The sequence below is a fragment of the Struthio camelus genome, chromosome 25 (genome assembly GCF_040807025.1).
Source record: "Struthio camelus isolate bStrCam1 chromosome 25, bStrCam1.hap1, whole genome shotgun sequence".
NCBI classification, from domain to species: Eukaryota; Metazoa; Chordata; class Aves; order Struthioniformes; family Struthionidae; genus Struthio; species Struthio camelus.
This window is the reverse complement of record NC_090966.1, coordinates 8147420-8276370: the sequence shown is the minus strand read 5'-3', so window position 1 is coordinate 8276370 and position 128951 is coordinate 8147420. Positions and strand designations below refer to the sequence as shown.

Sequence of the window (128951 nt, the reverse complement as noted above, 5' to 3'; positions counted from 1 at the left end):
CGGCGCGGGGCTCGGCCGCCCGGCCCGCCGCGGGCCCTGGCGCGTCGGCGCGGGCCTCGCCGACTCGCCGTGGCCCGCGCCGGGCTCGGCGGGCTCGCCCCCGCCCGCCGCGGGCCCTGGCGCGTCGGGGCGGGCCTCGCCGAGCTCGCCGTGGCCCGCGGCGGGCTCGGCGGGCTCGCCCCCGCCCGCCCCGGGCCCTGGCGCGTCGGCGCGGGCCTCGCCGAGCTCGCCGTGGCCCGCGGCGGGCTCGGCGGGCTCGCCCCCGGCCCGCCCCGGGCCCTGGTGCGTCGGCGCGGGCCTCGCCGAGCTCGCCGTGGCCCGCGGCGGGCTCGGCGGGCTCGCCCCCGCCCGCCCCGGGCCCTGGCGCGTCGGCGCGGGCCTCGCCGAGCTCGCCGTGGCCCGCGGCGGGCTCCCCGGGCTCGCCCCCGCCCGCCCCGGGCCCTGGCGCGTCGGCGCGGGCCTCGCCGAGCTCGCCGTGGCCCCCGCCGGGCTCGGCGGGCTCGCCCCCGCCCGCCGCGGGCCCTGGCGCGTCGGGGCGGGCCTCGCCGAGCTCGCCGTGGCCCGCGGCGGGCTCGGCGGGCTCGCCCCCGCCCGCCGCGGGCCCTGGCGCGTCGGGGCGGGCCTCGCCGAGCTCGCCGTGGCCCGCGGCGGGCTCGGCGGGCTCGCCCCCGCCCGCCCCGGGCCCTGGCGCGTCGGCGCGGGCCTCGCCGAGCTCGCCGTGGCCCGCGGCGGGCTCGGCGGGCTCGCCCCCGCCCGCCCCGGGCCCTGGCGCGTCGGCGCGGGCCTCGCCGAGCTCGCCGTGGCCCGCGGCGGGCTCCCCGGGCTCGCCCCCGCCCGCCCCGGGCCCTGGCGCGTCGGCGCGGGCCTCGCCGAGCTCGCCGTGGCCCGCGGCAGGCTCGGCGGGCTCTCCCCTGCCCGCCCCGGGCCCTGGCGCGTCGGCGCGGGCCTCGCCGAGCTCACCGTGGCCCGCGGCGGGCTCGGCGGGCTCGCCCCCGCCCGCCGCGGGCCCTGGCGCGTTGGCGCGGGCCTCGCCGAGCTCGCCGTGGCCCGCGGCGGGCTCGCCCCCGCCCGCCCCGGGCCCTGGCGCGTCGGCACGGGCCTCGCCGAGCTCGCCGTGGCCCGCGCCGGGATCGGCGGGCTCGCCCCCGCCCGCCCCGGGCCCTGGCGCGTCGGCGCGGGCCTCGCCGAGCTCGCCGTGGCCCGCGGCGGGCTCGGCGGGCTCGCCCCCGCCCGCCGCGGGCCCTGGCGCGTCGGCGCGGGCCTCGCCGAGCTCGCCGTGGCCCGCGGCGGGCTCGGCGGGCTCGCCCCCGCCCGCCCCGGGCCCTGGCGCGTCGGCGCGGGCCTCGCCGAGCTCGCCGTGGCCCGCGGCGGGCTCGGCGGGCTCGCCCCCGCCCGCCCCGGGCCCTGGCGCGTCGGCGCGGGCCTCGCCGAGCTCGCCGTGTCCCGCGGCGGGCTCGGCGGGCTCGCCCCCGCCCGCCGCGGGCCCTGGCGCGTCGGCGCGGGCCTCGCCGAGCTCGCCGTGGCCCGCGGCGGGCTCGGCGGGCTCGCCCCCGCCCGCCGCGGGCCCTGGCGCGTCGGCGCGGGCCTCGCCGAGCTCGCCGTGGCCCGCGGCGGGCTCGGCGGGCTCGCCCCCGCCCGCCCCGGGCCCTGGCGCGTCGGCGCGGGCCTCGCCGAGCTCGCCGTGGCCCGCGGCGGGCTCCCCGAGCTCGCCCCCGCCCGCCCCGGGCCCTGGCGCGTCGGCGCGGGCCTCGCCGAGCTCGCCGTGGCCCGCGCCGGGCTCGGCGGGCTCGCCCCCGCCCGCCCCGGGCCCTGGCGCGTCGGCGCGGGCCTCGCCGAGCTCGCCGTGGCCCGCGGCGGGCTCGGCGGGCTCGCCCCCGCCCGCCGCGGGCCCTGGCGCGTCGGCGCGGGCCTCGCCGAGCTCGCCGTGGCCCGCGGCGGGCTCGGCGGGCTAGCCCCCGCCCGCCCCGGGCCCTGGCGCGTCGGCGCGGGCCTCGCCGAGCTCGCCGTGGCCCGCGGCGGGCTCGGCGGGCTCGCCCCCGCCCTCCGCGGGCCCTGGCGCGTCGGGGCGGGCCTCGCCGAGCTCGCCGTGGCCCGCGGCGGGCTCGGCGGGCTCGCCCCCGCCCGCCGCGGGCCCTGGCGCGTCGGGGCGGGCCTCGCCGAGCTCGCCGTGGCCCGCGGCGGGCTCGGCGGGCTCGCCCCCGCCCGCCGCGGGCCCTGGCGCGTCGGCGCGGGCCTCGCCGAGCTCGCCGTGGCCCGCGGCGGGCTCGGCGGGCTCGCCCCCGCCCGCCGCGGGCCCTGGCGCGTCGGCGCGGGCCTCGCCGAGCTCGCCGTGGCCCGCGGCGGGCTCGGCGGGCTCGCCCCCGCCCGCCGCGGGCCCTGGCGCGTCGGCGCGGGCCTCGCCGAGCTCGCCGTGGCCCGCGGCGGGCTCGGCGGGCTCGCCCCCGCCCGCCCCGGGCCCTGGCGCGTCGGCGCGGGCCTCGCCGAGCTCGCCGTGGCCCGCGGCGGGCTCGGCGGGCTCGCCCCCGCCCGCCCCGGGCCCTGGCGCGTCGGCGCGGGCCTCGCCGAGCTCGCCGTGGCCCGCGGCGGGCTCGGCGGGCTCGCCCCCGCCCGCCGCGGGCCCTGGCGCGTCGGCGCGGGCCTCGCCGAGCTCGCCGTGGCCCGCGGCGGGCTCGGCGGGCTCGCCCCCGCCCGCCGCGGGCCCTGGCGCGTCGGCGCGGGCCTCGCCGAGCTCGCCGTGGCCCGCGGCGGGCTCGGCGGGCTCGCCCCCGCCCGCCCCGGGCCCTGGCGCGTCGGCGCGGGCCTCGCCGAGCTCGCCGTGGCCCGCGGCGGGCTCGGCGGGCTCGCCCCCGCCCGCCCCGGGCCCTGGCGCGTCGGCGCGGGCCTCGCCGAGCTCGCCGTGGCCCGCGGCGGGCTCGGCGGGCTCGCCCCCGCCCGCCCCGGGCCCTGGCGCGTCGGGGCGGGCCTCGCCGAGCTCGCCGTGGCCCGCGGCGGGCTCGGCGGGCTCGCCCCCGCCCGCCGCGGGCCCTGGCGCGTCGGCGCGGGCCTCGCCGAGCTCGCCGTGGCCCGCGCCGGGATCGGCGGGCTCGCCCCCGCCCGCCCCGGGCCCTGGCGCATCGGCGCGGGCCTCGCCGAGCTCGCCGTGGCCCGCGGCGGGCTCCCCGGGCTCGCCCCCGCCCGCCCCGGGCCCTGGCGCGTCGGCGCGGGCCTCGCCGAGCTCGCCGTGGCCCGCGGCAGGCTCGGCGGGCTCGCCCCCGCCCGCCGCGGGCCCTGGCGCGTTGGCGCGGGCCTCGCCGAGCTCGCCGTGGCCCGCGGCGGGCTCGGCCCCGCCCGCCCCGGGCCCTGGCGCGTCGGCACGGGCCTCGCCGAGCTCGCCGTGGCCCGCGCCGGGATCGGCGGGCTCGCCCCCGCCCGCCCCGGGCCCTGGCGCGTCGGCGCGGGCCTCGCCGAGCTCGCCGTGGCCCGCGGCGGGCTCGGCGGGCTCGCCCCCGCCCGCCGCGGGCCCTGGCGCGTCGGCGCGGGCCTCGCCGAGCTCGCCGTGGCCCGCGGCGGGCTCGGCGGGCTCGCCCCCGCCCGCCGCGGGCTCTGGCGCGTCGGCGCGGGCCTCGCCGAGCTCGCCGTGGCCCGCGCCGGGCTCGGCGGGCTCGCCCCCGCCCGCCCCGGGCCCTGGCGCGTCGGCGCGGGCCTCGCCGAGCTCGCCGTGGCCCGCGGCGGGCTCGGCGGGCTCGCCCCCGCCCGCCGCGGGCCCTGGCGCGTCGGCGCGGGCCTCGCCGAGCTCGCCGTGGCCCGCGGCGGGCTCGGCGGGCTCGCCCCCGCCCGCCGCGGGCCCTGGCGCGTCGGCGCGGGCCTCGCCGAGCTCGCCGTGGCCCGCGGCGGGCTCGGCGGGCTCGCCCCCGCCCGCCCCGGGCCCTGGCGCGTCGGCGCGGGCCTCGCCGAGCTCGCCGTGGCCCGCGGCGGGCTCCCCGGGCTCGCCCCCGCCCGCCCCGGGCCCTGGCGCGTCGGCGCGGGCCTCGCCGAGCTCGCCGTGGCCCCCGCCGGGCTCGGCGGGCTCGCCCCCGCCCGCCGCGGGCCCTGGCGCGTCGGCGCGGGCCTCGCCGAGCTCGCCGTGGCCCGCGGCGGGCTCGGCGGGCTCGCCCCCGCCCGCCCCGGGCCCTGGCGCGTCGGCGCGGGCCTCGCCGAGCTCGCCGTGGCCCGCGGCGGGCTCGGCGGGCTAGCCCCCGCCCGCCCCGGGCCCTGGCGCGTCGGCGCGGGCCTCGCCGAGCTCGCCGTGGCCCGCGGCGGGCTCGGCGGGCTCGCCCCCGCCCTCCGCGGGCCCTGGCGCGTCGGGGCGGGCCTCGCCGAGCTCGCCGTGGCCCGCGGCGGGCTCGGCGGGCTCGCCCCCGCCCGCCGCGGGCCCTGGCGCGTCGGCGCGGGCCTCGCCGAGCTCGCCGTGGCCCGCGGCGGGCTCGGCGGGCTCGCCCCCGCCCGCCCCGGGCCCTGGCGCGTCGGCGCGGGCCTCGCCGAGCTCGCCGTGGCCCGCGGCGGGCTCGGTGGGCTCGCCCCCGCCCGCCCCGGGCCCTGGCGCGTCGGCGCGGGCCTCGCCGAGCTCGCCGTGGCCCGCGGCGGGCTCGGCGGGCTCGCCCCCGCCCGCCCCGGGCCCTGGCGCGTCGGCGCGGGCCTCGCCGAGCTCGCCGTGGCCCGCGGCGGGCTCGGCGGGCTCGCCCCCGCCCGCCGCGGGCCCTGGCGCGTCGGCGCGGGCCTCGCCGAGCTCGCCGTGGCCCGCGCCGGGCTCGGCGGGCTCGCCCCCGCCCGCCGCGGGCCCTGGCGCGTCGGCGCGGGCCTCGCCGAGCTCGCCGTGGCCCGCGGCGGGCTCGGCGGGCTCGCCCCCGCCCGCCCCGGGCCCTGGCGCGTCGGCGCGGGCCTCGCCGAGCTCGCCGTGGCCCGCGGCGGGCTCGGCGGGCTCGCCCCCGCCCGCCCCGGGCCCTGGCGCGTCGGCGCGGGCCTCGCCGAGCTCGCCGTGGCCCGCGGCGGGCTCGGCGGGCTCGCCCCCGCCCGCCCCGGGCCCTGGCGCGTCAGGGCGGGCCTCGCCGAGCTCGCCGTGGCCCGCGGCGGGCTCGGCGGGCTCGCCCCCGCCCGCCGCGGGCCCTGGCGCGTCGGGGCGGGCCTCGCCGAGCTGGCCGTGGCCCGCGGCGGGCTCGGCGGGCTCGCCCCCGCCCGCCCCGGGCCCTGGCGCGTCGGCGCGGGCCTCGCCGAGCTCGCCGTGGCCCGCGGCGGGCTCGGCGGGCTCGCCCCCGCCCGCCCCGGGCCCTGGCGCGTCGGCGCGGGCCTCGCCGAGCTCGCCGTGGCCCGCGGCGGGCTCGGCGGGCTCGCCCCCGCCCGCCCCGGGCCCTGGCGCGTCGGCGCGGGCCTCGCCGAGCTCGCCGTGGCCCGCGGCGGGCTCGGCGGGCTCTCCCCTGCCCGCCGCGGGCCCTGGCGCGTCGGCGCGGGCCTCGCCGAGCTCGCCGTGGCCCGCGGCGGGCTCGGCCCCGCCCGCCCCGGGCCCTGGCGCGTCGGCACGGGCCTCGCCGAGCTCGCCGTGGCCCGCGGCGGGCTCGGCGGGCTCGCCCCCGCCCGCCGCGGGCCCTGGCGCGTCGGCGCGGGCCTCGCCGAGCTGGCCGTGGCCCGCGGCGGGCTCGGCGGGCTCGCCCCCGCCCGCCGCGGGCCCTGGCGCGTCGGCGCGGGCCTCGCCGAGCTTGCCGTGGCCCGCGGCGGGCTCGGCGGGCTCGCCCCCGCCCGCCGCGGGCCCTGGCGCGTTGGCGCGGGCCTCGCCGAGCTCGCCGTGGCCCGCGGCGGGCTCGGCCCCGCCCGCCCCGGGCCCTGGCGCGTCGGCACGGGCCTCGCCGAGCTCGCCGTGGCCCGCGCCGGGATCGGCGGGCTCGCCCCCGCCCGCCGCGGGCCCTGGCGCGTCGGCGCGGGCCTCGCCGAGCTCGCCGTGGCCCGCGGCGGGCTCGGCGGGCTCGCCCCCGCCCGCCCCGGGCCCTGGCGCGTCGGCGCGGGCCTCGCCGAGCTCGCCGTGGCCCGCGGCGGGCTCAGCGGGCTCGCCCCCGCCCGCCGCGGGCCCTGGCGCGTCGGCGCGGGCCTCGCCGAGCTCGCCGTGGCCCGCGGCGGGCTCGGCGGGCTCGCCCCCGCCCGCCGCGGGCCCTGGCGCGTCGGCGCGGGCCTCGCCGAGCTCGCCGTGGCCCGCGGCGGGCTCGGCGGGCTCGCCCCCGCCCGCCGCGGGCCCTGGCGCGTCGGCGCGGGCCTCGCCGAGCTCGCCGTGGCCCGCGGCGGGCTCGGCGGGCTCGCCCCCGCCCGCCCCGGGCCCTGGCGCGTCGGCGCGGGCCTCGCCGAGCTGGCCGTGGCCCGCGGCGGGCTCGGCGGGCTCACACCCGCCCGCCCCGGGCCCTGGCGCGTCGGCGCGGGCCTCGCCGAGCTCGCCGTGGCCCGCGGCGGGCTCAGCGGGCTCGCACCCGCCCCGGCCCGGGCCCTGGCGCGTCGGCGCGGGCCTCGCCGAGCTCGCCGTGGCCCGCGGCGGGCTCGGCGGGCTCGCACCCGCCACGGCCCGGGCCCTGGCGCGTCGGCGGGGGCCTCGCCGAGCTCGCCATGGCCCGGTGCGTCGGCGCGGGCCTCGCCGAGCTCGCCGTGGCCCGCGGCGGGCTCGGCGGGCTCGCCCCCGCCCGCCGCGGGCCCTGGCGCGTCGGCGCGGGCCTCGCCGAGCTCGCCGTGGCCCGCGGCGGGCTCGGCGGGCTCGCTCTCGCCCGCCGCGAGCCCTGGCGCGTCGGCGCGGGCCTCGCCGAGCTCGCCGTGGCCCGCGCCGGGCTCGGCGGGCTCGCCCCCGCCCGCCCCGGGCCCTGGCGCGTCGGCGCGGGCCTCGCCGAGCTCGCCGTGGCCCGCGGCGGGCTCGGCGGGCTCGCCCCCGCCCGCCGCGGGCCCTGGCGCGTCGGCGCGGGCCTCGCCGAGCTCGCCGTGGCCCGCGCCGGGCTCGGCGGGCTCGCCCCCGCCCGCCGCGGGCCCTGGCGCGTCGGCGCGGGCCTCGCCGAGCTCGCCGTGGCCCGCGGCGGGCTCGGCGGGCTCGCCCCCGCCCGCCCCGGGCCCTGGCGCGTCGGCGCGGGCCTCGCCGAGCTCGCCGTGGCCCGCGGCGGGCTCGGCGGGCTCGCCCCCGCCCGCCGCGGGCCCTGGCGCATCGGCGCGGGCCTCTCGGGGCTCGCCGTGGCCCGCGGCGGGCTCGGCGGGCTCGTCCCCGCCCGCCGCGGGCCCTGGCGCGTCGGCGCGGGCCTCGCCGAGCTCGCCGTGGCCCGCGGCGGGCTCGGCGGGCTCGCCCCCGCCCGCCCCGGGCCCTGGCGCGTCGGCGCGGGCCTCGCCGAGCTCGCCGTGGCCCGCGGCGGGCTCGGCGGGCTCGCCCCCGCCCGCCCCGGGCCCTGGCGCGTCGGCGCGGGCCTCGCCGAGCTGGCCGTGGCCCGCGGCGGGCTCGGCGGGCTCGCCCCCGCCCGCCGCGGGCCCTGGCGCGTCGGCGCGGGCCTCGCCGAGCTCGCCGTGGCCCGCGGCGGGCTCGGCGGGCTCGCCCCCGCCCGCCGCGGGCCCTGGCGCGTCGGCGCGGGCCTCGCCGAGCTCGCCGTGGCCCGCGGCGGGCTCGGCGGGCTCGCCCCCGCCCGCCGCGGGCCCTGGCGCGTCGGCGCGGGCCTCGCCGAGCTCGCCGTGGCCCGCGGCGGGCTCGGCGGGCTCGCCCCCGCCCGCCGCGGGCCCTGGCGCGTCGGCGCGGGCCTCGCCGAGCTCGCCGTGGCCCGCGGCGGGCTCGGCGGGCTCGCCCCCGCCCGCCGCGGGCCCTGGCGCGTCGGCGCGGGCCTCGCCGAGCTGGCCGTGGCCCGCGGCGGGCTCGGCGGGCTCACACCCGCCCGCCGCGGGCCCTGGCGCGTCGGCGCGGGCCTCGCCGAGCTCGCCGTGGCCCGCGGCGGGCTCGGCGGGCTCGCACCCGCCCCGGCCCGGGCCCTGGCGCGTCGGCGGGGGCCTCGCCGAGCTCGCCGTGGCCCGGTGCGTCTGCGCGGGCCTCGCCGAGCTCGCCGTGGCCCGCGGCGGGCTCGGCGGGCTCGCCCCCGCCCGCCGCGGGCCCTGGCGCGTCGGCGCGGGCCTCGCCGAGCTCGCCGTGGCCTGCGGCGGGCTCGGCGGGCTCGCTCTCGCCCGCCGCGAGCCCTGGCGCGTCGGCGCGGGCCTCGCCGAGCTCGCCGTGGCCCGCGCCGGGCTCGGCGGGCTCGCCCCCGCCCGCCCCGGGCCCTGGCGCGTCGGCGCGGGCCTCGCCGAGCTCGCCGTGGCCCGCGGCGGGCTCGGCGGGCTCGCCCCCGCCCGCCGCGGGCCCTGGCGCATCGGCGCGGGCCTCGCCGAGCTCGCCGTGGCCCGCGCCGGGCTCGGCGGGCTCGCCCCCGCCCGCCCCGGGCCCTGGCGCGTCGGCGCGGGCCTCGCCGAGCTCGCCGTGGCCCGCGGCGGGCTCGGCGGGCTCGCCCCCGCCCGCCCCAGGCCCTGGCGCCTCGGCCGCGGCGCAGGGTGAGCCGTCTTGCTGCCATATTGGCATTTCATCGCCCGAGGGCAGCTCTGAGCAGATCAGCCCCGGGACGCAGTCGTTCCTCGGCTGGCTGCAGTACTGTAGTGTCACCACCCGAGGGCAGCATTGAGCACAGAGTAGGCACTGTGCCTGCGTTAATCGCCTGGCTGCAGTACTAGTTTTCAATCACTGAAGGGCAGCAGTGAGTAGACCGGTGGCTCTGTGAAGCCGAGAGCTGGCTGGCTGCAATATTGCCCCCTGGGCATCCGCGTACTGCCCGCTGGTTGCAGTACTGGTCCTAGATCACCCGAGGGCAGCAGTGAGCTGTTACCGCCAGTGCGCATGCGCACGCACAGTCTGCAGTACTGGTTTGTCGGCACCCGAGGGCAGCAGTGAGCAGGCCGGGAAGCGCGCATGCGTTAACTGTCTCGCTGCAGTGCTGGATTGTAATCAGGCGAGGGCAGCAGAGAGCAGTATGCCAAGCTGCGCATGCGCGCCTTCTGTCTGTAGTACTGGTTTACTGACACCCGAGGGCAGCAGTGAGCATTGTGGAATCACAGCGCATGCGCTCTCCCCCTGGCTGGAGTACTCTTTTATCGACACCCGAGGGCAGCAGCGAGCACGATGAAGTTAGTGCGCATGCGCGAGCCTGCTGCCGCCGTAATGCTCTTTCGACACCAGAGGGCAGCAGTGAGCACCGTGGAACCACTGCGCATGCGTCCCCTCCCTGCTGGGTGCAGTACACCCGAGGGCAGCGGTGAGCACGGGAAAAGCCCTGTGCGCCCTCGCTGGGTGCCGTATGGGGGGGGGGCCTTAACCTGAGGGCAGCATTGAGCACAGATGGGGCACTGCGCATGCGTTAATCGCCGGGCTGCAGTACTGGTTTGTAGTTCCCAGGACAGCGGGGAGCAGAGCAGTGCTGCTAGTGCCTGAGCTGACCGGCTGCAGCGCTGCTGTGTCACCACCCGAGGGCAGCAGCGAGCCGGTCGGCCGCTGTGCACATGCGCGACCCGCTGGCTGCGGTGTGGGGCCGCCCCCACTCGAGGTCAGCAGCGAGGACGGCGCCCCCGTGCGCATGTGCTAGCCGGCTGGTGGCCATGTGGAGCGATGGCAGCTCCCCGAACCCCCCCACCCATCCTTTTGGGCCTCCCCGATGCTTTCGTACCCTCCCCTCTGGGCACCTGCGTCCTGCAGGAGGAAACAATGGTGGGGACCTCACGAGCACCCCGTGTCCCAGCGGCGATGCAGCACTGGGGCACAGCAGCACCGAGGGGTGGCAGCGGCCCCCAGGGCCTAGCAGGCGAGCAGGTGGAGCAGGCCTCAGGCAGCAGGGCGGACCGGGTGCCCGCAGTCAGGGCCCAGGGCAAGGTCCCCAGCCAGGGTGTGCCTTGTCCTCATTGTTTTATGGCAAGCATGCTTACAGCTGCTTCCATCTGGTTAGAGAAAAAAGCCTCATTCTCTTGTTCCAGCTCTGCTCCTGACTCCTTTCCAGAACCTCCCATTGCGGTCTGCTGCTACCAGAAAAGTTATGGATACACCACTATAAGAAATGCAACCCTCTTACTCAGGATTGATGGGAAGGACCCTTTATTTCACACAAAGCTTTACTCTTTCTTCTATTAGCTTGCTGTTTCCTCAATTACAGTGCCCATGTAATGATCTTGAGGTTGTGCTAATTCTCCTATCAGGATTCTCTTCCTCTTTCTCCGTTCTCTAGGGAATCTCAGTAGCTAGTCCTCCTCTTCCTGTCTTGGCATGACTGGAACACTGGGCTATTGATTGCTCAATAAAGGTGTTTCCTTTACTTTGTTTAAGAAAAAAAAAGCAAGAGCATATGGGAGAGCCTCTGTATACAAACAAGCACCACATGAGGGAGGTCATGCACTGTGACAACACAGTTATCACAGTAAAACAGTTAAGACAAATGTCCACATAAAAAGATGAAAAGTTTTTTTCAAAGAGCACAAATGACAACTGGAAATAGGCACAGACACCTGGAACTACAGCTCCTGGTATGCCACAGAACACAACGTGGCCAGCGGGTGGGAAACCCGCTGACAGCTGCACCTCCCGCCACCTCGAGAGGCACAGGATGGTCTCCCAAAAGCCCCGCAGGGGAAGGTAACACCTGCCAGCATGCCCTGCAGATTAAAATGGCCGCCGGGAAAGCTACTGCTGGAAGACTACTCCTCCCGGCATGCAGAGCGAAACAACATGGCCGCCCGGAAGTTCCGTGCCGGAAGACTACTGCTCCCGGCATGCACGGCGAAACAACATGGCCGCCCGGAAGTTCCGTGCCGGAAGACTACTGCTCCCGGCATGGCCCGCAAAACAACATGGCCTCCCGGAAGTTCTGTGCCGGAAGACTACTGCTCCCGGCATTCCGCGGTCCTCAGCGCTCGGTGAGGTTTGACCCTGCGGCGATTCCGTTCCGTTCCGTCCCACCACCCCCCTCCCCGGCGCCCTGACACCCGGACGCCGCCGAGCCCGGAGCGCGGCCCCGCGATCCCCAACCCCGGCCCGAGATTCCCCCGACGCCGCCGGACCGGCCCCGGGTCAGCTCCGACACTGCCCCTGCCCCCACTGCGACTCTCCCAGGCCTTCTTCTGGGATCTCTCCTTCCCCCGCCCCCCCCCGACACGGTCCCGGTCTGACCCAGGACCCCCCGCGCCCCTCCGACCGCGCAATAAACCAACCCCGCCAGCCCCGACGCCCCCCCGTCCTCCCTCCCCCCGCACCACTGCAGCCCCGACGCCCCTTTTCTTTCCTCCTCCAGCCCCGGTGCAACCCCTTCCTCGTTCCACCCTCGCCCTGGCGCCCCCCTTTTCTCTCCGCTCCTCGCCCCATCACAGCCCTGGCCCCCCTCCTACCTCCCCCCCAGCCCCAGCGCACCCCCTTCCTGACCACTCCCCGTGGCCCCGGTGCTCTGCTCTTCCCCACCGCCCCGGTGCACCGCCATCCCCGGCGCAGTTTCCGCTGGCCCGAGATGCTCCCGTCTGCCGGGACGCGCGCACCCCCCGGCCCCGCTCACCTCCTCCGCGGTGCGGCCGCAGCGCCGGTCCCGGCGGGCGGTGCTCAGAGGCAGCTCCGTTGTCCCAGACCGGCCCCTGCACGAGCTTCCTCCCGACTGCGGCCCCAGCCCCGGCGCATGCCTGCCGTGGCCCCCAGCCCCACCTGGGGCTTGTTCCAGCCCCAGGGCCCACAGCTGCAGCCCTCAGGAACCAGGGGAAGGGAATTACCCTCAGCCCCATCAGGGACAGCTGGGGCTGCCAGGGCAGCAGAGGCACCCCAGCGCCTGAGAGGTGCTCGCTAAAAGCTGAAGGGAGAGCCCTGGGCTGTACAGAGAGGAAAAGGGAGTATTCAGGGCACAAGAGAACAAATCAAGAGCTCTGGGTGCAACAAAAGTTAAAAAAAAAAAGTTACCAGGTGATGATAAAGCAAACAGAGTGACTCTGGGGGCACCAAAAGGCAAAGGCAGGACCCTGGGGCACACCAAAAATCACCCAGAAAACTCTGGGACAGGGGAGAAAGATAAGCAGAGAACTTTGCAGTGTGCTGCAAAACAAACATCGGGCCCCAGGGCACGCGGAAAAGCACACAGAGGGCTTGGCAGCAACCCAAAACGTGAATTGAGCGGTCCTGAGGACCACCAAAGGGCAAATGCAGGGCTCTTGGGCAAACCAAAATTCAAGTGAAGGGCCTTTGTGCACACTAAAGGGGCCACAAGGCATGTCACAGGGCTCAATGCAGCTGACGGCAAGGTGCCTGCAGGCTCCCCCTTTCCCCAGGAAAACTCTGTCTCCCAGCACCAGGCACACAGACCCCCGCCACCGACACATGAGGGACGTTGCGGAGTGCTGAAAGCAAATCTGAGGGCAGTCTGGGGACTTCACATGGCCCTGGGGGGGGCCCTGGCTGCCCCCAGGATAATGGAAAACTCCACCAAGAGCCCCAAGGGTCAAGGCAATGCAAGGGAAGTTACCCCGAGCCCTGTGAACAGCACTGGGGTCCCTGGGAACCGCAGGGACCCCCCAAGTACAAAGGATGTGGGGACCTGCTCCCAATCCCAGACACAATGTGTAACCTCCTCCCCTGGGCATCATCTTCAGGCAAAGCGACAGCAGAAACCACAGACACGAGTGCAAAGAGTAAAGCAACTGTTTATTGTTTTACTGCGCAGAAGCAACACCTGGGAGGGAGTTTGCCATGGAGCTCAGTGCCAGCATGCTTCCCCTTACCCTGTGACACCTGAAGAGTCATCTCTGCACCAGCGTTCGTCGGTCCTTTGGGGAAGGGTCAGCTCCTGCTGCTGCCCTTGACGCGGCAGGCGTCTGAGTAGCTGACAGCCTATCCCCTCTACTTTTTCCTTCAGGGATAGGATTCAGCTCTGACAGGTGAGAAGATCTTTGATCTCTGATCCTGCCTGTCTGCACTACTGCCCTACCCCAGACTAGAGCCCTGCAAGACACTTTCACAGCTCTCACCTCACCTGTCACATCACCACTCTCAGTGCGATGGGCCTGCGCCTTATCAAATCCAGACCTCAGGTCAGTGCACAAAGCTGAACGCTGGGAGGAACCCCAGAGAAGGGTTTGCACCCTGCTGCTTAGGCTTCGGGGCTTACAGTTTATTATCTAAGGATTCAGCCCTTGTCATTTATCAGTAAGGCGTAAGCCCTGAACCCTATGTGACAAATTGCAAATCTTGGAACCCAAGTGGTTGCTTTAAAATTTACGGATGAGGTTGGATTTTAAATCCTGCGCCCTGATCGCTAAGTCAGCAAACTGTAAACCCTGACTGATAAAGACAGCCCCACAAAATAAAGTAATAAACCATAGCCCCTGAGTGACAGACCCTCAACAACAAACTAAACAATAAACCTCAAGTGAAAAACTCCAAACCCTCAGCTTTAAGCAAGAAACACCAAAGTACACATGAGCTTGCAAGTTTTGCCCACAGCTTAAGAAGTTTCCCCTTCATTTAGAAGTACAGCAGAACAGGAAGATATGCATCAGAATCACGTTACAGTTGCTGTTTATAAGCTTGGTCTTAGCCACCATTCAAATGTGAGCACATGCAAGAATCGCTCCACAGGACTGCAGTAAGCTGCACTTCCACTGAACCTACCTGAAACATTGCAAGCGCTTATTCAACTCCATTACAGACAATTAATATTTTTGGTCCCCTCAGCTCCATGGGCAAACATCCACAGCCAGTGACTCCAGCAACCACCTAGGGGACAACCACCTTCCACCTCCCAGCCCTGCACACACACAGTGCAGCCCCAAGACTTAGCTGCGTCCACGCTGCAAGTCAGAGCTCGACCTTCATGGCCAACCACAGATCTCCGCAGAGCTCCCAGCTGTGACACCGCTCCTTCGACTGCCAGACTATGCTTCAGCACCTGCAAAGAAGCCAGAACAGTTACTGAGATGCCAGGCAACTGCGCAGCCCTCCTAGAACTACTCCCTTGTCCAAGGCCCGTAACTGTTCCCACAATTATGACTGACCCTCTACACTGCTCCAGTCACTCTCTCAGGCTCCGTTTTATCGCAAGGATGTCACGGCAGCCCTCACATACAGTCAGGCTCGCTCAGGCACTCGGCCACCTCCAGCCTTCGGTAGATGGTCCTCCTCAGGGAAACTGTGCCGCTGACGGACACTCTCAGAAAGCACTGTCCAGCCAAGGCAGGATAAAAACTAAGGCCTCCAAAAACTCCAAACTCTGGAGACTGAGCTGATGGGAAACTGACTCTGGCCTGGACAATGACAGAAGAAGGATTTTGCTTCACTCGTTCAGGCTGCCTAGCATGTGGCCCAAGTTAGACAGACCGTGCTGGAAATCCCTGTGACGTGACAGCGTGTTGGAAAGCAGAGCTGAGCACAGGCTCCTGGAAGAGGAGCAGAGTAAGGCTGATGTAGGGAAGACAACAGTTTGCATAAAGTCAGAAAACAGGGCTCAATGCCAGCGACACAATCACGACTCCAACTGCACCGCGCGGCAGCCCTGTCTGCGCACAGGCAGACAAGACACAGTAACTGCAGACTGCGCTGACGTGTAAGACGGACAACAGCAGCTCCAGACTGCCCTAGCACACCCTGCCCTACCTGCACCTGTCCTAACACCCGAATACTCAGAGCCTCTGCTAATCTCTACCACATGCTAATGTCTACCACATCCCCCCACAGCATCTTTGGCCCATTAGTGCTCCCCCACTGCACATCCGCAGCCCCATGCCTCTGCACATAGAGTCGCTGCAGGGGTATCTGACATGACCTGAACCAGGCAGATTGATGGGACCCTCTGGTCGCTACTGATCGTCTCTGCTGAGCACCAATTGCCTCTTGACACCTTCCGCACCAGACAAAACACAAAGGAATGATGAACCTTCAGCTGGACAGAGGGACAGGGAGCAGAACAGAAGAAAAGAGGGATAGAGAGCTTGGCTGACGGATGGAAAAAGAAAGAGAAGGATAGAGACCTAGCCCCAGGGTCAGGGCCCTGGACAAAGGAAGAGAAAAAGAGGACAGAGGGCCAGACAGGTGGAGGGCTGGACAGAGGACCAGGGAGCAGAAGAGAGAAAAAGAGGGATGTAGAAGTGGACAGAAGAATAAAGAGAGGAAAGGAGGGAAGGGGAAGCAGACAGAGGGACGGGAAGCAAAAGAGAAGGGTGGAGAACCAGACAGAGGAACGGGGACTGGAAGAGAGGGAAAGGGAGCCAGTCAGAGCAATGGGAAGAGAGCGAGAAGGATGAAGAGCCAACCAGAAAGGTGGAGAGAAAAAAAAAGAGGGAGGGGAAGTCAGACAGAGAGATGAGATAGAACAGGGGAAAAGAGGCATAGGGAGGCAAATAGATGGATGGGGAGCTGAACAGAGGGACAGAAATAGAAAGAGAAGGCTGGAGAGGGGGACAGAAGGCTGGAAAGGTACAAAGAGACAGACAAGAGCAGCAGAGCGTGGCAGCGGGATGGGGAGCTGGAGAGAAGGACAGCGGGCAGGTAGCGGGACAGAGGGGAAAAGGATGATGGAGAGCTGGATAGAGTGATAGGGAGCCAGTTGGAGGGAGAAAGATATTGACAGAGGGATGGAAAGAGTACAAGAGGGATGGGGAACTGGGCAGGGGAACGAGTAGCTAAACAAAGGGACGGGGTATTGGACAGAGCTACGAGGAAAGAAAGAAAAGGATGGAGAGCTGGACAGAGGGACAGCGAGTGGAACCGGATGGATCCAGACAGCCCGGAACAGCCCTCAACACGCTCCAGTTCCACTCACCTGCTGAGCATGCAGAGCTCTCTGCACACCGCTGTGCGGAGGACCTGCGGCCACACCGAAAGGCACGTGGAGGCCACTTGTGGGCCTGCTTGCCCGTATCCCTACACCTCCAAAGTGTCTGTGTCTGCGAGAGTGAGGGCGCACCCATGAGTCCAGACTGGGGAGGAACCTTGTGTTCAGTCATAGTATTTTACTATTCCTCATGCATTAGCCCCTTTCAGACCTTCATATGCACGTGCTTAACCCCAAATTCTCTCAGCCCTTAACAACTTCAGTACTCATAGCACCTAGTTTTTCCACGCTCTCAAATCTTCCTCGCTCGTCCCTGTCTTGTTTGAAAACCCTCCCAGGCCCTTCTGTACTTGCATGCTTCCTTAAAACAGTATCACCAAAATCAACAAAATAGGTTGAGCTGCTCCTCTTCAAGTTGCCAGCCCTCGGAACATTATCCTGCAAATGAATCAAACCACAAAGGTCACTGGGAGATTCTCGTTTTAGTTTTTTTTAATTATGGTTTTAATTATGGCTCCCTAACCTGGGCAAATGCAGATCTTTCCTTAAGCATTGTAACAGTTTTTATTCTGGGGTCCCAAGTTACTGTTATTACATTAAGCAGCAAAGCAAGGCAAAGACAGGTGGGGGTCACAGGTTACTCATCTAGCCATGAAAATTCTTATTTTAGGCCTTACTGGTTACTACAGGTAAACAGACCAAAATAAAGCTCCAAACAGGCAGGTGAGGCTTCACACAGACCTTGTGGCCCTGCTAGCAACAGCGATGCCATAGTGACTGGGCTACCAGGCGCTATTCCCCCTCTCCTTTGCTGGTCCATGAATTGTGGCTTACTACTCACAAGTCCAGTGAGGACGCTGCCAACCTTCCTACAGCCAAAAGTTCTTCATCAGGACCAGGCAGAGAACCTTTCCACTGGCATTTGGATTCTCCTGGCCACTCTTGACACGCTGTAACTTACAAAGGTCTGAGGGCAGTAGCCTGTAGTTCTTCATGGCAGCAAGTAGACGTTCCCCGATGTTCTGAATGCCTAGAATTAACACAATTTATAAACACAAAAATACTCCCACTATAGGGTGTACAGTCAAGCTAAAATTTCTACAACCAAAGAAAACCCCTCCGTGTCTGACAGAATGAGCCATATGCATCAGCGCCTATAGCTCAAGGCTAGCAACCCTCTTCTGGCAGGCTGCATGTCTGAACTCCTCCGTCTGGCCTAAAAGTCGCCATTGGGACATTATCACTTTGTCAGCCAGCTCTTGTTGATGGAGGCATGGTAAAATCCATCACCCTCCAAAAGTATAAAGCAAAGGAAAAAAAAAAAATCAAAGCTCTGCAGAAAATCATAAGAAACCAAACTTGTTTATAAGCACAAAAGCAGGTCTAACACACACACACAGAAGCAAGGTAAATGATAAGATGCAAGCCACAAATACCGCTTCCCCCAGCTCCCCTTTTGGAAGCTATGATGACATTTGGGTAGATTGGATTGCATCTGTGCCATCAAAGGTAAAAGTCTCAAAGACAGTTACAGCCCAGATTGCTGCTAAACAGTCTTTCTCACAGCCAGAGAATTTTTGCTCTGGCCCCAGAGGGGATGTAGGGATGATGCTACTGGCACCCACTTTCCCTCTACGGCTCTTTTGTAGCAGCGCTGCTCCCATGGAATCAGTAGATGTCCTTACTGAATCCTTACTGAAAAAGGCTTGTCTTGCCCTGGGAATTTGAGGGCAGGAGATTTTACAGCTGCTTCTTTCAGTTTAGTGAAAGCAGCGTCATATTCCTTGTTCCAGCTCCATTCCTGTAATTCCCACCACGGTCTGCTGATACCACCAAAGCTACATTAACACTGCTGCAAGAATTGAAATCCTGCAATTGCCCTAAGTTGGAACTGATGAGAAGGAACCTTAATTCCACAAAGCTTTAACCTTTCCTCTACCTACCTGTCTTCCTGTTTTCCCAAACACAATTCCCATGTCATTAACCTGGGGCTGCACCAATTGAGATTTCCTGAAATTCACCTCTTAATTTTATAATTCAGACACTGCTGTTTCTCACTTCCTCTTTGGGAACTCTGGTCACTTGACTATCATTCCCCTAAGATAATAAGTTGCTGTCTTGTAGCTCATAAAATATGAGCTTTCAGAGATATATAAACTCACACACACAAAAAAATATGTATGCAGCATACTTTTCATAACACGTACAGACCTGTTATATGTTGATGACCTGTTATCCTGATGACTATTCCTAGGGATCCTTCCTCAACAGGAGGAATGGGGTTTCTCTTGTTGGGAGATGGAGACAGCTTTCAGTTGGTTCCACTTGATTTTATTACTTCAGCTTGCTTACGTTTTCCTGGTCTGTTCAATTTCAGCCATAGCAATTAATCTAAGAACTATTATATCTTTTCCTTTTTGTATACGGATATAAGATAACAGCACCAAACAGAAACAACCAAAGCAAAACTGAGGCAGATACAGTTAACAATATCCAAAGGGTAAGAATGGGTTACTTGGTCCTCAGTGCCGCCCCCGGGAGACAGAAATAACAGGGATTTGTTATTTGTTATAATAGTTACCTTAGTTACCCATGGTGGAACACCTCCTTCTATAGCAGTTTCTGGTAATATTAAGGGTCCATTAAGCTTCATTTTTGTTTCCTTGTTTCATCCAGTCCATTAGGTATTAATCACAAAAAACCGCTTGTCCATCTTTTCTCTTTGTCAGCATTTGCTATCATTGCTTCCATCTCTGTAACAAACAGATAAACTTGCATTTTACCTTCAATGAAACACAAATTCATGCATGGTGTTTTTCTTTTTACCATGTTCTTTTTCTTCTTTTCCTTAAAAGAAAGGTCTTAATACAGCGCTTTGCATCATACATTACAGGATAAACAGTTTGGAAACATTACATACAGCAATTAGGGATAGGTTATTAGACAGGCAGGCACATCACCTAATACACACCTAGCCATATCCCATGAAACCTTATTCTGGTTCAGTATTATTATACTGTTCAATATGCTTTCTCAAACCCTTGTATACACGTCCTTAACCAACAATTCTCTCAGTCTTTAACTACATGGAAGAATGATAGCACTTAATTTGCCTGCCTCTGTTTCAAACCTATTACCTTTTTGATACATCTCCTAGATTATTCCTCCTGTACTTGGATGCTTGCCTCAGAGGCGATGACCAAAACGAACAACTGCATCATGACGTCTAGCTGCTTCTCTTCAAGATGTCCCCCTTCAGTGGGCCACCCTGCCAAACAAACCAAAAAGACTGATGAGGCCATGAGGGAATCAGATTTTTGGACCACTTCTCCAAGCCTTTCAGTGTGATTGACACAACTGCTTCTCTTCACATTATTCAGAGCTACATTCACCTATTACTTAGGACTAACGTGTTTCTATTTTAAGAGAAGATTGTTGTTTAAACTTTATATTTAGTCCATAATCTGCTATGCATCATCTCTAGTCCCTTCTGTTTTCACAACACTTTTGGTAATTAAAGGTGGTGATTAATAGTACCCATTGGCTATGGGCTGGAGTAACACAGGCACAGCCTGCAATTTTATCTTAAATGTTCTCCTTAAGCATTGCACAGTTATCCCAGACCAGCCACGTTTAGGGAGTCCTCTTGCAGGCATAGAAGGTTCCAAGAGGTGGCTCAGAAGGAGAGAGGAAAAAAATCTGTTTGTCATCTGTGCACCCACCTGCCAACATTCTTCGCCAAAGTGCTGCAAGTTCTCTTTTCTTTAAAGCAGGATGGACTGACTCAAGGAAGAGACATAGATCATACCCCATATTTGTTAGAACACCTTGCTGCTCTGGGGACAGAGCCTGGGAGTGGTTTTAGGATTGTTCGGGGCTTGGGGACAGAGTTTAGGGGAACGTCTAGAGTCAGTGACAATGTTGCGGCAGGACTTGGAGGCATTTTGGGGTCTGTGGAGGTGTTGGAGCAGGATTTGTGGGTGGTTTCATGGCTTTGGGGGAGCTGGTTGCAGGAAGGGCGGGAATCTGCAGGGCCCTCAGGACAGGGGTGCCATCCCAGATGCATACTGAGTGTGTAGTTGTGCTGCATGTGGCTGTCAGCTTTGCAGGAGGAGCCACTGGTCTCGCACCCCACCAGAGGGGAGGAGGAGGAGGGATCTACAAGCTTGTAGGAGAGGTCAGAAGAGGCAGCAGGGAACTCACCAAGGACTCCATACCCCAGAAGAGCTGTGGAGGATCCCATGTCCCAGACAAGAAGAGGCATCAGGCTGCTGTGCCACTGCTGGAGACATCCAGACCCCCGTGCAGCATATGAATACCTGGGGAGATATCAGAGAAAATGGAGAGCCCATCAACACATACTGGATCAGGGAACCCCACAGCTTTGGGGCAGCTGTACAGCAGGGCACAGGGCTTAGCGAGGCTCAGTGAGGGGTTTCAGTCAGTTGGTGCCCAGGTTGGCTGGTGCCCACAGTCTGTGCCTGCAGCTGGGGGAGGCCTCAGGATGCCTGGGAATATTTTTCTTCTATTTCATCTCCTTGTCTCCCTAACTATCCCTAAATCTCAAGTAAATAACTGGGGGTTGCACTAATCATAACTGACTAAATTTGACCTTAGATCTGTTCGGTCCAGTGGTTTTAAACTGCCTTGCGATGTACCAGCACCCTCGGGCATGCCTGTACAGCCGAAGCCGTCCTCCCGCCGACGCCGTGCCCGAACGCTGCTCCGGGGCCCACCAGCCTCGCCGCTCTCCACGGCTGCCTCCGCGGGGGCGAGCGCCCGCCCAGGACGCGCCGGGGAGGAACCGGGGCCCTGAGGGCCACACACGGCAAACGGACGGTCAAAGGCGCTTCCGGCAGACGCCACCCAAGCCCCCTCCCCAAACCTCGCCCCGCACCTCCGCCTCCACGCAGCGACGGCCCCACCGGGCAGGAAATTGCCGGACGCCCGCGGCCGCCCGAAGCGACGCGCTCGCCTCACCGGAGTCCCCGCATCCCCGACTCCGGGCGGCCTCGGCCCTCGTCCAGCGCTGCCCCAGCGAAAACTCCGACCCCGCGCGCCGCCATGCTGTTTCCCGCCGCCGCGCATGCGCCGCTCGCCGCGCATGCGCCGGCCGTGAACGGAGCGCAACAGCACCGGAAACCCGGCTCTCGAGCACCGCGCATGCGCCCGGCTCCAACCCGAGCGGGAGGGGAGGGGAGGGGAGGGGAGCGGGAGGGAGGCGAGGCGGGGAGCGGCGCCCCCGCGTGCTCCCGGCGCGGGGCTGCAGCCGGCCGCTCCCGCACGCGCACTGCCGCCCACGCCGCGGCCCCGCGGGGCTCGCACCCAGCGGCGGGCGCCCCGGGGCTGCTCGGTCCGTGCCCGAGAGCCCGGCGGGGATCAGCGAGCGGGCTCCGGTGCTGCACCGGTGCCAGGACACCGCGCAGCGGAGCAGCGCCGAGGCGGCACTGCCCGTCCCCGCCACTACAGGAAGGAAGCACCAGGACGGAAAAGCACTCTGCGCTGCGGGTCTGTGAGCACGGGGAAGGGGCGACTAGCACGGCCCCTTCGCTTACCCATCACCGAAACACGGCAGGGTAGCGGCGAACACGGCGATCGGCACTGCGCAAAGGCGCGCCGGCTGGCTGCAGTATTCTGTGAACGCAGGCGAGGGCAGTGGAGGCTGCAGTACTGGGTTGTGGACACCCGAGGGCAGCAGTGAGCACGGCGAAGTCCCTGCGCATGCGGCCTCCCCCGCTGGGTGCAGAACTGCTTTTCTGACACCCGAGGGCAGGAGAGAGCAATGGAACACAGTACACAGCCGCATGCCAGCTGGGTGCGCTCCTGCGTCGACAACCAAGGGTAGCAGTGAGCAGTGCGGAAGCACTACGCATGCGCATGCGTGCCCTCGCTGGGTGCAGTACCGCTCTGTCGACACGCGAGGGCAGGAGAAGCGGAAGAACTGAGCGTTCGTGTTTCCGTGGGCTGCAGTACGTCTTTGTGGACACCAGAGGTCAGCAGTTTGCTCTGCGGAAACCCTGCGCATGCGCGGCCCCTCTGCCTGCAGTACTGCTGTTTTGACAGCCGAGGGCAGCAGTGAGCAATGCCTGAAGACTGCGCATGCGCTAATCCCCCGTCTGCACTGCTGCTTTAGGGCAGCAGGGAGCATGGCGGGAACCACAGCCTGTACTTGTGATTTGGAGAGACGAAAAATACTCCCAGGCACCCTGTGGCCTCTCCCCACTCCAGGCACGGACTGTGGGCACCAGCCAACCCGGGCACCAACTGATTGAAACCCGCCACTGAGCCCTGTGCTCTCCTGTACAGCTGCCCCGAAGCCGTGGGGTTCCCTAGTCCAGTATGTCTCGCTGGGTCCTCCAGCGTCTTTGACCTCTCCCGAGGTACGCGTATCCTGCTGCATGGATGTGACAGCTGGCTGCAGCATTCTTTGTAGGCAGGCGAGAGCAGTAGTGGCTGCAGGACTGGCTTGTCGACCCCCGGGGGCAGCAGTGAGCACGGCGAGGCTGTTTGGCACCCCCGCCGGGTGCAGTACTCATGTGCTGACACGCGAGGGCAGCAGAGAGCGAGGGGAACCCAATACGCATGCGCAAGCCCTCCGCGTGTGCTACTGTACGTCGAGAGAGCAGCAGGGAGCTGTGCGGAAACACTGCGCGTGCGCACATCCCCCCCTGCCGTACCCCTATTTCGACACGCGAGGGCAGCAGTCAGCTCGCTGCAATGCGGGGTCGTGATCGGGCGAGGGCAGCAGCGAGCACGGCGGCACCAGCGCGCATGCGCCGCGCAGTTCGTTGTCATGCGAGAGCCACACAGACCACCTCGTCGCCTCTACGCGTGCGTGCGCGGCCGCGGGCAGCGCCGCCCTCCGGCCCGGCGAAGGCAGCAGGGAGGCGGCCGGCGGCCCCGGCGGGCAGGCGCAGGGCGGCGGCCGGCGCTGGCGGCGGCGCCGCCGGTCCAGTGGTGCCAGGGCGGTCGGTGCGGCCTGTTTGGCCTCGTCCCGCCTCCACCGTGCGCGGTCCCCGGGGGCCTGGCCCGCACCGCTCGCGGCCCCCTGGGTGCCACGCAACCCCCCTCCGCGCTTCCTCCCAGCCTGCCTGGATCTCCAGGCTCCCCCTGGTCTTGCTTTACCTTTACGAGTTGACTCTCCCCTCCTTCATCCTCTTCTCCAGGGCAAGCGCGCTCCTCGTAATAGCGGTATGAGAGGTACACTAGGACCATCAGTCCTGGGACCACAACCTGCAAGACACCTTTCCACTTCACACAGTGGGCACAGAGTGGCTTAAAGGGTTTCCAGAAGTACTTGGGCAATGATTTTGGCACAAAAGGGAGCACAGTAAACTACTGTATTACCTCTGGAGAGTGGATTCTCTGCAGCACTGAGACTGGTCTACAGGCAAGCCTCAGGAGGCTCTCTAAACCTACCCTGCCTCCCTAGGAGCAGCCCAGAACTGGGACAAATGAAAATAGCTTAGCACTACCCTCCAGAAGACACCGTACAGAATACTGCCTTACGTTCCTGACAGCTGCATAACATTTACCGAACAACCTTTCACATCGATATTTGGAAAAGCAGCAAGACACAGTGCGCTTGCTCAATGCTTTCGTGTCTGTTTGAAATGCACTCTGAGTTTGCTGACTCACAGGAATGCTTGAGACCCAAGGTGGATGTAATTTTATTTTATATTAATGACTAGAACAGTCATTAATAAGAAGAATGGGGAGAGTCATCATTCATCAAGACTTCACAGTCACCTAAATATCCCATACTAGTACATTTTGTGTATGAAAATACAGACTTCAGTGCATATACAATACTGAAGTTTATATTCAGAAAAAAAGAAAAAAACCCAAGAAAACGAACCTGTGCCAAACACCGGTTTCTTGCTCTAGGCAAGAGCTGTACGTCGACACGAGAGAGCAGCATGTGCATGTGCTATGCCTGGCTTGGATAAATCACTTTACCTCTTTGTTTTAGTTACAAAGGCATGCACTGCTGATTGATATGCCCACAGCAACCTCTTTTCATTTGACTGAATTCTATCATTTAACAAGAGCAGAATTTGATTCTTCTATTGGGGAATGCTCTGCTAATGATGAGCACCCAATATTGTGAGCTACTGAACATCATATTTTACAAAATAGTGAGTTCTGACTACACTTGCTCACTACTGACCCAACAAAGAAACCACTTTCACAGATTAAGATAGACAGCAAAATACTAACATAGAAATGTGATTATTCTGAAGTATGGCACCACAGGAAATCTAAGAAAGCCAAAATCTAGTTCTCACTGTTTCCTGATGCTCAGTATGGCAAAACATAGTTTCAGTTATGCAAAATTAAAAAAGAAAACTGAAAAGAACATTTTGCCCTCTTGTTCAGGCCACTCACTTAGAGAAATCTGTAAGAGACTTTATAGATACTATGCTGTCTTTGCTTCCAGTATATATATATCATACAGAGTTCTAACCTGAAATGCATATTACAAATTTCAAATCTAAAAAATGATTGAGAACCATATGTAAGGAGGGAAGGCGAATGTAACAAAAACAAATGCACAACATCAAAGACCCTAACTATTCATTAGTAAAACTCCTGAGATGTGTGTTTGTGTGTGTATATATATATGTATGTGTGTGTGTGTGTGTGTGTGTGTGTGTGTGTGTATATGATTGTTCATATATGTAATGACTGAAAAATTATCTAGTGCTTTGCTCTTATTTACTTACCAGGAGTCTCCAAATTAGTATTTTATGATCTTGAGGTATGAAATATACCACTAATTTGAGATGTCTACATCTGAGCTACCTACCTCATGTTCCCTTCAAACTGATTCAACTGCATTTAGGGCATCTGATGCAGTGCTGGGGTCTAATTTTGGACAGGATAAATGCTCCTCATGTTTATGAGAGCTTATATGAGTCAGACCATACAAATGGCTACTGCAAACCACTCCCTTAACCTGAATGACAACGAACAAGACTCTGGGAGGGTGGAGTTGGCGTGCCACAGTTGCTGAGAAGGGAGGATTCGTACCATTAGGCTGTGGAGGAAGGCTATCTTCCAGCAGGGTCATGGAGAGACAACTGGACTACGACAGTGCAGCATCGCAGATTCTTTCTGTGTTCTTGTATTCTGTGCATCAGGCATAGCCCAAGATCTGAGCGGCACAAAATTGTGTTTTAGCTGGTTTGACACCTTTTTTTGCCTGATCTCTGAACATTTCACTCAGCAACCAAGAATCTGGTCCTTGCTTCATTAGAAAGCATCTACATACATGGAAGACAATGTTGATTTGTCGTAAGCATGCCAATAAACATCATTAGACCAGCAACCTCTTTGGCACAACAATCTAAACTTACTGTCCCTCAAACTCCTAATACTCTATCTAAATTGCATCTGTACGGAACAATTATACAAAAACTTGTTCTTCTTGAAAAGTAACAAAACCAAATTATTACGTTAGTATAAGACAACTCTTTAGGTCAGCAGTCTTGAATGTAGTTTATCAGCACCAACTCCTGTTGCTTCTGCTCTTAAGAGAGGTGATCAGAGTTCATTTTTATGAAGTTTGGCAGGCAAATTATCTTCCAAATTCATCTCTAGAGCACATATACTTTGAAGCTTCTTTTGGAACTCAAGATCTGCAGTAGCCAAAGACTCATCGTTGATTTTTAGGGCTTTCAATTGTATCCCTTCATCACGATCTTTGCTGTTGGAGATGGGACTTACTTGTTGAATTGTCAAGAGATCGCCGGTACGGCAAGTCTTCTCTACATTGCTGGAACTCATTCTCAAGGCTTTTCTTGGAAGGTCTTCCGTTCTCAAGCTAATCTTCTGAAGTTTACTAGGAAGCTTGTTTTTCTCTCCTGCAATATCAATGCAGTCAAGTGAAAAAAACTGTTCTCTTTTGCTTTTGTTACTACTGATAGGACTATTCAGAGGAGACGGCAGACATAGGTTTTCTTCTTGTTCTTTAACACTGTAAGGAGGAGTGGGAACTTCAAACGTAGCGTGAAACTGAGAGTAATCGACACGGAAAAAACCATCTTCCAGGGACATTACTGGGAGGAACCTGTGACCCCAAAGAACTTCATCTTCTGTATAAGATGTCCTAGCTTGACACGTCATTCCTACGGAGAGAGAGAGAGACAGGAACACTAACACTGTTACATGAGCAACTAGACCAGCATACATCTTGGATGTAATGGCCATTTTGGGCATCAGTAATGCAGAGCCCTATGGGAAAGGGAGGTCTTCTGTTGGCTGAAAGAGGCCATTGAAGCTGTATAGCATACGGAAGGATATTCTGGAGCTTCTAGGAACCTGCAGGGAGTAACAACTGCCTTGCTATAAATATCAGGATTTAAGACAAAGACTAACAATTAGAGTATGCGTATTATTCTGAATCTTACCTGTAGTCTCAACGATTCCTTCAAGGATGACAACTATTTCAAACTGCTCGCTTCTTAGTGATCTTTGTGAGAGACAGAAAAAGGGGCTCTTTGAGTTAATTTCATGACAGATGGTTAATGGGGAAACTAAAAACAGCTGGTCAGCTCCAGTTCCAAATCCAACATCCAGCTCACACTGGTCTAGCGGCAGAAATTCTCCCTCTGGTGTCTGTCGGGACTAAAGATAAAAACGGTTCAGTAACCACCACAGGAAGCAAAACACAAGAACCAATGCAGCCAAAAGCAAAACAGGAGAAGCAACGCAACCAAATCTGAACCTGCCTTTTTCATGGTATTGTTATCCACATATTAGGTCTGGGATCATCATATGGAGATATAACTAATGCTAAATATTACAAAGCTATTATATATGACCAATTTTGACATTTCTTACCATGCCACTAGACCTCCTCATAACCTACAAACTTTATTCTGATATCCACCTGTTTTACAAACCAATGACAAAAATATCAGGTACCATATGCCTTACAATAGATACCCACTATGAACATCTTGCTGCAAAAGTTCCCATTAAGGACTACATCTCGAAATCTACAAAGAAGGCACCACTGTCTGAATTCATGTTACGTTACTGTTATACATTGCTATTTTTTTGTTTGTCATATACTGTCCAGTATTACCTCAAAGGACTTAAAGGTAAGCATCATCGTAATCGGATAGTATGTCTGACAAGTCTTATTTCCACAGAACTATTTGAATTGATATCAAATATGCTATCACCCCTTGCCAATTAGCACGTACCACCCATTTTATGATATTGCTCATGATCGTTGTTAGGCTAGGTGCCCCATTTCTATTCAGGTCATTTTACTGATCAATTAAAAATATTGATATGTTAGCTTTTTTTTCCTGGTCCCCCAAACTCTCCCTAGTATTCAAAGTATAACTAAAAAGGCGTGTCAGCTGGCCAGACAGCTCCTCAGCTAATTGCTTTAAAGGTCTCTGGTGGAAATAACCTGTTAAAATTAAAGATTTGCAGAGCATATTTAAAATCTTTTCTGCTTATCGCTTGATGAGAAAGCACGTAACTCTTTGCGAGGAAGCTGATCTATTGATTACAAATAGTAAGTGATTACATAGTTACTAAACAGTTCTAACTGCATGTATTAGTATTGACAAACGTACTGGCTTCGTTGCATGGAAACTCCATTCATTAACCTTAGGAAACAATCTGAGCTTGTTCTCTGTGCGAGGTCCTAGCCCAGCAAAACTAGCAATTCTGCTGTTGACTTAGATCAGCCTGGTATTCTATCTTTTAAAAATATCCTTAAGCAACTACTGTACTTTCAAACTGTCTCTCCACTTGTATCTTAAAAATTCCGGAATATCTAACTGCCTGATATTTACTGGTGATTGTATAACCAGTTCTGTATCTGATAGGGCACTGCCACTTTACAAAATAAAATGCACTGTTTTAGTTATGTGCTATTTGTCTGTTTTTCTGCTGAGAAAAAAAGCATTTCTTTGTGTCTGAACAGCCAAGTTCTCCCTTAGACAAGACTCAGTTTCCCCACTAGCGATGAGGCCAGAGGGAATGTCAGCTGATCGCTTGTAAAAATGTTCTCACAGAATATTTGTGCTTTGAAAGATTAAAGAATGCTCCAGCACCGGAAAATAAAAGCGATCAAAACCACTGTTGCATAGCAATCATGACAGTCTCTGTTACATGCAAAGGTTTAATCAAACTACTGCAAAACATCCCTTCTCTTTTCCTGAGGGAACCTGCTGAACTAGCCGCAGACTGTGCCACTGCTTTTGTTGCCTGGCTACTGTTCTTTCAGCGGGTGCACAGATCAGTTGGCAACATGTGATCTTTGCTCAAAGGTAACTGCTCAATGTGAGCTGTATGAACCCACATTCAAACCTCAGATTTTCCCAAATTTTTATCAAAAACAATTGCACAGCCAAAGATGTGTATGTTTGCACAAATCACTGCCTGAAGGACTTCAGAACTCTGTCTACAAGCCACTTTTCTCTTTGCAGGGGTCTTCTATGAAGTGTATTCAATAGAAAACAAATCCAAAAAGGATGCTTAGAGATAACAGTCTGGGAGAAAGCAAAAAGTTGTGTTTGAGGGTATTCAGCGTCTACATACACAGGGCACACAGAATTTTTAAAAGAAACATTTCTTAAGTAAAAAATAATCACTGCACCCAAATGAAGGTAGTTTAATAGCCATAACCTGTGAAGACTCCTAGCCAGAGAACTTTGTTGCATATAATTTTACTCAAAGGAGCACAGACAGACAGTGGAAGGCACAGGACTACAAACCGCTAGCAGTTTCTTTGGAAGAACGCTAGTGAGTCTATATTTTGACATCCTGCATAGCACAAGCCAAATAACTTTCACAGATTAATATATGCTTGAACAAAGACATAATTATTTAGAAATGCTCCAGCTTTCATTTTTAACGTGGACAGAGATGGAGAATTCAAAGGTGTAGAAGAGTTGCTCCAAAGGCTAGTTGCCTTGCAGCTAAAACAAACATACAAACAAACAAAAAGAACTCCTTAGGTGTCTCGGTTTTTCCATCTTCAACTTTCTGCCACGGAATCTTAGTTTAATCTCTTATTACTTGATTGAAGAGCTAAATCAATTACTACATTTCCTGGAACAATAGGTAGAACGTCATCGCCTCATGCCATAGCCTGTTTTTGGGTCTGGCCAAACATTTTATGCCCTTTGAGTCTTCACTCCTACCCTTTTTTCATTCTTGGAGCTCTTTTTAAAGTGTTGTTGTTCATGAACATCCTTCTTTAACTGGACACGTAGCTATAACTGCACTGGGACCTGGAACTGCACGTTTCCAGCAAGGACTTCCAACCAGCTGCTTTCTGTTCTTTGCTCCAACAGTTTGCTTTTTCTTGCTTCTAGAGCACTCAACATAAATTAGAATGACTCGGGTTTCTGAAAAAGTTTCGGCTGAAAGAAACGCACTTAGTCTTGTAACTCCATTCTCTAAACTCTCCACAATTCACTCCAAAAAGGGGCCTAGACTTCTCTATGACATCACTACACTATGTTGGTAGTCAGCTCCCAGACCAAAAAGAGCCAACGCTGTGTGATGGCACCAATTTAACTTACCAAGTATCCTGGGGCATACATCACACTTTCAGTAAATGCCATTCGGGCAGACTTAGCTTGGTGTACTTTCTTTACAAAGGTAAATTCTCTGGGCTCCATTGGTCCCACTGAAACACTATGTTCACTGCTAAATATGGCTCCTATCTCAAGTACAAAAATGCGATAAGACACACTTCTTCACATTGCTTCACTGTGACAGAAGTAAAAAAATCTAGCTATCTAATCAGGTGCAGAAGAAGTGTAGCGAGATCAGCTGTCAGCACCACTGGACAAAGCACAACTCAAGAGTACAAACAACAAAAAGGCAGGACTCGCTAAAGGTAAATGGTAAGTGAGTTACCTCACGTTCACCATAGGATCGCAGGACACACAAAGGAAATTACTGCAAAGCAGCTGATGTAAACTCACATGCGGCTGGAACCACTACTATGGGCTGCTGGAATCGTGTGTCCCATTGAGGGGGAACTTCAATGAACTGGAGAGGATTTAGAAGAAGACATGGGAATTAATAAGGCGCTGGAAAACATGCCTTGTAATGAGGATTTAGGAAGCAGCTAGCATTCAAACCTTTACTTTTAAATTTCTCCCTGTGTCCGTAGCTCATATTTGCCAAAGGTCAGAAAGCAGCTTGAAGACGAGTTACAGGCATGAAGATTGCTGATAAGAAATCAAGGACTACTTAGTGATCCAATGCCTAGTCTATGAAACAGCTATCACAGGAGGGATCAGTCAAGCAGATCTGTCAATTGGCCTCCTGTTTTCTGTGCCAATCATCTCCATACCAGTGTAGTATAGCAAAAGGATTATTAGGAGACAGCACATCACGTTGTGTGTTCAATTGTCTTATTTCAAAAACAGTTTACAGTGAATTACTAACATTGTAAAAGCACAACTGCTACACTGCTCCTATTCCACTTTGACTTGCATTCCATCTTGGACGATGGCCAGAATTAAATACTTCAGAGAAGGGTTTCTTCTATTTTTTAAGAGTTACAGATCAACACAAATCATGGACCATTTGGCTTTCTGAATCCTACAAAAATTGCTCCATTATAATTTGGGACAGTTTGTCTCCATATACATATCCAACCTCTTTTCGAATCCTAGCTGCGTCTCCATTTTAAATGATATTCTTTGGCAAAGAAAAATCAGTAGTCAAGTCAAGCCTTCTGCGCAACAAATAAAAAATAGCCTTTTGTACTTACTGGGGTCCAGTCACCTACCACATCAGGCTTGTTTTTGCAGACTATTAAAATGGTCCGTTGCTCCAAAAAGAGGATTAGCATCCTCTTTTGGAGAGCAGAGAACATAGAACAGTTATGACATTCATGTATGATATTCTGAAACCAAAATCATTACTGGCATTCAGCTTCTGATGCCCCCCAACAAGCACGCTCCTGTGACATGACGTAGCTGCTATGTTTCTTCCTCTCAGCATGCCACACACAGTATCTGCCTTCTATCCTATTCTCGCCCAGTATATCAGTGCCTGCCAAACTCCACTGTCTCCTGAGGGTTTCTTTATTCCTTGATTATGATTTCCTTTGATTTCCAGTTCTTCCTTGTATTCTGAATTGTACTGACTATTGCCAGTGCTTAATAAATGGATATTGGTGAAAATTAAAGGGTCTTTCCACAAAAGCTTACAGAAGTCCCTCTGAAATGCCGAAAGGCCCCTAGCAGGAACCATGGAGGAAGGAACTGCAAGTTTAGAACTCCACAAGGACCCATACCCAAGGGAAAGAGGGGGTCACAGTTGGCCTCTGTCCTCAGTGAGTGCTGGGACTGACTCAATATCACCACGAAACTGGTTTAATCAACTTCTTATTCCCAACTACCACCTGCTAAGTGGCGTGCAGTAGTACCCCTCCCTGCAGCAGTCCTGTATCCCAGGCCTCACCTTGATCAGCTTGCAGCGGATCTGGGCAGACACCATGTGGCTGTTGCGGAGGTTGCCCACACGGAACATGAGGCAGAGCTTGCCGTCCCGCTGCGAAACCACCGCGGCGTGGCTGAACATGAGGGTCTCGGCTCGCTTCTTGGGCTGGGACATCTTGATGAACATGCAGCCGATGAGGAAAGCGTCGACGATGGAGCCGAGCAGCGACTGGAAGAGGAAGAGCACGATGCCCTCAGGGCAGCGCTCGGTTATGTAGCGGTGTCCGTAGCCGATGGTGGCCTCGGTCTCGATGAAGAAGAGGAAGGCGGAGGGAAAGTTGTACACGTTGACCACGCACGGGCTGTAGGTCTCGTCATGCACCCGGTGCAGGTCACCTCGCAGGTAGGCGATGCCCCACCACATGGAGGCCATGACCAGCCAGGCCACCGTGTATGTCAGCAGAAAGATGAGCAGGTTCCAGCGCCACTTGAGGTCCACCAGTGTGGTGAAGAGGTCAGAGAGATAGCGGCTGCTCTCACCGCCCAGGTTTCCGTGCTGCACGTTGCAGCGCCCGTTCTTGTCCACGAAGCGCTGCCGCTGCCTGTGGGCACTGCCACGGGCTGAGCCCACCGCCTGGTACTCATCCCCAAACTTCCTGCGGACCGCCGACATGCCGCCGGGTGCCAAGCCCCTCCGTGGGCACCGCGGGGCCCCGCTGCCTGCACACAGTCTCACCGTAACACTGCGCTAGCAGTGTTCTGGCTGACAGAGATTAGAATAACAATATGAGCAGCACTGAGTCATCCACTGGGAGCCAGCGTTGCCAGCAGCATCAAGGATTTTAAAAGGAACTCGTGCGATAGCTCAGCTCTTAAACAAAGGGATGCAAGCACACGAATCCTCAGCCCGCTTTGAAAATAAAGTAAGTACTCTAAGTAAACAAGGTCCAGCCCATCAGAATTAGACCATAATCACTTCTGCAACTCATGCATAGAATTAGACCATAATCACTTCCACTTGTGCATTCCTGCTTACGGTTGAACTAGCAGAGAGGCTGTTCAAAAGGCAGCTCCCTAGACCCTGAAGTGATTTCAGTGCAGCTCTCCTGTTTTTGATGGACAGAAAGATTTGAAATGAGAAACAACGATTTCTAAATGCGTTCAATGCTTAAGTGAGGCCCAGGTGGTGACTTTTTTGGTCACGTTATTACTTTTAATGTTACTTCTCAAAAATCAGTGGTATTTGAAGTTAATTCACAGTTGCACAAGAACATTATTTCTATTCAGATGAGTAATTTCAAAACCTAATTTTCAGCACGTTATTACAGAATTGTAGCCTGCATTCATTCAGCTATTGACATATTAAGAATTAGTTTGTAGTAACGGTGACTCTGTTTTGCTTTAGTTCTAGCGCAGGAATTAGAGAAACTATTAGTCTGTCTGAAGTTTAATTTCAATATTTTCACCATATACTAAAGCATAACCAATTATTTCTAAGATGTTCACACTGTCAGTCTTGACATCACTTCATTAACACTTTCCAAGAAGGCTCTATGCCTAGCTGCTAGTAGGTGCTTTGCGGTATATCTGGGGCCATATTTTCCAGATCTTGGTGGATCACGGTTTTTTTCCTTTTAATTTCCTCCCAAATCATGTACTTCACTTTCACGGTAAATATGGAAAGCAAGATTCAGATGAACTAATCAACTTGAGATTAATTACACCCTTTAGCTACAGAAATTTCATCAAAATGTTTCCCTCTCCCCAAGTATCATCAGAAAAATAATATTTTCTGGTATTTTTTGCAAAAGATAGATCACAGTAGTGCAGTTAGCAAGAAAGTATCATCCAAGATGTTGACAAAGCTCTTTTTTTATAGTCCAACAGAAAACATTTTCATCTCTCTTCAGGCATGTGCCATCTAGTTGAACAGTTTCTTAGTTTCTTAATACTCAGAAGTGGGGGATAGTAGCAGAAGAAAGAGTTTATTTTCTGATTCTACATTAATAGCATATATTGTGTCTTTTGGAGGGGGGTTTACTATCCAACACACACCGAAGAGAAATTAGATTAGCTAGCCGCTCAGGACACAAAAATTCAGGATTGGTAATTCCACACGCCTTCATTTTTCTAGGTCAAGCGAATGATGCCAAGACTTGCCACTAACTGATAGCTTTTGTCATGTGACTTAATGCATATCTATACTGTGCAATGCAGCAAGATGGAAAGAACACAGAGCTTGCCTCAGGTTTTCATCCTGGTTGGTCCAGCACCATACAGGTATTGCAGCTTGATGGCTCTCAGCGGGGCTTATTAGTCTGTGTACTACAGTAATGTATTTACTGTGTTTTCCGCTCTGGAGCCAATTTAGACATTGCTAGTTCCGATGATCCTGCATTGCAGGATGATCCATTGCACAGTATATGCCTGATTTTAAGCCCTTGTATCCTGGGGATACAAGAAACTACAGTTAGTTGGTTTGATTTTTTTCTTGGCGCGGTATCAGACTGGTAACGTATTATTATCTGTTCACGTAATGATTAACTTATAGTTGAATAAACCAACTGTTCCTATATGCATTTAGTAACGTTGCTGCCATCATAATGTTTGTAAAACCACATTGAGTAAATCCTTAAGCCATCTGCAGTCGAGAACAAGTATTTGTAAAGAAGTGTAACAGATTTGACAATTACTTGTCTAACAACTACTTGTCTGATGAAATTATTCATGTATGCATTTTTACAAATGAAATGAAAATTCATGTAACAACGATCAAAGCAGTCTGCTGCAAGTTGCTATGTACCTTTCTCTCTGTATTTTGATAAATTTTAAAAGTTTTTCTATCCTTTTACAATCACAACAGTGAACTTATATCCCAAGACAAGGCAAATGGAAGTACTGATGTTTGTACCCTACCTTGAAAGAAAGATTTATTTTCTGTGACATTATTCTTTGTTCAGGTGAACAAAGGATATCCTTAGGAGGATACTGGGAAACATTTCTATTTTGTCTTTAATTAATGCCATTCATTACAGTAGTGACATACAAATAATGAATAACTTTGGAGAAACTAGCATTTAAGTACATATTAAATTTTATAAAGCATAAAATTATCATGCATGTTTAGGAAATACCTTGGTAAATAACTTGCTGCTTCTTTCCAAAATAACATTGTGTGCTGCAGACTGGCCTTCCTATATATGCTTAAATATATTTAAGCAGGATGTTCTTGATCCTAAAAGCTTGACTGACCAAAGCGCCTTTACTCCTGAAGCGTTACTTCTGCAGCTGGTAAGTGGCTAATATATTGTCCTATCCCTACTCCTGAGGCCTGAAAGCCATCTTACACTATGATTTGTGCCAGGTCTTGCAGCCAAGTATGGTATTTTATATAGATGATAAAGCCAACGGGCCTCTCAACTCTGCCTAACCGACTTTCGGCACAAGGCATGTTGGAGCGCTGGCAGACAGCGAGCCTAAACCCTCCTTGTGGGATTTACATCTTGGGACGTCTCTGCCTGTGTGCTAACTGCGCAAGCCACAGCACAAGCCTCTCTTCACTTAACGTTAAACTGAATTCTCCAACGCAAAAGAAAAGTGCTCAGGCCCTGAGCACGTTAATGCTCAGGCTCTCGCATTAATCTTGATCCCTCACACCTTAACTGCAGCAATTTTCTGAATGTACCTGAACTCTTTCCTCTGCTTTAGCCATTTGGTTTGTCCCTGCGCTGTCACGGTAGGAGCGGTGGTGCGGTCATCAGGCCGGGGACACAACCAGGCTAAGCAGAAGTACATTCTCTACCTTGACCAACTGTTCACGTTGGGGAAAACCATCCGAAGACCTAGAGGGAAGACTGCAAACGGAAACGCATCTGTACCTGGCCTCCGCATCGCCCACAAATGCCAGCTGCTCTGATAACAAACACTACCTCTGCGGAGCCTATTCCCTGCAAAGCGACCTTCCGCCTTGCCGTTGCGATTTTCATCGACCCTCCCTGGGTCTCTCTCCACTGCTTGCCCATTTTTTACCACATCAAACACAGCTCTTTGTTTTTACCTTTAACGCCTGACACCAAATACCCACTAGCATGATTCATCCTCAAGTATTTTTGTGCGCGCTCCAGCGCCACGTCCCCTCCTCGTGGGATGAATTACCTACAAAAAAATCCAGAAAGCTGCTGCGCTGTCCTCCATCAAAGCGCTCCGTGAAACGCCGGGGACGAGGGGCCGCGCTCACCACCCCCGACTCGCCCCGCGTGACGCCGGCGACGGCGCTGTGCAGCCCGGGCGGGGCCGGGCGGGGGCCCCGCGCCCTCGGGAGCTGCCCGCGCCCCTCGGTGAAGCCCCGCGTCGGGGCCCGCAGCCGCCAGGCTCGGCAGGGCGTTGCCGCCGCGGCTCTTCGCTGCCGTTTCGCGGCACACCCCCGGCTGCGCACAACGAGGCGGGCGGGCTGCGGCGCCCCCCGGCCGCGGGGGGGAGGGAGGCGGCGCGTAGAGCGGCCCCAGGGGCGCATGAGCGAGGCGCCGCGGCCACCGGGAGCTGCTGGCGGCCCGCGGGGGCAGGCGCGCCGGCGCAGCGCGGGCCGGGCCCCCGCCCGCAGGTAAGGCTCTGCCGGGGCCGCGCTGCCCTGCAGCCCTCAGCGCAGGCGGCCGGGCGGGGCGACGCCATTTCGCGGCCGGGCGCGGCGGCCGGGTCTGAGGCCAGGCGCTCGGGGCGGCCCGGCGGGATCCCTGCGGAGGGCGCCGAGACGGGCCCGGGGAGGTGCCTGCGGAGCCGAGCCCCGCGACTGAGGCAGCAGGTCTGGACGGAGATGGCCTCGTGGCGGGGAGGCTGAGGTGGGCTCGGCCTCGCTGCGTACCCGCCGGCGCCCTCGCCGAGCCGTGAGGGGGCCGGGCCGGGCTCGCCCCGCGGCGGCAGGGCGGCGGCTGAGCTGGCTGGAGTGCGGCCGGGGCCGGGGGAGCGGGCGGCCGCGGTCCGCCGCTCGCGTTCCCGCCAAGACCAGGGCGCTGCGCGGCTGAGGCAGAGCCCGACGCCGGCCGGCAGCGAGCGCCGCGCCGTTTCCTCCCTGCTTCTCCAGCCTGCAGGGCCGCCACCGTGGTTAGCACTAGAGCAAGTATAGTACAAAGTGACGGGTTAGTTGTGCCATGCTTTGGCATTTCTTGCAGACAGAAGGCAGGTGAGAAGTCCTGTGTCATTGCTGCCCGCTGTGACTCTGAGCATGCAGGTGCCTTTTCTGAGGTGATCGCTAGGTGATCTTCTCCCGAAAAGATGGCAAAACATGACTACTTTTGCCCTCTTTAAAAAATACATCTGGATTACTGACATTTCGTGCTATTTCTAGGCTATGAACCACATTAGGTTTGTTTTTTAAGGTAGTGAGGATATGCCAAAGCATATTATGTTTTTATTTAATCTCTCTCTTTGACCTAATATGCAGCATCAGTTCAGTTTATTTGGCCCTTTCCCGCTATCAACTGTCTTTTTCCAAGGCAGTGAAGATGATACGAATATTGAGTCTCAGGAACAGCTGAGCAAGGATATGCTTGAAAAGTGAATTATGGCTTAGGGTAGGTATCGGAGAGGAAAAGGGTGGGTGAGTAGATTTCTACTACTGTGGTGAGAGAACATGATCTTACTGCTGAGGCCCCCTGCAAAACTTCATATGGCTAGGACTGGATTTCATGTCTTGAAGGCAGCCCTGAATATTGACGTGGAGGGTGCTTGCCCGCAGAGCTTCAGCACCTGCGTTCCTGGGCATGAAACGCTTTTCCCTCTTCTGAAAGAGCATTGGAAATGCTTCTGGGGAAAACGTCCATTTTGACTGCTGTTTGAAACCCGTCTAGCTCTAGTGCTCCTTCCCACGTTTGCTGTCAGGTTTCTGAGATGGTAACGCACGCGTGCTCCCGATTCCCGAACAGGATGCTTCTTCACTAAGTGCCTGGTAGCGAACTCTGTTTCCTTGCTGGTTTCTCATGCTAAATAAGTTCAACTGAGGGAAGCATGCAGTCGCACAGAAACAGAGCACGCAAATTAAATTCTCTTTCTTGCTAATTGGAGAAGATTTTAAATACATATGAAATTAAATGCGAACCAGAGGTTGACTAAATTGCTTGTACGTTTCTTCTGGCATACAGTATTGGGGGGGGAGGGGAAGGTGAAATATGTTCGTTTATTCTAAGCAGTATGTAGTGGAAGCACTTCTGAAAGTTAAATAAATGTGTAGCCTGTTACATGCTTGAATATAAACCATGCCATACAGTACTATGATATTTTCAGGCTGCTAATAAAGCTACAGTTGAATCAGCAAACCATCAAATTTATGTCTTGTGGTCAAAATATCAGAGATTTACCTACAAACAGAAACACAGTGAGCATCCTTTGTTGCATTTAGCAAAGAGCAAGGATCCTAATCCCTTTCTAAACCTTTTTGTGTGCTCTTGTGGCTGGGTGGTTTTTTTTTTTTTCTGCAAGTATTAGTTTGATGAATTTTACAAGCACGAACAAGATTTTAAATGCTCTGGAACACAGGGTTTCGTCTTGGACTGGTGATTTTAAACGTAGATTCAGGTTTGCTGTTTGAAGTTACTCCGAAGTCATTTGCTCTAAGTGACAAGGAAAATACAGTCATAAAAGCATCCATTGGGATTTTTAGAGCAATGGAGGCAGCCTTATTTGTTGTATCGTCCTCAATACCTATGACCAAGGTCGATGGAGTGACACTCCCACTAGCTTTAATGAGTTGTATCTAATTGTATTAGGGTCTGCCTCAGAATGCCAAACAGATGTAAATTGCTTTGAGATGTGCTTCTAGGAAGCTCCAGAACATCTTGTCATGATGACATCTTCCTGTATGCTATCTCTGTTCCTGTGCGTGTGGTGTTTAACGCTGTTTGTAGACATCTATGCTGTTACGTGCTTTTTCATTTCTGTCCTTTCAGCCAGTTATTTGGGACTCCTAAAACTGTGGCTAACTTCAGAAAAGAATATGGAGTCACCCGTTTTCTTTAGCATCGGCTTTGTCTAACTTGCTGTATGGTTATTATATAACATAAGATACTATATGTTATTATTTGCATAGCAGAATAACTGCAGTACTCTGCCTGATTCAGGTTAGGCTGAGCACTTCAGAGAAAGATGTGCTAAGAATTTAGTGTTTTTACATAATCTCCATTTGTCTCAGGTGCTTTATCAAAGGTATTGTCTTTCATCATTTCAGGACTGTCTCTGAATCGCAATCCGGAAAGAATAAATAATCATTTTGATTTAAGTTGAACGTTTGTCTCTAAGATTAAGAAAACAGCCATGCCAGTGCTTTCAGAAGATTCAGGTAACTAATCTACATGCTTTAAATGTGTGACTGAAATCTTAGTGCATGTTTTTCACACAGGAAATGAACTCAACTTGGAATTAAAGAAAATAGAATTAAGATTGCTCAACTAGATTTCTTAGCAGTTACTTAAAAGAATACAAGGAAGGTGGATTATAAAAGGTGGAACTGAATACAGTTAGATTTCAGGAAACACCTCGTTTCATAAGACCCTTACAGCCCGGGAATGTAAGCTGGTAGCCGGGCTCCTATGGACGATCTCAGACCTCTCAGTATAATCTGGGCTTCCACTCATGCTTATTAAAGATCACTCCTTACATCTCTGGTGCTTGCTGTGTCACCTGTTAACATTTTCTGAATAGGTGTTGGTAAGCTTCATTACCGTTACTCCTTTTGACTTAACAGTGATTCCACTCCAGGCTTACTAACCAGCTTCGCCGGTGCTCTCCCCAGAGTGAAGCTGTATGCACCGATGGTACTGGGTGTTACAGCAGGAAAAGAGTTTGGATCTCCTGGATCCAAATGCGCTCTGAAGGTCACAGAGAGAATAGCCTGTGGAACAGATGTTTTTTATCTGAGTCTGGGTTTTTTATCAGCTGTTGTCCACCAGGAAAAACCTCATGGCTTTCTGTTTGGCCTTCTTCTTTGGAAAATTAGGACGCTAATGGATGAAGTACTTTTTAGAAAACTAGTCACAATCTTTGCTTCCAGTGCAGTGTTCTCAACAAATCTACATCAGTCTCTACCTCCTCTGACCAGTAAGTTCTGATCAGAACTTACTTCTTAACAGGTGCTTCAGAGGTAGAGGGACAGGATAACACTTGTAAGCAGAGTTGCTCGGGAAGTAGAGCTAGTAACTGTGCAACAAAGGAAATAGTTCAGCTACCCTGCGAGTCTGCTGTGGCTCTCTAATAAGGCAAAGTTTGTTCCTCTAACAGATGACCCTCTTAACAAAGAGAAATTAATATGAAGAGGAAAAATTTAAAAGTAATGGCTTTAAAAACATATTGTTTTGGTAGCTTTTGCCTTACCGTGATCTATGTTCTATCTCAAGCTGTATTGGCTGCTTAGAAAGGGAGCCATTAAAAAAATGAGTGGAAGATAACCACAAATCTCTATGGAAACTTAATAATCACTGAGATGGTACCTGAGGAAGTGTAGCTGACTAAGTCTGTAATAGTAGTCCTGTAAAACGTGTTATCTACAAAGCTTTTGTTCTGTCTTGCATTTAAATATAGGATTACATGAAACTTTGGCTCTGTTGACCTCTCAGCTAAGACCTGACTCAAATCATCAAGAGGAAATGGGATTCCTTAGGGATGTCTTCAGTGAAAAGAGTCTCAGTTACCTAATGAAGGTAAAAGTTCCTTTTATGAATCTACGTTTTCTTCACGAGTTAGTTATTTTCTGTGTTGATCATGTAGTTTGCCAAAGCTAATTTGTTTTTGTGTAGAATTCTGTACTGACACAAGTACATATTTATTTAAGGACAAACATTAAGAACATTCAAAGAAAATTGACACATTTTGTTCCAAAAAATACATTTCGGGTTGTTGTTGAGTGAAGGTCACACTGAATTATATAATATGAATCAGTCTGGAGGGGCCGTTTTGAGGTTTGTTTGATGCTTAGTGGCATTGAGAACATTTTATACTTATTTTACTGTGAAGTAATTGTAAAAATGCAGGTTCAGTACCCAGTAATTAAACAGCAGTGTGAAATGGCTTTATTTTTCTCTTATGCTGCTAAAGTCTTTCAGTGTATTTCTGGCTGGCTGTGTAACTAGCAGTAGCAAAAAGAAAACTAAAAAACTCCTAAACAAAACAAAAATAACCCCAGTAGATATTGTTTTCTGTGAGTTATATCTCAGGAAAGTTATACTCCTTAAATATAAAAATATGCCAGTGTAGATATATTTAGGAAGTTCTGCATCTCTCTGTAGTAACATACCTGAATAATCTTTTTCAGATTCATGAAAAGCTCCGTCATTATGAAAGACAGAGTCCAACTCCTGTTTTACACAGTGCAGCAGGATTAGTTGAAGATGTGAGTAAGAATTCTGTCTCCTTTTTCTCATCTTTAAGCCTGTTTCTAACAGCTTTACGATTGTGCGGTATGTGTATTTATTCCTCGCCCTCCCAATTGTCTTTGGAATCCGCTGGCAAGTTTCACCCGTAACTGATGGAGGAAATGAGACCTCAGAAATATCAGGTCATTATATGTCCAGTGAAGACAGACACAGACAGGAGGAACAGAGAGAGATTATTAACGGCCTTCCTACGAGAGAGGCTGCAAGAAGCCTTCTGTCCTTTCTAGACATCAGAGAATCCACATAAGAGCTCCATGTTAAGGACATAAATCCGTTACAAGCCAAACTTTATTGCTGTTCACAGAACCGTGCGTTATATCTTAGGTTTGTTTGTAACATGCCACATACCTGAAAAGTGAAATTTATACTGCTTTTGACAGCTGTTTACAAGTTGCTTGGGCCTGTTTTCTTCAAAAGTGTAGCACAGGGCAGCTGGAAGATTTGGAAGGTAGAATTATTCCCTTTACAAAGACAGGAGACCTCACTGCCCCGTCTCGCCTTGCGGCATACCACCACTCCCCCTTCCCACAGATAGCTTACTGCCCCTGTAAAAGTTTTGACACTGCCATCTGTCAAACCTATACAAAATTATCCTCTCCTAAATAGCAGAGGAAAAATTTTACATAGGGCTATAGAACTTCTCTGTCCAGCGTCCTTTACAGGGAAAGGAATTCTCTCTCTTCCTTCTTCCCACTGTTCTCTTCCTCCTCCACTTCTCCTCTCCTTCTCCTTCCTCCCTCCCTTCTCTCCCGTCTGTCTCTCTTTCTTCCCTCTACCTCAAAAAGATTGAGAGTTTGGCTACAGAAAGGAATTCTCTCCCTTGCTTCTGGTTCTATACAAGTTTCTCAAAGCAGCCTAGTGCAAGAAGTTAGTTATGCTCTGTGTTGTCGATCATTTAGTTTGCCAAAGCTAATTTGTTTTTGTGTAGAAATAGCATGTTTCTGCTATTATTTGTTTTCTCTTTGTAGTAGCTGCATTAGAAATGGTTGCAGACAAAATATCAGACTGGTTAGGTTATTTTCTGATCTGGTCTGGGAAACCCATGGTCTCTTTTCCTGCTTCAATCATCAGTTGTTGCCATTGAAAGAGGGGAATTAATTTTTGAATCTTCAGTTATAAAAATTGAAGACTTTACATTTGGCAGGTTATATTTTTTTAATGTCTATTTAGTGTGTGTAAAATTTGAGATTTGTATTGATTTTTCAGAAGTATTTCATACCAATTTTTCTCTGCTTTACACAGTCTGGAGTTAAATAATTTTTGCAAATCTGGTAAATTTCTTTTCACCTGCCATAGAAAATGCAGGCAAATTTGCACTATGTGCATGTTTCCTGAAAAGGCTTTGCAAAAAGGGGAACTTAGGCCCTGGTTCAGGTAGGAAAGGTTCTCTGATTTTTTTTTTTTTTTTTTTTTGGGAGGGTCAGTAGTGGTATCCAGGCTTTGCAGGGGAACAAGGGAGCTTCTGTTGCATTTTCTACACAGATAATGTTACTTGGTTAGAAAAAAGATTAGACTGCATTATCACAATGCAAACACAAGAATGTTGTTTAAATTGTGGATTAAAATTTCAGGAACGAGTCCTGAAGTTTATATTGACTGGAACACTTTTTAAAGGTATGTTTAGGGGCAAGATTCTGATTTCTGATTATATCTTCTTGCACTACCTAATAAAAATCTAAATAAAGCCGATCAAGAATCTTTCATTTCTTTTAGGATTCATGCACAGGTTATTGGGGTTGTATTTGATCTATACATGCTTCTTTGCAGTGTGATAGAAGTTAGCAAACACTCATCAGAAAATATACTTGCAAATATATGGCCTTGTTCAGTGGATGCCTTTTATTTTGAAGATGCTGTTTTTTATTTTAAAGGTAATAGAAGAATTGCAGACTGCACCAGTGAATAATGAAGAAAAAGAGCTACTTCAGCTGTTGTCAACACCACATCTCAGGGTAACCAAAAAAAAAAAAAACCAGCAGAGACCTTAATCAAATTCCTTTGCATAACTCCAGCAGAGCATTCTGTTACAGAAAAGTTGCAATGAAGAGTCCCTAACTAAAAGGAAAAGCCTCCTACAAACTGTAGTTCTGTTCCATTTCCTGCTGCAGTCTTTTGGATGTGAAGGAGACTGAGAAGGCACGGTGTAGGCTTTTCATAAATAAGGGGCCATATCTTCTCCCCTCCCTTCCTTAATATTTCCTAAGGGAGCAGAAAAGTACCCCATTTCTGAACTCTTTGCTTTCCACAGTTCACCTCTATTCTGTAAATTTATTTAGGTTGGGCTTTGTTAATTCCTGTGCTTGCTTTATATATCGACACATACCAATATATAGTTTACAGAATGGATAAGATAATCACTGTAATAGAGTCTCTGGCTTATCTTCTTTTTTCTAATCAGATGCACATAAGTATGGACTATATAATAAATGACTGATACAGTTGGAAAGGACAGGTCAGTGTGTGAGCCAGTTTGTGGTGATGTCAGTGATAACAATACTGGTCTCTGCAAAAGTGCAGGAGAAGGAAAAGGGAAAACAAAACATTCCATGTTCTTTCACTACATCTGTTGGTGCCCTTCGAAAGTAAAATAGGTTATTATCTTTTTTTTCGTTAATAGAAGCAGAGTAGAGCATAACATTAGATGTGGACCTTTTCAATATTGTAGCCAGAAGACCAATAAGAAATTGATTTATTCCTACTACAGAACTTCTGTATGGATTTTCACAAAAACAGTTTAAAAAAAAATGTTTGCTGTAGTGTCTGAAACGTGAGCATTGGAAACTATGATATTGATCCATTACATTACCGTTTCATTTTTCCTTTATGCAGGCAATGCTTGTCGTACACGACACTGTAGCACAGAAGAACTTTGATCCAGTCCTTCCACCTCTGCCTGATAATTTTGATGATGATTTTGATGAAGAATCAGTGAAAATTGTTCGGCTAGTGAAAAATAAAGAACCTTTGGTATGTATTAGATACTCCATTTCTAGTCATAAAATTCTCAGGTACAAAAAGCATTGTTATAAGGATGGGGGAGGTACTTAAAGATGTCATCAAATAGTCTGCAGAAAGTAAGAGTGTTTTGAAGCTAGTTAAATACCATCAAAAGAAAACTTTGGTAAATACACATTCACATTGACGTGCCGCTTTCCACTTTGAGGGGAACGCTGTCCTTGAGAGCCTGTGTATATTAAAGTAATTATACTTACTATACACATTAATCGAATGTGTATAGTAATGAATGAATGCATGCCTTCTCTTTCATGAGTGTCAGTGGTGTATGGTAAGAGTATGTTTGATAGCTATATACAAACAATATATTGTCAAGATACTGTTTTTATACAAACGGAAATGGAAGAATTGATTTTCTAGGAAAAAACGATTGCTTTGGGGAAGAAGCCTGCTAAAAGGTGTTTTGGAACTGTCCAGTACAGTAAAGGAGAAGAGTGACTTAATTCTTGGTTAAAGCATTATATTACCAGCAGACCCAAGAGGGAAAAAAAATACCAAATTACTTGGCTTTCCTCGTTTTTATACATAAAAGCGCTGGCTTTATTGTATAAAGTTTCAGAAGATGCATAGAGAAGGCTTTTACAAGAAATTGTTTTGTACGCTTGAGTGACTTTGATTACCAGGGTAGTATAGGTAGTGTAAATATACAGCATAGCTTACCAGCATTAGGTAGGTAGTGTAAACACTCAGGATGTGCATACCTTCCCACCACCACATGACGTGCACAGGCAGAAGTTGAATAATGGTGAAAATAGTCAAGGAGGGAGACAAAATGTATAGAAAAAATGAATTCCAGTTTAGAGGACATACTAGCTTACATGTTATTTCACTGCTAAGTGAGTATATTCTAAGCAACTTTCTTAAAATGATGTCTTTGTGGGGGGGTTATGTTTTGTTTCAGGGAGCTACCATCAGAAGAGATGAGCATACAGGGGCTGTGATTGTAGCAAGGATCATGAGAGGTGGTGCAGCTGATCGCAGTGGTAAATTTCTGAAGAGAAGGAAATTTTTAAATAGCATTTGTAAACTATCCTAAGTTTTGAAAATTTTGCGCGCGCGCACACACACGCACCATATGCATATACCTAGAGCAATAATTTCTATCTAAATCTAATGACTATTCATTAATTAAACCAGCCCTTTGGACGCTGGTGTTTAATGCACGCGTAGTCTATTTTGTACAAAACACGCAGCTCCTCTGACTCTTGATAGCTGTTAGACGTCAAGTATGTAGTATGTAATGTAGGCTCCCTCCGTAGTCAGTGGAGGGAGATGGGCATCTCCGGAGGATGAATCGTCCCTACCAGTTTTAGAATGGGACAGGTCACTTGTTGGAACTGCCTTTTTTTCCCCTTATTGACTATAAGGGGAGCCTACGTGATAAGCTCACTTGACAGCTGAATTTCAGGTGTCTAGTGATAGGAAAGACTTCTGTGCGTATGCTGTCATTCGGCATGCTTTCAGATTCTAGAGAGGTTAGTTCACATGGTATTTGACCTTACGTTTTCTACAGGCTACTCATCCAGATGGTTTTAAATAAGCTGATTTGGCCTTAAGTGTGATTGATAGAATCCAAGCCTTATGCACTTTTTTAGTACACTAGTAATACAGTCACAAAACTAATGAACTGCTATGATGAAAAAATATTAGCTAAATTACAGCTTTCTTTTTGACTGTTGTTAGCATTTTTCATATTAGCATGATCTGATTAATGTGAAGTGGCTAAACAGTGCGCTTAGCATTTCCATATTTCATTGGTAATCTATTCTTTTAATTAGCTACTTTGCTCTAAAATAGCTACTAGGAAAAATGCCAACAAAGTAAGGATAAGCAGTCCTAAACTTTAGAAGAAAGTAAGGAGACAAGCAAAGCAAAATAGGTGTTTACCTTGAATCTAGTGTCTTGTATACTTGGTATATTCACCATATCATGAGTTGTTTCCTGTTTGCTTTACTGACAAATTCTTTTATGCCAGTAAACGCACAAGTGTTTAACACAAGTGCAACGTTTCTTACTGAACTGGATAAACAAACCTAAAACTTGTAAAGGCCCCTGCGTGATTTGTTTAAAAACATTAGTCCAGCAGTCTTTCTGGGACTGTGTGGTATTGATCTGTCTGTTGACAGCAGTGTCATTCCTACACTGATAGTCAGCAGCATGCCTCCTCACTCTACAGGGTTTGACCATCCTTATGAAACTATTCCGGTATTGCATTCTTAATGCTGATCCAAATATAGAGGCAGTGATTTTCCAAAGTACCTTGGCACATGATCTCTGTCTCCACACTGTTCTCTTATGCAACTGTAGTGCACTGAAAAACATGTCATATAGAATAAGAGCAGGAGACTCGGAGCGCACTGCCGACAGAAGCACTTGGCTCTAGTAGGGAATCCACTAGGTTAGGGCATGCATGCTATTGACATAGCTTGGACATCAGAAGAATGGCGCTTTCCAGCGTGTGGACTTACTTTAATTATCATCTTTTCAGGTCTTGTTCATGTTGGAGATGAACTAAGAGAAGTCAATGGTATTGCTGTGCTTCACAAACGACCCGAAGAAATTAGTCAGATTTTGGTCTGCACCTATTTTTACTCTAAGATCTTTTTTGTCAGGTGATCTAGTAATTACAACAGAGATGAAATTTGACCGTGAGTTTAAAATATGTGTAGTGCTAAAAGATGGAATGCCTGCCAGTCTCTGCATTAAGAGCTTTTCTGACTTTAGAAAGTTCTGTGAAACTGAGTCATTTCTAAGAAGATGCGTATGTAAAAGTTACACGTAACTCCATCAAGAACTTTACTTTCATGGTTTGTTTATGACAAATTAATTGTCAATTAAAAGTGTATTCCTAAAAGAGAAATAGTTTATTCATATAATAAGATATGTCAGAAGGCTGAAGGAAGCCTCGTCTGCGTGTCCTGTAGAACAGTCCATCTGTTCTTTACTGCTACATTCCTTGAGCCATTAGCAAATTCTTGCCTACAGTTTCTCTAAACTTAATGCCCACAAATCTTGCTAGCTACATCTAAACCTCCACATCTGTGTTCAGTCTACTCTGTTGCATGGAGGGTCCTAGCTCTTACTTACGCTCACTTGTCTCTGACTCCTCCTCTAATGTGCCTTGTTTCCCTCTTGTCTTGGTGTGGAGCAGAGTTAGTGACGCAGTAAGAAGAAAGGCAACGTTAGGAAACTGAAGTATCTGGCATCAATTCCATCACGTAATTTAACTTTAGATCAAAATTATTCTGAATACATATACTGAATATATACTGAGAATCACCGCTTTTAACTTAGGGAAAAATGTTAAAAGCATCTTTTGAGATAATTGCATAAGGTTTGTTATTTGCGGGGACTTTAGGATGGTATTAATTTTGTCCAGTTTTAAATGCCTGCAATATGATAGTTTCCTTTTCATGGTTTATTTATGAGCAAAAACTACAAATGTTCATGTCCAAGCCGATTGTCCAGGTTTCCCTTCTAATCTGTGGAGAGTAACAGGCTTCTTTGTGCTGCTTTCAAAGTAAGAAACATTTCTTTTTTCTCAGGCTCAGTCTCAGGGGTCAATAATATTAAAAATAATTCCAGCCGTCAAAGAAGAAGATCGTCTAAAGGACAGCAAGGTATGCAACTTGATGAAATACTGAAACATACTCTGTACACTTACACAGTTCTGGCATCTCTGTAAATGCAAGATTCTTGCTGATTCAGAGAGGAGTTTCACAGAATTAGACCCATAATTGAATTAAAGAGAGAGTAGAGCCATTTCTTGGCATAAAAAAGTTGTGCTGTTTTATTCAATATAATTACTTAGAGGTCTTCTGTCTTCTACTAATGGTGGCCCGTGTTCTTCCATAGCATTTCTAGCCTTTTATTTTGTTTCATGTAATTAAGACTCTTGTTCTTGCCACTCACTTCAGTCAAAACAGACCTATTCTCAGACAGACCTGTTTTCATCGTAAGACAACAGTAGCCCACCACAAACATCAGTGCACCTCTTTGAGTGCTTGAATTGTCCTCTCTGATCAGCAATGTCTTGCTGTCCTGCCAGTCCCTTAAAGGATTCCTCTGTCACTCTCAATTGCTGCTTGCCTGCTGTCAGTTCACAAATTCAGATTACTTCTAAAAGCATTTCTACTGTGGTGCGTTAAGTGGTGGCGAGTTGCTTGTTACAAATCCAAAGGTGATTTTGATGCAGTAAAGGAACGTTCTAAAGACAATGTTTAATCGGTCAACTTTGCCATACATCCCTTTTTAATGTTATCTTGTTCCTCTTAATTTTTTTCCTTTCTTTGTTGCATGTGGTACTTGCATAGAGTGTGAACTGTGTTTACATTTGGACTTTGGTCTTTTGCGCTTCATGTTCCACAATACTGATTGAGTAGGTGCTTGAAAGTTGGCTTATTTTTCTTCACAAGTGGGTAAGTCAAAATACAGAATAAGCTTGGAAGATTACACTATTTTTACATAACACAGCATAAAGGAGAGACAAAGAGAATATGTTTTTTATAGTTAACGATGTAAGAATTGGGGAAATGCCTTTTAAAGGTAGTTTGAAATTCTAAGTAGGACAAGAAGAAAGCATGTGTTTCTTTTGAAGGTGTTTATGAGGGCGCTTTTCTGCTATAATCCCAAAGAAGACAGAGCCATTCCCTGCCAAGAGGCTGGGCTGCCGTTTAAGAGACAACACATCCTGGAAGTCGTAAGCCAAGATGATCCCACATGGTGGCAAGCAAAGCGTGTTGGAGATACCAACCTCAGGGCAGGCTTGATCCCCTCAAAGCAGTTCCAAGAAAGGTTTGTCAGTGAAAATTACAGGATGTTTTCACTACCTAGTGTTTACGCTGATTTTATGCTGCTTCTTTTTGTCTCTGTTGTTTATCCATGATTTGATCCTTGTCATTATCCATGATCTGACAGCTTCAGAAAAAATGATTTTTTTATTTTTGTGACAGCGACACAGGAATTGAAAGGCAGGATCATGCCAGGGTGAATACGAGATGCTTAGAGGAAAGTGCTCAAAAGCTCCATCTTCTCCAATTATATAATCAACTTCCTAGCTTTCTTCAAATAGTTTGTCATTGGTTTATGCTTTGTAGCATGAGGACTGAAGCACTTGGTAAATAAGCACATATCAAATTTAAATGCTGAATATCAATCTCTTGAATGTCTGGGCTTTTAGAGACAATGTATTTCACGAACTTGTACTTCCATAGTATAAGAAGGAATACTGATTTGTTCTAACAATTTTAAATTTATGCATGGAATAGTAGTAAAAAAAAAAAAAGCTTATCTGACATTTCTTCTGGCTCTTAAGAGACTGTTTGGCTTGGACATGGATATCTTTTAGAGCTAGAAGTTTTCTCTATTTTCACAGCAAGATATGCATATATTCTAAAGGAAAATTTTCCTTGAAGTCTTGTATTTATAGGTCAGAAGTCTTACATTTTAAGAAGGAACTTGGTTTTGACCACTGGTCTCATTGTATAATTCTTGCACCAAATTGCTGAATGTATCTTTTCTGGATCGTAGACCTTCCAGAGGTAGGGTCTCTCAGAATTATGCGGCTCTGGTCCTATTGATGGTCTCCAGGAGTTACAGAATGTTTATAATAGAGGTAGATTTTTTTACCACTTAATATTCTTGGTTATTTCCAACCTGAAGCTTGAGATAAAACTTGGCAGAACTTGGCAGTTGCTAGCACAGCTCATAACTTATGTGTAAAAGAACCGAGTTGCACAGTTTGGTTGTCAGTCTGCTGCTCATAATGCAAATCTCCCATTTATAATAAGGATTTAGAAGTAGTACTTTCAGCCCACAGAGAAGTGTGAGCAAATGAAAAATAAAACAAGGCAAATCCATTTTTTAATAGTAGCAAATTGATAAGCTAGCAAGTGGCTTAATAAGCCAGAAGGGAAAATGTTGCCTGGAATCATCAAGGACACAAAGAGAAGATCTGAGCAGTTATTTTTATAATGAGATCAATGACCATATGTTAAAAAGAATACAGCATGGAACTTGTTGACATAGAGACAGCGTTAAGGTACAGAACAAAAAATACCTGTTCCCTGTCCAAACTTAATCATGTTTTTCTGCAGGAACTGTCTCAATTAAGGCGTTGCTTCTGCTTAATGCTTGTTAAGAAGTGCTAGAGCAAGCATCCATGTTACTTGTACGCTCAGATTTTAAGAGATGCTCTTTGAATTACTAATGTTTATCTGCAATAAACAGAGCAATGATTTTCCAAGCCACATTCAATTAGAATTGAAATGAGCAAGGCTGACTTTGAATGTCATTCAAATTGCAGGACACAAAAATGTTTAATTTTCATGCTCTCTCAGATCTGGGCCTGAGTTTAATTTGCCTACTAATGGTATATTTCTGTTCACTCTTGAGATGTGTGATGCACACCACGTTGAACTTCCCTCATGCTAGTTTCATCAGAGATTTATTATACTTTTTCAAGGAGAGGCACTGTTTCTTTCTTCCTTTTCAATGCTACATGTATAAATTTTTTATAATTCTGAGCTTATGTTGCTAAAATGTAATTATTTTCTATGTAGACGATTGAGTTACAGAAGAGCTGTAGGCACTCTGCAGAAACCCAAAACTGTGAAGAAGCCACTCTGTAAGTCTGTTCTGTTCATTCAATGATGCCTTAGTTGGTATTAACTTCTCAGTAATTTTTTTGTGATTTTAGTAATGAATGGGTTTAAGTATTTTTTTTTGTCATGGATTGTTTTGCTTGGATACAAGCTGCCACATGGGAGGATTTGGTTTTGAGTTCTATCCAGTGTTGCTAGTGCCCAGTAGTTTAAAAACATGGCTGTCCCTCTCCTCCGGCTTTCAAGAACATGAAGCCTTATACGTTTTTTAGTGACTGTAGAATTTGTTATTTGTGTTCAGAGTAGTATAATCCATATTTTTTAACAGTTTGAAACTTTATAGCTGCAGAAGAAAACCAGTGCACAGTTCCTGGAACTCTTACATAAGTGTATGATAATGGCTCTTAAGTCTATATGAAAATAAGCTGGGGCTTTAAGGAGGATAAAAATCACATGAGCTGGCAATACCATCATCTGCCTTTCAGGCTACAGAAATAATTCGGTTTTACTGTCCTGTTTCTTAGCATCAAAGAGCTGCGCTCAGGTAGACTTTAAAGCAATTCCTGTTTACAGCTCCAAAGCCTCTGTCTGTGAATAATTCACAAAGAAATTGCTGCTTGGGATGTAACTGCTAGTCAGCGATGAAAGGCAGAAGACAGATTCTGTATTGACCCAGAGTATAACGTTATTGTTGCTCCTGGTACTTCAGCACAGCTGTTGCTGTGTGGGAGAGCCCTATGACTATGGGCACACTTTGTGCCAGCAGTGTCACTTTCAAGTTGAATGCAAATATTGCCTTTACACTAGGAAGCTGGAAATTTTCCAACTTCAGTGGTATAAGCGAACCTCAGACCCCAATGTGCTTTGCATATCTCATGAGAAGATACAGGTACTCTGCTACAGAGCGAAAGGATGATGCTCAACTTAATTGTAAAGTAGCATTACTAATTTACACGAACCGTTTCCAAATTAGTTTCATTACCCTCAGTGATAGGAGGCATATAATGAGGATTTCTACTTAAGTTTTTAGTCGGACATTCTCAGAGAAGCCAGTTAAGTAGATAACTGGTTTTAATACTAAATTTAACAAAAGGCCATTGATCAGTTGGTCCCCACTTAATTTTTGTTTTAAGCTATAAAAGCCTGATAAGCAAATCGGACCAGAAGGACCTTCCTTTCCGCTCACTGTAATTTTACTCATTCATTTACCAGTCTTTTAATCATATCAACTCTGTCTTTTATGCTAACTGCAGATGATCAGTCTTCTGATAAAGGTAGGTAGTCTCCCTGTCTGTATGTAAACAAGCCACGCATTTTCATAAATGTTTGGTAAGCCCCCAAGAAAAAGGCATGGTAATTATAGCTTGCTCCTACAGCAGTTTCTTCCTGAGTTACTGTTTAAATAAATGTAGTTTGCGCTGATGACCTATGTAATAATTACTTCCCTGTTTACTCCATATTTAATACAAATGTTTTGTGTCTTCTGATACGCAATTCCTGTATGCATTTACATGTTCTGTAAGTTTCAGAGTGAGATTTATAGAGTTGCAAGTTTAATGCAGTAGTTGTAAAAGAAATATTGGGTTTTCATCTTTTGGAGTACCTGTATCAATGTTAATTGATTTTTCTTCATTGTTTGCTGCATTATTTTCATTATGAGCGACTGTATTAGGCTCGTGTAGTTTATATGATTATGCAATATCACATGACTTTTCAAATACCCGGCACTTGAAAATGAATCTACATGCTATTGTTTTTTCACATTACACACGTACTTCTAGAAAATAATATGCCAAGTATTGGTATTCCATCAGCTTTGGTGAAAGGACAAATTGTATTCTGTTATTAGCTGTCTGTGACTGGTATACCCTGAGGAAGCAGGAATGTGAGACTAGAGCCTATCTTCAACAAGATAAAACAGCTCTGATCTTAGCTGTGAATAGGAGGAGTGGGTTATTACTAATGTTATCTTCTGTTACTGTAAGCATAATGTTTTACTATTATACATTGGCACAACTGGAAGAGAAGACCCAATATGTATTAGTTACCTGCATGCAACTCTTCAGAATAAGACAAGACACTTTCTCTGGATTGGTACATGTTGTTATTTAAAGGGTTAAGCTGCATATATTTTTGCCTATGGTTAATCTTGTCCCAGAACCATACACCTCCTTTTTTAAAATGAGTAGAGTTCTGTGGATATTGCAGGGCACAGGTGCCTAAATTCTAACAAGGCAAGTAATGCTCTTTCAGGAAGCATGAGAACTCGATATTTACTGCAGTATTTCAGTATTGCGTTTTGCATACTTTTAGGGGCTTTGGGGTAGGTGGTACTTGTCTGTCTGTCTGTTTGTTTATTTATTATATAGCCATGCATATGATAGAGATTTGATGCTTTTTCATTTACCTTTTTAATAAAGAATGGAATAGTCAAAATGAAGACACTTACAGCTGATATTTCACTCATCTTTGATTTCCCTTTTTCAAGCCCAGACGACACTGGAATATCAGAACAGGCGATATCCTTACATAATCCTATCTACTTGCAAAGTCATATATTTAAAATAGAGCCATGTGATTGAGGAGTCTTTTTCTTTTTTTTTTCTTCTTCTCTCTTTTTTTTTTTTTTTTTTTTTTTTTTACTTAATCTGAAAACTAATGGCAGCCCTGATCAAATGCAATGGATGCTGAAGAGCATGGATTCTGGAAACCATAAATACTGAGACATAAAATTGTACATGTTCAATATCTATTTTTTTGTTTAATATAAACTACTAGCCTAGGCAATTATTTTTTTGTGTCATTAATATCTGTAGCAGGCACTGTATAAAATACCCATCTCTTCTTCTCTCTCTCTCTCTCTCTCTCTCTCATGTTCTTTATTTACAGAGGACTGTGACTGTGAAGGATATTTCAATGGACAGTATATAGGTGAGAAACCAAAACCACTCCTCTTCCTTGTTAAAAAAAAATTGCCATAAAAAAAAGCTAATTTGTTTTCATTAGAGTTAATTTCACATAAATTCATGAACTAGATTATCTCTGTGCAAGGGTGTAGTGGGACATAGCCAACACTTGGCAATTCAAGATGACTTGAGCTTTTTTTTGTAGTTTGGGTACTTTGTTTTCTATCTGATATGCAAATAAAAATAATGGCCACATCAATTTTTCATTGACTAGATTAGCATATATTAATTGATTTGATTATAAAAAAAGAATTCTGAGAGTAACTCATATTGAAAGACAGAGTAAGTTCTAGCTGAAGAAGCTTTAAAGTTTAGGTAGGAGGACACGTAGTATAATATATCTTATGTTTTCCTCTACAGCTGGCTTACGCAGGAGCTTTAGATTAAGTCGTAAAGAGAAGGAGAACAATCAAAATGAGGCAAAGCAAGCAGAGCAGGCAGACACAGCAGAGTTTCTAACGTATGAAGAAGTCACCAAATATCAACAGCAGCCTGGTGAACAGCAGAGACTGGTTGTTTTGATTGGTAAGATACACAGATCTCCCTCTTCCCTTCCTTACCCCCACCCTAGGAAGCTTACCTTGACTATTTTTTTTAGAAGACATTTCTTTTTTGGTCACCTTTGTTCTCTTCTTTTACTTGACAATCCTAAAAAAATCCTTCCAAAGATGATGATGCAGGACCAATTGTAATTTTTCTGATTTTTTTTTTTCCATTGGCATCCAGTTCCCCCTGAATGATGAGCATACCTATGCTGTAAGAACAATTGATGAAAAGATAGATATTAGAGAGAATTCTCTAATTCTATGTAGTCTTAATTCTGTGAGCTTGCAATCTTGTCTTTAGCCCATTTCCCAAGCTGCCTTAGAAATTAAGGGTATCCCAGAAAACTAACTGCTAAAATTACAGATTTTCTGACATAGTGCCTGATATACGTTTGTCCAACAACTGGATTCAATCTTCCTAATGATGTTCCTCAAATTAGAATGAGGCAGGCCACGAAGTCTCTCATGTTCAGGTTTCTTCAGCTGAACAGCTGAAGGTTTCTACAGCTTACTCCTGTATCGTAAATTGTTTGTGTGAGGTTTATTTTATTCATTCTGTTGCAGTATTTCTTTCTACACAGAAAACTGTCAGTCAGTTCTGTTTTATTAGGTTGTTTGGGGGCCAAATTAAATGAGCTCAAGCAGAAGGTTGTGTCAGAGAACCCACAGGAGTATGGCGTTGCAGTTCCACGTAAGTAAAATTTATCAGTGTTTGTGGGTCACCACTTTATTCCATAATTTTTGTTTCATAGTATAGTGCTAGCTGCATTGCTGAGTGGTCATTTGTGTTTCTACTGTTGACTGTATGCATATTTCAGAAGTAGTTCACATTATTTTCTCATTGTCACATACTGTCCTTGCCTTTTTTTAATAGTTGAGTAGGTGACTACATAACTTGGCACACATGCACCTGGAGTTTTGTTAACACAATTGGTTTTTTTGCGTTACATTTTCCAAAGTGAACAGATTGCATTTTCTCAGTGTCCATAAAAAAAAAAAAGAGAAGCTGAATACTGGAAAAAAATGTAGACTGTAAGTTGCAAAAAAAAAACCCAGTGAGAAAAAAGAAACATCTTAAGATTTAGCCAAAACAATGCCGTCTTCATTATATTTATTTTAAAAGGGATGATTTTTCTTCAGAATATCATACCTGTTGAAGTAAAAAAATATATATATATATATCTAGATAGCAATAAACCAAAACAAATTTTTTACAAGATTTTTAATTGTTGGTTAGCATATCTATTATGTTCTTACCTGCCAGTCACAGTGATGCAAGAATTAATGGTTCTGTTGTGTGGATTTGTAGCTAGTGTTATAATTATTGAACTTTTTGCTGGGTTATTTTCCCAAAAATTATTGGATATGTAAAAATCCGTTGATATTTGTATCCCTCAGCAAGCCACTTCTGCGATTCAGAAAATGAACACTGAGGGCATTGTTGATATGTTATTTAAGACTTTCGACAAAAGGCTGTTAGGTCCTGAATAGACCTAATACGCTGAATAGATGTTCAATCCATTGGCAGCAGAATTCGTACGAATAATTTTTGAGTTGAATTTAAACATGCATACAAAAAAGAGCAGACATCATTTTTATGGGCAGGCATAGATTTGTTTAATGATCACCGAAGTCTCTGTTACAGTGACAACAAATACTAAAAGAAATGACAACATCAAAGATAAAGGGTGCTACAATTTATGTAAGTTTCTCAAGAACGTGGGAATATTAGTGAGGGTAAAAGAAGCGCTCTGAGGCTCTTGCCAAAAAATCAAGCTACTCCCCTGTATTAGCAGGGAATGAATGAAGCTGCAATGAGGAGAATGCAATTTTGTGTGCGTGTCCCTGCGCATCTCCCCCCCACCCCCAACACTGTTTCTTCCCATTCCAAATAGTTAAATAAAAGAAATATTTATAGCTTGTTTTCAGAAGAGAGATTATTTACTGTAGAATTTATTCAACCCCTTCTCCTAGTTAGGGAAGTACATGTCCAGATTTTTGTGTTGTTGCACCCTAGGGAGCAAATACTCCTTTGTTGGTCTTAAATTTTAAAGATTGAGTTTAAAAGAATGATAATGTTTCATATATATGTTTTATGTTAGTTTGAATTTACTGCTGTGTGATTACCTTGTTTGGGGACATGAAAACGTGACTGGAATTAAACAGGGAAAATACAGTTGCTTGCAAAGGCTGATCTGTCCCCCATGTCTTGCTTCCACTCTCTTCTAGATACAACCAGGTCAAAGAAAAGTCATGAGAAAGAGGGAGTAGAATACAATTTTGTGTCTAAGCAATCATTTGAGACAGACGTGCAGCAAAACAAGTGAGTTAATTGTAACATACTCCATAGCTGATTATATTTCAAAAGTATTGCTTGTTAAATTTTATAGCATATGGATACCAAAATCAGATGTGAAGTTGGACAAGCCATATTAGAAGGGTTCAGCTTTCCTAGTTAAACCTCTTTATTCAGCCTGGACTGTTAGTGCAAACCCAGAATTTTAGTAAGAAGCAACTTAGAAACCACATAGGACTGGTAGGAAGAGGAAAAGTTAGAATTCAGCCCTGCGTATCATAACTAGTATGACTGGTCAGAATTGAATCTAGCAAAAGGTAGAGAAACTTATTTGGGTCTGCTTATTCTCAGCCTAATATTATAGGAAACAAGTTTTATTCATGAGTCCAATTTAAAGTGTCTTGTGGACTGAATCCAGGAATATAAAGGACTTTCTGTATCTAGTGTGTTTTCTAAAAGTACAGATTTTTTTTTTTTTTTTAATTGAATCTAGTCTCCCAGAATCTAGAAGAATCAAAGTCCATTTCCTTGCTAGCTTTGTTCTACTCTCTGTGGAAAAACATCCTTTTTCTTCTATTAGGTTTGGACATCAGTCAGCTGAATTAATGCAGCTTCTTCCCCTATTTGTCAATAGCAGTGATGACCTATTAGTGATATGTGAAGACTGTTGCTTTTAAGGAACCAGAAGGAAAAAATTAATAAACAGAAAAAGAAACACTTTCTTTCCTTGATTTCCTTCCCCCCCCCCCCCCCCCCCCCCCCCATATTTGACTACTGTGGCTTGGGGAAGCAGCTATCAAGTGCTGCAAGTTCAATTTTCTTTGTGGACAGTATTTAAAAATGTATTAACTTTTTAGATTTGTGGAACACGGAGAATACAAAGAAAATCTGTATGGCACAAGTCTTGAGGCAATCCGGTCTGTGATGGCCAAAAAGAAGGTTTGTTTGGTGGATGTGGTACCTGAAGTAAGTTCTAATGTTTTGTAGCTTATTTTAAGGAAAGCAAATATTTCTTACAGGGCTCTCAGCCTAGGTAACTAATGTTGTTCACCATTTGTGGGTACTTACTCTGCAGAGAGCAACAATGCTGTTAGGAACACAAGTTCTAACAGGTGGCCTCACTGCTGACGAAGCAGAATAGGACTCTTCAAAAAGCAATGCAGTGTGTACAATTCCTAGATGCCTGAGAAGACACATTATGAGTTCTCACTGAGGGGTTATGCGTTGCTCTAGGAGAAATGTGCATAACCATCCTGGCCTGCTGAAGCCACAGAGGGAATGTTTACAGTATGGATGGGTTTTCCATTCTTTTTCTTTCTTGTTGCTTCAAAAGCGTTATTAGAGTTGTAACTGGTGCCAATGGGCCTGCTCTCAGCTCCTCCATTCTAGGAATTAATCTTGCAGTCTTGACTCAGATATGGTGAATGGGATACATAAAGACTTTTAATACTACTTGAAATGAATTCCAGGTTTCCATTTTGCTGTTTGGCCTCTTATGAGGAGCAAACAGTAACTTGCCTAGCAAGCCCCATTTTTATCCTTTCCTCCGTCTCTTTGCCATGTCCCTGATCCTGGGATTGCCATGCAAAGCAAGGCGTGTGTGCAGTTAGACCATGCTCTAGGAAGCTCACTTACTCTTGTAAGGTAGCCAGGAAACTGACATTAATCTTTCCTTTGAAAAGCAAAAGGTTACTGCGCTCGGATGTATTGTATGGTACGCAGGACTTCACACCAGAGTGTACACAAGTGAAACTGTTGAACCCAGCTTGTGCAGATCACTGACATTCCATGCAGTGATTTATAAAATATGGCATGACAAAAAAACCTCTGTTTGCAGGCAGTGAAGCACCTGAGGACTCCTGAGTTTAAGCCTTATGTTATCTTTGTGAAGCCTCTCATTCCAGAAAAGAAAAAGCATGCCCTAAAATCTCCTGTGTCAGAAGAACTCTCAACCCCCCTTGTAAGTATCATAACCTTAATCTCTACTTTTCAGACATGAAAGAAGTATTTGGGATAGCATTGCTATCACATGGAAGAGCTTAGTCTTCCGTGACAGCAAGGGAGTCAGGGTGGACCGCCAACCTTTCAGCTGGAACTTCATAATGAGATTTTGACCCTCTTTAAACTTTGTCTCATGTTACTTATGTAGCTGAGTGCACATCCTTCCTGTAGAGCTGTGTGCATCACTCAAGGGCACAGTGGAGGAAGCTGCCACTGAACTCAGATAAACTAATAATCATTTTATTCTGTTGATAAGCAGCCCCATCAAACAGCCAAGGCAGCCACCTGTTCCTGATACCTGCACAGTGACACCCGTCCAGGCTGTTAAGGAGTGATACAATAATAGATAACACAAAAAAACAGCATGTGCACATCCTACAAGGACCAGACCTAAGCCAACTGGAAATTGGTGATGTGTAAATGTAAACTGAAATACAGAGAGTGCATAATGTTCTTATTTTGGGTAACCTGAACTTTGAATTTATACACACAGAACTTTCCCAGTGGTAGCAGCTTTTGTTTCGTTTCTTTTCAAAATAATGATTTAGAGTACTAGTATAATACTCAAAAATACTAGTAAGTAATTAAAACGAGGTACTGCAAGTTTAGTATAATCTTCTCATGTGTTGATCAGCAGGATGAAGAACAGCAGGAAATTATTAACTCAGCAGCATTCATTGAAGAGCAGTATGGCCATTTAATTGACACTGTACTGGTGAAAGAAGATCTCCAGAGTGCATGTAATCAGCTGAAAACCGTGCTAGAGAAGCTAAACAAGGATTCATTTTGGGTGCCGGTCAACTGGGTTAGGTCATAGCCAGTAATCATCTGCTTAAAGGAAAGATTGTATAAAAATGTCTTGTGAGTATATGGATTACAAAAGGGAAACATGTCAGTTTCACTTCAAAGCTGCCATTCTAACTAGAAAATAACATAAAAAACGTATTAGAAAAACTAAACAAAGCAAGTCAGAAGCAGACACTGCCTTCCTGAATCAGAGTTTTTAGTGGTAGCTGTCATTCAAAACAGCTGAACTGAATGCTCAGTCTAAACAGATTAGTAAAAGATTGGAGTGACTTTTACACTGTAAATGCTGCATTTTGTAAGGTAAAATTTCACAGATGGTCCCACACTTTCAAAGCATTTAAGCAGTGCCTGGACAGTAAAAAGCAGGAATTCTCAGCCTTTGGGCAGATATTGCGTGGCTAGAGTTAAGGCATCCCAAACTAGGTACTTTTCGGGGACTGATCTGCCTACAGAACAAGCTCCTTTAAGGCAGGCATATCCTCTGGAGAGTGCTTACACCATCTCAGCTGCTTAGAAATTCAGCTGTCTGACAGGCCAGAAAGACATGTTTCCCTTCACTCAGAATCATTAGTTGCGAATCCTTTCCAGTTAGGCACCAAACTAGGTCAGCTATGTAAGTTGTATATATTTTAGCAGCTGAAAGAGGGTGTGTGTTGTGTTGGGTTTTTTTGTTTGTTTTTTTTTTTGTTTTTTTCCCCAATGCCTATCCCACGTTTCCCAGTGCTTCTTTCTGGCCATCTTACATAGGTAGTCTGCTCGTCCATAGCTTATGCCTGCTTTCCCAGTCTCTTCCAGCTGACACAGGCCAAACATTAAACCACCTGTGAACACACCTGTGTGACTATCCATCCCGTAATAAACTGGAGACATTCTTTTATCTACATGAAAATTACTCTATATGATGTGAGATAGGACTTCAAGAAGCTACTTATCCCCAAGGCACCTTTGGAAATGCCACCTGATGGGATACTACATGGACACCAACACAGCTGCTCTGAAGAAGGCACTAAAATGAGGAGTTTGAAGTACTATGCATCTGAGCTACAGCATCGAATCGTCATCCTTCCAGCCGTTACGGGTGCCTTTGCTTCAACTCTAGTGAAGGGTTCCAGAGTGAGTAGTAGGCCACATCAAGTCCTGAAGTGGAAATCTTAACGGTTACAGGATTTTGCAGATATTTCTGGAGACTTGAATATACAGGATTTTTAGGTGGGTATAAATAAGAAAAGGCAGAGATATGGTTCTGAAAGCACCTATGCTTTTAAAATCATTATTTGATAAATTTATGAGTATTGTACAGGCATATGTTAGATAAAACTAGTTGCTGTTTTCCTTTGCTTACTGAGTTGTAATCTTAGAAACGTACGATGCCCTCTTCTGATGCACCGATCCCATTCTTTGCACCTTAACACTATGATATAATTCTTGTTCCAACACATTCACCAAAACAAACAGCACTGCATATTAAAAAGCACATTTCTCATAGGCCAGTGTCACTGCATCTCCACTTAAGTCTTCGCAGCCCAAAAAGTTGTGTAGGACAGCCACCCATATCCATCTTCACCAAACAGCTCTACCCTGGCAACTCTTTCATATGTCTTTCTTACCAGGTGTTGAGGTTCCCCTTCATGCAAGAATAGCACCTTTCACAAGCAGATAGATCTGCTCTGGCTTTTCAGAGCAGATGCACCACAGGACCAGGGGCCTCTGAGCAAGTGTACAAAGACTCCTTCATATGCTGGTTGCCCATCAGCTCTGCTGTCACGTCTCTGTTGTCTTGGCCTAGCACAGCCATCAAAAGTAACGTGACTTGCAAAAGAGACTCGGTGGCAAAAATGAATTTTGTGACAGATGTACCTTTATCCTATGAACAATTGGGAATAATACTTTAAAAAACTATTTTAAATTAACAACATTCCAAATGAAGTAGCCTTATGAAAATATAAAATAGGCAGCGATGCCTTTGTATAAAATTGATTGATGTTGCCATAGCTATCTATTGCAGATTACAAACAGCTTTTTTTACAGTCTGCAAGACATAAGCATTTGTAGAGGATACAAATAAGATGTTATCTAAGGGTCAGAATTCCCTCAATGCAAGGTTACTCTCCAACCATTTAAAAAATTCCAAAGGACTAGCAATAAATAGTTTGCTTGCTTTTGACCTAACAGAGACTAATAGGGAAACGCTTAAAGAAAAGCGAGGCAAATTAAGTTATACAGGTAAAACTGAAGTTACAGTAACTGAAAACTTACTTAAGATGTAAACATCATGTAATATTGCTGTTAAACTGAACTGAAATAATATGGGTTAAGTAATCTTCTTTTAAATTGTGTGCACGTAGCATATTCTGTATGGATGTACATTCACCTTGATATTAACTTGTGGCACTGTCAGAAATGTTTGTTTCGTTTCTACATGCAGGGTTGTTTTTTTTTCTAGGCTCAAAGTAAAGGATGGTGAGAGGCTAGGCACGTATGTGCTAAAGTTTGAGGGCAGCTAAGATGAGCATCACTTGTAGGGGAAAGAAACAAACACATTCAATGCTCCTATTTATTCTAAAATCCTAGCAAAAGGGTATGCAGCAGATGGCTAATGTTATCAGGACAAGATTCTGATTCTGACAAGATTTTGAGTCCCTGCTGTGTTAGCTGTGCCTGGTATATTCTCCTGCAATTAGAGGGGAAAAAAAGTGAGAAGAGATTATAAGGAAAAATCAGAATGCAAATGTACTCTAATTCAAAGCCCTGTTTTGTGAGTAGCCGTAAGAGCACTATGTTAAAGTACTTAAGCAAACTGAACCTCCTCTCCCTTCCCCTTCTCCCTCCCTTGCTCGCACCTACAAATTAATGTAGTCTTTCATATTTCTTTCTGTGATTTGTAGTATCGAAGGATGAGCCTTGGTTAATGTCTGCACAACCTGAAATTTTCAGGCAATTTTCTGTCCATATACTAACCATATCTGAAACTGCTTCCCTTTTGAAACATAAAGCCAAGGAACATTTCGGTCAGTAAGACAAAGCATACATTCAGATGGTTTTGAAGAATCATTTTCTTGAGCCAAATTTGCAATAGAATTAGGATGACAACTTACTATAAAATACATAACCTGTCATATGACTGAGATGCACGTAGGTCCCTGATACCTCAAACACAGCTTCTTATATGACGTGCAGTGCTTTATAAAATTAAACCTTCTGAGGTAAAACAGCATACCTAATCCTCTTGTGAGGAAATAAGGTATCGTGTTGTAGTCCGTATGAAGTGCCTGGTATTCTGCTGTAAAAAGAAAGAAATGCCATAGTTTTTGTCATTTAGGCTAATTAGGCATTATAAGAAAACTGTTACGCCTGTAATTCATAGAAGTACACTATCTAATTTTCATCCTTTTTTGCCTTCTCTTGTATGCTAGTGATTGATTAGCATTAGTCAGGTCTCCTGTAGATTACTTACTCAATTCAGCAGTCAGTAGTTATGCATCGCCAAGTTGGCCATAGGCTTTAGGTATTTCTGATGTCTTGAGTTACAGTGTCTACATCCTAATTGTCAAAGGTCCCAAGTCCCAGAATACTAGCAGAATGAGTTAGCAGTATAGTGCCATCTTTACCTTTTAAATAGAACTCTGCCTGCCTAAAACTTGTCACCAAGCAAATGTGACTAGTCTGTGGCCGTCAGTTGTAATCGCAGAGTTAACTAATGTTTTTTCTAAGCTTACTTAGAGCATGATATGCCTTACAGAACAAGCACAGCCATGGTCATTGCACAGAGCAACCAGAGGAAGTAATACGTTTAAAAGTATCCAACCTACAGCGCAGAGCCAAGGCATTCTGAAACACTCTTATTGTGGTTAGGGGAAAATGAACAAATCCCGGGCTCTGGTTGAACCATTTAAACTTCACAGGGCAGAAGTGTGAGGCACTTGAAGGCATTTTGTCCTCAAGGTTCACATCGGTTTCTTCAACTAAGGTAAAATAAAGCCACTGGCAGTCCCCAAAAATTTCCAGTAATCGAGTTGTACAGAATGGGTGCAGAAATAAAGTTTAAAAAACCTAATAAAAAACCTAAGTTTTACAGTTCCTGTGTAAAAACCAGTAGCATTTTTGTTTCTGAGATGCTGTGCTTGTTCTTGCAAGTATAAAGCTATAATTTCAAACTGAAGAGTGAATGAGAGAAGTTTAATTCTATTTTCAGGAAAGTTAGTTATAATTGTTATCTTTTTCAGAATAGAAAACTATTTTGGAAAAGCATGAAGGAGAAAATCCATACACAAGGCTATTCGTTAACATGGACTGTATGCTCTTCTACCTCCTGCCTGAAAATGTGCCCTGGGTTATCATATCGATAGCTACATATTATTGATACATAATATTTTAATTATCAGGTGTCATGACTTTTTATAACAATTAAAGATTAACTGCCTGTTTTGTTTTGTTTTTTTCCATTGAAGCCAGCTTAGTTTTTGATTAGAATGGGCTATGAAGTATATAAGTTCAAATAATGCCCATCTTCAGCTGCCTTTTAAAACAAGGTATACAAGATAGATCACATTTTAGGTATTAAAAATGCAGTTTGCAATACCAATTGCCTGTAGGCAACATGAAAATTAATGTTTGAATGTAATATAATGGCACATTTTTCTTTATGTTAAAATAGTCAATATTTATTGAGAATATCAAAATAAAGTTCAACCTCGGCAAGGCAGCCATTATCACTAAGACTACCCATCCTTTTTAATGTACAGATTTCTAACATAATTTTGTTCTAGAAAAACGCTCCCTTTTCTGATTACCTACTGTTTTCTGATTACTTCCTGATTTATTAAGGTACAAATTTTTCTAGTTCAATAATCCAGATAGCTAAGTAGCTGCCGTTTTAAAAACATCCCCATAGTATTAAACTCATCCCATATGTTTTCCTTAGTTTGAAGATATAAAAGAATAATATACTAAAGAAAAATTAATGTACATGCCTGCCAACCACTCTCAGACTTCTTATGATCGTAATTAGGCTTACGGTCAACAAGCCTCTTCAGAATACCTTGGTTTTCCACAGTGATCTTCACTATTTCCCTGTTCTGCTTATCTCTATTTGCGCTATGAACAAAAATGAATGAAGATAATTTTTGTTTTGTAAAAAATGCAATTTTTCAGGACTTTCTTATTAATGCAATGGCATTTGTGAGGCATATACACAGGTGCAACAAACTCACTCCCTTCCCCCCCCCCCCCCCCAAAATGGTGCCTTTCAGTGACTCTTGAAGAGGTTGGCTTTGGTCATCATTTCCATAAGAGTAGGTTAATGTCAGGATCTTCACTGTGGCTCTTTCTTTGTCATATCCTGTCCCTGTATTTCTCTCTTAATTTAGACTTACATATACATAGTTTCAGTTATTATATTACAGCATTCAGAATTCTCTGCAGGTGCCTCCAAATAGGTAAAGCAATCTCACATACAAAAGTCTGAAAGAATAACTGTATGTGGCAAGAAAGCAGCAACAGAACTGCTGTTAGGAATAGGCAAGGGAAGGCAATGATAATACTTAGCTACTTGGCAAAAGTTTAGAGTAAATACATGTGCAAGTATACAAACAGAAACCAGAAACAGCCTCACTGACTTGCCCTAGATGGCTGTTGTAAAAATGAATTGGGTGTGCGTGCGGAGAGGAACTGCAATGACGAAGTTTGGAGTTGCAGTCCATGCATTAGAGCAGTTCGGAAAAAAAAGCTAGGAGAACTGAGCCTGGCAGAAAAAGAGGAGGAAAGCTAGTGAAAGCCCTAGCAAGGAGCAATAATTCCAGTGTCTGGATAGTACAGGAAGATGGGAAGCATACATCTGTGAAAAATGACTGTGGCTAGAGGAAGCTTTTGAAGAATAAAAAAGTGCAACGCAAAGGCATCTTAGTAGACAGGTTTTGTAGTTCACGGGGTGTTTGTTGCGGGATGGGTATGTGCGTGAGAGATAGACCAACTGGTTACATTTTGTACCAAAAACAGAGCAGAAACCTGTAGTATCCCGCAGCAGACAGGGCTGCGGAGAGCTTGAGGATGAGAATGCAGTTGGGTTCCAGAATAACAGCAGAGAATAAACGCTCTCTTAAAAGGGATTTAACGCTTGAGGAAATGGGGTAGGAAGCTGCTGCCACCTAGTAAGTGCTAATTTAGCTTCCCTGTTATAAATAGCCCCTTTTCAAGCAGAAATATTTCACCACCTCCAAGAGCTCGTCTGCGAGTATAATTTTGCCTGGGGTAGTGCAGCTCTTAAGAACAACTAAGAGTGAAAAGTAAATGCTGATAGCTATAGTTCTGCTTTTTTTAAACTGTGAGTCGCTCCCCTAAAATTGCATGACACCCTTCCTACATAGATGCACACGTGCAGAAGAACTGCAGCATTGTGTGTTCCTGGAACAAATGGTAGTACCAGCTACCTCCTCCGAAAGTGCTCATTCCAGCAGTCCACTTTCCCCGTCCCTCGGTGTATCTCAGCTAGTCGCTCCAAGAGCTTCTTATTATCTCTTTCAATTTGGCCAATTCGCTTTTGATCCGCCTGTGCCAGAGATACTAAGTTGGTAATGCACTTTATATTTTTCCTTATGAAAATCTTCCCTGGGCTGGCCCTCCTCATAGTTATTTTGGTGCCCATGTTCATTGCCTATATATTTTACACACACGCACACACACACCTTATACGTATAAAAATTAAAAAAAAAAATCCCCCTCACTTCTGCTCTCAACCATATCCAGAATCACTGTTGTCGTTTCATGATCACCTCTTGTTTTCCTTCTCCTAGCGCTCTCCATTTATTGATGTATATAAACAAACTAACAAGATACAAAAGCAGGACTGCATTCAAATAATTTTTCTGTCCTTAGCTTCTCTTGTTCATTTTGTCTCTCTCAAAGGCTGAAGAAAGCCCCCTGCTCTACATTTACCTGAAGACTTTGCTGCCACTTGAGGCATTATCATTAGAGGCAAGGGTGGGGGAGAACCATGCAGTTAAAAGTTATCAAGTACCTGAATCTTGCTTAGGTTAAAACGTTGGTGAGTCTGTGCATGCAGGGGCTTATTATCCACACGAAATCTTGCTTAAAGAGGGAGAGGGGAAAAACAAAAAAAAAAAAAAAGGAAAAAAAAAAAAGAGAGAGGAAGAAAAAAGCCTTATGTGAAAAAAGTCTTATGAAGCTACTGAGCCCCAAATCCCTTCACCCAGCTTTTCCTTTGTCAGCATCCCCCACGTACCATGAAACAGCTTTTGCTGAGGAAAAGCACTACAGGTCTGCATTGCTTCCTGGACGCAGTGGAAACAGAAACAATGTTTCAGGCATTCGGTGACAGTAAGCCGAGTACTCATTTCAGCACTACATAACAGGATCTTACTTTCCAGTAACATTTTTCTATTTACATGCCAATCAAGTCATACTGCGCCTGAACTCACAATAAGTGAACTGCCATATGGTTTAAGGGTTTTCTGTTCACAAAAGCATGGGTCTGGACCAAAAATCTTCATCTCCTGTATCAGTTTTATCTCATACGTCATTAGGAAGTCAGATTCATTTGAAAATATACAGCATTCCACAAGTCTGCTCACTGACATTAATTAGCACATGGTCTTAAAACATCTAGCTCTAAGGAGGACTTGCATTTCCCCGGAAGATCTCTACAAATGTTTCATTATGATCTAATAACTGAAACGTGGGGGTGATATAATTCAAAAAAACACATATTCTTTTTAGTCAAATAGCAGCGTACAGCTTGCCCTTTATAGCAGCTCTTTGCTTGCAACTGATAGCCATGACAGGATAGGCTAGATACTGCACACTGCCCATCTTTGCCTTTCTAACCTCCACGACTGAGGAAAATAAACCCTATTACAAATCTGACTGGCAGGATCACTGAGAGTTACCACAGATGACCCTGCTAGGACATCAAAAGCCAGTACACACAACTGGGAAAGTTCTGTGAGCATGAACAGATTGCTCTGGCAAAATTAGACCACCAGAAGGTACCTTTTTAATTACATATAAGTATCCTGCAACAGGAACAGAAATGCTCAATTTCACATTTTATTTTGTAAATCTGGATCTCTATAGAGATGTTTCTTGCAGTTACTAATAGGAATGATTGTGAATATATTACATTACTACTTTCAGACCTGGCTATGTTCAGAACTGAATGAAATACCCATTGATTTAGCTTGTTTCCCTCAGAAATCATTATGCTTATCACTATAAACAAAACAAATCCATAAATGAATTAAGATGGGTTCCTCCCCCCCACACACACACAGAGGGAGCATCCATTGAGTGGGAGTGCATTCACAGCAAACTGAAACACGATATGAAGGAAAATCATGTTCCTTTTAAAGGGGCAGCCAGCTGTTTCAACACTCAAAAAATAAGCTTAAAAATGAGGCCATACTGCCCTTCTAAGGTAGGCAGATACCTGCTGCAGCAAAAACCAGCTAAGTAGTTTTGACCACATTCAACAGACAGCAACAGAACATGTAGTCTTCTCTTCACTCTCCTTTTTATCCTCAGCAGATGCACAGAAACGGATCACTGTGTTTGTGACAGGGTCAGTGCAGAAGAGTCACACATGTCATGAGAACAAAGCACAAGCTAAGAGCAGAGAATGCACCAGGACCATTATATGGCCTGCTGATCAGCAGTCAGTCATCTCCGCCTTCTCATGACTGTCTTCTTCCTGGCCTGCCTACCTGGCTTTATGGCTTTGTTACAATTGCTATGGCTTACCAGCTTCCGAATTTGACTCCCTAGTTTTATTTACTTGTGTCCAGGCTCTCTGTTTTTCACATTTATACCAGGAGACTCCAGACAATCTTGTATTATGACACGCTCACATTTTGCATAGGAATGCTCAGTAGCTTAAAACTCCATACCCTCTGAGAGCTGCGTGCAGCGTGCCTATCCAGCTGCTGTAGGTCACACCAGCAGAAACTGCTTTCTCTTTTATTCTCTGAAAAGCTGGTGTGAATGAACATTATTCCAAAGGGACACTTTATATGCTGAAACCAAGACTGTAAGAAGCGGTCTTTCAGCTGACTGTAAGTAGGTATGTCTCCATGGCAGCTGCTAAGAGCATCAAAAGCCACTATAAGATCCAACAACTTCCTCAGACTAAGATTTCAGCAGAGGGAAATGCACAGAAATGATATTGCAGCCACATAGCCACTTAGATCCATTGCAAGACAAACAGAAATGGATGTAAAAACCCAATGAATCAGGTATTTCTATTCAGGTACTCTAGCGGCAGTTACACACACACACACTTTTCACAGATGAAAGCAGCTCCAAAAAGAACAAATTTGTGGAAAACAAGCTAGAAAAGCTCTAAAATGAGGTAGAAGTTTATGCTCCTTGTTTTAAGCCTTCTGTGTTTTGGTAGCACCCATGACAAGTCACTGCTTGTTATTCAGGAGAGTACTGCTAATACAAATTTAAATTACTTTGATAGCTATGAATCATCAAATTACATATCCTAAGAAAGACAAGTCAGAATAAGGAAGTTAGTCTATGTCCTGTAATGAAAGAGCATCTTTAGATCTATTGCTTGTTTATGAACGCTTCAGTTCATTTTTAATGTTGTCCCCAAAATTATGATACTTTTACAGTATTACAAGCAGCCAATTGGCAATAATGCTCCTAGAAGACTTCCAAGACCTGACTCTAGGCTAGCATCTTCCATGACTCAAAGTCCGTTTTCAAGAAAATGCAGCGAGTTCAGCGCGAAGAAAGGTAAGAGGCAGCTAGCTAGCAGAACTTCATAATGGAACAAGCAATACAGAATTTTTCTAGTGGAAAATCTTCCATCACCAGCAGGCTTTATTTTAACCCTAATTTTAGTCCTGCAACTGCTGAACAAGGGCAGGAATGTGAGTTTGCAGAGAGCTCTGTTAATGGCAGCAAGGACCCACACTGTAAACTGGCCCAAAACGATGACTCCAAATTCAGTACAAGTTATTTAAGAGGAGCAAGAGATAAACCTACAACGTCCTTCACAGGCAATTCTGTTTTTTCCTCTGCAGAATGTTATAAGAATATGCCTATTCACTAAAACCCTGAAATTAAGTAGTAACTCAACTTGCTCTCTGGGGACATACAGCAATTTTCACTGCTTAAATGCATCTGAAATAGGGAAACAATGTCATTGCTCGCAGCAACTCCTGACAACTCCATTCACATGGATTTAGCCGCCTAGGAGCCTCCCATGCCATTCTGGGGAAGAGAAGCTTCTCAGTAAAGTTCCAGAGTGGAACACTGCCTTGTTTTATGCTAAGGTGGGAATTTCAGAACAAGCATATATTAAATGTCAAACAGCAAAAGCATTAACTCCCACTATAAAGCATAGTGCTTCTCGGAGAAAATTTGATAGTTACCAGAAAATCATTATATTGGTATCTGAAGACATCAGTTGTGTGCAAGGAAAGGCAAAACTGTATTTGAATGAACGAAAAATGTACTTTGTTAATTAATTTGTTTTTGACAGGCCACACAAATTGTGTAGATCCAAATCAGAAACTGTCTAGTGCCTTGAATCTGTTAATATATTTTTAGAAGTCCATTCTGTTCAGATAGAACAGACACCTGTAGATCTAAGCAAGCGGACAGTATGCACCACATAAGTTTTTCTCCTGCTGTGTTGAAGACTCCATCAGCTGTACTCCCCGCTTCTCTGCACGTTTACGCCAAACACCTGGTGTCTGCAGAATCTTTATTACCAGCTCCTCAAAGGCATGTTGGACTCCATCCTGTGTCTTGGCACTAGTCTCTACAGAGAGAAGGAAAAAAAGTGGTTTTTGTTTTATTTGCAGAGAGTATTGCTCTTTGTAGAAAGCCATTTTGGGGAACGGAGAGACATGTAAACAATTGAACCTCATCTCCTTTCTCCTGTAGAGGTATGCCTAAGTTAATTGAAATAAACAGAAACATATCTCATCAGTATGAAACGTCTCCTTTTTCCATCTAGGAAAATTCCACTGTTCCCTTCTCTCTCCACAGTAGTAAATAGAAATTCTTCGTGTGGTAACAAAAATCTACAAGATGATTACTCCAGAAATAAGTCATAAAACAAAGAATGCCGAATGTGTGTTCACTCCAGTTCCTTCTCTAAATCTTATCGAGAAGCTTCACCTATTTGTGCCTCTTATTTTTAACATAGTTTTTTCCATCTTTGTTGGCTTTGTCTTCACATTGTACATTTTATCATTGGTCTAACCATATTGTTTTATGTAGCTGCAACAGAAACTCAGGCATGAAAAAGATTACCCAAGGTCCTTACTGATATCAGTCAGGAGGAAGATTCCACTCTTCAGGGTTCCAAATTAAAAAAAAAAAAAAACATGACTAGTAATTTCAAGAGCATATAAAAATCCATGCCTACACAGTACATGCAATAAATCTCACTTTCAGAAAAAAGTATTCCCAATTGCAGTCAGCACACAGTATCTTTGGAAAAAGTTAAGATCTGTATCCATGCATACAGAATTGATGAAGCAAAATGAATCCGTGTTCATTAGCTATAAAAATCAACTTGAAGCACAGTTATACACTTAATTCATTCATGCTCAGTAATACCAAAATAAAGATATAAATGTATACATTTTTGGCAAAGAGTAACATACCTATAAAAAGCAGTGAGTGTTTCCTAGCAAACTGGAGTCCTTCTCTTCTCTCTACTTCACGATCAGGCTGCAAGGATGAATGAAGAACATGACTGAAGCAAGCTGTGCTTTCCAGCTTTAGGAACTCCCTGGAAAAGCAGCACTGCAAAGCTGAAGTTTTGCTGGTAGTCAGTCACTGACTGGATTTTACCTTTGTGGTCTATAGTCAGTTATTGGTGTTAGAACCAGTGGAGGGGATCAAAGTGAACAGTAGCAACTTGGAATCACCAGGAAAGGAATGTGCTGCTGCCTTCTGAACCACCTGCAAGGGAGCAAGGCGTATGCCAGAAAGAAGGCTGCCATAGTCAAACGGCTCAAGACGCACATCAAAGATGCCTGAGAAGCGACAGATTTGAAAAAGGACAGAGAAGGATATCACCACCAAAATCCCAAGACACAAGCAGTACCAACTTCTTGATGTGTACACGCAGCCAGATACACACCATTTAGCTAGGTCAGGATGGCCACACTGGAAACCTTTTTTGCTCAACCAAAAGTGAAACGCATCTCACCGTGAAACAGGCATCTCGGATGCTTCAAGCCATCCCAGAAACGCGCAGAGAACAATGCATCTAGCGGCCACACAGACACACTCTAGAGCCATCTCAAGGTAAGAGCTGAATTCTTCTTCCCCTCCCCCCCCCCATTTGTTGAAAACGCACGGTCTGCTCAAAAAGACAGAAGTTGTGTTGTTGCATTGCAGTTAACTTCAATGGCATTTCTCTTCAGCAGCTAAGGCAGAACACTTTGCTATCTTCTTTTAAGACTGTTTCTCTCATTAATTGCATCTTTCTTAACAAGATCTCCTTCTAAAATGAGGAAGTAAATGAAGAAGATGGAGCCTGATCCACCTGCCTTCCTCAGTTACAGAACATATCACCTCTGTACATAACAGATGTGTTACTTTCAGAGCTTATCTCACATTTATACTTTGTCATGACTGAGTATTCAGCGGAAGCACGTAAGATGATGCATTTCCAAACTGACCTGATCAGTTTTATTGCCAACTAACATCTTCACAATGTTGCTTCCAGTGGTGTACATTTCCAGCTCATTCAGCCAGCTCTCTAGTCCTGTGAAAGTGTCTTTTCTTGTAACATCATACACTGGTGACAGAGGAAAAGGAGCTTAAAAGCTGTAAAATCGTGATCAACGTTTACAGAACTTAGTTCCTAATACTTTAACTATTGCCTCAAATGAAAAGCAGTATTAAGGAACCACAAATAGATGCATCAACCATATGGTCTTCCCAGAGCTGGAACACATCAGCTACGCTCACCTGAAGTCACTAGGGATTACAGAACATGAGCATCTGTGTGACACATCTGTGATGGGAAAACCAGCTTAATAGCTGAGATCTTATACATGTTGCTAGATCTGAACAGGGCCACAAATTGTTTTGAAATAATTATTCTGTCTTCTCATTTAAAGCATATATACATGTATGCACTAGTGTTAAAAACAGTAGATTCCAAATGTCAGTAAAAAGTAACTTTTGGTCACTGGTAACTTCATAACTGCATTCAGGTAATCACTAAGGTTAAATAAAGCTGCAGGCTGCATCAGGGTCAGAAAGAACATTTTGTACAGCAAATTTTTTAGTCTTTACTGTCCCTGGAGAATAAGATTTTTTTTTTTTTAAATAATTGAGATTGTTGGACAGAATGGGACTAGCCATTCATTATTTGTGCTACAAACTTCATGTTTCATAGGAATCACATCAATAATGTTTCTGGAAAAAAAAAAAAAAGTAAAAATAGGGAAAAAATCCAAACTTGAAAACCAATTTGGCTTATGATCAGAAACTCGCCAAAGTAATTAGAATAAAGGTGATAATTCATCTACTCAATGGTTTGTAGTGTGACAGCTACATATTTTTTAATTTAAAATAGTTTGAAGACGCACTATGTCCTGCCAATAAATTCTGCACACTTAATGTTTGAGCTAGTGACGTAGAAGTGTTGTAAAAAACATAATATCTGTTCCTTTGATTCTCTCCATCTCCTTTGAGAAGAAACTTACATTTACTTAGTAATAAGGACTTCACAATTTTTTTGTAACCATGTTTCTCTTCCATATACCTCCTACCTAGAACAACCCCTTGAGCTCCTCGGTAATAACTGGGAGTCAGCGTTCTAAAGCGCTCTTGTCCTGCTGTGTCCTACAGGGGAAAAACCAAAGGTGTTTAGAAAAAAAAAAGGTAATTTAAATTACATGACATAAGCTAAACAAAATTAGCATTTTTCTGACTAATAACGACATGTAACAGCATAAGACAACAGAATGAGGGAAGCAGCCAGAAAACATTAGCTGCAGCACAACAGAAAATGGATAAAAGGGGTAGAAAAGAGTGGAGAAGACTTCATTAAAAGATGAAGTGATAAGCACAGACATCTGTACCATGAGTAAGATGAGGAAAGTCAATGCGACTCAAGAAACATATGTCAGAGACTCTTGCTGCAAGCTAAGAAGCTGCATTTAGTCAGTTTAACAGTCAGCTGAACTGAAAGAGGTGAGGAATCAGGGTTTTCCCAGTGACAGACACTGCAAGAAAGGAGAAATATAGAGATTCTAAAACCTCCCATTGCTCATCCACAGCAGGAAAGGAGAGCCTAGTTAGTAAGAACTATTTCAAGGCTGCTGAGATGTCAAGCAGATGAGAAATTTAAAATCAGTAATTTTGTTCAATCAGTACTACAGCATGCCATATTCACTCTCATGAAGCTTCTAAATAGCTCCTAGAGTACAATGTGAAATTCAAAATTCCCCAGAATGAACAAGAAGGAGGCAAAGGAATTGCACAAAGATCATTTTTACAAAAAATTCTCTCTTTATTTAAATATATGTACAGCTTACAGTAGATAGAAGAAAGAAATGGTTTAGTCTTTTTGTTAAAAGCACAGAATTGGAAATACACATCCTTAATTCACATCATCCTTACTAAGCAGACTGTACTCTTAGGTACCCACACACACTAGAATAATAAAGTAGAAGCCTCTCTTTGACACTCTGTATATGCATTTAAGTTTTTATTTAACATAGGATTAAAAAAAATAGTGCAATTGCACTAATTAGCACTATCTCCTGAAGCTGTTACACACTACAGCAAAAGCGCCTTTTCCAGCTATTCAACTTGGGCAGGTTCTGGCCTTGCTTTTCATTTCATAGCAAGACGACACACCCCTGTGTGATTATTAGACCAAATACTTATTTATTACTCTCAACAGAGCTTCTGCTTTGCGTGCAGCTTGCTCAGAATACAAGCAATATGTATGCTAACTACAGCAACTGTGACTTTATCATTCTTGCTCTGCATTCTGTACTCAAAGTGTAAGACTGAAAATAACAAAATAATATAAGTCTTGGCATTTATATTGCCTGCATTAATACCAACCTAAGACACATTTGTGCCTTCTTTCCAATAATCCAATTACCGACTTCAGAATAGCATATTCTTTCTCAGATACCCATGACCACATGCATAAAACTCCTTCTGGGGCTCAGTCTCTTTCAGTCCCTTTGGGAGAATTGAAGGAAGTCTCCTAGTCCCATTCCTCCCCACAATCCTCTCTATAGTTTGAGTGCTTTCTCTGTACATTTTCCATTTTAGTGTGTTCTCCTCTCTCCAATCTGTTTTAATAAATATGCCATTTAAAGATAAAAGAAATACTGCAGGTATTTTAGAATAGGACTATATCCATAGTTGTAATGGAGGTACTTCTGCTACGGTGTAGAGTGAGGGCTTTAATACTATTTTAAATAATCCTGGATACACAGCTGCAGTCTGGTTTCCAATCTCCAGGTGCTATAACATAGTACCCGGAAATTGAGGGCAAATACTCAAGTCTTCTGGAAAATTTGGCCCTTCAATAGATCATAAAATACATTTCTGTTTCCTTCATTTTAACCAAAATATCTAGAGGGTTTCTGGTTTGGCACACATAAAATTGGCTACACAGCCTCTGAAGGAGATCACGCAACTCAGTTCTCAAAATCTCTCTCCTTTGTGCCTTTTTCCTCTGTTATTTCCTCAACATGTGCGTTGTCTGTCTTGGGAACGCTTCTGGGTCATACGAAAGACCTGCCCTTCTCGCAAGGCCACATCTCCTCAAGCCTAAGACCTCACAGAGGATTTCAGAAACCCAGATGCGTAACTGCAGGAACGAGCAGGATCTCTGCTAGAATTCAGGGAAGTCCTCAAACCACAACATTCACGAATTTTTTGAAAGAACTTTGTCCATTCCTGCTGTATAATCATGGAAGACACCCACCCTATGCATGTTCGAACCATAAGCATATGCAGAAGACTTGTTTAAAAAGGGAGAAAAAAAAACAAAAAACATCCCACGTTCTTGAGATTTCCTTTTCTGTCCAGAACAAAACCTACCCATATTGCAAGCTGTACTGCACGGCCATCTACCACCATTCTCTTCACTTTAAAATCGACACCTATGACTCGAGAACAAGGGAAAGAATATCACGACGAGAATGTCGAGGGACCACCCGGACACCCACCGCCCGCTCCCCTCACGGCACCCGCCCTCCCCCTCACGGCGCCCGCCGCCCGCCCGCTCCCCCTCACCCGGCCCACACCCGCCCGCTCCCCCTCACGGCGCCCGGCGCCCGCTCTCTCCCTCACGCAGCCCGCTCCCCCTCACCCGGCCCACACCCGCCCTCCCCCTCACGGCGCCCGGCGCGCGCCCTCCCCCTCACGGCGCCCGCCCTCCCCCTCACGGCGCCCGCCCTCCCCCTCACGGCGCCCGCGCTCCCCCTCACGCAGCCCGCTCCCCCTCACGGCGCCCGCCCTCCCGCTCGCGGCGCCCACGCCCGCCCGCTCCTCCGCACGCAGCCCGCTCCCGCCAAGCACTGGCCCGAGCCCAGCTCCCCGCTCCGCTGCTCTCTCGTCGGCGGAACCCAAGCAAGCAGCAGCCGCAACGCCCCTCGCTCGGGGCCGGGCGGCCGCACTCACCGATAGTGGGCTTCAGGCACGGCTCAAAGGAGCCGTCGGTGAACCTGAGCAGGAGGCTGCGGGGGAAGAGCGAGAAGTCAGCCCGGCGCCGGGCGCGCCCCGCCCGCGCGCCCCGCGCCGCCGCCGCACCTGGACTTCCCCACAGCGCTGTCTCCGACCAGGAGCAGCTTCAGGGTGAGGCCCGCCGAGTCCATGCCCCGCGGGGCGAGCGTGCAGCCCGCCGGCTCGGGCGGATCGGGGCAACCAGAAGCGCCGCGCGGCCGTGGGGAAACTGCCGCTTCCTGGCGCCGGCGGCGGAACCAGCTGACGCGACTCCGCCCGCCGGGAGGCGGCCGGTGCCCGGCGGGGCGGGGCGGGGCGGGGCGGGCCCGGCCCGAGCTGCGGCGCCGCGGGGCCCTGCGCCTGGCCGGCAGGGAGCGGGCCCGGCCATGTCCGACTATCGGATCTCGGTGGAGGAGCTGAACGACCTCCTGGCTAACGGCAGCGGCTGCTACAGCCTGCCGAGCGCGCACAGCAACGAGGTGGTGCCGCGCATCCACGTGGGGAACGCGTGAGTGCGCCGCGCCGGGCCGGGCCGGGCGGTGGGCGAGGCCGGCGGCGGGTGCGTGAGCGCAGAGCTCGGAGCAGGGGGGGGCGAGGCCGCGCAGGGCTGTCTGGGGAGCAGCCTCCTGTGCGGGCGTTTGAGCCGGAGGAGGCCCGGCAGCGGGCGGGACGCCGGGCCTGCTGGGCCTGCGCGGCCCTGGGCAGCCGCCGGGCCGGGCTGGGGGCGGCGGCCGCGGCCTGGCCGGCGGGGCGGGAGGCTTCTGTCGGCGGGCGGCACGGCACAGCGCAGCGCAGCGCAGAGCGCCGCTCCTCAGCGGCGCCTGCCAGAACGCTCGCTAGCCTTTTGTCCTGCTCAAAACAGAACTGAAATAAGGTCAGAACAAATTAACTTGCTCCCCAGACTAAGCATGAAACACATCTCAGTTGTGTTAGCACTGGGCTTTTTTATTTTTTCCTCCCCCTTAATATTTCCTGCGCCTGCTAATTAGCGGTGGTCAGCACTGTTGGTTATCCACACAGAAAGGGAGTAGAGACAAGATGCTGTGAGGTGTATGTACAGCATCATCTGCTGAAGTCACGCCGCAGCACTTCTGTAATAAACGTATGTTAGGAGAGTGGAAGAAGCTGGAGCAAGGGGGGTAAGCATAGCAGCAACAGGGATATTAGAGCTCAGTTTAACCATGTGCAAAACTACTTGAAGGAAGCAAGACTTGAACAGGAGTCATCTGCCCCTATCAGCGATTGGTCAAATGAATCTGTGCACTCTGTGCCCTGCAAAACATCATACTAATTAAATAGTCATGCACATGATGGGAGCCAGAGGGATACAAATATGGCTGTGATAAAAGCCGTTATGTTCAAGGTTCAGCACTACCCCTTTTCTTTCTCAGATGTATTTTGTTTGAACATAAAAAAACACTTTTTCACTCTAAGGGTGGTTGAACACTGGAACAGGCTGCCCAGAGAGGTTGTGGAGTCTCCGTTCTTGGAGATTTTCAAAATCCAACTGGACACAGTCCTGGGCAACCCACTCTATGTGACCCTGCTTGAGCAGGGGAGTTGGACCCGATGATCTCCAGAGGTCCCTGCCAACCCCAACTATTCTATTTGTTGCACCAAGATTATGACTTCAGTTATGCGTTCCATTCCTATTATCTCTTGCTGATTCAGTTTCCCCTTCTGCATCTCTGTACACGTTCTCTCTGAAATTTGGCACTGTCTATTTGCAATGTGTGTAGTGTAGTGGATCCTTGAGCTCATTTGGAGCTTGTAATTACTAATGAAATGCAAGTCAAACCCATGGGTTTTCGTTAACTTCTGTACCAAACCAAACTCGACCTTTGTCACTACTGGTTGATGCAGGTCATGCTCATCTAGAGATAGGACCAAAATTATTATCTCGATGCCCAAGCTGACTTTTGACAGCCACCTTCTCCTCGATATTTTTAGCAGTTACCTGGAAGAAATAAAATCAAAGCCTACAAGGTCTGTAAATAGGTGATTTGTGCAGTTAAAAATAATTTTGATGGTAGTTTAGTACTGCAAAGTGGTTTTCGTTGTTCAGTAATTGGTTTTAATTAAACAGTTTGGATTTTAGTACAGTCAGAAGCAAGGTTGTCTAGGAACAGAGAATGCATGTGTAAGTTGCAGGATGAAAACGATTTACTGGAAAGCTTTACCTCCGAGAAGGGCTTTTTATCCAATAACTGTCAATCGAAAAAATCTTAAGCGCTAATGAAGTTTGGGGCAAAAGAACAGCTTAGCTGATAGTTGGTCTAGGGGCACATTAAACAAAGTCTGATTCTGCTGTTAGCGCTTTTGAAAAGATGCTGAAAAATTTGGGAGAACATCTGGAGATAAAAAATAATTTTGTGGACTGAAAAAGCTGTTTCACAATGGCAAACTGACAACATACTTAATTTATCAAGACTTAGTAGGCAATAATATTGTTGAAGCATCCACAGAGAGTTAAGAAAATAAAGAGCTCTAGCTGAACAGATGACTATGTATTAAGATTCAGTCGCTGAAGGCTGAACTTTGATAGTCTCAAGCTGGAAATAAGACTAATCTTAAATAGGATTTTTGTCCTAGATGGAGGTGTGGTTTACTCTAGTGTAACTAGCACTTGGTATATTAGTTGTCATTCTGAAAGAATTTGAAACTGTGCAGGTCTGTTCACATGTCTTTTCCAGCTGTTTGTCCCTCTTTTGCGTTCTCCTCACGTTAAGTTAAGGCTAAAGACAGGAGATCTGTTTCTCCGACTCGACTCCTTCCACTACAAACTACTGAAGAAGTGAGAATCTTTTTCACACACGGCCTCCCAGCCTTTGGGCATATGTGGGTCCAAGAGTGTACAATGCATGTTACTACTCTGTGCAAGAAATAAGCCACAGCCATGATTGGGCCCTGTATTTGCAGTTCGTTAGCCTGTCTTGTTCTGCTCTAGCATTTGCACAGAGCTTGGAGTCTATCTTGAATTTGAAGCTGTCTTGGTACAGTATGTGTCTGACTAGCACTCACCTCCCCAAAGTGACTGAAGAGTGAGCAGCTGCATGGATATTAAATGAACAGTGACCCACTCCAGCAGATCATGCTCCACCTGGTACATCTGTCATTTGTTATAAATCACTTTAACTTTTTTATGCATTCAATTATTCTTTAGGTTATGTTGTAAAGCATGTTGCTCTTCCTGGTGGGAATGTGCGTTGAGTGAAAATAAGCAGTTTGACCTCTGGACAGCATAGCTTGAAATAAGAAAGACTAAGATCGGAAATTATTCCCTGTCTAAATACAGCTCCCTGTGTAGCAGCCGGCAGTGCAGTATATGGGGTTCAGTAATTTTCTCCAGTGACTGCAGTGATGTCACAAATTTAGCAGAGTGACACCCTCTTCCCTGTCCTCTCCCAAAGTGCATATAGTTATTCATCCACAGATGCTTTCCAAGTGACACGTTCTTTTGCAGTTAAGAATCTCCAGACGTCTCTTCTGTCCCTAATGGACTCTGACTACAGATGATAATGCTGTTATAATTGTGTGCATGGCATTTTTGCTGAAATACAATAAAGCATCATTTTTATATTGCCATTTTGTGCTGGTACAGAATGTCAGATGTGTTTGAATGCCACAAATTCTAAGCAGTTATTTAATCTGATTGTGAAAATGAAAGGTCAAGCATGCAATTAATATGATACAATCTTGCTGCAAAGTAAGCTAGACGTTAGACTAGACGTTAGACTAGAAAGACGTTAGACTAGACTAGAATAGACGTTAGACTAGAAAGTTAAGGCAATCACAGCATTTCTCATGAAATGTCTCTTGTAAAATGTTCTATTACTCAGCTATTCTTGTTCTAAGAACGCACACTGAAGTAAGAATCGTAACTCATATCACAATAGAGCAGCTTGAATCTTCATTTGTGCTAAATAACAAAGAAATCTAGCTAAAATTTTGATTCACAGATAGCCTGTATGAATAGGTGGCTTGAGACATGCATATTTTGGCTTTGGCCTTTGTCGCACAGATCTCCTCGCTAATCTCTGAGGAGCTGTCAGAAGCACTTTGCACTGGGCTACAAGGAAGTCTGGGAAGGCAGTATAGCAGAAGAGAGTGATGCGATATTTGCTCTGGCATTCAGATCTCTGCTCTGACTTGGATGGATCAAACCCTTTCTGCAGTATAAGGCTATATTTACAAAGACTGCAAGTGGCAGAAATTTTAAAACAGTAAGAATTCAGAGTAGTCATATCTGTATAGAGTTTTAACAGAGGGAGTTTGTAATCCCAATACCTGACATAAGAACAGGGGATTTGAACAGTTTAATGCAGAAAGAAATGAAAACGTCTGAGTGAGATTCAGAAATTTCTGTTTGAAATCTTTGGAATATTCTGCATAGGGATACTTCTGTCTCTCCTTATGAGTGACTCATCTTTAGATAAAATTGAGACTGCTGAAACATTCAGGCGGATGAGAGATTAAATTGAGACACAGTGCAGAAAACAATTCATCTGTCAGATAACTTCAAGTAACAGATAGAGCCAAAGTAGTAGATCTTCCATGCAATAATACATGAAGATAATAACTAATGAAAACACAGAGGTAAAATGATAAAACAAAATATTTTGAAAAGAATGTTTTTGCATATTACAGTAGATAATTCTAACCTCTCAAAGAGTACCATGTTCCTGAAGGCAAGAGTCAAAACAGGAATTATTATATACGTGACAGAGTAGCATGATTATATATTTTTCAAGCAATAACACATTAAGGCAATTCAGAATACCTTGGAAGTACAAATTATTTTCTATTACTGTACAACTGAAGATGTGTTTGAGTATAGCATCTTAATGACCAGGACATTCGGACAGAATACATCTTCATAAAGGTTGCAGATAACAAAAACGGGGGAAGCAGGCAACACACTGGAGGGTAGGGTTGTTATTCAAAAGGACCGTGTGTTGTCAAAACCAGTGTTTTGCCAGAAAGCAAGCATATCTTGCATTTATAAACAGCTTAGCTTTCTAAACTACTGAGTAAGGAGTTATGTTGTTTTTTCACAGACTATTGGATGCCTGTAACAATTGAAACCAGATGTCCAGAACTGCATTTGCTAAAAAGGTTCTAGTTATGAATGCCCAATCTGAGTTTTGTGGCTGCTTGAATACGTGTGGGTAACCCATGAAGCAATTCTTTGTTCTTAACGTGCTAGAAATTCAGGTATATTGTAATACATATGAAAGGAGGTGTTCTGAAATTAACATAAAATTCAGGGTCTATAAGGGAGGAGGAAGTGGTGAGGAAACAGTTTGCCATGAACATAACAGTAGACCTAAGAATTGTAGACATAACAATTAAATGTGTTACAAGACTGGGAGAGAGTTACCTAGTCATTGGCATTTTCTTGCTCCATATTAAGGTCTTGGTTTATTTGCTGAGGTGGCCGGGGGCATGAATAATGCCATATGGCAATCCTATGTAGCCTCATGTACCCTTGATTACCTGATACATGGATCTGTAAGACATGTATTTTATGGCTGGTAAATCTTCATCTGTGCTGAAGTCACTTTTTACTACTATACTCAAATTACAGGACCAGGGCCAGGAAATCTCCATATTCAGACTGATAAGATCCCTAGAATTTTCTTAGGGAAATAGAAGGAGCTGACGGTAGCTTCTCTTCACTATTCAGAGGAGCTAGCGTTTGAACGTAATGCAGTTGGACAGAAATGTTAAGGACAGGAGAGATCCTAGGACTGCTTGGGATGGGAGAAAATGGTATATGGATTTTTCAGCTATAGCTGAGTAGAGAAAATCAGCTATAAATCTGTGGAAATCTTTCACTGAGAGGGAGTTTGCCTCCAGCTGAGCCAGTCAGTGTTACCAGAGGCAGCCGTGATTCCAGGACACAAGTTCCTATTGATTCCAGTCAGTGTCAGCTATGTATTCTGTCACTTATACCATATACTCACCACGCTAAGCACGGGGACTCACTGCTGAATTAACACTTTTTGCTTTGGCCTTGTTCTGTAGGATTTACTTTTTTATTGCAAGCAGAATTCCCCTGGCACTGATGCTTGTCCCCTGGCACAGATGATGTCCTGCCAGATGGAAAATCTGTCAACATTTGTTTGGGTAATGAAGTCTTTACAAATATTTGTCTCAATGCCATAGTTGCTGGGCACAGGCAGCAAAAAACGCAGAAGCTTCACTCACGCATAAGAAGTCATCTGCTTACAGTACAATTTAAGGGGTGAACAGTCATTAGGATAAAAGGAATGCTCTAGATGTTCATATAACCTTGAATTACATGAAAATTGTTAATGAATGCACAGGACTCAGAGATGCATGTGGATAATAAGCTAACTAATTCAGATACTTATTTAAGCTAACTAATTCAGATACTTATTTTAATTTTTCTTTAGAGTAGCTAAGTGTACAGCCAAAACCCTTAGGTACCTTACAGTCTCTTACAAGCCTGTCCAAAATGATACTGCACAGATGCTCATCTGGAGCTCTGCTTAATGTTAAGACTCCTTGTATTTGCAATTTAGGTCTGGAGCCTTAGGGAGATTTTCTAAAAGATTTCTGTTTCCACATTCAGCTAGAATCACAGTGAAAGCCACCTTTAAAAACAAAACAAAAAAGGGATTTTAGGCTGCCCCTTCTCACAAAATGTGCAGGAACTGAATTATCTTTCAAACTAGTCATCTTCTATCACGCTCTACTAATGTTGACCAGTGGGCTCAGATTTTATTGGGAGACACAAGGTTTAATTAAATATATATATGTATATTTTTTCTCTCCAAGAAAGCGAGGCTAATATTGGAACTGACATATAAGGGAGTAATCAAACTTGGGATGAAAAGTAGTGATTTTACAACAAGGAGCTAATGGTCCTTTCTTCTTACTTAATAGCTACCTCTTCTTACTACAGGTTGTGTTCTTCTGCAAAAGGGGAGATTTATTCACAGTCAGTTGTGTTACTAAGTAGATGAATTGTTTGCCATTGTACCAAATGGAGCTTTTATCAGTGCATATAGCACTATTACTGGATCTAATTGTTATCATCAAGCCTGAAAGGCATGATTGTTATGTATCAGCCTCCCCGATTCTTTACTGACAGGTTAGGGTGCTATCTTAGCCACTGAAAGATGGAAGCAGGTGTTTCTGCTACAGTTATTTAGGTATTTGAGAGAACTGAGGAGTTGTAAAGGATTTCGCTACCTAAAAGTACTGAGGTCTTTCATCTTAAACATCACTCAGCTGGATTCTTCTCCATTCAGATACTGATTTCAACTAAGACACTAAACATTGTAGGAACACTTTTAATGAAAACACTGAATGGAAAAGGCTGAGTTGTATCTCGATACTGCTGGCCTTTGGATAGTCTTGCCAGATCTTTCCATGATTTCAAGGATCTTGGATAACACAGGGACAGAGGACTACACCTTGTAGGAGTCCTTAGATGAGACCCTTGAAGATGCAGGAACAGTTACTTATAATTACATTCTATGTTACTGTGAGAAGGAGCCTATGCTGTTTCACCTTGTTTTCAATTGCCCCCCACATGCAAGTTTTTGGAGGAGGGATAGGGGTATCAGACTGTCAATCCTGGATGCTGTGAAGAAAGGCTAAGTTCAGATAAAATGTCTGTCTGTCTGGACTGTCTACTAGAGTAGCAAGTACTGCTTTTCTAGCCATGCAGCACTGGTAGCTGACAGTAGAGGCTTTTTATAACTGTTTCTTAAATTCGCTTATGTAGATAATGGTTACTCATCAGGAGTGACTATCCTAGGCCTTCTGGTATCTCCAGTATTTTCTTACTTTGGTCAGGATTGTATGCTCCGAAAAGAGTTATAAACTTACGCCGTAGTAGGGGCTAACAGGTTAAGTTTCAGGTGTTCTCTGCTCAGTTGTCACCCAAGAAAGTGGCATTTTCATACACAAGTAGTGACCGTCATGGCCCTAAATACTTCTGTGGGTATGTAAACTGTAGCTAATTTATTTCTGAGTACAGTATATTTGGCATCTATTAACAGGAAAATCAGAGGTTTTAGTAATCAATAGCTTCTGGGGGCTTCATAAATACTGACACAATTCATCGAGTTCTAATTGTTTTCTTGACACTTTTTATCATACAGGTTCATAGCCAAGAACATTATGAGGCTGCAGCGTCTGGGGATAACCCATGTTCTGAACGCAGCGGAGGGGAAGTCATTCATGCATGTGAACACTAACGCAGAGTTCTATGAAGGCACAGGCATCAGATACCATGGCATTAAAGCTAACGATACGCAAGAATTTAACCTCAGTCGCTATTTCGAGGAGGCAGCTGATTTTATTGAGAAAGCACTTTCCCAGAAAGATGGTAAGGCAAACTGAAATACTTTTCTGCCCTGCTTTCGGTGCATTGTATACCTTTCTCGGTCATTTATTTCACTGTTTTAAATGATTTTGTTCAGATTCTTGGCTGAACAACCTAGTCAGGAATTCAGATCAAGACTCAGGATCAAAGATACCTGAATGCACAGAAAAGCATCTTAATCTGCTGTCTGTAAATGTGGGTCTCCATTATATGGCAAATGGAAGTCTGTCATTGCAGGAATGACTTTGAAAGTGAAACAGCTACTGTATCCTAAAACAGTGCCTTTCTAGGAGGATATGTTCTTGTTTTTCTTTAGACATGGGGTGAATCACATGAAAAATCAAGAAAATAAATGCAAGGTCTAAAAGTTGTTTTGGGACACTGGAAGTTATAAATTAGAGGAAGGATTGATATAGGTAATGCATAGCTGAAGAATACTCACACCACCTGCTGTGTTCTTTTCTACAAAGTGTCTCCGAGTCTGCAAAAAGTTTAGAGACTGTGGCCTATTTAGAGCTATTATTGCATTAAGTTTTGTTTTTGGGTTTTTTTTTTTTTTGGTAATGACGATTGTCTCACTATTCCCTTGGGTTGTAAGAAGGCTGGAAATATTTGCTATGTTGCTGATTGCCACATTGTAGAGAAATGTGTTTCCTCAGAGCAGAAATCCGAGGACATAGTGCAGTGGGCCAGACAGTGCTTCTTGTTGTCCGACTTTTTCAATATGCCACTTATTTCTGCATATGTTTAATTTCTTTGATGTTCAGTCGTGAAGCAAGAAAGAGGAGGAAAGAGAAACTCCCGTAATTTTAGGAGTTCTTTCTCTGAAACGGGCAAAAAGGTGGACTAGAGCTGTGGTTTGCTTTTCATAATGGAAAGAAGTTACACCTCAAATTTGGTACAGTACGAAAAGGTCTAAATATTAAAATACAGCTCTTCCAGTTAGCTTTGTGACCTGCTAAAATAGGTTGTGGTAGGAGCAGTTTAACAGTGCTAGCTGTGCTGTGGCTATCCCAACTGAGTTTGACTAATAATACCTCACAGTAATCTGAGCGGTCACAGAATTACTCTGAATTTGCAGTTAACAGTTCTATCTGGTCAGATTCTTTCAGTCTTAGTAGCTGTCCACCAGGCCTGCCACTGTTCTCTTACCATGGCAGACAAAGAGGAACTTTGTAGTTTGTTAAGCTGGAGCCAGTTCTCAGATTAGCTCACTGCTGAAATTTGGTGGTCTTGGTTAACTATTGCAGGTTGGGTAAGGACGATGAAGAGTGCAGCAGTATCTTCTCCTGCAATTTCATTTTAGCATTGTAGTTGCATGAAGTTCTGGAAGGCAGCTAAACGAAGACAGCTTTGGTTTACTAAAGTCATCTGTAAAACTCCCTGCTTCTCACAGAGGAAGGCTAGAAACCCTTTTGCTTCAGAACGTTTGCAGAGGGGAAGTGAACTCTCTTCCTCTTACCTGCTTACGAATCTTTAAATATTGTTAATTTATGGCTACGGGGTCTCAATAAATGTTGAGTGTTAAGAATCAATTGTTTTTTGTTTTTTAACTTGCTTGTAATCAAGACTGCAGATCAAGGCAAATGTGGTAATGGGCTTTCTGTTGTATGGTTCAGAGCAAACTGTGGATATCATGAAAATGTATGCATACAGTTCATCTGTTCTCTTTGTCTCAGAAAATAATTTACTCTGGAGACTAGCCTGGGGCTGCGTCTGCCGCTGCATTTGAGGAGGGGAACATTTTTATGTCTGGAAAAGCAGGTCAAAGAGGAAGCAACTGAGAGAGAATCAAATCAAGTCAGATTTCTAACAGGGAGAAATGGCCTGTTTTATTGTTGTTGGATACCCAACAAATACATGGAATGACTTCCCCAGTCAGTTAGCTGGAAGCATTTTGTTGGTGCTGGCATGGGTGTGATTAGATGCTTCCTGTTTTTGTTGCCGCACACTTGTTTATGTGACTTCATAAATGGCCAGGGAAGCCAGGTGTCATCCAGCATAGAATTAGCATAGGAATTACCAGTAATGCAGTGTAAAGGCTGAGTATCTTTGAAAAGATGTAGTATATGACAAACAGCATATTTTTCTGTACCCTCTGTCTTCAGTCCAGTGTATTTTAAACTGTGTGCCATTTATTTTTGATGACCATTACTGGTCATCTTCAGGGGCAAGGCTTATTCCAAAACACAAAGAGTGGAGAAGTGTAGTAAATGGGCACAGTTTGAATCTTTGCAATATAGCAGCAAATACGTTTTAGTGTGAATGTTTGTGCTATACGACCTCTTTTTTCTGCATTTTTCTTGATGACAGATTGAGTAGCTACTAACAGTGGTAGCACCTTTCCTCCAAGTTTTCTATGTCTTCTCTAGCATTCAGAATTTTGAGTTCCAGGCTGCTGGAGGATTAATATTATTACCTTTTATATCCTAGCTAGTTCACGTTATTCTTCTATCCTAGATTCTAATGTAACCCTAACAACCCTATGACCTGTCTTCCCTGCAGGCCAAGTGTTTGTGCATTGCCGTGAGGGCTACAGCCGTTCTCCTACATTAGTCATCGCCTACCTCATGCTTCGCCAGAACATGGATGTCAAGTCTGCATTGAGCACTGTCCGGCAGAAGCGAGAGATTGGCCCCAATGATGGCTTTCTAAGGCAGCTTTGCCAGCTCAATGAGCGATTAGTGAAGGAGGGCAAACTGAAGCCCTAAAACAGAGCACAGTAGTATTTTGGGAAGTTTCTCAAACTGTAAAAGGATATGTGTTAAGTGCTTTAGATACCCAAACCCCAACCACCAAGCTAGGTCACGTAATGTGAGGGAGACAATTCCTGCTCTTGTCTAGTGTAAGTATCTTTTGCAAACTCTGGGTCTTTTAAAATGGCACAAAATTCTCCCACTTCTCAGAGCTGTTGCAGTAAAGAAGCGTCTTTAGAGGGGAAACGCTGATGAGAACAGCTGTTTTCACATGTATTTCAGAGCCCCCTGCAGATCCTGCCATGTATGTGCTTTGCATTGACCTTGACGGTGATTTGTTTAAGCCTTGTCTTGTATCCCACCAGAACACCGTTTTCTGAGAGCCCCAACACGTCTCTCTTCGCTCACTCTTAACTGAAGTACTGTATTTTCTAAAGTTTCTCTTCCACACACACAGGTGCCTGAAGTCTGAGTGTAGGAGCTTCAAGGAATGAAGAAGTATATATGCCAATGCACAGATGCACTCTCATGTAAAATGATGTGTATACAGCTTTGTGTTTAGTGTGGGTATACGCAAAACACACAGAGGATTCAAGTGTGGTAGTAAAGACATTCAGAGCCCCATCTTAATACACGCTGGATTTCCAAGAATATTTGTTTCTTTTGCTGTTGCGGTTGACATGAAGTAGTCTGATATTAACGGGATTTTTGTATTTTTATTTTAAAATCTTACTAGAAAAAAAAGTCAAGAGTAAATGCTGAAGAAAAAACTTCAGCAAGGAAGAAAGAATGTCTGTATCAAGTAATGCCTGTACGAGATGTAAGGTAAAGTCCTAAGTGACAGAATAGAACGGCTCCTGAGGTTTGTATTGGATTATAGTGTCTCCCTTGACCCTCACTGTTTATTAAACTTGAAAGCTTGAACTGAACCAGCACATACGTAGATTACTTTCAGGAGGGCAGTGCACAGGTGCTTGCAAAGCAGTTTGTAGAAGTACACTCTGTCTTGTTGGATTGCTTGCATGGTTCCATTACATAGAAGTGAGAATTGCTAAGTATCACATGGACTAGCAAACATTTCCTTTCTAATAAAATAAATGAAGTCATGGCTCTGTCTGACATGGCAGATGAAATGAGTCATTGCAATGTTGGGAGAGGAAGCTTTGTTTAGGGTATGCCTGACCTAGTGGGTAAATATGTGAGTGAGTTAGCATAGCACTGTGCTAATACAAAGGGTCTCCCACAAAGAACTCAAGAGTTGTTGGTTAAACTAATAGAACCCTGAGATGTTTATGCTCAGTTTTTATATGTGCTTTAATGTAGGTACAGATTTAAAATCTAGCACTATTTAACAAGAAACACTCTTGTATTAGTAATGCATATAACCATAGTTCCACAGTTTTGTACATTCAATTCACTTATCAAAAATCACAAAGGACATAGATTGTTTTACTTCTAGTTGGTTTGCCTTTTTTCCATTTAATCGGATAGCTTTCTTGAAATTAAACTCCGGAGATGATTATTTTGGTTGAAGATGGGGCTTATTTCAGTTTCCTTGCACAGGATGGGAATTACCAACAAGTAGTACTTTGTCTTCTGTGGCCTTTAAAGGAACAACTGGGGAACACTGCATAGCAAGTGTTTCCTTTCACCTCCCTACAGTCAGTCAATATTTAGTGCTTGTTCTGAAGCAGAATGGTTCAGTAATACCTAGCAGTAGAGAGTTCCTTAGGATAATTGCAATTGCAATTGTTCAGTGTCTCCCATTTTATCGAATTTAATTGCTGTTTTCAAAATTCCTGGTTACTTTTTTCATGTTATGCCGTGTGGGGAATAGGAATGCTGGCCTTATCTTTTCTACAATACTGCCTTTTTCATTCAGCAGTCTTATTTATAAATCACACTTTTAAAATGTTTACTGTGGGCCCAGATTTTTTTTTTTCCTCTCTCTGCCTGCACTGTGTATTCATAACACCTATCCACGCTACAGGAAAAACAAACAAACAGAGGTGCACATGCATGCACTTTGGCTTTGATTTGTTACTTAGAACTCAAAAATTCCAGTCCAATAAACGACTAAACAAACTATTTGGTATTAGATTTTTTTTTACTATCCCAAAGAGTATAAAAATGCTAGTAGCTGTCAGATTAAAAAGCAAATGTTTTGTTAGAATGTGATAAAATGCGTTAAAATGGTGATGCTTTTGTACAGTTCTACAGGTCGACAACTGTCTAAAAATAGAGATAAATCAAGAAATACAAGAAAAGGTTCATGTGTTCCAGGTGTTTTTTTTTTTTTTTTTTTTGATTCATAGGACACTGCTCCATTCTAGTGGTAACTTCAGGGATACTCTGGCCAATTTATCTCAATACAACAAAACTTAATTAACAAACGTGTTGTAATATGCGGGGGAGAAGACTAAGAAAGACGCTCATAAATTAATTAAACTGAGCTCTGAGACAGCATATCCTAGTCTGAGTTACTGATAGGTGACTCTCAACCATTTCTAACTTTGCCTTTAGAACAGGCTAAAAATAGTTAGGCTGTCACACCACTGCTCCATTAATGGATTGTACACTGCTCTTTTATCTTTCTGTTTAAGTACTAGAACGCTGCAAATTCTTCTGCCTATCTTAGTGGACCAAGAAGAGCTTATATTCCTCTAATCCATAATCATATGCCATGTGCATCTGTGTGTCTCTTTCTGACTGTGGAAGGCAAGATTGTGTAGAAAGAGGAATGAGACCTTTCTACCATTATAATGTGACATTGACAGAATATCAGAAGAAGTATGCCTTTTTGTTTATGAAGTTACCATGTAGCTGCCTGTTGAGATAAGGTGTTCCTTACAAGCATGCTAGCTGGAGAAGGTATTTTAAAAAACAAATAAGCAAGCAGAAACATAACATTTTTGGTGTTTAAAAATCTTTTGATGATAGCTAAAATAGGGTAGTCTGGATTTATATGAATATGTTTATCCTGAATAGCAGCATGGTAGTTTTTGTGTAGACAAGAGCTTTGGAGAAGGGATGGGATCTCTGTAGAATATGCATCTGTCACAGAACAAGGATATCCAGCCTGTCAAATCCCGGGGGGGGGGGGGGGGGAGGGAAGATGTGGGGAAGGAACTACTAGCATTTTGTAACACGGAGCAAAGATGAAAGTCTGGTTAGATAATAATTCCTCTAAAATGATCATATATGTACAAATAAATTGACCTTGTTATCTCATGCTGAACCAAATCTCACCCGTTATATAAGCACAGAGGAGGAGTTTCTATCTTAAAATTAAGATTCAAAGCAAAAATGACATTTTCGGAGCGCTTTCTGTCCTCATCCTTTTGCCATGCAGCTAAGACTACACTGTTGACAACAACAGTGTTGTATCTAGCATGCTACTCTGAACCAAAGGTACCGCCAGAAAATACTTCACAGAAGGATGTTGCAATAGAGCACTGCTGACAAGTGAGCATTTTGCAAAGCTATTTCAAAATTAGACTAACAGCATATGAATGCAAGGCTAGCAGCCAGTATAAACCATACTGTAATTCCATTTGGGGATGTTGAGCACGTGTCAGTATTGGACATGTTTTTCTCCTGCAACATGAGTTCACTTCTCTCTCTTGGTCTTGTGAGAATTAATTAAACTTCATAAAAGGCTTTGCAGATGAAAAGCACGGTATATAATAACACTACACGCTCTTTGACTTGAAAGACAAGCTTATGTCAGGTATATGTTCCTCATGCCGAGGGGAAAAAGAAAAAAAAAAAAGAACCATGGCAGTAGATGTGATATTTGCAATGTTTACTTTCATCATTTAAATATGTTCAATGAGATGTTGTCTCTTGACCAGAAATAGTTCAATCTCTTACACTTGAATTGGAAGCAGGATTTTTTTTCCCTTCTTTATTAAATCAGTTTTGCTAGTTTACTAGAAGAGTCTTAGCATAGACGGACTATCCAATGTAGTCTCATTAGTATAGCAGAGAGGTTTCTTCTAAAATTACTGTCTGGGCTCTATCAATGAATAAACTGAAAACAGAACAGACCTCAGAGGTAGCTTCCAAGGGTTTGTTATTGAGAATTCATATCCTTATGCTATGCTAGCTAACTCATGCTGTGTATGTCATTGCAACTCTGAATCCAGATGAGCAATTGTGAACCAGGCCTTTGATTTTGTTTGGGGTAATTTTCTACGGAAACTTGGGAGTTAGAAGTCTGTAATGCCCTACTGAAAATATAATTAAAATCCATAAATTATATAATAATCAAATTATTTGGCCCTGGAGATAAAAACAGTCTGTACTAACTGTCTACAGAATTTTTTTCTTATCATTCACAGTCAGTTAATAGTTCCACAGGCTTTTCACAACCCCTCTTCTTTTTCTGATGTATACTTCTTATATACGTGGAGCTGTTAAGTCTACTTTTGATTGTAAAGCACTCTCTCTGGTAGAGACTAAACTGGAAAAATATATATGCATCAACAAAAAAATAATTCTTAGTAGGAAGGTTAGCGTGGTAGTAAATAGCCGATTTAGCCCCTTTTTTCTCCTGGTACTGCTTTATTTCAAAAATTCAGATGTACCAAGTCAATATCACTCATACAGGCTTGGTACATTCTCAAGTACAAATAATCTGACTAAGCATATGGCAAATTTATTGTATGTCGATAGTGAGATCAATGACTGAAGTTACTATAGATTGGGCTTTGACTGTTACGCTGAAGAATTAACTCTTGCTTTTGTCAACCAGTTTACAAACAGTTAAATGCTACTGTATGTTAATCATACATATATGTTACTCTACTTTTTTCACAGTAAGGTTATGTACGTTTCTTGTGGAAAGCTGCTGTTGCTGACTGTTGTTATTTGTGCCATCTCGTAGCTTTGGACCTTGCATATATTTTGCCGCCATCTCAGATCATTCTTCTAGTAATCAGTGGATTTGGATTGATGTGCACAGTGCTACATTTTGGTTTATATTCTGCAGATAGATAGGCTCCTGAACCAAGCTGATCATGGAGTTGTTAATTTCACCCACTATTTTAGAAACAACTTCTTCAACACTAATTTTAGCTAAATCAACTCTCACCATTATTAATCATTCATCAGCTTAGATATCTGTTACACAGCAGTAAGACAATACAAGAGGTATGGCTAAAATCTTGTGCAATTGCAAAACCAAAAATTAAAACTGGTAGCCGAGCAACTCCCTTAGGGAGACAGTATGTCCTACAGAAAGTACCACACTAGAAAAATGATAGAGTCTTTGTCAAATACAGCAAGTAATGGGATAGGTCTGTCTTGAATTTAAATGCAGCTCTATTCTGTGAGTAAATCAAGAATGTCTGCTTATAATTTTTGAATGGGCAATGACTGACTCCAGTTCTTACCCTTTAGATAACCTCTTCCTTGGTTTATTTTGGACATAAACCCTACAAACTCAGGTTGCGTGCAGCTGAATTAAGGCTTTGTATTTTAATTCCAGTATCTCAAGGGAGCCGGCTAGCTGACTCCCACCAGATGGAGCTGTATGCTTACTATTCTTCACTAGATAGTCATAATTCCATCTCTGGGTGATGCTACTGTATGACTCTAATGTATTCTCTTGTTAGTATCAAAAAAGGTTATTCACCACAACGGTTTATCAATGCGTTTGCTCATCTCCGGTGGGAGAAAACTAAGCTTCCGTTTCTTCTTGGCTTCTTAGAGGAGTTCACAACATAGCATTCAGCCTGATATATTCAGGCGGCCACACATGGCTCAGCAGAATTCTCGTGAGAAAGATAAAAGTTACTCAGGCAAGGCTGGCTCAGCAGCATCTCGGGAAGAGAACTGTTTGAGAAGCAGGGAAGCTCTTGAGCTTGTCAAAAACGGAATTCCTGGGCAGTGTGCAAATTAAAGCCTAATTCACAGAAAAGTTTATAAACTGTGCACGTGTATCTTAGTGCTTGGATATCTAACACAACAACCCCGGCCCCAGCTATTGCGGGGGTACGTTTAGCACCAGAGATTACATTTGGCAGAACTGATTTTAGAAATTGTTTTCTATGCGTTTGCCTTCATAGTACAGTGTTGCAATTTAAGCTCAGTAGGACACAAGTCTGAGTCCAGACAGCAGCAGTAAAGGCTTCAGGCTAAGTATAGGATGCCAGTTTACTAGTTGTACCCGCTCCCACCAATACATCTGATGCTTTCTTAGCTAGACTAATGGTGTTCTTTCAGCTCAGAAAATAGTATAATAGTATCCCAGTTCTGCGGATAGTGGTCTCAAACTCGGTTCCACCCGGGGTGGGGGGGAAGAAGGAGGGTCGTTATGAAAGTGTCCTCGATGTTATAAAATCAAAAATGATTTTTGTTTTTTCCTGTGCTTCATTAACAATGTAGAATGAATTGTTCATGGGGGCTGCAGCCCAGACCACTTCTGCTTTCCTTTTTGCAGAAAATAGAGTGAATAGGCAACCAACTACAGGAAGTGAAAGTGTTTTTATAGTTAAGGAAACTGAATGCCTAACAGGATTTGGCTGCTTTTCTTGCCCCTACTAATGCTGCCCTCCTAAATTGTGCACAGGAGGTTTTAAGCCAGAGGCTAAATATAGCTTCCAATTTTGGCTTTTCTAGATTTTTTCCATGATTTCTCCCAGTCATCGATACAGGTAAGTGTTAAGACCGGTAAAAGAGGGGATTGTTTAAATACTTAGGGTGAAACTGCATGGAAGAAATCGTTTATGCTTCATCTGAAAATAATTGCTGTAAGTGTGATTCTTTGTAGTAGGCCTAACGCTGACAATGATATCATGAACCTCGAAATACTCTCTATGCAGACGTTATGTGAAAAGAAATTAACAGAAACAGAGCTTCGTTAAGTAGAGAGACACAATTCTGAAGACATTTAAACAGAGGAGCGAATAGGTGACGGTTCCTCAGAGATTACCAGTACTCAACTTTGTTCTAGTCTCCTGTTCTGCTTTTCATCTGCACTCCCATTCTGCCATGAGCTGTGACCTATCAGCTCTTCAAACACAGGTTACTTTGGAAAAGGTCACTATGCTACTGGTATTCTTGCCCTGACAAAAAGAATACTGAGTTAAGATCCTTGCTTTTAGTGCCTGGTCACCCTTCCCCACTTTTTCAGATAAAACTGAAGGAAAAAAACCCCACTATTTTTCTTGTGGGCCATTAGAGCTTCACGTTACAGTTTCACAGAATCACAGAATGGTTGAGGTTGGAAGGGACCTCTGGAGATCCTCTAGTCCAACCTCCCTGCTCAAGCAGGGTCCTCTAGAGCATATTTCCCAGGATCACGTCCAGACGGGTTTTGAGTATCTCCAGGGAAGGAGACTCCACTACCTCTCTGGGCAACCTGTGCCAGTGCTCAGGCACCCTCACAGTCAAGAAGTTTGTCCTCAGGGTCAGATGGAACTTCCTGTGGTTCAGTTTCTGCCCGTTGCCTCTTGTCCTGTTGCTGGGCACCACGGAGAAGAGGCTGGCCCCCATTCTCTCGACCACCCCCCCGCCCCGCCAGATACTTGTACACATTGAGGAGATCGCCTCTCAGTCTTCTCTTCTCCAGACTGAACAGGCCCAGCTCTCTCCGCCTTTCTTCAGAGGAGAGATGCTCCAGTCCCCTCATCCTCTTTGTAGGCCTCCGCTGGACTCTCTCCAGTAGTGCCGTGCCTCTCTTGTACTGGGGAGCCCAGAACTGGACACAGGACTCCAGGTGAAGCCTCACCAGGGCTGAGTAGAGGGGCAGGATCACCTCCCTCCACCTGCTGGCAACACTCTTCCTAATGCACCCCAGGATTCTTTTCTGAATAAAAGAATAATAGCTATATTATAAGGGCTGAAAGCAGAGCTTAAGAGATCTTCATACACAATTTCAAATATAATTTGATCATGATCATCTAACCTGTTTTTACAAAAAGAATCCTCCAAGGAAGATGAATCCACAGCTTTCGAAGCAGGCATCTGTCCTTTCTTCAGAATCCTTTTTATTTGGTGGGCAATACCTTGAATGGAAAATAGATTTAGTCGTAAGTGAAAAAAATTGTGCTTGGAGAAACCTTTGCAAGGGCTAAGTATTTGGGCTTCCTATATTTGTCAGACCAGCATTAATTGCTTTGGAGCGTAGACCAGCATTAATTGCTTTGGAGCGTAAGAGGAAGTTATTAATGAAAGATAATCAGCCCTGTTGCTGCTGTTTATAGGAAGAAAGGAAACAGCACATCTCCGGCAAATGATGTGGCAACATTCGTTATTAAAGAACGACATCCTGACAGACTCTGCACAAAAAAGTTTCATGTATGAAGACAACAGTGTACTGTATTCCTCTCTAGGAAAGAGAGTAACTCCTGTGGTGGTAGGATGAGGAGGATGCAGGCTGGGGGGAGACAGGGAGAGGGAAACAGTGCAAACAGTTGTATGCAACACAACGCACAATTGCTCTTAGAGCTTCTTGGGACTATTTGGAAAGAAAGGCCCCGCCAAAACGTGTTAATCTGTAATTTTGGAGAAGAAAGGGCAGGAGAGAGAGCATGTCACAGTATATTTCAGATGCTATTGTTTTAGGAACGGACCATTATACAAAATAAGTAGGCTACAGCTCATCTAACTCAGTGCCGCTATTGCATCTGCTGTGCGTCGCTGTGTGTGTGTGTGGAAGGCAGAAGAGGTGAACCGTCCTCAAGTCATCATTGCTATTGTTTGAATGTATTATTTTTTCATCTGGGTCACACCAAGGGTGAATGTGCCCCTCACTTTAAATTTGGTGACACCTGTTTTCCGTGCCAGGTCAGGGCAACTGTCAGACTGGAATGCAAGCCTTAGGTGATCAGTCCTAGGGAGCAGGGAGAAGACAGACGGCCCCAGCTGTTTGCAGTGTTCAGACAGGTAGACCAGAAGGCAGAGCACAGAGGCTGTTATTGACATTCCAGCTAATTGTTAAAAAAATGCTGGTTAAGTGATTCACTTAACATCTGTTCTACACGAAATATTTTCACAGGGATGAACTGTGTGTGACAAACATTGCAGCTATGCACAGAGGTGCTTTACTGCTTTATGCAAACATTTTGTTTTCAGTAGTTATGATGAGAGCTCACTGTAGTTTCTAATCTAACTTAAAAGGTGAGATACTTTTTGATTAATGTATTTAACCTGACATCATTTGTAAATAATGTGGAAATATCTATGGTCTTGAGGCACAGAACTTGCATGCCACTGTCCCCGCTATCACTTTATTTCTGCAAGGGAAAAGAAGAATGCCATAGATGAGATTTTAAAACATGACACATGAACACATCTTGGGCATAGATGTCCTAGGTATTAGATCAGCTCTTTTCTAATTGGTTGTACCATGATTACAAATCAGTCTGGCCCTGTTCTGTGTTTAAAGTAAGCAAATGTCCTAAAAATCAACACACACAATCTGCTGTACAAAATGTCAGCAGAAATAGTGGTATGCAATGATATTAAAGCAAATGCAAATGCAAATGCAAAAAAAAAAAGTGCAAAAGAGCACATCAGAAAGCACGGTGTGCAACAATCTGGCTGTATAGCTTTACTAACATGCTCCAAATAACCTATATTTTTAAGGAAAACTAAGTAAAACAAATTCTCATTTTGAAAAGAAGAGCTCTTCCCTGTTTCTTCTAGTCCATTTGAGAAACAAAATGCAGAGATCCTTGTTTTGTAAAGAAAACAAAAATTATAAAACCTCAATCATTTATCTGCAGGGACTGAAATGCATCACTACTGAGCTACAGTTTCTAATTGTGCTTACTTTATACTTGGGGAAAAAAAGGCACCAAAAAAAAAAGAAACCCCACACCCCACAGAAAAAAAGTTCCCAATAATGAGTCTGAAACCCCTTGAAAAAGACAATAACCAGAGTTTCAAATATGGAGATCAAAGCAGAGCTTAATTATAACACTGTTAGAAAAATTTGCAGAAAAGACTTGTCAGGCTACAGCTCATCCTAGTCTTGTCAATCACCCACCATTGTTACCAGGCAGAAAAATGAAGTATATGAGAAGCTTTTAAGCACACAGAGTATTTTTTGCTAAACCACCCCCACACACCCATTTAATTTCTGACCCATACTGACAAAAGCTTAGATGAATGAGTTGTTGTTTGGCCCTTCCCACTTTGTATAGTCATTGGCTGGCTTGGTTCTAAAAAAGATTTAAAAAAGGACAATAATTTGCCTTTGCCTGGGATCTGAGGCTGTGAGGGTGCTGCAAAGCTAATCTGGGGGCTGCCACCATGCAGATCTCTTGGGCTATGTGCTCTGTTTGTGTCTTAATCCAAATTGCATTTCGATCGGTGGAAGGGTGGCAAATGTTTAAAAATGATGCTACAGAAATCATTCCCGAGATCACTGAAAATACAGAAGCACCGATGGAGCAGACTTACAGTGACAACAACAATACAATGAACCAGGCAAAGCATGGGGGAAGACAGATACAACAGTCTCCAGACCCTAATGGTAAGAAAAATGTTGTATTACTGTTTTAGATGCTAACAGACAGTTTATGAGAGGACATTTAGTATCATCTATGGGTATTTATTAAAACCTTTTGGTATGGACCTAATGCTGTAAGTGATAGGGAATTACATCCACTGTTGAAGAAGTAGCAATGCAAACATCAGGAGGGCTATGTCAGGGTTAACTGATAAAAGAAAGGTATGGCTTATCTATTAAACAATCCTTAGGTACTACAATATGCATTCCCGTCCTGCCCAGGAGCTATGTGCAGACACAACTCCAGGACGTAAAACCTGTGGAAAAACTTGACTTTTAAACGTACAATACAAGCAGCAGTCATCAGCGGTTTAAATTTCCCTGTGTAACACGCTTGCAAGCATTGTGCGAAACAGCATGGGTCTTCTTTCTCTCTTTGAAATTAGGATGGGGCAATGGCTTGGTAATAGAGCCAGTAAGGTTTCTTAACTATTTAGGAAGAGTCATACTAGTGATGTCTTTAAGATCACACAATGAAAAGGTCACATGGAGTTTACACTGAGCTAGACCAGAGAAGCGTGCTGCTCACTGTCCTTTGCCAACAGTAGCCGGAGCTTCAGCCAGATGCCAGTAGCCAGAAAAAAGCTGTTATGCGCAAGTTAACGCACTCCCAAGGGGAATTTATGCCCAAATGAATTGGCGGGGACTCTCACTATCCTGCAGAGCTGTGCAATCCTGGGAGCGGTTTGACTACTTTGACACAACTGACGTACTTCCTAATGCGATATCACTGTATTTAGCCAAATGTCTGACATCAACAATGACGCAAAACAACTTTGTGAGGAGAGACAGGAAGTGAGGAGCTAGCACCAGCAGTTTGAAAGGAGGACTTCTGCTGGCAAATAAGCCAAACTTCATTCTTTCAGACTGCTGTGTTTGGTTGCCAAACACACATAGCAACAAGTCAAACTTGGTTTCCACTATTGGGCATTTCACATCTGAGCTACACTTCTTCTTCTGTGGACAACTGGAAGGGAATTGTGTCCTGCTGCTGCAGCTGTCAGTTAGGGGTTGAAAGCCACAGCATTAGCAGTATTTTAAAAGAATAGAGAAAGAAAGAATAGTATTTTTTTCTTTGTTAAAAGAAACAAAACAAAACAAAAAAAAAGAAGTCATGTTTTTTAAGCGTACCATATCATAAGGGTCTTAAATATGTAGGAGTGAGCTCTCTGCTTCTCACAGGCATCGCCAGCAACCACCAGATCAAAATGGGCTGATTTTGTAGCTACGTCTGAATACCTTGGTTTTCTAGCCTCTATCTACTTTGGCATCATTTGCAGTGGGGAACGGAATCTGGCCCACTGAAACGTGCCTATTTTTTTTGAGGTGGAAAGGACGTTTATTTAAGAAAGTGAGCGAGAGAAAAGGGGATTGGATAGTCATTCAAGATATGCAATGGTCTCATATACTTATTTTAACATCTTTAACACAAGGAATCAAAACTATAGTCCAAAAGCTGCCAGACCTTCCTGGGACACATGAAGTTGCCCAAGACCATGAAATAATTTTGCAGTATGTGGAACCTGTACACATACAGGACAGGACATGTGTGTGCAGAAAAAAAATCTATATGGCTGAGGCAAAGGGCCATATAGCCACCCATATCTGCCTATGTACTGCAATGGTCCAGAACATCTGATTCAGACTGTTATTTTCTACCTAGAAAGAAGTAATTTTCCTAACGCTTAGGTAATTCAGGAGGATCAGACTAAGCCTACGTGGAGTTCAGTTGCCAGCATTTTCATCACAGCTTTGTGACAAAGCTCAACAGATTTGGCTAATGCAGTCCATAAAACTTTTAAAACATGAAGTCCTGAAAGCTGTATTTAGATACATATAAATCCAACCACTAAAAATCATGGTTCCACACTTCACGGAAAAGAACAAATTAAAAAATGAAAAAGTATGTATAAATATAGTTCTATCGCTAATGACTCAGGGTCAGAATTCTCTTTTGGTGTACGAAGGAGGGAAACATTTTGTACACAGCAAAGGTAATGGGGCTAACAGACACAGCATTCTCTTTGTAAGTTGACCTCTGATGATTTCCATCACAAGTTAACCTGAGTTATCCTTTTGATTAAGAGAAGAGCACTAGCATGCAGTTACCTAGATGAAGTTCATTGATAAACGCCTTAAAAAAAAAAAAAAAATCAGTCTTTATGTCTTCCAAGCATGCTGATAAGCAAAGCGTTCTGCTTGGCAAAAGGGGCCCCCCCTCCCTCCCCCCTCGGCAGTTGCCCCCTCCCCCCCTTCCAACCCATGAAAAGAAATCCATCCAAACATCCATTATTCAAGGAAAAGGTCTATGCCTACAAGCAGAAAGTTCTTCTCAATTCTTAACGCCAGAAAGCTTGTATTTTCTAATGCTTCCTTTGCCTATTGCTGTCCATTAAGAAAAAAGGGGGGGGGGAGGGGACACAGTTAAGGTTTCTAATCAGCCAGAAGACACCTCTAGTTGTCTGAAAAAAAATGATGTTGGACTTGTGGGATTATCACAAAGAGCAGTAAGCTTGGAAAGTCTAATGCCTGAAGCACAGGAATTCCTTAGCACTGTAGTAATCTGCTAATATCCCTAACCTGGAACACAGGTTATGCTAGTTATAAATCACTTAAGAGACACTTTCCTTGTTGCTAGAGTCAACTTCTGAAGTCGATAGATTTCAACCAGAGTAAATGGAGAAAGGTTTTGCCTACAGGTGGATGAAGCCAGCAGAATCATTATCTGAATTCCCCCAAGTACCTGCTGCTGTTGGGGCTGTTGGTCAGCAGCTCCACTGCCCACCGGCACAATCCTGTCATGGGATTTACCTAGTGGCAAGAGAAGGATTTTATTCAGCAATCTGTACATGACAATTCAAGGGTCTTATAGCTAGAACGGCCAAAAACTCAGAAGCTACAAGAGTAGGGCTTTGCAGGTACTCCTTCCAAAATCTGTCATTCAAGCTCAGCGCTAGATACCTGCTGTGGAAACAAAAAAGTTGCTTTTGCAAGGATGATGAAAAAAAGTACTCAGGAATTAATGTGTTTCTTGTTTGCAGATGCTTCCGACTTTAGCTGCAGAGAAATGCGAACCACCCACTATGTCACTGAGGGGCCTTGCCGCAGCGTCAAGCCTGTCAAGGAACTGGTCTGCTCTGGCCAGTGTGTCCCCTCACACCTCCTTCCCAACTCTATTGGTAGAGGGAAGTGGTGGCGCCAGAACGCCCTGGATTACCGCTGCATCCCTGCTCACACTCGCACGCAGCGCATCCAGATGACATGTCCTGAGCAAGAGACTCGGACTTACAAATTCCGAGCTGTCACCGCCTGCAAATGCAAGCGCTACACTCGCTACCACAACCAGTCTGAGCTCAAGGACTTTGGGAAGGAAACTGTCAGGCCTCAGAAGAACAAGAAGCCCCGTCTCTCCAGAGCCAGGAGCAGCAAATCCAACCAGCCTGAGCTAGAAAATGCTTATTAGACGGTCGCTCTGAGTGGTACAGCCCAGCAGCTCTGGATATTTTACAGGACATCAGATGGGACTCACAGGCCGCAGAATGGGGTTCTGGCTGCAGGAGGTTCCAATTGCTCCTGCTAAGCTGGGTCAAAGGCTCACATAGTCCAAAATGTATCAGATTATAACAACTGTAGTCTGATAAGAGAATGAGATAAATTGAGCTGGTGGTAGCAACACCTAAATTCAGGCTGAGAGGAGAGGTACACCTTGGAGAGTTGCATGAGGTCACGTGGCTTGTACTTTGAGGAAGGCAGAGGAAAGAGGACGTGTTATGGTGACAATCACTACGGTGACAGGAATGCCAATAGCCCTTTCCAACTTTTCTAGGCACTACGATGCAGGACAATCGTGAGGTTAGGGAACCATCAGGAGAGTTACCACTCTGAATGAGTTGTATAAAATTGGCGATATCAGGGATTTCAACAGTTATGGTGAATGAAGTCAAGTTGTTAGGAAATTAACATCCTGTCAGATGTCCTCATGCCCCAGTTGGTTCCTCTGTTAAGGAAAAACACACCCCTAAACGACACTTGAGTTCTCAAAACAAAAATGTGATAAATCTGTTTCATATCTTTAATTAGAATAATGCAGGATCAACAGATTCAAGATGAGCTTTGACATCTATAACATCGGATTTGTTTTAGGGACAATTCTACTCAGCGGAGCCGGTTCATGAAATGGATGCTCCTCTCAAACCAGATAACCGCACTGATGTGTCCTGTATACAGCTAACAATGTGCATAATTTTTACATAAGAGATGCTGATTTTACTTTATTCCTGCAGACAAGATTGACTTTAGCATCAACTTAGACATCTCAATTTACATTTTCTATTCTGTAGAGTTTGGATCATCTGGCTGTACACTTTTTACTGCCAAGACTGGGCAAGGCAAGCTCGGGGAGTAAAGTGCCGGTTCTGCATTAAAGCGAGCCTCTGCTAATTTGAAAGCCACGAATTCCTCCTGAAAAGTCTTTGGTATGCTCAGTTTAGTTCGGCAGCAACTTTCCTTTAACTTAGCTTCTCAACATTCAGACTAGTGCTTGTGTTTTTACATTAACGAATATTATCGGAAAGCAAATATTCACGTGCTGTATATATCCTCTAGAAATGCTAACCCTAGTACCAGATAAACACAATTTGCGATGAAGACAGTTCCTCACTGTTCTTATTTTCTATGTAGAATTTATGCTAAAAATCATATACACTATGGAAATTTCCATTGTTCATAGATTTTTTGCAACTATTTTATGTGGGACCAGAATCTAGGGAGAAAAGCTATTGTTTCAGAGAATGAATTATGTATTTATTTTTTCCTCAGAAATTATTTATGCAATATTTTTCCTTGTAGAGGATGAGAATTAGTACTGCTTTAAAAAATATTAGTCTGTTATTTCGAATTTTCACTACATTGTTAATAAAGTAGCAACGCTGATTAATTATAGGAAGACTCACTGATTTTCGGCTAAAGTTTAAAGCCGGTTTGCTGTAAAGCCTGTGACTCACAGAACAGTCTGGGGCTCGACTCTGGCCAGGGAGCTACATTTCTGTGCTAGAGAATGTCAGGGTCCTTAATCCTCAATCAATAACCCACACATCTCTGAAGAAACTCAAGTTCTAGCTAGGACTGCTCATTGCAGTGCATGACATCTCTCACTGTAAGGCTTCCTGGGCAGCTGAGCAGCTCAGGGCCATTTCAATATTCTCATTTCTCCTTCCTCTGGGAAAAGAACAACTCAGCAGACTTCAGGTCCCTCCTACTCCCAGTGACACTTCCCGATTCAGATGTCCACAACCTGATAAAGCCACCAAAGGACCAAATAAGGCCATGAGCTTTCAATCAGGGTGCTTCAGATTTTTCTCTCTGAAAAAAAAAAAAAAAGAAAAGGTGGAACCCCCTTTGCAGGAACTACCAAGGACACTTTTCTTTAAGAAACAAAGATGGTCTCCCATTAAATTAGGGAAAACTGAGCTTGGAACACGTATCATGTGCAGGTCCTTAAATATCGTTTTAAATACTGTAAAGATGAACAGCTTTTCCAAGACAGTCAGCAGATGAGGGTCCTTTCACTACTACTATTTGAAGCCTAACAGACAAATCAAAGACAGACTTTTCTCAGCTATCTGGGATAACATTTTCCAGACTTGTATTTGCTTTCAGGTATTTGGCACTTGGGACTTAATTTTCAGGTCAGAACGAGCACCTTCAAGGGCTTCTTAAGTGCAGTAAGAAAAGTGGAAGTTCAGTTCCTCTCAAAAGCGGGTCCACAGTCTCACTGGCACCTGAAGTTACTGCATTTTCTTTTTATTTTTATGTCGACTGTGATAAGCCAGTAGAAAGAGATTCACTCCACTTTATCTGGAACTTCATGAGGGATTCCAGCCAGTTTAAAAGTATAAGGCTTGCTACAGGTGAACCAGTAATATCCTTCTCCCAAACTTTTCACCTTAAAGATCCGCTCTTCCAAAAAGCAAAACAAAAAAAAACAAAAAAAAAACAACAAAAAAAACCCCCCACAACCTCCCGCACAGATCTCTTTTACTAAAAGTGCAGAAGTTTTCTGCTGTCCAGAATCTTGCAGTTGACTGACTTACAATGTAATGATTGGTTCTTTGCACGTATAAAAGCTTTAACAAGAAGGTCAATGGACAAGGTGTCCTCGGGCACTTAAAACTATATTTGTCTCAACGCCCATCCTGTTCACAGCTGCTGCTCACTGGTTTCTTACCACAGGATAAGTGGAATAGGTAAACAGTCTGCAGGTACACTGGCTTGCTCTAACTGTGGCTTTGAGAATGAGCTCCTTGCAGTGTCTGCCGAATATTTCAGTTTGTCTTTCACATCAAATCTATACAATTCCACTTATTTCCAAAGGGAAAAAAGCTGATGCTGTAACACAAGAGACATAACTAGAAACAGAGCACCTTCACAGTTTGTCCTTACATCAAGCGAAACATTGCTGGAAACGTAAGCGACTCGCAGGACGGGCTCTTTCAATGTAAGGTGTATTCCAGAGGGGCATTATAAGGAGCAGAAACCTCTTCCACACTCCTTTTAGGCGAGTATTAAATAATCTTTCTTCAGGACTATAAACTCTTCAGGCAAGAGTGAAGTTCTCCATCAGCATGTTTGCAATCAACTGGCACATTATTTAGGTGCTACTGAACTATAAACAGCAATAGATCACTGAATCTACCTTTATTTAGCTGGAGGGAACAGCTGCCAAAATGGTCAGTTCAGAAGAAAAAGAAAACCGAGTTTCATTTGCAGACAGAGATCAGTGTATTTCTGCAAATCTGCTCCAAAGATTTTTTTTTTTGGTCGTCCCTCCTCCCTCCGCCTTTTCTCCAGCTCATGTAGACAATGAACCATGGTGCTTTTTCAGTCACATACTGGCTTACAATAAACTGCCACTGTGCCTACTTTATTTCCGTATCTATCTTATAAAAATACAATTCTGCTGATGACTATATTGTTCAGTGAAAGATAAACTCACAGGCAAAACAAATGGCCTGCTGATATCCACAAAATCACAAAGCTCTTGCACGAGAGACCACTTTTTTAATTACACATTGCACAATTAAGAACATTAACTTCTATCCAGTCAGGCTCTAGCCCAGCAAACACATTGTGTGTGAGCTCTGCAAATGCGGTTAAGTCAGCATCACGAAATTCAGGAGGAATAAACATGTATTTTTTTTTAGCCATATGACATCAACTTATAATTAGCTTGTTGCCTGAAATTAGGGCAGTATATGGATGCCCATAACAATTTTTCTATAGTAAACAGACTCAAAAGTCTTAACATAGAAAATATTTGTATGCAGCTTGAGTTTGGATTGAACATGCTGTGCAGCTGTAACCTGAAATTTGAATAAACTGAAACTCCCTTTAATAAGCAAGCAATGGAGCTCACAGTTTAAAGTAAGGCCAGTCCAAGTTGCTGAACTTGCAACAAATGCATCTGATGTTACCCAGGTACACAAAACAGGACAACGGCCCTGTAAAACTGCTGCCCTTTCAGCCTGAGAGCTGCCAAAGGGCAGTTCTGCACTGTGCGCTTTCCCATTTTATGTGAAGTGATGGACAACTCCCTCTTGTTCCCAGACCCACAGGAATGGTCTGCACACTGAACGATGGCGGGTTTTAAGAGCCGCAGTGTTACACAGGCATGGCTCACGACATTCTGTTGTCTTTTCACTGAACAGGGAATCTGCTGCTCTTCTGTATTTTTTAACGCCAAACTGAATCTTATTCTCACGCGAGCATAAGAAGAACGCTGTTATCTCAAGTCTAACAGCACAAACCCTGCTAATTCTGAAATAAAAATACAAGAAAGTATATAGACAATCTTCAAAATGTTATCTTGCCTCTGCCGCATCACAGTGTACATCCAGATTGCACTAGAATACCTTTTGGAAAGGGCGTAGCTGTTTTTGTTGATAAAGCACTCTGCACTCTAGTGGTGCTACCCTGACGTGTTGGGATGATAAGAAATGGAAGGATAAGAAGGCTTCAATTGGAAGAACAACGCTATGCAGATGTAGGCAGCATGTCTCACAACAAAAGTACATTACAAGTAATTACACCCTCTCCAGGAATTAGGTTACAATTAATATTTGGGGTTTACGGATAGGAAAAAATGTAATAGTTAAATGAGCCACTTAAAAGTCACAAATGGCCTCACTGCCAGAGACTGCCTTATGAGATTACTTCTGCTTCACTGTCCCGCACTCAGACCACTGGACCATGTTTCCACTTAGGGAAACAACGCAGAGGGCGATAGGCTACAGTGTGGCCTTCTTCCAATGATCAAATCAAGAGGGACTCAGGCGCCGCAATTCTCTGCTGTTCCAACTGCCTGGGCTCTTCTGCGTTTTCTCACCAGCTGGCTGGGAGAAGACTGCGACTGTTCTTCCCCAGTTATCAATGACTGGGTCAGTTTGGGTTGGGTTATGGCCATTTCCATCAACTCTGGGTGCACAGAGTACATGAATCTCGCGGGCATCCCGATATGAGTGTCCCTGAATGGAAGGACCTAAACACTCTAGTCACCCCTGACAGTTTTGGTCATTTTTAAGAGCAAATGCCCTTTATTTGCTCCTGATAGCTGGGATGACATAATCTGTCTAGGGAACTGCAGATGAAAGTACAGAAGAAATCTGCAGCTCTGGAATGAGAAAAGCATCTTACATGACCTTTATTTACTGCATTTTGAACACTTAGCGTCTAGGTCTGCAATCCATCCAGCCCCGCTTCTCCCTGGTGTTACCAGGGGCTGCATGGTTCACATCAGTGCCATGGCCATGGCTTTAGCCATCCTAGGTGAGGCTGTCTGTGGTGTGAATGACTTTTTATTGGCTACTGGGCTTCCAGTTAGAACTGGTCTAGCTGGGGTGGTCATGACACTCGGACTCTGAGCCCTCGGGACTGAAATTGTCCCTTTCTTAGGAATTTATGCAGCATCTGGGCAGTGGGATTGTTAGTCTGTGTTTGGTGTCCATAGGGGTAATATCATCATCTTCATCTCAAAGCAAAGCAGCCCCAACTCCTGGACTGAGTTACAAATCCAAAGGTGTGCATCTCCCCATTGAAGACTCCCACACGAGGCTGAGTTTGTTCATATTCAAGCTTATTCATGCTCTTCCATGCAATTTAAGATGTACTCTCAAACCAAGGAATAAAAGTGTATTTACTTAGTGGTTATCAAGCCCCTAAATTAAGTAGACATCTTTATCACTTTGCCAACAATTTAATGCTTGTGGCATGAGGTTATTTCTATGTCTTAAGAAAATAGCTCAGCGCTGGCTAAATAAATAAGTGATGTCATTCTTCATTCAGGCTACCAGATTCTTTGGTGTTAAAAACTTCCCTTAGGAGCGGCCTTGGGACATAGTGGCTCCTCTGAGACTATTTACATCTGTCAGATCTCTAATCTCTTCTTCCTTCCTTCCTCCTGTCTATTTCCTTCCCTTTCACTATAAAATGGCCCGTATTTAACTCTAATGCTTCCAGTCTGCACAACATGCTTTTAGGATTGGGTGTTTTTTTTTTTTTTTTTTTTAACCAGAAATAAGGCTTAATTTAATGTAATTACTCTCCCATTCAGAGGGTTTTGCTATTTGCAGAGCCTTTTTTTTCCCTAGGCAAATTAGCAGGAGACGTTATTTCTAAAAGTGACAGTTTTATTCCAAAACTGTTCTTCAGAGTGAGGGTGGTGCTCAGAACCAGAAGCTTTTCACTCATGAACTTCTGGGTGTCACAAAAGTGAAATCGGGGGGGCTGGGGAGGCTATTGCACAGAGACTTTCAGGGAGCTGAAGAAATGCATGTGAAATTTCAGTCTGCTCATCAGCTAATATGGGAGTCTGAATAAATTCGCCTTTAAATCATAGATGACAGAGGTCCTCACAGGAGCCAAATGTTGTTAACCTCTCTAATACGACATCTAGAGCTGAAAATCAGTCACAAGGATTATGCTTTGGACTTGTGCTTGCCACAAGTAGCAGAGCAACGCTACTTTGTGGAGCGGAAAGGGTTAACAGATGGACACATTCAATGGAGCCTAGTTCAGTGACAGGAATTACTAAACAGGACAAGAACAATCCTTTCTGAAAAGACTAGTGTAATCTCAAAATTGGAGATTAACATCCTTATTTCCCCAAACGCGTCCTTTCTTCTCGTTGCAAAGCTGCATGGGTAGAATTTAAGGATCTTAGTTAGTTTTCTATGATTTGGGGACGCTCGGGCCTTCAGAGAGGCCGTCGGCTGCGCAGGCAATTGACTCGTAGCATGTTCTGAACAGATGGTCTGTGCATGAGCAATAAACTCCGTCCATGTCAAGCCTGTACGACTTACTTTTAAGCTATGCATCTCTTAAACAAGTACTTCTGTCTTGGTCAGCAATATGGTCACCTTGTGTTTACTGAAATACACCATTATCATTTTGCAGTACACGCTACATACAACTGTTATACCCAACCACATTGAATTTTCTTGTAGGTCTCTGCAAACAACAATGAAAATAAAACATTGACTGCATATAGACTGCTGCGCTATTTGGAAGGCACAGAGACGCCCTAAGAGTGGTGGGAATGACATGTGACTAAGCTCGTGCATGCAAACCCCCAACCCAGGATTGAAAGTTTAGGGGTGGTCGTTAGGGCACTCGTAAGGAGTAGAATAAAAACATTTGGAAGGGCCTCTTTGGTGAGTCCTCACAAACAGGTCTCATGAGAAGCTGGTCCAGACCACCTTTTTTTTTTTTAAAAAAAAAAAAAAAAAGTGCAGGTAAGAAGAAAATGGTGTCCAAGAGAAAACTGCCACCGAGACAGGTTTCAGTGGAGCAGTACTGATTTTTGACGTCGGGACCCTAAGACAATATTAAGCAACTATCGCCTAGACTACATTTATGCAGTTTGAAAAGATCTTTCCATACATGAAAGGAAACAAACAAACAAAAAAAAGCCATACTAACCAGTGAAAGAAACCTATCTAACAGAGTAATAATGGAGTGATTCTTCACATCTGCAGCACCTGTCAATTCAAAAGGAGCTAACGGTCAAGAAATTCACCTAGCAGAAAGGAGCTGTAAAGAATTTCGTGAGCCCATGCACTATCAACACCAAGACTCTGGCAGCTGCTTCTAAGGGGTCCATAAACGTTACCTGAGGAAAGCAAGCCTACACCAACTACATTCACGACGTAGGAGAATGCACCTCCACTGGAAACCTTTAGGTATCTGCAAACTGAAAAAGTTTCAAAAATTCTTCTCCTCCTGATTCCCTTCAGTATCACTATGACAGGCTCCCAGGGAAAATTCAAAACACTTGCAAAATGCTTCAGCAGTGGGGAACTCACTAGACGGCTATTACACAGCTGCCAGGGAGAGGACTCACTTGCTCTCGCCTCTCCATGTGTCCAGGGCCGCACTGGGGCTCTCTTCCCATCGGAAATCGAGAAGGCAATCACTTTTTCAATTCAGGGTCCTTAAATCCTGACTGTTCTCTCCGAACCCTTTCCATGCAATGCTTCCTTCTCCCTGCTTTGTAAGACAGGATTCTGCACGGTTGCAGGAGGGGTACATCAGGCACCAACCACCTTCTTAAGAGGACAGGTGGTGTCTACTCAGCCCAGCTGCGTGTCTGCTTGCTGCTCTCTTGTGCAGCAACACTGACTATGGAGCTGCTGAGGGTTTGTGGAAACAAGCACCAACCGTCCTAGCTGCGTCACCTGCTTACGCGTGACCTGCATTGCTTGAGCGCCAGCACAGATTTCTGCACCTCTCAGAGCAATTTTGGCTTATGTGGCAGGTAAGCTTAAGCACTGAATGCAAATACCTTAACAGCCTCTCAGAAGGGCAGTCAAAAAGGGCCAGCTTGTCTGCTGGCTGCAACTGAGCTCGCTCCTCTGACTTCAGTACTGTTTTGGTATGTGGTTGAAGACAAGGCCAAGTACCCAGGGTCCCTGGAAAACACATCCTTTTGGCTGTGCTTTGTCGGAAGTCAGAAAGCAGCAGTGTCTGGAAATACGCTACACAGGTAGCTGGCAGGATTTGTTTGCTCAATCTTATTTATTAATATAGCTCTCTTCCTTCACACAGGCAGTGCTTTACGTCCTCATTTTTGGTGAGAAAAAAGTGTAGCCATTGTCTGATACATTTTCCTGATTGGAACCTCAGGAACAAATTGCTGTACAGCATAAAAATAAAATAATAACAAAATCAAGTAACAAAAGAAAAGCAGGTCAAACGTTCTGGCTTTCCAAGACATGCCAAAGCCTCAGGCTGTGAAAGGCACATAGTGCCCTGATAGAGGGCATTTCATGCTGCCAGCAACCTGAGGGCTTTACAAGATTTAATTGCAGAGTGAGTTATGAGTCAGGAAACTACCACTGGAAGGAGAAAAGACATAGTTAACAGCTACTTTTTTTTTTTTTTTCTGGGAACATCAAATTTTTGCTTGCTATTTTATTACATGGGAGGGGTTTTGCTTTTTTCTGCTACGTTTTTGTTTTCCTTTTTTGCCTTTAAAAATATTGGGAAAGGTTTTTAAAAACTATGACAATGATAAAGCTGTATATGTATTTCTAAAAGAGCCAGCAGTACTTTTGTGTTGCTCTTTGTTTGGGAAAGCGCCCTGGTGAGTTTGGAAATGCTGTTGCTGTTGGGGAAACAATTATTTAGCTGCCACTTTCTTCTCGCTCTTGTCTCTGCACCACAACACATTTTTGTGCATTATCTGCTGTAGAGGTCATTTTATTTTTCATGCAGTGACTGATTCCAAGCCTCCCTATTCAGCCATTGTGCTTTTCCTATTAAAATGCGTATTTTGAGGTGCTAACTCATTGCTGCTCTTTGAAAATGCTCAGTCACAAACCTCTTGGCAGCTGCCAAGGCTTCCCCACGAACAGCTCCTCCCGTGTTTCCTGGCAGCTGAGTCAGACCGCACAGATACATGTGGTTTATGTCATATGTGCTATATGTTTCTGGAAAAGAAAAGTCTACGCAACTGCTAAAGTTAATTTGGAGAAACACTGCCTGATCGCAAAAAGCACAATCTGCGTCACTAGGGAAGGCAGGACCACTAGGGACCAGGCAAAGTCCCGAGCTCCAGCACTGCGGTAGGCATGGCTGGAGGACACACCGGTCACTACCTGGTTGCTAACGCTGGCTCTCCTGCCACTTGAGAGCTGCAGCGAAAGCACTGCTCAAAATCTGTTGTTAAGCATCCTGGACCAGATTCCTGTCTTTATTTTGCCAGGGTAAAATCTAGAGTGCTTTCATCATTGTATCTCTAACACGACATCAAAATTAAGTCCCCTGCCTCTGAAGGTTAAAAAAGTGACACCACAGTCAGGTTCTTTTTCATCTGTGTGCACATATACATGTAAAGGTGTGCTGACACAAACTTTTGACAGTTTTAGCAAACGCTAGAAATAGGCCCCTACAGCAAATACTGCCATATACCCTAGTGATATTATATGGAAATGCACATGACAAGTAGAAAAGAAGCTGTAAGCATTTGGAAATCCTGATCCACTGTTGAAGGGGTGTGTCTAAGAGCAGCATCACACCCAGGAGCGGTGCGAGGAAGCCGCGCGGGCAGGCCAGAAGCTGCAGGGGCATCGTGGGGAGGAAATTTCTTGGTCTGTGCTACTGTCATGAGCCTTTTGAGAGAGGCGTTCTGGCTAAATGCATAAATAAAGCTCCTTTACCAAACCTTCAGAACAGACCTCTCCATTCTTTTTTTTTTTTTTTTCCCCCAGCAGCAGCAATATTTTTTACTCCCCGAAAGCTCACACAATGAAAACTGCTAATCACAAGATTTTGAAATGAGCCTTCCTCACATAAGTTGCTATTTGTGGTAGGCAGGGTCAGGCCTCACAAATAACTAAATGGTTGACAACAGACTTTCAAACATAAAAATAAGTTTAAATAATACCCTAGGAAGCTTCGGTTTTTATGCTCCATAAAACTAATGAACTAGTGAAAGGACTTGAGCTACAGATCAGTTCTTAAAAATAAAAGGGCACATATATATCCATTTTGAGTTCAACATATAGTTTGCTAAAGACCTAAAGTGAATCATGCAATGACTGTAAAGGTATAAACTTCCAGTTTAGAGTATGTATTTCTTTGTAGCTAAGCTCAGCTCCCACAGTTAAAAACATTCATGTTATTGTAAGACGACTGCAGGTCCCTGCCTGTGCTTTCTCTGATGCTCCAAACTCGTTAAAGCATAAAGCTTGAAGAGAGGCTCCTGGTCCATATACTTTAACAGCAATGATTATTAGCTGGCATTTACAGGGTTGATCATGCACTTGCAAGCAGCAAAAGCAGGAAAACATCAGCAGAGTCTCAATTCGCTAACAGGTAGCTCAGCAGGCCGTTCTCATCCAGTATAAAGGCTAATAACATGTAGCCAAACAGTCAACATCTGATCTGCCTAATGAAGCCTTAACGTGCAAAATGCATTCTGAAAAGAAAGCTGAGTAACCCAGCCATATACAGAATAGGCTCCAAGTAGCACATCTGTGAAGGATACAGATAGGAAAGACAGAAAAGAAAGTGAGAGAGGATAAACACACGGCAATTGCAGGGCAATTGATTTTATTTTTTAAGAAAGAAAAGCAGCTGGGATATTGGCAGGTCAGACAAGAGAAGCCGAAATGGGTACGAGTGCACTCCCCAAATCTGCTTTGTTCAGCTGAGGGAAGCTTGGAGTCCTGTGTATGCTGGGTGTTTTGTATCTGAAATTACAACAGCTGACAAGGAAAAGACACTGTCACCTTTGATCCATACTTAAAGCAGACTGAGAAAATCCCTTTATAATTGGCTAATAGTTCGTGGGGCTAAAATTGTTGTTGTAGCACAATCTGTGGGAACAACACAGGAGAAGCATTTCTTCCCGAAGGAATGCTGAAGTTTAATTACTGCACATCACACGAGAGGGGATTTCAGTGCTTCGGGCCCTCCGCTCAGCCAGTTACTAGGTAGCCAGTTTGTGCAGGAATATTGATGCTTTGGTCTAATCTCTGCTGTGCCAGAGACCCGCGGAGGGGCCTCGTTCTCATGATGGGGCAGAAGGAATGCTGTGCGTTTCCCTTTCTTCGGCCTTATCGCCGCGCGCATTGCTATGCCGTGTGGTTTAATTAATAACTGTCTACATCTTGTCATTTATCATTACCGAAACAGGAGGTGGGGACCTTTCCATATGCATGCTGCACAAATAAATTAAAGTTGTCTCAATCAATCTCAGGGGTTTGCTGCTGTCAGTCACCTGTGTTGTCCTTCCTGCAGTTCAAAGCCTCAGATCTTATCTTGCTCTCAGGGCTGGGCAGCTATTCATGCAATGTAAAATAAAAACACACGCTCACGCAAGCCTGGGGTACAATCAGCCTTAGTTAGTATTGTTGTAGAGTTTAATTCTTGAGTTCACGGTAAGACCATCTACTACTAGATTTTAAGTGCGTACCAAGGAGGAACGTTTCAGGAACAAAGCAACGCGTAGAGACAGGCCTGTGAGGGAGTGGGAGAACACTGCAGCCAGATAATAAAGCCGGTATGAGCTTTTTCACCGACTTCCAACGTCGTTACAGCAATCTCTTAATTTTCACAGCATGTAGCCAGATACTAAATAGCTCACTGTAGGTAAATTGTACATCTAGCTTTGCAATTAGATTGCCACGTTGCACTTGCCTTAAGAACAACTGGAACGACTCTGGGTACTGGGCAAGATTTCATTTCCAACAGTCAAGCAGGAAACCTTCTGAACTGTGCATGCTTTGATTCTTGGTGGCATTGTATGGGAAAAGACCAACTCCAAGTGAAATGAGAAGGTGGACATAGCTAGCGTGTCAGGGTCAGCGATACGCTTCCAAACACAATCCCTTTTGGCACATGAACATCACCTCTCCCTTAGGGGTTCTGCCGTATTCTCCAGGGATTGCACAGACCTCAGGGCACAGCTTCCAGGGCTGGACAAGGAAGACGACAACCCCACAGAACTCATGGTTTAAGTTTAAAGACAACAGACTGAACTCGTGACCCAAAGGGAATTAAGTCACTAGAAAAGCATATACCAAAGCCCTCTGCTAAACGGTTTCTCCACACCTCTCAGCCATGCGAAACTCCAAAAAGCAGAGGGCCTCCCCGTGACGGAAACCCTGACCCGTCTTGGCGTCTCTGCTAGAGCTGATTTTCCTGTGAGTAATTTTGATGGTAATTTTTGGGTGCAGACAGAGCTTCTTCTGTCTGCTGGAAACAAATGGTAGAGCATCTCCCTTCCAGGTCTGACAGGTGAGTTCGAGTTAACTCTGAAGGCACACCGTGCCAGTCCCAGCTGTTGAAAGCTAACAGGACCTGCCGGATCCCTGCAAGACTGCCAGTACCTTGCCTTCAGGAGGAGGGTGCTGGCTGCCCTTGAAGAATCAGATTAAGCTCTAACTCACCAAAATATGTTACAGCCACCAGCGCGGTCCACATCACGCTTCATCAAGAAAACAGTTAAGCTCTGTTCCTTGTCGCACTGCTTCCAGGTAGAGGGGACCCTACATGGAGGAGACCGTGTGTAGTGCTGGATAATACCTATTTCTCACAGGCAAACTGTCTATTGCACTAAGGTCTCATGAAGAGCGTAATATGGTCAAGCAGATTCCAGCATACAAAATAAGTGCAAGTAAGCAAATCCTGCACCAGGGCTTGAGATTTTCTCATATTAAGTGTGCCAAAGGGACCAAAGTGACAGGCGTAAGCTAGACCAAACAAAAAAGAGATCTTCACATGCCATCCTTAGCAGGAGCCCATACTAGAGCTAATACTCGGGGGGGGGGGGGGGGGGGGGGGTCAAATGGCTGAACTAACTATAAGAGTATTTTAATAACTTTATGATAGAGTTGTAATTCTGGCCCCTTCTGGCCACAGTAAATTGTCCTGTTTGGCTGGAGCCAGGCTGAAATAGCACGTTGGGCATGCATCAGGAAATGAGCTCATAATATACGCAGCCTCAGTCTGCAGGTGATAAGTAAGGGCCCAACAAATTAATCTCATCAACTACATTCATCTTTGGATGCTCCTCTGTGCCAGGCCACAACGTGTAGGCTGGAGGCTATTTTTTTCATTTGTCTGACTTAAATAGGTAGTTTGAATTATTATGATACAAATGTTCTATTCTGTGCTGTCTTGTGTCCTAGATTCTTCTTGCTGAAAAGGGAAGAAGTATCATGTTGTATTTTATAGACAGGGAGACAAATTAGTATACTGACAGCTTGCTTTAGTCCACTATATCTTAAGAATTAAGTATTCTGGAAATCTAATGGCGTTAATTTATTATTTTCCTTAATCTCCTCCTCTTTAAGGGCAAAGCATCTTTATTAATAATTGTAATTTAATTCTCTGTGCTGCCATTCAGAATGCACTAGGGTTCTACAGTCTATCCTTTAAGTGCATTCCTCACCACCTCTTTGCAGGCTCAGCAAGGACATCTATGCAAAGTGCAAAGGAAGAGCTGCCTTGGGCTCAATACTGGGAGTTAGGAAATTCTACGCTATTAAAAAAAAAAAAAATAATTCATAGGAAAGAACATCCACCCCTACCCCGTCCTGTTCTCAAGATGGGCTTTTCTTTTTCCAAAATATATATCTAAACCATCAGTGAATTTGGCTGTCGCACAATTGTTTTGGCAGCAGAAAGAACAAAATCTCTCTTTACAAGGCTCTCCCTTTTCTCCTGACACCTGCAATGGCTCCGCTGCAGACATGAAGACGAGGGCAGGCGAGCGTTTGGCCCACCGTGCTTCTCCCCTTCTGGTGCTCATTTTACAGTTAGTAAAGATGATGTGGAGGCCAAGAGGGGTTGCAGTGTGGGAGAGACAGATACTGAGGAATGTCGGAAAAAATGTCTTTCCAGAAGCTAACTTCTGTTGTCTGAGTCATAGCATCTTGCAGTCTGCTTTGACTACCTCCAGAATTGCCTGGCTTCCAAGCGAGCTGAAGTCCTTAGGGCTGTTCACTGCCTAAGCAGAAATAATATTAGAGAGTTTGAGCAAAGGCTTTAAGTGAAAAACCCTGTTCTGCATTAAATACGCTGGAAAACTCGGAGACTGGAAAAACATACCATCACCTATCATGCTTAATGAACCCCCCCCACCCCAACCTCCCAGGTACAGGAGGGTGTGGGACCGATTGTTTTTGTGAGAACGTGGTCTTTAGAGAGAGGTGCTTCTTAGTTGCACAAACACTGAGTTAAAGATGATCAAGATGTGGGATTTTATAAACCAGATGTTGTTTGTTTATTAAAAGCTATTTAGCATTTTGACTCTAAGCTAGGAACAACTTCCAGTGTCCTAAAGGAAATTCAGTACGTTTATGCATATCTGGATGGCTAAACGAGCTGAAAAATAAAACGTTTAGCATTTCCGCACGTTCAGTGAGGCAAAGCTACGTCATCAAAAATCAAACATAAAAGTATCAATTTCCAATGTAGATACAATATTTAACCCATGATCCCTTACTGACCATATACAAACCCAGCTGTACCAGACAGCCTCCAAAATACTCAATGCAACAGTCAAGCTAGCTGGTTAGTCCCATCAATGCTACTTAGATTTGGCATCAGCTCCTGCAGTTTACCGCATGCGACAACAAGGCCAAGGCTGCGGGGCACAGAACGTCACATTTTGGCTATCTGACCAGAGGCAATTGCATTTAGGCAGCCCCAAGAGGAAAAGGGAGGTAAGGCCAGGAGCTGGTCCAGCGCTCCTTAGCGGGGACAACAGCCCAGCGCTTGCGGTTGTCACTGGAACAACAGGCTGCGCCTCCTGGGGCTAGGGTTTGCATGCTGAGACAAGAAATTCATATCTTGAATTCGAGGGACAAGGAAAAACAGTCCGGCTTTGGTTTATGTTTGCTCGGCTTCTGTTTATTCTTGGACTGCTCTAAGTCTCGGTAATCTGCTGTTACCCGCTGGCCTCGCTCTAATGTCTCAGTAAACACGAAGCCAGCGAAAGCACCCAGTCTGCTCCTTCCTGCACGCTTTCCTCGGGAGAACACCGGCGGAGCCAAACCTCGCCCCACTGGACCCAGCCGCCAGCCCTGCCCTGCACAGGGACAAGCTAGCATGGCCAGCTGGACCTGCACCCTGGTGCTTGCTGGAGGCACTGGCAGCTGCCCGGGCATAGCGAGGAACTGCTGCAGCTGCAGCACAAAGTCCTCTCGGCACACCCTCATTATGGCATTGGCACAGCCCTCGGCGTGGTTTCCCAATTGTTTGTATTTACTTGCAAAGTCTCTGCTGCACAGAGCCCAGTGATAAATATAATTCCAGTCATGGCTAATTTGATGTTTCGGGGGGGGAGAGATGGAGAAGGGGGGGTAATTTCATGGTAAACCATAATTACAACTAGTACCCTAATTGCCAATCCAATCTGAGGGGGTAGCTGGGACTCAAATCAGCCTAATTAGAATTCTGCTTGTTCATAATAAATAAGTGGCAATTGCTAACTTGACCTAGCCCACGTTAAAATAGAGCCCATCTTAAAATAAAGCGTGAAAGCTTATGTCAGTGAGTTGAAGTTGTGGCCACTTCCTAATCGTGTTATGCCGACAGTCTAGCACAGAGCTGAACAGAGCAGGCACCTGCGTCCTCCAGGTCATCTTCTGTTAGCTGGCAGCGGCATGCACCCCTGGAAGGACTGAGCACCTCATAAGGCAAGCAGCCTAAAAAGCTTAAGAGCACTGTGCTGCATGTTGAGTGCTTCTGACAATCTACTTCCAGCTGTTAGTGCAACTTGTAGCAAACTTGGCCCTAAACCAATTGCCTCCAGCCGTACAGTAGCTCAGTGGCCATGCCGAAATAGACTTTTGGCTTTTAGGTCCCTGCTCCTCACCATTTCTAACCAAATCACACTCCCTCCCCAGCCAAAAATTGCAGGTTTCGTTATTTGTGTCATTTATGGCTACAAACCTTGATTTATGATTGACATGAAGTAAAAGGAAGAACTATCAACGCTGATATACTGATAACTTGACTCCAGTTGTATAGCCAGTATGTATCTAATCACAGGTGTAACATATAGTTTCCACATTTCTTCCCAGTTTCCTGACCTGAATTCCTGACGTGTTTTTGCAGGGCTGAAACAATATGAGCAAGAACGAAGAAAGCATTATAGAAGTATTTTTTCTGACACTTTCTCTTCCTTTTTCTTTCTAGGAACTGCAATAATTGGTAACAGAATGGTATGTTAGACCTATAAGCTGCGTTCTGACTTTCTAATGATACGTGTGTTCAGCTGAGAATTAACCCATTATAGCCATGAAAATTCAGTTAAATTTCTTTCATTTCCAGTGAGCCTTACTATTCTATCAATGGCCGTTGGCTTCCACCAGGGAACAGTAGGTTTGCTAATAACAGCAAGTACAGCACCAGCAGCTTTACATTTTATCAGAAAAAACAGTATAGGTAGGAAGCAATGCAGGAAGCAGAACAAACACAGCATTCTGTGGCATCAACTTGAGGTTTTGTAGGTCTTTTTAGTTAATAAAGAGTAATGTTAACTGCAAGATTCCCTGGCCAGGAAACAAACATCCTCTCCATAGCCTATCTTAACAGTTTGTCCTTAATATAGTCTAGAACCTCTAACTTATTAACGTGTTACTCATTATGAAACTAAGAGCCCTCTGACTTCTAAACATATTCCAACATATGGTAGATACAGGAGAAACGGTGTCAAGAGTGTATAAACCTGCTAGTAACAATATATACTTCTGGCTGCAAATGTTTTTGGTGTAATATATACTTGGTAGTTCTTTTTTTTTTTTTTTTTTTTTTTTTTTTTTTGCAGTTTGGGACCCTTCAGACAGAAATGGAAGAACTCCCTTGTTTTTTTTAGATAAGCTTCTGTTCCCACAGCTTCTGGGCAAATACCTCGTCACTTGCAGAGGGCCAGGGGCCCTGGGAACCCAGCGAGGGGCAAGCAGAGGAGCTGCTCACACTCTTTCTTACCAAGCTAAAAATCACTTTTTCTATCAATCAAACCCCACATGAGGCCTCCTTCAACCTACAGGCTCCTCACCTTTGCATTATTATCCTGCTAGTCACTGTCATGGCAACCGCAGAGGCCGTTCCAGCAGGGAAAACGGGTGGCCAGTGGAGATTAAGTGGGAGCCTGCTTGCATTTCCATGGAGCTGGTGAGGAAGGAGTCTCCTGCCCTGGGGAGGAGACTGCAGGGCAAGGGGAGGGCGGAATCGGTGGGGGGGGGGGGGGCGGACTTCACACAGTAACTGGCTTTTAAGTTTTCTATGAAGAAGAAAACCCTGGAAAGGACAGTACTTTCCTCAAAGGAGAATCTGGGCACAGAGAGCCCTTTTGGCTGTGACTGAGGAGAAGACTGCATAAGGAGCCCGGTCCCTGCACTCACAGGCATGTCATCCTTCTCACTGGATAAGGGCCTACTGCTGAGTAGCTTTTGGGTAGGCCACCCCCAAAACAGTCCCGTGTGAAACAGTCCCGTGTGTCCTTCGGAAAGTCCTCCAAGACCTGCGCGCCCTTCACCGCGTGCCTGCACCCGTTCTGCAGGTACGGAACAAATGATGATTGGGAGAAAACAAATGTTAGCACCCTGGAAAGCTCACCTGCCAGTCCGAGAGCTCCTCCCAAGCTCTGATTTACATTTAGGTTTTCTCAAACAGCTTCTGATAGTCAGTTAGGTTAGGAGATGGGTATACTTGGATTTCCTGCATCTTCTCCAGACGACCACTCTAAATTGCACCTCTTTTCTCTGTTGCGCCCCAAATTTGTTTTTGCTCGTCCCTCTTTCATGAGGCTTCTCTGAATCCAAGACAGGTTCTTTGTTCTCAAATATCTTCAGGAAAAGGAAGAATCTCCTGCCTGAATAAACTACGGACAGACTTGAATTATTTCTGTCCTTTTGACCAAAGAGGACCAACAGGAACAACTGTAAAGCAGCTGGTTAGGCAGCCCAGTCCCCTATGGAGAAAGTTTGTCTCATCTTTTGGGACACTTTAACTGCATTTTCTGGTTCTTTGCCTAATAGAAATCACTGCCAATAGCAGCACAGTGGCCCATGTCCCATTCTGAGGTTCTGTAGCATTAGAACTAATCAAAGTTTTCCAAAAGCTTTATAGCGCCCAATATAAATACTTCTATTGGAAGGTCCTTTGTATATGTTATTAAACTCGGAGCATTCTGGCATCATCCGCTGCCATTTATCTGTGGCAAACCCTGAAAGAGTAAAAATCAATCTAGTTTCACTCTAGGCTTTTCAAAGTATTTGCTTTTATTGCTTCTTTAAGCATTTTTATTCTCACTACAGGCTGCTCCTGCCTCCGTAGCTGTCCTCGGTTTAACCTCCTCCTACACATGCTTCTCAGCATTGCTGGTTCTACCACTTGGGTAGAGGAAAGTGGATTTGGGAGCCAGGTTCTTTGCACTCTAAAAAGTAAGGGGTCTGCTAGAATCATTTTACAAGTTTTTCACACATGGAACTAAAAAGAACTAGACTAGACACCTAGAACAGAATGCCCAAGCAAATGTGAAAATCCATTTTTTCCCCTTAAACCGTAACTGTTACATCCTGAGTCGTAGCAGGAACCTTGGTGCCTTGTTGTCCTCGAGCAACGAACCGCAGGAGTGACTGTCGCGGTCACCTTCTAGCAACAGATTCTGCTCCTCAGACACGCTTCTGCCACAATGGCAACAGTCCAATGACAAGAAAAAAATAGCTTCTTCCCTTGGTCCCAGACAACAGCCTGGCAAACACACTTATAATTTGCTGAAGGAGGTTGGAGCGTATAAGCTATAAACATAAAATAAAAACAAACGAACCTACAGCCCTGAGGCAGATGTTGGAGCTGGTGGGGGGGGGGTAGGAGACATGAATGCTGTGCTTCCTCCTGGACCTGATGGTCACACAGGACATGGTAGGCCCACAGCAGGCCTGCAGAGAGCCCGGGCCACGAAGCTGCCTCACCTCCACTTCCAGGAGCTGCAGTCAGCTAAGGGCCCGTCACCGAGCCTTGTGCTTGTGGAGAGGCCTGACACTGTCTCCTGGAGAAACAGGATTGGAAATGAGAGTTTGTCCTGAAGGAAATTGCATGGGGTCCATTCTTTGGCTGTACCTGTTGACCACCCTTCTGCTCTCCGCTGCATGGCTTGCCAGCAGACACCTTCCTGCACTGCCCAAGGGGCAGCTACTGCCTTGTTTTCCCCTTGCAAAAAACAGGCTGCTCTTGACATTCCTTCTGAGTAACCCAGAGTAATTGTCCTGCGCCACGGTTCCCCTTGCCCTTCGGCATTATCAGTAGCGCAGGGTGGCTGAAACGACTTTTGCAAACTGCACAGTAAGGCATTTGCCTTTCCTAATAAAATCCATACAACTGGGAATTTAGTAATAGCTTCATAAGCGCCGTGTAGATTTGCTCCATGCAAAGTTTCCTCGCCACTCAGCAAGAAAGCACACCCCCTGGCTCTGCCCTGCAGCATGGGCAAGAAAATCTGACCAGAGGGGCCGTGAAGCAGCTGGGCTGCTCCAGTAGGGAAACGCTCACGCCCAGTGGGAGCTGCTACAGTTCGGACATCAGCGTGCACGCCCTGCCACCCCAGCGTCCAGAAGACTTCCGATAGCGCAAAACAAGCAAAAAATAAAGCTTCTTGACAAAGGTTTTGCAGACTTCTCGGGTAGGGTGGTGGGGTCTGCTTTTTATTTAAACCTTTGCTACAATGTTGCAGTTGAAGATCTGAGTCATTTTGCCAAGACTTGTTGGTAAAAGTCTCCACCTGGTGGTGCCAAACCAAAGCATCTTTAAACAAATTCTGAAATGCTTAATAATCCAAAGGTAAAAACATGTTTGATTCACCCGTTTTAAAGTTTCCTTTTCCGCAGCAAAAATGTGCTCATTAGCAGAGTGCTATGTAGAAAGGCAAGGAAGGAAAAAGCATAATGGAAAAGCTATATGATGGTGCAGCACACAACACAAGCACGCTGCACACAGTTATCCTCTCCCTATACACTGATCCATACCCTGCACAGCATGAATAGCTTTTTGATGTTGAGTGTAAAGCATTCTTTGAGCTTTAACTATTTCTCATTTGTTTAACAAAAAGTGTTTACAATAGTTCCGTGCAATTTAATACAGAAAACAAGGCCTAAACCCTAGACTCTTCCTCAAGTCACTGATTTAGGATTCTTTTTTGAGTGTTTATAGTCTGATGAACTCCGTGCAACTCTGGATTGCATATGACTTTTTCATAACTATATACTTCCTGGTGTGTTTTGATGATGCCTGCAATAATCGTTAGAGCCTCAAGTGGGTCGAGGGCTGGGGTGAAGCACATTTGTACAAGACATGGCCATATAAATTATTCTCACAGGTGGATGCTATACTTTTTACTCTATTTTTCACAGAAAGACATGAATATATCAAATCTTCATTTTAAAAAAAATGTTTTCCAGTTACAATTTTAAAGTCACCTATTAATCATGTTTAATTTTATAGTACAAAACCTCTGACTATTCGAGGTAGTCTTGCCTTTATGTGCACAAGGATTTTTTTCCCCCCCCCAATCTCTGCACTTTCTTCCTTGCCCTTTTAATCCATTTTCTCAGTCTTTGTCTCTTTAAAAGCATAATTTCTCCATGTAAGACAACAGCGTGGAGAAGAGTTCCAAAATATTTCCTCATTCTTTTGCCTGATACTCTAAAAAATGAGAAATAAAGCAGTCTCTTCATGATGCGTGTATGGGAACCTTCTTGGGAATTTCCTTTAAAAAAAAATACTCTGCTAGAGCGAGCCTCTTGGAGAGCAGATTATGAAGTAATCTAACAAGGAGAGCGCAGCTCAAAACTTTAATTGCGAAAGGAAGCCCGAGCAGAAGGTTGGCACAGGGCCTTTGCTGCCACGTCAGGCAACATCTGCAGCGACTGGCCAGACGCTTCTGTTCCTCTTGGTACTCGAGCTGAAGGGCTGATTAGCTAGGTTTGCTCCTACCGTTTCTAAAACGCAGTGGAATGGGTTCATAATTAATTGGAAAACAGGTACAGTGCATTTACAAAGTGCACCAGGAGGGGGGGGTACTCCACCGCTGACCAAGAGCTCCCTAAGCGCAGCATCGCCAGGGAAGCGTGCTGCTAGAGCAGAGCTGTGTCCAAGGGAGCTGCTCAGCTTTCAGCAGAAATCCCAAGTGAGTGACACGGGATAACGGGCTGAACTTGCATTTCCATTTAGGCTTCAGCACAACACCTTGAACATGGGGATTTATGCTGAGCCCTTCAAAACTATAAAAATGCCATGACTTCATGCCAAATAATAAGATTTTAAAGATTACATTTTTTTTTTTAATTTGCCTAATTTCAATGAAATGCCTGTAATGGTCATTCAGCATAGGGAAGAATTCCTGCTCTTCCAGAAATCCTTCCTGGAATTTTCATTTAGTATTTAGCTGCATTCAGTTCAGCTAGCTTCTGTGAAACCAATTACAGAGCAACAGTGACAGCAGCAGCACGTGTTTTCAAGAATAGTAGTATAGCCTTAGGACCAAATCAAGTAGTTAAAGAGCTCATTAGCTGGCAGATAATCTTCTAATTTTTTTTTTTTAAAAAGGATCTCCAGAAATACATGGAATTATTGTAACACAAACTCAAAGCAAAAAAGTTGGACTCTGTCCCACCTCCAAACGCATGCACTGAAGAATAAACGTAGGTATGTTACTCCATACCCACGAAGAACAGCTCCAATAGGTGGAATCTCTGTTCCTGTCTGCTCCTTGGGGACGCCATGGTTCCTGTTTCTTTAGTGTGATCAGATGAAAACAGCAGATGAGTTCTGAGATCTGCCAAAAGCTGAGCTAATTTTGTGTTTTACAAAAAATTTGCCTGTCAAACTCTAACTCTTCCATTGCTGATAGTAAAACAATATACTAGATTTAATAAAAAGCTTCTGGTGCCTTACACATTGTTCAGGACATCCATTTCTTCATGAAATAGCCGTAAAAGCATGGACTGTGTAAAGGCAGGATCCAGTATGTTAAAAAATGATTTATTAAAGTTTTTGGCAACTGGTCTTTCCTGTTTTAAGAATAAATGTTGTAGCCGAGACACCGCTTGCTTATATGACCTTTCAGGGAAAGGAGACACCTCATTTTTTCATGGCACTAGGCCTTAAATCCAGGAAGAAATTGAAAGAAAAGAGACAAGCAAGAAATACAAAAGACTTGCCAGCAGAGATCTTTGCTCCCTTAGCACCCAGGTGCTGAAACAGCTGAACAGATTTTGCTTCCTGCAATTGCCATGTCTTAAGACACACACATGCATTTACCTTTTATTTTCATCCGTATTCATTTCTTAATAGTAGAGAGAAGCAAGTAAAATTCCAGCCAGCTGGGGACAGATTTGAGTTACAAGAAAAACATGCACACCTCTACCCATCCTTGGACTTGCCATGTTAACCCTCCTTCCTACCCTCAACTACAGCAGCTTCACAGATTTTTTTTTTATTTTTTTATTTTTTAAAGGGTTCTATGCCAGTTTCATAGGAGCAGGAAATTGTCAGCTTCTCTCGCAGAGACTCTTCCCCCGGGGCCCAGATAATTTTGCTAGCTGCTTACTCGCATTTCAGCATTCTGATCTACTTCAGTGTTTGTATAAGGTAGCACTTACCTCAGCAGGCAGAGCTGCGGGTACTGTTTTTACCCCGGCACATGAATACCCTCATGCAACAGAAGCACCAGGAAAAAAACAAATGGAGAAATGATAAGATAGACCTAGCACTCATTTATTCAGTGTAATTCTTGCAGATGCAACTGAGTTCTTCCTGGGAGCAAACTCCCTGGATCCAGTTAACCTATGTCCAATCTCGTTTGCCTGTGGCCCAATCTCATCTCTCATTTGTAAAAACCACTCTCATTGTTGTGAATGTAGTAATAAAACAACAACATAAAAAGTAATCTTTTAAACAAAAAGGATTAAAACTGACAGATTATGCAACCATGTAACATGATTATGTGGTTTCCAGCTACTGCTTTTGGCATTTCTCAAAACCTGAAAGTACCCACCTCTTTTCTTCTGCTTTTTTGCTTCTACTTTTCTCTGTCCTAAGATAATTTATCATGTAAGGGTCTCTGAATACATCTTTATGTTTCCTGTACCTGAAAGTTCCCCCCCCCCCCACCCCCCACTGCTTTAGAGCCATCACATTTAATTAATACCGGAAATATTGACTGAGTGCTAAGAGAAACATTATCATTAAATTAAACTTCTTGCAGTAGCAATGCCAGTTCCCCTGCTGCAGAGTAAGGCAGACACTGGAGCTCAGGAAGAGTCTCAGATGAGACTTTTGAAGGAAGACCATGACAGGAGAAAAAGCCTCAACAGTTCTGCACAGTGGTTTTACTGTACAGCTCTTGCTGACTAATGAGGACTATACTAGCATCCACTGATCTTATAAGGGAGTCATACTGATAAGGACATAGAGAGGTCTTTAATAATTTAGGGGAAACCCTGAAAAACTTAAGGAAAGTGAAAATTCAGGCAGCAGAAGAGGGACAGAAGTTGAAGACTGCAAATAAACCGGATAAATGAACTGAAGCAGAGCAGTAAGGCATGAAGACACAAATGGAAGGAAAGGCAAGGTATTTAAATTACTGTACTTTGCATTGTCAAGTTCTTAATCTTTTTAAGAGATGAAAATTATGACCTCTTTTCAAGAATATGTTCAGAATGAGCATGTTATCACATGTGTGTCTTCAGTTTGTTGTAGAAAAGTAAATAGCTTGAGAAATATGAGACTGTACAAGTGCCTCTGAGAAAAAGGAAAGGGCCAATCAATCAGAAAATCACTTCATCTATTTGGAAATCATGAACACAAATGTATTAGGAGACTCTTAGATTCAGTTTGCAAGTGACTCACCACAACTGAGAGAGTAAATAGGTAGGCAAATACTATTCTTCAGTCTCCACTAATTACCAGGGATATAAAAAAAATAGGAAAATATCAATCAATGTTTGGCTATTTTTCTCGAGACTCTGCCAATCCCACAGTCAAACCAGCTAGATCGTATGGCAACGATCCTAACCATGGGCAGGACGTCTGGGTTGGAATTAAAAGTTATGGCGTGGACTTAACCACCCGATCCAGGAGAAAGATTCCCACACGTTATACCACAGTCGCTTGCCGGGATTGCTAGAACCTCTGTCTTGAGTGAGGCCACGGGAAGGGGAACGAGCCAGATAAACCCTGCAGACAAATACGGCTGACGCCGTAATAACATTGAATCATTTTTTCCTTCTCTTTTGAATCAGCTTTTGGAATAGAACAGGTAAAATAAGACACAGAAGAAAAACTCAATCTTTGTAACAGTACAAATAAATAATAAAACCACTCCCGAAATACAGCTTCTTAGTGCACAATACTCATACAGCAGAAAGACCATCCAGGGAGAATGAAATGTATATGCTGAATGGAGCCGTATGTGATTCTGCGGTAACATTCCATATCATGGCAGTATAAAGTTTAAGGTATCAGAAGCACAAGATCACCTTGATTCAGTATTCCTGCTCACTAGGTTGCCTATATTTCTTAAAGTTGCAACTACAGTATTAATCTATGAGCTTAACAGGTTCACAAGTTGTAGGGTCACAATTTGGTTATAAAAATAGTTCTTGTCCATGACTTAATAGTTTTAGCCCATTATTCACCTTGAGTGACTCGTTCTCAGATTATGCCGCTGGGCTAAAAAATATATAAATTTTATAGATGTTCCCTTCAACTCACCTTTGCATGCAAAAGAAATCAATCGTGTTGCAGGACGTGACAAACGCATTGCCTCAGAATTTAGGGAGTGCAGCAAGAGCCTGATTTAATCTACTTACGAATTTTGCAGTTGGAGTATAAACATGATTTCAAAGTGAATCACTATCTTGAGGGTTAGCTAACCTCCACACTTCAACAAATAGTTACTGCAAAAGAAAGGAGCAAACAAGATAATTCTGAACACAACTCCTGATGAATTTTATAATGAAAATATGGCCAACAACAGATAACAAAAATTTTTCTTTTAATTATACTGTGCTTCAGCAAAGCTCTTCAGGCTAAAAGCATTGATTAGCCACATAAGCACTAGCATATTCATTAGATCACTTCAGACTGAGAAGCTAGTTGGGTGTTTGGCATCTTCTCTTCAACCTTATTTTTTCCACATTACATATTACTTCTACTTGAAATTTCCCTACAAACTAAAATCCTGTTCCTGGAAGTCTGCGGAGAAGAGACATAAATATATAACTGATACTACCACTACTTACAAAAATAGCTGCTTTTCTGTAAGTAGTAGTACAGACTCTCTCACTCTCTCCATCTCCTTCCCAAAACCCTCAAAAATCTAGTACTGATTTGCTGCAGATATAAGCCTTTTAAACTGGACTGATTTGCCATATGAGATTACAGCAAAAGGCAAGTTAACATTTCCCGACGTTGTGCCCAGTATCTAATGTATTTTAACACAGCTCTTTAACTTTCATTGGTATGAGATTGTTTTTCCCTTCTAGGTACGTTGCATCTATTAGTCTCAGCTTTACACTTTTTCCGTCCTTTTATTCCTTCAGGATGCTGAGAAAACTATTAAAATGAATGATAGACCCTAAGCACCCATTTTTGGGCTCAGCACTTCCTTTCTAACCATCCTCCCTGTCTGTGCCCTCTCCTCTCCCGGAGGTGCAGCTGTTGCTCCCCTCGCCACAGGCCCTCCCCAGCCCACTGCCCTCAGCTGCCTCTCCTGTGCTGGTTCAGAGCCAAGAGAGCACTCAGGCGCCTGCCTCACCTCTCGCCCCACTTCGTGCTGCGCTCTCTGTGTGTTTATTACCTTATCTACCACACATCTTTCATGTTCCTTTAGATTGTCATTTCTCTAGCTTCTCATGAAGTGTGTCTGCAAAACGCCTCTAAATGGCCCTTCAGAGATGCTGGGTGTTGCGATCCATTCTAGCAACTCTTAGACATGCCGTAAATGCCCAGAGGATGAAGCCAGCTGGTTGCAACCTTTCATTCTGACTCCACCACCTTCCCTGTTCACATGTCAAGGCCAACACATCAATTAAGGTTCCCAGTCTCATGAAAGCAGAACAAATAGGAGATTGCCAAATGAGCAATCCTAGACACGAGAATAGCTCAGGGAATAGTCAACATCAATTTTTCTTCACATTGCAATGACTTTGGGTGGCAGAAGATGACTTCCCGATGGCATACTGAACGCTCTCCAGGAGCGTCCGCCAAGCCGACAGATGTCATCTCCTGTCAGTGTCCATGCACTTACAGCTAGGGCTTTGCTAGCACAGCAGCTTCAGCTGGCAGACTGATTTTCTTCATCTCTATTTCTGAACTTCTCACTGAAATGGCTTTTAGCCTCACACCACATTCACTCTTTAGGGAAATGCTGCTCATCAGCAGAAATGTGACGTTTGGGAGCACTTGCAAGGGAGTTTCTAGGCATGGGGAAGCACAGCACCTTGCAGATAACCCTTTGGAAACTGAGCTACATGACCCTGCTGTGCTCCAGTTTCCTTCAGAGAATATTCTCCCTTCTCCACCCAGGGGAGCATGCAATAGTCCCTGCTTGGCGCAAGTGGATCTTCATTTCCAGCACTGCAACGCAGAGAGAGATCAGAGCACCACAGTCATGATGGAGCGGCTATGGTGGCTGACTCTGAAGAAAGATTAAAAGCCTAAAGTACATCATCTGGCTTGTGCCTAAGACGACTTATCATAAATGCGACAAAATTTTAAGATCTGCTTGAATAATTGCTCTCCATCTGTGTGTGTAGTGCCTGTGGGCAGTAACTCAGAGTAACAAGATGGAGTCAAAAGTAGTAAGAACTGAGTCTAGATGCTAGGGAAGAATGAAGAATTGTCTTCCCCAAAAGGAAACTGGGACACTTATTCAGGTCTGCACAACATACCAGAAAACGTCTAGCAGAGAGCATGGGGAGACCAAGTTACCAAATAAACTTCCTCCATCTTCAATTTCTGCAACTCAAGCTGCAGCTTCCTGAAGTTAGTAAGAAAACAATTGGCTGTTTTTTGGGGTTTTTTTTCTCTCCAACTTTCTTCCATGAGTGCTAAAATGAGCAACAACATTAACAACAAGAACTCTTCCATGTACATGGAATTCCCCAAGCTCAGTCAGCACCCACATGGAGGAAAACTTTCCCACTTCCTTCAACTGCAAACATGGCAGGGGAGTTGTTTAGGGTTATTTTTTAATGTTTGGATGTGGGTTTTTTTGTTTTTTTTGTTTTTTTTTAAAATGAAGAGAGCTATTAACTCACAATTTAGTCGCTAATAAAATTTCAGAATAACCTTCCCTGTCTAGAGTTTTCTCCATGCTAAGCTTATAAATTGTTCTTAAGACTTCTGATGAGATAAATCTCTCGTCTGCCTTTCTCTGTTGCTAAGCTAAAACTTTGTCTTGCAATCAAAACCGCTTTTTAGAAATCGCTTTAAGAAATCGCTTTGAATTTCAAGTGCAAAAGCTCCAGACCCCATTGCACTAGGTCAGGTGCTGCAAACGCACTGTGGGACCAGGCTTCCTGCTCCAGAGAGCTCCCGTAGGCCAAGATACAACACAAGAGTGGAGGTAATTTGGAAGAGGGCTACATTTGTGTGGCATGAGATGGTTCGGGTCTTATTAAGAAACAGAAAATTGCTTCACTAGAAAAAGGAGATGAAGACCTGGCACAGCTTCCTTCTCGTTTTACCTCACAAAGCTGTGCAAATAGCTGGGCA

General features: G+C 46.1%; 6 protein-coding genes and 1 long non-coding RNA gene across 23 annotated transcripts; 3 read left to right on the top strand and 4 right to left on the bottom strand.

The window, feature by feature from the left end:
• Positions 1–10099: 10099 nt before the first annotated feature.
• On the bottom strand, positions 10100–20905 carry LOC104141243 (uncharacterized). Of its 7 annotated transcripts, none has more exons than XR_011136304.1 (6): positions 20710–20900; positions 20016–20131; positions 18950–19080; positions 16654–18565; positions 11559–16250; positions 10100–10942 (listed from the first exon to the last, which is right to left on the bottom strand). It is a non-coding gene; the product is annotated as an uncharacterized lncRNA (long non-coding RNA). The 7 variants fall into 7 exon arrangements; XR_011136305.1 differs by having other exon boundaries at positions 10317–10331; XR_011136307.1 differs by lacking the exon at positions 10100–10942 and having other exon boundaries at positions 12671–16250; positions 16654–16842; positions 18024–18565; positions 20710–20888.
• A 2709-nt stretch (positions 20906–23614) lies between these two features.
• On the bottom strand, positions 23615–35711 carry LOC104141242 (G protein-activated inward rectifier potassium channel 1-like). Of its 7 annotated transcripts, none has more exons than XR_011136313.1 (5): positions 34381–35395; positions 31269–32352; positions 29777–29843; positions 26225–26441; positions 23615–25942 (listed from the first exon to the last, which is right to left on the bottom strand). XR_011136313.1 is itself a non-coding variant. In XM_068919199.1 (5 exons), exons 3-5 carry the CDS (start codon positions 31917–31919, stop codon positions 25359–25361), a joined length of 1452 nt encoding a protein of 483 aa, XP_068775300.1. In that variant the 5' UTR covers positions 31920–32352; positions 34381–35100; positions 35402–35711; the 3' UTR covers positions 23615–25358. The 7 variants fall into 7 exon arrangements, 6 of the variants coding, with proteins under 6 accessions (XP_068775300.1, XP_068775303.1, XP_068775304.1 ...); XM_068919199.1 differs by lacking the exon at positions 29777–29843 and adding an exon at positions 35402–35711 and having other exon boundaries at positions 34381–35100; XM_068919202.1 differs by lacking the exon at positions 29777–29843 and adding an exon at positions 35402–35711 and having other exon boundaries at positions 34932–35100.
• Positions 35712–35752: 41 nt separating this feature from the next.
• Positions 35753–62968, top strand: MPP3 (MAGUK p55 scaffold protein 3). 4 transcript variants are annotated; one of them, XM_068919337.1, is made up of 19 exons: positions 35753–35846; positions 38463–38573; positions 39812–39930; positions 40542–40619; positions 42534–42614; positions 43492–43629; positions 44579–44660; positions 46166–46251; positions 47223–47297; positions 48275–48471; positions 50238–50302; positions 51533–51553; positions 53169–53210; positions 53606–53770; positions 54401–54481; positions 56020–56113; positions 56944–57052; positions 57924–58046; positions 58725–62968. In XM_068919337.1, the coding sequence occupies exons 2-19, from the start codon at positions 38549–38551 to the stop codon at positions 58902–58904; spliced, it is 1761 nt and encodes a 586-aa protein (XP_068775438.1). In that variant the 5' UTR covers positions 35753–35846; positions 38463–38548; the 3' UTR covers positions 58905–62968. The 4 variants fall into 4 exon arrangements, with proteins under 4 accessions (XP_068775438.1, XP_068775437.1, XP_068775435.1 ...); XM_068919336.1 differs by having other exon boundaries at positions 58722–62968; XM_068919334.1 differs by lacking the exon at positions 35753–35846 and adding an exon at positions 35913–36044 and having other exon boundaries at positions 58722–59771.
• Positions 62969–63122: 154 nt separating this feature from the next.
• CFAP97D1 (CFAP97 domain containing 1) lies at positions 63123–66699 on the bottom strand. The gene is made up of 2 exons (XM_009670466.2): positions 65320–66699; positions 63123–63988 (listed from the first exon to the last, which is right to left on the bottom strand). Exons 1-2 carry the CDS (start codon positions 65538–65540, stop codon positions 63841–63843), a joined length of 369 nt encoding a protein of 122 aa, XP_009668761.1. The 5' UTR covers positions 65541–66699; the 3' UTR covers positions 63123–63840.
• A 188-nt stretch (positions 66700–66887) lies between these two features.
• Positions 66888–75865, bottom strand: LOC104141241 (ras-related protein Rab-18-B). Of its 2 annotated transcripts, none has more exons than XM_068919339.1 (7): positions 75671–75865; positions 75542–75597; positions 74960–75021; positions 72661–72733; positions 71560–71678; positions 70534–70600; positions 66888–69680 (listed from the first exon to the last, which is right to left on the bottom strand). In XM_068919339.1, exons 1-7 carry the CDS (start codon positions 75733–75735, stop codon positions 69505–69507), a joined length of 618 nt encoding a protein of 205 aa, XP_068775440.1. In that variant the 5' UTR covers positions 75736–75865; the 3' UTR covers positions 66888–69504. The 2 variants fall into 2 exon arrangements, with proteins under 2 accessions (XP_068775440.1, XP_068775439.1); XM_068919338.1 differs by having other exon boundaries at positions 74960–75027; positions 75671–75837.
• Positions 75866–75881: 16 nt separating this feature from the next.
• Positions 75882–88729, top strand: DUSP3 (dual specificity phosphatase 3). The gene is made up of 3 exons (XM_068919332.1): positions 75882–76091; positions 83722–83948; positions 86451–88729. Exons 1-3 carry the CDS (start codon positions 75970–75972, stop codon positions 86654–86656), a joined length of 555 nt encoding a protein of 184 aa, XP_068775433.1. The 5' UTR covers positions 75882–75969; the 3' UTR covers positions 86657–88729.
• Positions 88730–94642: 5913 nt separating this feature from the next.
• On the top strand, positions 94643–103121 carry SOST (sclerostin). Its single transcript, XM_009670461.2, has 2 exons — positions 94643–97127; positions 100205–103121. Exons 1-2 carry the CDS (start codon positions 96905–96907, stop codon positions 100624–100626), a joined length of 645 nt encoding a protein of 214 aa, XP_009668756.1. The 5' UTR covers positions 94643–96904; the 3' UTR covers positions 100627–103121.
• Positions 103122–128951: the final 25830 nt, after the last annotated feature.

Coding starts and splice junctions, on each gene's coding strand:
- LOC104141242 (XM_068919199.1), bottom strand. CDS start 31,919: ATGTCGGCGGTCCGCAGGAAGTTTGGGGATGAGTACCAGGCGGTGGGC. Junction 26,442..31,268: donor TCCGCTGCAAGCTGATCAAG/GTGAGGCCTGGG, acceptor TTTTATCTTTAG/TCCCGACAGACACCAGAGGG. Junction 25,943..26,224: donor AGGAATCGTTGAGACTACAG/GTAAGATTCAGA, acceptor CTCTCTCCGTAG/GAATGACGTGTCAAGCTAGG.
- MPP3 (XM_068919336.1), top strand. CDS start 38,549: ATGCCAGTGCTTTCAGAAGATTCAG. Junction 50,303..51,532: donor AACTGTGAAGAAGCCACTCT/GTAAGTCTGTTC, acceptor TGCTAACTGCAG/ATGATCAGTCTTCTGATAAA. Junction 56,114..56,943: donor ACAGACGTGCAGCAAAACAA/GTGAGTTAATTG, acceptor TTAACTTTTTAG/ATTTGTGGAACACGGAGAAT.
- CFAP97D1 (XM_009670466.2), bottom strand. CDS start 65,540: ATGAACATGGGCACCAAAATAACTATGAGGAGGGCCAGCCCAGGGAAG. Junction 63,989..65,319: donor AATGAGCACTTTCGGAGGAG/GTAGCTGGTACT, acceptor TTTTGTTCATAG/CGCAAATAGAGATAAGCAGA.
- LOC104141241 (XM_068919338.1), bottom strand. CDS start 75,735: ATGGACTCGGCGGGCCTCACCCTGAAGCTGCTCCTGGTCGGAGACAGC. Junction 75,598..75,670: donor AGCGCTGTGGGGAAGTCCAG/GTGCGGCGGCGG, acceptor CTTCCCCCGCAG/CCTCCTGCTCAGGTTCACCG. Junction 71,679..72,660: donor AGCTCAAGGGGTTGTTCTAG/GTAGGAGGTATA, acceptor CTCTGTCACCAG/TGTATGATGTTACAAGAAAA.
- DUSP3 (XM_068919332.1), top strand. CDS start 75,970: ATGTCCGACTATCGGATCTCGGTGGAGGAGCTGAACGACCTCCTGGCT. Junction 76,092..83,721: donor CGCATCCACGTGGGGAACGC/GTGAGTGCGCCG, acceptor TTTATCATACAG/GTTCATAGCCAAGAACATTA. Junction 83,949..86,450: donor AGCACTTTCCCAGAAAGATG/GTAAGGCAAACT, acceptor TCTTCCCTGCAG/GCCAAGTGTTTGTGCATTGC.
- SOST (XM_009670461.2), top strand. CDS start 96,905: ATGCAGATCTCTTGGGCTATGTGCTCTGTTTGTGTCTTAATCCAAATT. Junction 97,128..100,204: donor ACAGTCTCCAGACCCTAATG/GTAAGAAAAATG, acceptor TCTTGTTTGCAG/ATGCTTCCGACTTTAGCTGC.